Source organism: Alexandromys fortis, unplaced genomic scaffold, assembly GCF_014885135.2.
Source record: "Alexandromys fortis isolate MF-2015 unplaced genomic scaffold, M_Fortis_MF-2015_v1.1 scaffold_3, whole genome shotgun sequence".
Taxonomy (NCBI): domain Eukaryota; kingdom Metazoa; phylum Chordata; class Mammalia; order Rodentia; family Cricetidae; genus Alexandromys; species Alexandromys fortis.
Genome location: NW_026067909.1, coordinates 11,034,458 through 11,171,808, shown reverse-complemented (window position 1 = coordinate 11,171,808; position 137,351 = coordinate 11,034,458). Strand labels below are relative to the sequence as shown.

The window sequence follows — 137,351 nt, the reverse complement described above, 5'->3', positions numbered from 1 at the left end:
AAAACAAAAAAAAAAAAAAAAAAAAAAAAAAAAAAAAAAAAAGAGTTGCCATGGTGTCTCTTCACATCAATAAAAACCCTAACTAAGACAGACAGATAGTAAGATGGATAGATGAATGGCTAGGATGGTTGGTTGGATTGGTGGATGGATGAATGGATGGATCAGTAATGATGTAGGAGGGTCATCTGTCTATGTGTTACTTTCATTGGTTAATAAAGAAACTGCCTTGGCCTTTTGATAGCCAGCCCTTAGGTGGGTGGAGTAGACAGAACAGAATTCTGGGGGGAAGAAAGCAGAGTCAGGCAGACACCATGCTTCTCCTACCCAAGACGGACGGTGGTTAGACTCATGTCGGTAAGCCACAGTCAAGTGGCGATCATTAATAGAAATAGGTTAATCAAGATGTGAGAGTTAGCTAGTAAGAGGCTAGAGCTAATGGGCCAGGCAGTGTTTAAATGAATACAATTTGTGTGTTGTTATTTCGGGTGTAAAGCTAGCCGTGCCAGAGCTGGGCAGGACGAAAAGCGGACCTGCTTGCCTCATCACTACAAGTGAATGGCTTGATTAGTCTTGATTGTTAACTTGACAGGATTTAGAATCACCTAAGAGAACCATCTCTGGGCATATCTGAGGATGTGCTTCTAGGGAGGATAAAGATTACACAAAAAGCAATCCTGATACAAAGAGGTCCCAAGAGAAAAAGCAATGTCCACCTCCCCTTGCTTCTTGCTCCTGAACAAGTACGTCCACCACTGCTGCCCCATCCTCGGCTGACTTTGGACTCCAGCTTCCTTGGCTTTCCAGCATGGACTGAGCACCAAGGATTCTCCTGGGATCTTCCGAGTCTTATTGGAACAGATTGAGACTACTGAGATGACTGTCTTCGTGGGCTGAGTGGACACTGGGTTCTCAGCCTCTCCAGCACACAGATGGCCATATCATGTAAGCAATACAATAAATCTCATTGATAATATGTATATATGTTCTGTGAGTTCTGTTCTTCTGGAGAAGGCTGCTTAACTCAGATGGATAGATGGAAGATGGTGATTAATGTATCTGGAGGGTTGGGTGGGTGGAAGAATGGACAGAAGGTGGAGAATGTCAGTTAGATGCCTGGATAGAGCCAGGGAAGATGGCTCCGTAAAATACTAGCCACATGGACATAAAGATGAGTTCAGAGTCCAAGAACCCACATAAAACCAGACATGATATTGTTGTGTATGCGATCTTTGTGCTCCTTCAATGAGACAGGAAGTGAAGACAAGAGAATTCCAGGAAGCACATGGTCCAGAGTCAGTCTAGTGTGTGGTGACAAAGAAGAGACCCTGTCTCAAACAGTGGAAGGCAAAGACTGACATCCAAGGTTGTTCTCCGACATCTGTACATACTCTGTGGCTTGTACACATCTGTACTCATATGCACAAATGCACACACACATAAAACCACACACACAAAGATCGTAAGACAAGATGCCTGGGTTGATGGGTGATTGATTATGGGTGAGTGATGTCCTCAAGACATCCTGGGTCTGTCCTACGCATGCTCATCTTGGTGTGTCCTCATCAGCTCCCAGGAAATGCTCATGGCCATTATTCCCGTTTCCTGACAAGACCTGGAACTGGTACAGGGCTGGTAAGAGGCCACACTGAACCTGGCTACCAGTCCTGTACCTGCTCTGTATACATAGAAGCATACAAGTACATGTATACACATTATGCATCTGGGGCACAGATGTGTGCACAGAACCCTAGTGCAGGCTATGGAGTCAGGCAGTCATCAGCTTCCATAACTGGGGCTTGCTCTGGTTGGCCAGCAACCCCTTTGTACTGTTCTGTACTTGGAGCTCTGCTGAGTGACTGACAAGCTCTTGTAAGGGCTGGGCCTGCCTCCAGGTGGCAGGAGGAGAGGGGTCAGGGATCATGAGGCCTGGCAGGAGCCCTGAGCTTGTGGACCCTCATCTCCTCTGGCCTTGGTCTACATCTGTGTTATAGGGACAAGATCAGGGTCAAACTGATAAGACAGAACTCAAGCCTAAGGCCTGCTCCCCTCTGTCCTTACCTTCCCAGACCCTGTCTCCGGGTTAGAGACCAAAGACCAGAGTCCAGCAAACTGGACAAAAATCCTGTGCCAAGAAGGTACTAAGATCATGAGTTCCACATAGGCAGCCTTAGATCTGATGCGGGAAGGAGAGTTCTAGGTGCCCTAAGTCCCAGAGAGAGCTGCAGAACTTCTGGGGCAGCAGAGAGGTTCTGCTCCACAGAGGGCAGTCAGAGAGCTTGAGACAGGGCTGTCTAGAAGCAAGGTGGGGCAAGGCACTGGGCCAGGAGTTGGTACTGGGAGCTGGTTTCCCTCCCGAAAGTATGTTGGGGACCTTTGGATGCAGAGTTCTGCAGGCTGGGAAGGCTAGGAGGCCTGCCAGACTTTGGCCTCTTCTTCCTCAGCCTACATCTAAGTGTCAGCCTCAGAGATAGCTCAGGCTGTGTAAGAACACTGGTTTTCATGGATGCCAGACTTGGCTTTTAAGCAGGGGGTATGGCAGGCAGTTAGTGAGGCTGTTACAGTTAGAGGGGAGAAAAACTGCTCTACCTTGGGGACACAAACTGGGGTGGGAGCCGCCCTTGCTGAAGACTTGCCCTCTGGGACACAGCCTCGCCCAAGAGGAAGTATCCTCCTGGCACCAGCCACAACAACCACAAGAGAGACAGAGACAGTTAGCTACCAGCTAAGCCATAGTGGCCAATGTGGGGAAGCAGCTTTTGAGGGCAATTTGGAAGTCTCTCCCCCACGGCACCCTAATTCTCCTTCCCCTTGTCACAGCGGTCACAGTGGGAGCATGGAAGGCAGCGGAGCCTTGCCTCATGTCTATCTGCCCAGAGTCCTGGAATAGCTGGGAAGCTGTTTCCCGTTAAGCGGCTGCCTCCCCAGACCCCATCTAGGCCTCCGTGGGGTTCATGTGTGTGCACATGCCCAGGCACGCACTTGTCTACACACAGTAGCCTTTGAGCACATGGTCTGCATGCAGTCATGTTCTGCACTTGGGGCTGACTGTGACCGCCCAGTGTCCCACAGTCCTATGGGGGAAGAAGCTGCTGAAGGACAAATGAGGAAGCAAAAGATCATTTCCGACGGCAAGGCAACACTGAGCAATATCGCCAGGGTGCCTGGGAGGAGAGCTGCAAGGGAGGTGTTCTGTGCTGGTGTGGTCCTGGGTGACGGGGTCTCTGAAGGATGAGGAAGCCTGTGGCGACAACGAGCCTGTAGGGGATACTCCACTGTGTCTCAAAGCATCAGAAGCAAAAGCGCCAGGGCCTCTTTGCGTTTGATTATTAGGATAATTGGGGCCAGGGAGGTTGTGGGTAAGGAGAACCACAATATGTCATTTGCCTGGGATCGGCTAGGGAATGTTTACGGCAACCCTTCAATTGTCCAAAAGATGGAGGTAAGAGGACAGCACCAAATGGTGGAAGGACTGTGGAAGGAATGGGTTGTGGAAGGATTCCTGTTCTCCATACACCTCAGATATAGTGGGAGCCACAGGGAGGCCATGCCCTGGGTTGCTGGGTTAGGCATGAACTTAGGCTGTATCTCCAGAATCCAATGAACTTAGGTCTTGTCCAAGGCTGAGGTCTGGCCCTTCCACCTAGGCCCACAAGATGTCCCCTCCTTCCGAACTGGACCCTCTAGTTTTCCAGACCTGAGAGCTTGTGATTCCTGCCCTGCAGAGACCAAGTGTCTGGAGCTAGTTCTGAGCCTCTGGCCCCAGACCACCCTGTAATTCCAGAAGGACCTCAAGTGAAGCTGGCTTGTGTCAGGATAACACTATAGGCATGCTTGGTAACATACCCATCCAAATGGGCAAGTAACTCAAGGCAAAGCCAAGAGCCCCCTCTCCTGTTTCTGACTATGGTCCTGGCGCCCTCTGGTGGTTAATGTTGGGTCCTTGGCTGCTGACCAGCCCCTAACCCCTACCCCTGGGGCTAATGGCAAACAAGTGCCACGTTGGGGAATCTGTGAAGGAAGGGCTCATGGAAACACTGTCAGAAGCTATCTGGAGAGTCCTTCCTCCCCAGTTACCCACAGCCTCCAGGAAACTGGGTTCAAGGATCTGTCTACAGGCAGAGAAACTGAGACTCAAAGTGGTGAATGAATTGGATGGATCAACAGGAGAGCAGCCAGCCTCACAGCCGCAGAAAGCCTGATCTATCCCTCCGGGCACCGGTCTTGAGCCCTGATGTAGAGGCAGTCCTCACGCAGCACCCCAGGTACTTACTGACTGCTAAATAGACATTACTCAGCTCACCCACACCGTGGGATTCCCCAGGAGGATGGCACACCACAGAGCAGGGCAGACATCTCCAGACCTCCTGGGATCTGGGGGAACAGTTCATCTGATGTGGGATTTCTCACTGTATACTGTGATTACCATTAATGAATAAAGGAACTGCTTTGGGCCTATAGCAGAGCTATAGGGAAGTAACTAGGCGAGGAAAACTAAACAGAATGCTGGGAGAAAGGAGGTGGAGTCAGAGAGAAGCCATGGAACCTCCACCAGGATGCTGGGAACTTTACCCAGTAAGCCACTCCACATGGCAATACACAGATTAATAAAAATGGGTTAAATTAATATGTACAAGTTAGCCGATAAGAAGCTAGAGCTAATGGGCCAAGCAGTGATTTAAATAATGTAGTTTCTGTGTGATTATTTCAGGGCTGAACAGCCAGGAACCAACAAGCAGCCCTTCCTACTACATTCATCTGCCTGCCTGTCCTCCTTGGGACAGCTTGCTGTACATCCTTGCATGGGTCACATAGTTTTAACACAGTCCTTGTTTCCTCAACTAGAGAAACTGCGGCTTGGTGAGGCTGAGGCAGAATTATCTTCTGACCTCATGTTAGAGTATGGTCACTCAGACCTCATTGCCCACAGCAGGCTGAGCCCATGGAGGGAAGGGACAGGACCCACGTATCATCCATGCCCTCTTAGCAGTGAGTACAGCTTCCTTGCCAGCTTGGATGTGCTCTCAAACCAATGGCACCAATCCTTCCTTGATGGCTGGGTGGCACCCTATCTTCACTCACACCCAGCCTTCTGGGATGCCATTGGCTACCAAGTGTCAGGTGTGGTATGTGGGGGGAGCAAAGGGGGACACAGCCTGCAGTAGGTGAGTGGCTCCATCGGTCAGCACCAGCAGCCACATACCAGGAGTCTGGAAGGAACAGGCAGGTAAGCTCACCCCAGGGCCAGCTTGCAGAGGGAGTGGGGCCAGAGAAGAGCTCAGCTCTTCTGTGGGGCAGGTAGGAAGGACAAGCAGGAGCTTTGTTCTATCTTGTTCTATCCACACTTGCACCTCGTGCTCTCTTTTCCTCAGCTCTATCAGGGATGGAGCCCCTCTTTCCTGTAGCATTAGAAAAGCATGTCTACCGTGGGCAAGGGAAGGGGCTACCCATTGTTTGGGAGGATCTGGGTGAAGGGCAGTCCAAACTGTGAGCCTCAGACTTAGGGATTACATCTGCCAGAAAGTCAGGCAGGGCTCAGAGGCTGGGTATGAGGGGAAGCAGAGAGAAGAAGCCAGCTCCTCATAGCTGTGTCCATGTCCTGCTCTCTTGGGAATGCCAGGTGTCCTTGCTGAGGGGATGAGAGGTGCTATGCTATTTCCTGCCTTCTTGTAGTAACCTTTCTGCACCTTCTTATCATTGTGGTTATACCCACACATCACTGGAAGCTGGCACAGAGAGTTTGGAGACAAATAGAGTTAGGACCCCAAGGTCTGGGTGCCAGCCCTCGTCTTGCCCTGGGTGCTTTCCATATTAGGGGTGAGAAGTATGTTTAGTTCAGGCTGTTTCTATGAACACCTCAGCTAGCAAGAGACTCTAGGGTCTCCACTGCCCTGGGATTAAATGTCTGGTTTTTGCTTCTCAGAATTTGGCATAGAATAATGTCCAGGGTCATGCAGTCCAATTCCACCCCGCCCCCCAAAAAACCACCAATAAAGAGGGGTGTTTAAGACCTGGACACCTGCACATGCAAATCCTATTTGCATGCCTTCCCTCTTGGTGGCCACATTTGCCTGGTCCTTGGCACATGCCCAGATGCTCCTCCACACCAGCCTGGTGGGGAGAGCAAGTGCTTGCAGTTCTTGAGAGTTGCATCTACCTCCCATGGCATCCAGGGGTCCAGACCACCCATGCAGTCTACCCTGAAGTAAGACAAGATGACCTGGTTAACTGCCCACGGGTGGGTGTGCATTGTTGAGCCCCATATTGAAAGACATTCTCTAGAGAGACTAGTCCTTGAGATAGAAACACCCAGGACGCCCCAGAGAACTTCTCTCCTGGCTCAAATGAGGCTGTCCATGACCTTCCTACCAGGGACTAAGTAAGGCAAAGAGTTGGCGTTCCCATTTGCAACCCAAAGACTGGGAATACACATGGCTCCCATACCCAAGCCAAAGGACATATATAGCTTGAGTCACCTCCCTTGCTGCATAGCCCATGTCCAGGTGTGGCTGAAGAAACTTTGTTTCCAATAGTGGGGCATGGTGCCCACATAGACCCTCAGACAGCAGTTTTGTCTGGAAGCAGGGTCTTTGTAGATGAGATAGAGGATAAGTAGGGACCCTGGCCCAGTGATGGAGTCCTTCATGGAAGAGGAGAGAACAGATGTGCACGGGCACAATTATGTGACCACAGAGGCAGGGTCTGGGAGCATGTGGTCACAAACCGAAAGACGCCTAGAGCCCCCGGGAGACCAGGGAAGATGTCCTCAGAGCCCTGGGGAAGGCCACAGCTTGTCCATGCCTGGGTTTTGGGTTCCTGTCCCTAACACTTCAGGAGTGGACCTCAGTTAAATCAGGCCTCCCAGCTTGTGGTCCTTGTTCCAGCACACAGGGGCATGCCTGTGACCCCATTAAGAGTCCCACAGGAAAACTATAGAATGTTTCTGGGACTGGAAAGGTTTATTCAAATTCTGTCCTCCATGGGCCCTGGGTGTGAGCTCCTGCTGTGGGTGGGGAGATTTACATTTCCCATAACTGGGGTAGGATGGGCCATGGGGGACCCACGGAACCAAGGAGCTGAGCCTGGCTACAGGAACCAGATACAAGGGAGGAGGCCTGTGGCCATACATTGACCCATGGAGGCTCCCTTCATACAGGGTCATATACTGGGAAGTCGGGGTGACAAGCCAATCTTGGTCTGGAGGCCCAAGGTGAAAAAGCCCTGGTGTCCTAGTCTGCTTTCTGATGCAGTGATAAACATCATGGCCCAAAGCAACTTGGAACGGAAAGGGTTTATTTCAGTTTGCAGCTTACAGCCCATCATGAAGGGAAGCCAGGTCAGGAACTCAAGGCAGGAACTGAAGCAAAGTCCATAGAGGAATGCTGCTTACTAGCTTGCTCCTCATGGCTTACTCTGCCATGATTTTCTTATAGAACTTAGGACCACCTGCTCAGGGGTGCTACTGCCTACAGTGGGCTGCACCCTCCCACATCCATTGTTAATCAAGAAAATGTCCCACAGGCTTGCCTATAGGGCATCTGATGTAGGCGTTTTCTCAGTCAAGGGTCCCTCCTCCCACATAACTATAGCTTATGTCAAGTTGACAGAAAAAAAAAAAAAAAAACCTAACCAGCACACCAGGTGAGGGAGGCCACAAAGATGCTACCACACACCTAGAACAGACCCAAGAAGTCCCTGCCTGCCCAAGTCAGACAGGCTACAAGGAAGAGCCTTCCTACCTCTGCGACCTCTGAGGGACCTACCTCCAGTCCACACCCACCTTGGGTGAAGAGCCCATCCTACTCCCTGCAACGGCTCAGCATAGCCCAATTACACTGCAGCCACACGAGACAGTGCTCTTGCACCAAAAGCAGTAAGAGGCAGTTTAGTTTATACTGAGCAGAATATGAATGGCTGTGGCTAATGAGGTTCCAAAGGATATGCCCCACTGTGGCCATAGTTACAATAACCTTTGTAGTCACAGAACAAATGACAATAATAAGTCAAGGCAATTATCAAACACATTGGTGGAAAGACCAGGTAGGTAGGTTACAACCGCGTGGGGAACCTCTGCTATAGGCCTCAGAAGCTATCTGATGACATTTTTGGCTTTCGAGTTGGTAGAAGCTTAGGATCTGCTGAGAATGGTCTGAAAGTTTGCCTGGTAGATGGATGTTGGTCAGACAATAGAAGTGGGCACTAAATGGGGTGCTATTAGGGGTGCTAAAGATAGCCGAAGACAGTCAGGCTCTGGACCTATAACATCTTTCAACTTCCACAACCGAGACGTTCTAATGAGTTTGTATCTACAGACTCTTCACCGCAGGTAAACTTCAGCTCACATCTGCAAAGACCAAACTTCTGTAGAAGGTCATGTGCACAGTACCAGGAGCTATGGGTTAGATGTACCTTTTGTGGAACACTTCTCTGGGGGTAGCACAATAGCCATGGTGGCTCCAGAGGCATGTGGGAAGAACCTAGGCCTCAACCCCTGTCCAGGTTAGCCACAGGAAGCAGGAAATACCCCCCCCATTCCTTATACCACTCTGTCTCCTCCTTCTCAGCCCCCTTTATTCACAGGGATCTCCCTGTAAAAAGTGTTGGGTTTGAAGTGCTATCCTGCAGGCACCTCAAAGCTGGGCACATGGGACAGCCATGCAGACCTGGGGATCATGGGGAAGTGGGATGTAGAGAGCTATCCCAAGTCAGATAGGAGTTTTCTGCCTACAGTGGAACCCAGGGAAATCCTTCCAGTGTGCTCTTCCCTGGCTGGATACCTGCTTTTAGAAGGGCAGACGTAGGAGCCAAGGCACAATGAGGCCAGGGCCACGCTATGCCCTAGAGATTTTGGGCAATCACCAGAGAAATACAGGGGACCTGTAGGAGGCACAGTTGCACACAGGCCAGTCCTCTCAAGTCACTGCAGTGAAGGATGGAGCTCACGGGCTTGGCTTGGCCAGGTGGGTGGGTGGGAGAGGACCTGAACCCAGCCAGAATAAGAGATGCTGTAGGCAGCCTCTTCATCCTGTTTGCCAAGGTGGGAAATGAAGGGAAAGAGTCTGGTGGGGTCCTGCCTCTGCGACCAGGGAGCCAAGACAAGGCCCCCCTTCCCTCCCCCTCCTTGTTCTTCCCATTGCCCTCTTCACCTGCTACCCGGCTCGGACTTCCCTTCCTGACTTCCCATTCTGCCTTCTGTCCCCGCTTCCCATTTCTAGCCTTCATCTCTGGTTCCCTTCCCTGGCCTCCCCTCCTGGGACTTTCAGGTCCACCTAGGTCCTTCCTTTTCTCCACTCTATCCTCCCAAGCCCTTTGCATCTGAGCTAGGTCCCCTGCCTTCTCATCTACCTACTCAGGGGCAAACACCAGGGTGTCCTCAGACCTTGTCCAGGACAAGCGCAGTCTAGGGTGTGGCTCCTTTGGACTGGGAAACTGAATTCCTTACTTAGTCTTTGGGGGTTTCCAGGACACCCCCTGCAAAGACCTCTGGAGAACTGTGACAGGCGTGTTGGAGTCCAGATGCCCGGAGTTCGGTAAGTGTGGGGAACAGGGACAGGCAGGTGGGTTGCTGAGCCCCTCTCCCCTGTGGGGAATGAGCCTGACTCTAACTACAGCTACTGTGAAGAAAATGGTAGAGGCATGGAAGGGTGGGCCAGCAGGTGGGCAGCTGCCTCATGTCACCTGGGATGGATCTTCCCTGTGAAGAGGGGAAGAGGGTTCCATCTCTGGGTTCCATCATATGTCTCACAGAGAAGCCACCATGCAGACTGCCCAGAGCTCCTGCCCTGGAAGCCCCCCAGATACTGGCGATGGATGGGAGCCAGTGCTATGCCGGGGAGAGATCAACTTCGGAGGGTCCGGGAAGAAGCGAGGCAAGGTAGGGGTGCAGAGACCCCGACCAGATGGGCAAAGGTTGAGAGTTGCTTCCTGCACTTGTGATAATGGGAACCATGAGGTCCGGGACTCCTGCCTTATCCCCCACTCACGAGGGAAAGATATACAGAAACGACCATTATCACACAGGCCTTACCCCAAAAGGGTTCTAGGGCCCACTCATCTGTGCCTTGCCCTTAAGCCCAGCCTCCTCCCCCATGCCCAGAATCCCTCAGGAACTCCCTCCAACCTAACATTTACCATATTCTTAGACTCCTCCAACCCAATGCTGCCTACCTGTGCCCTGACTCTGAACTCATCTGCCCCCTACCCCGCAGTTTGTGAAGGTGCCAAGCAGCGTGGCCCCCTCTATGCTCTTTGAGCTCCTGCTCACCGAGTGGCACCTGCCAGCCCCCAACCTAGTGGTGTCTCTGGTGGGCGAGGAGCGGCCTTTTGCTATGAAGTCCTGGCTTCGGGACATCCTGCGCAAGGGGCTGGTGAAAGCAGCTCAGAGCACAGGTAAGGCTCTCCTTGGACTGGGCCTGCCTGGCCTGCTGCCCTGCTTGTCACTGGGAGGGGGAAGCCAAATCAGCGAGCTCCAGATTCATCAGAGACTATCTTACACAGACGAGATGAATGGCACCTCTGGCCAACACATGTGCCTGTCCCCACATAGGTGTCCTGCACACACAAACGCACACCCAGCAGGAGGGGTGGGGGTTCTGAGTCTCTCGCTGCAGAAGTGATTATAATAAAGGAATGATTCACAGTCAGAAGGAAGTGGGAGCTTTATCATCCTGGTCCCCGCCCAGAACATGTTACCTGAAAGCATCTCTGCCAAATCTTGGAGATTACTATCTGCCACACACATATCCTCCCTGAGCTTTAGTGTCCCCATCAGATTCAGAGTGCTCCCTGCAGCTGGGCATGTTGGTGCATACTGTACTCCTAGCACATGGAACGCCGAGGCAGGGGAATTATTTCAATTTATAGGCTAGACTACACTCTAAAGACCCTTTCTGGGGGAAGGGGAATAAAAGCATTTTCCATCACCTGATCCCTAGATCTCTGACTGTAATATGGCTAGGGGATGAAGCTGGGCCAGCCAGCTATGAGGACTCCAGAACCTTTCTCTCCCAACTCCCACAGGTGCTTGGATCCTGACCAGCGCCCTCCGTGTAGGCCTAGCCCGTCATGTTGGGCAGGCTGTACGTGATCACTCTCTGGCTAGCACATCCACCAAAGTTCGCGTAGTGGCCATCGGAATGGCCTCTCTGGACCGTACCCTTCATAGTCAGCTTCTAGATGGTGTCCAGGTTAGTGACAGGTTCATGGATCCAAGGCTGTAAAGGGCTCAGAAAGCTTGTGTAGGTAGAGGAAGCTATGGACAGACTGGAGGACTATGTTACCCACAGAGACTCCGGGAGTATTGAGAGGTAGGGAACAAGTATGGGCTTCAGTGGGAAGAAAGACATTGGTTGCACGGGGCTCAGCACTCCCCAGCAGGTGGCAGCATCACTCAGGAATAAGGGTGGCAACCTGCTACACTCCTCTAGGGAGCCAGACGGATAGCACTCAGGGCCCAGCCTAGCTGGACTGCTGTCCTATCGTGCCGGAAAACCCTGGCCAGGTGGCTTCTGCTCTCTGGTATTCATTCACATCCCCCACTCTGTGGACTGTGTAAGGCATAGCCAATGAGAAGCCCAGGAGGCCCCACTGAGGTGAAGTCTGGACCCCAGCCCAGAAGAGTCTAGAAGGTGGAGCTTTCACAGCCCTGGCCCCAGCTGTTTCCATGGTTCACTCATTCCAGGGAGGCCCCCGGCCCAGCAGTCCAGCCTCCCTCTGCCTGAGGGGTGGGGACTCTGAGGCCTTGCGGAAGCCTTGCCCAGGGCCCCAGCATGGCGTGCACAGCAAGGCCCAGCCAAAGCTGCTCCTAAGGTCTCCACCTCTCCATGTCTTCCCAAACGCTTGGCACAGGAAGATACTCCCATCCACTACCCTGAAGATGAGGGCAGCATCCAGGGACCTCTCTGCCCCCTGGACAGCAATCTCTCCCACTTCATCCTGGTGGAGCCTGGTGGCCTCGGGAGTGGGAACGGACTGGCAGAGCTACGGCTGAGCCTGGAGAAGCACATCTCTCAGCAGAGGACAGGTTATGGGGGTAAGGCTCACTCCAGATGCACAGGCAGCATCTTGGGGATGCAGACATGGAGATATGATACACACTTCATAGAGAATGAGTGGGAAAAGGCCTTCCAGGAAGCATCCCCACCCCACCCCATCCCCACCCCCGCCGCATGCCTGAGCATAAAGACCTGGGAAGAAAAGCTGTTGGGGTGGGATGGGAGAGTGGCACAGCTGGGTAGGATGGCCCTGGCTAGGCAGCCACCTCTTGGCCAGATAGCAGGACAGCTGCCACTGTTTTAATTGGCACTGTTCTGGCTGCAGACTCTGCTAGCCCATTAAGGCTTCTAAGAGGTGCATTCCCCGCCACTGCCACCAGGGGGCAGAAATGCCTGGAGGAACGGGTACAACTGTGGCTAGTGGAGGGTGTGAAAAAGAGATGGAATGGGTAAATCATAGCAGACGAATGATATGTATAAATGACTATACCATTGCTTAGCATGTGTGTGAATAGTATATTAACAAGCAACCATGTAATTCTTTGGTGAAGCCAATGGAAACAGGTCTGTATCTGACACCACAAAGGCCTCCACAGGACCCCAGGCAGTTTGGGGTTGCTCCCACCTGCTTCTATCACTTTGTTGGCCCAGTGTGTCTCTTGAGATGTGGAGCGACTCTCTCCTAGGCTGGTAGAGTGGCTACCTAGCCATAGGGCTACCCTTGGATGTGGTCGGTGCCACAAGGCCTCACATCTCACAGGTTACTTTGCTTACCTGCCAGCCCCAAAGAGTACAGACAGACAGCTGAAGTCTTGGCCCACGGTCAGGGATTTGACACACTATCTTGGTTGAAAGTGAGAGGGGGAAAGCCACCGTGGGCTGGAGATGTCGCTCGGTTAGTAGAGTGCTCGCCCGTGGCACACAATGCTCTGGGTTCAGTCTGCAGCGTGGAAGGAACCGGGGGCGGTGGCACGTGCTGTAGTCCCAGCACTCTGGAGATGGAAACAGGGACATCATCCTAAACTACACTTCAAATCCAAGACCAGACTGGGCTACATCAGACCCTGGTTTTGGTTTTGGTTTTTTTTTTTTTTTTTTTTTTTTTTAAGGAAGCAGGTGGTGGCACATGCCTTTAATCCCAGCACTTGGGAGTCAGAGGCAGGTGGATTTCTATGAGTTCAAGGTCAGCCTTGTCTACAAAGTGATTTCCAGGACAACCAGGACTGTTACATAGAGAAACCCTGTCTCAAAAAGCAGAGAGAAAGAGAGAGAGAGAGAGAGAGAGAGAGAGAGAGAGAGAGAGAGAGAGAGAGAGAGAGAGAAGCTTTTTGGCAGGGTGTGCCTGAAACATGGTAGCTGGAGGGGGGTTCCTGAGATGGGGGGGTTGTTCTACTTAATGAGGAGGACCTGAGTTTCTCCCTTTCTGAGCATCAAGTGGCCTCATGGCTGCTATACCCACAGGCACCAGCAGCATCCAGATACCTGTCCTTTGCCTACTGGTCAACGGTGACCCCAGAACCCTGGAGGTAAGGACAGGGGAGAGGAAGGGTCTGACTGGAGTCAGGGAGGATGTGGTGGTTTCCCATGGTACCCCGGGGTAGTGTGGAGGGCTGAGGCACCTCCTAAATGTGCGCCTGGATGTCACCTCTGCCTCCCCAGAGGATTTCCAGGGCAGTGGAGCAGGCTGCCCCGTGGCTGATCCTGGCGGGTTCTGGGGGCATCGCTGATGTACTTGCCGCTCTGGTGAGCCAGCCTCATCTCCTGGTGCCTCAGGTCACTGAAAAGCAGTTCAGAGAGAAATTCCCCGGCGAGTGTTTCTCTTGGGAAGCCATTGTGCACTGGACGGAGCTGGTGCGTGCTGCTGGGGGTCGCTGTGGCCATGTGCTGCGTCTCTCCTCCCAGCAACCCCTGGGGTGGGGATGTCCTTCCTAAAAGTCCTGCAGGCCTTGCCTGTGCCCTCTCTCCCATCCCATCTTGGAATCAAGTGGGTCCTTGTGTAGCAGTGAGAGCAGCCAGCCAGCCTGTCAGGCTGAGCTGCTGAGCTAGGCCTGTGGGTCCGCGGGGCAGAGTGGTTTGTCTGAAGACCCTTCCAGGCTCCATTCAGACCTCAAGCCTCTTCCTGGCCCTAGCTACAGAACATCGCTGCACACCCCCACCTTCTCACTGTGTATGACTTCGAGCAGGAGGGTTCTGAGGACCTGGACACTGTCATCCTCAAGGCACTTGTGAAAGGTGAGCCGCCTAAACCTGCCCTCAGAGGCAGCAGGACTCAGCAGTGTCCGCAGCGGATGACTTGTCTGGTGACGCAGATTTGCAAAGCCTTTCTGAGAAATGTGTCTGCATGGGAATGTATGGCTCTGCCCTGTTAGTGGGCAAGAATATGTTGGCCAAGATGTGCATTTCTGAAAACAGGACTGTGCCTCCTGTGCAGACTAAGTCCAGGAGGTTCCGGGATGTTGTCCCTGAGTGTTTAGTTTAGTCCTGTGCCTCTTGCTGCTGTTCAAAGGCAGCTGCCAACCCCCATCAAGTCCGTAGAGAGTTCCAGTTCTTCCCCTCCATCTCTGTGGGACTCACTCCCACCCACAGCCTGCAAGAGCCACAGCCAGGAGGCCCAAGACTACCTAGACGAGCTCAAGTTGGCTGTGGCCTGGGACCGCGTGGACATTGCCAAGAGCGAGATCTTCAATGGCGACGTGGAATGGAAGGTGCCCCCCTACCCAGACTTGATTCGGGAACACTGGTCAGGGAATGCACTGAGGCCTGAGAAAATAGGGTCTCAGGGGTGTCATCTGGGCCCACTCTGTTCCAGCTGTTGTCCTGGAGGGGGTCAGAATGACATTAGGGAACCCCCAAAGTCCAAGCTGGGGTGTTGGAGTCCTGACACTCTTATTGTCAACTCAGCAGCCCTTTCCTATCTCTGGCCCCTGAGGCCTGTATGCTCGCTGACCCATGCCTGCTCCAGTCTTGGGGTACAGGTTGGGGTGCCCAGGAGAGGATGTCCAGCCCCTCTTTCTCCCTCTTACTGTCCCAATCTCCTCCTCTACTGGGTGAATCCAGTCCTGCGACCTGGAAGAGGTGATGACGGATGCCCTAGTGAGCAACAAGCCTGACTTCGTGCGCCTCTTTGTGGACAGCGGTGCTGACATGGCCGAGTTCTTAACCTATGGGCGGCTGCAGCAACTTTACCACTCGGTATCCCCCAAGAGCCTCCTCTTTGAACTGCTACAGCGTAAGCATGAGGAGGGCCGACTGACGCTGGCTGGCTTGGGTGCTCAGCAGGCCCGGGAGCTGCCCATTGGACTACCTGCTTTCTCACTCCACGAGGTCTCCCGTGTACTCAAGGATTTCCTGCACGATGCCTGCCGTGGTTTCTACCAAGACGGGCGCAGGGCGGAGGTGAGTAGAACCAGGTTGGGCCAAGGTGTGCTGAGCGGGTTGAATGTTGATGCCCTGTTCTGTAGGAGAGAGGGCCGCCCAAGCGACCGACAGGCCAGAAGTGGCTGCCAGACCTCAATCGGAAGAGTGAGGACCCTTGGAGGGACCTGTTCCTCTGGGCTGTGCTGCAGAACCGTTATGAGATGGCCACATACTTCTGGGCCATGGTGAGCAGTCACCCCAGTCCATGGCTCCCTTGGCATCCTGAGAAACAGACTGGAGAATGGTGGGGCAGTTGAGCCACCTTCTAAGATCCTGTCTTTCCATCTTCCAGGGCCAGGAGGGTGTGGCTGCTGCTCTGGCTGCCTGCAAGATCATAAAGGAAATGTCCCACCTGGAGAAGGAAGCAGAGGTGGCCCGCACCATGCGTGAGGCCAAGTATGAGCAGCTGGCCCTGGGTGAGTGACAGGCAGAAGGCCTCTGCTTCTCTTCCCCTGAAGACAGGGAAGTGGCTGTCTACAGAAAGTAGTTCAGAGTAACCCTCATGGCCTCCTATGTAGAGCACAGAACTCAGGGCAGTTACTCCTGGGAGTGGAGGTTGGTCAAAAAGTCCCGACAGGGAGGTGGAGAGGTGACAGGCCCCAGTACATGATAGCTACATAGTAGGCCCTACCACAGAGTGAATGGTGTTTGGCAATTAAGGCCCTCACAGTACTAAGAGAAGGGCAAGAGAAGGTCAGAGATTGAGAAGGACCCTGGGACCAAGCAGGGACTCTCAGTGGCCCTGTAGCATGGGAGGCCTGGTTGGAGCGTAGAAAATAGATGCAGAATATATGTATGCTGCAGAAAACGGGTATCCAGGGGCCAGGCATCAGCACCCCATCCCAGCAGTTGGCTTTTGTGCAGATCTTTTCTCAGAGTGCTACAGCAACAGCGAGGACCGCGCCTTCGCCCTGCTGGTACGCAGGAACCACAGCTGGAGCCGGACCACTTGCTTGCACCTGGCCACTGAAGCCGATGCCAAGGCCTTCTTTGCCCATGATGGTGTGCAAGTGAGTAGCTAATCCGCCTAAGGATGCCCTGGGGTGAAGGAGCATTGGCAGGGCCCAGGCTACCCACCCAGAACACTGAGGTACCTCAGCTAATGTCCCAGCCTACAGCTTCCAGCCCATGCCCAAGCAACATATGGAAGGGACCAGGAAGGGTAGCTGGTCCTTCATCAGGGATGCTTTTCTAGCTTGGTTCTTGGACCCAGTAACACCTGTTCTCAGTTTGGTTGTCCTTAACCCCAATTCACAATTCTGTTATTGAAAGGTTACAACAGGGCTGGGGGTGTAAATAGAGTATACAGCATGCATGAAGCCCTGGGTTCAATCCCTAGAACTGAATAAATCAGGTGTGGTGACTCGTGACAGCAATCCCATCATTAGGGAGGTGGAGACAAGAGGACCAGGAGTTCAAGGCCATCCTCAGCTGGGTAGTTCACAGTTTTTCCGAGTTATAGGAGAGTGCTGCAAAGACAAAAGAAGGGAAGGAGGGGCAGGTTGTGAACAGTCAAACATGTGCTCCCAGAAAGAGTCTGACCTTCTGCCAAGCAGGTGCACAGGTGGGGGCTTGAGAGGGTCTGTGCACCTCAGGCACAGGGCCCTGGGTAAGTGACAATGTGGCGGTAGGCAGCCAGAACATGGGACTTTATTCTAGGCATTCCTGACCAAGATCTGGTGGGGAGACATGGCCACAGGCACGCCCATCCTACGGCTGCTGGGTGCCTTCACCTGCCCAGCCCTCATCTATACCAACCTCATCACCTTCAGGTAGGTTTATGTAGGCAGCAGCAGGCGCCAGAGTCTCTCACTGTTCCTACTTCTCATAGCCCAATGCCCAATTGGCTATGTGAGCCCTCCTTCTCAGTGGGCCTAGTACTTCCTTCTTCTGTGTGCTTGGGATAGCCTTCCCTGTGTTGCAGTGAGGATGTACCACAGAGGATAGGCCCGGAAGAGCTGCAGGAGCCAGACAGCTTGGATATGGAAAAGAGCTTCCTGTGCAGCCAGGGTGGCCAGTAAGGAGTGGCGGGGGGGGGGTGTGTGAAATGGATAGAGGGGGGCAGGAAGGATGAAGCGAGGAAAGATGGAAGGAGCTAGGAAAGTGGGAAAGGTAGACTGGGCCCAGAAAGACAGAGGGCAAGGAAAATGGGGGAGACTATAGAAGGGATAGAGGGGGCTGAGAAGGATAGAGAAGGCTGGGGATCATGGGAGTTAAGGATGGAGAGAGAGGAAGGACTACCACTCAGCAGTGGCCAGTGGTTAGACACAGGTAGACAGAGGTGAACTCCCATGGGGGTAGGGTGGTTAGGTGCCTCCTCACCATGGTGACCTCCTTTGCACCCACACAGATTGGAGAAGCTGACAGAGACACCAAGGGCTCCAGGTGAACTGGGCCCACAAGCTGCCTTCCTGCTCACACGGTGGCGGAAGTTCTGGGGAGCACCTGTGACTGTGTTCCTGGGGAACGTGGTCATGTACTTTGCATTCCTCTTCCTCTTCACCTATGTCCTGCTGGTGGACTTTCGGCCACCTCCCCAGGGGCCATCTGGGTCTGAGGTCACCCTCTATTTCTGGGTGTTCACACTGGTGCTGGAGGAAATCCGACAGGTCAGTGGGGAGCCTGGCCCTCTCCTGGGCTCTGCAACTCAGGCTGTGTTATGTGTAGCTCCAGGCGGGGCCTGCTCTGAGGGCTAGGACTGTCTATCTATAGAACAAGACCACAGTGTGACCTACTGTGCCATGGTCCTGGTCAGGCTGAGCCCCAATCCCAGCTCCAGACCCAGCCCTTATTTTGATCAGAATAAGCCTGATCTTCATCACAGTCTTGATGTCCATCACGGTCAGAGCCCTGAACATGACTTCAGCTCCATTCTGAGCCCTGAGCCCTGCTCCAGATTGATCATGATTCCCTGGCCTGAGTCACTGGCTAAGTCCAGACAGACACTCAATGTAAACTGACCCCGAGTTCAGTCACAGACAGTTCTGACTCAAGTTCAGCTGGACCTCATTTTTTTGTTCCCAGACTCAGCCCTGAAATATCTTCAGCTGATACCCCCAGCCCCAACCATACACTGGCTCCTAGTCACCAGCTGATTCTGATCAGCTTGGCAAACTGAGCCCTGATCCATGCAGATTCTACTCTGGTCTCAGGGAGGTGGAACCTGGCTGCTGTAACCAGACTTCCTCCCTCCGCTAGGGCTTCTTTACAGACGAGGACACACGCCTGGTGAAGAAGTTTACTCTGTATGTGGAGGACAACTGGAACAAGTGTGATATGGTGGCCATCTTCCTGTTCATTGTCGGTGTCACCTGTAGGTCTGTAGCCTCCGCTGGGCTGGGTGGGCAGGTCTAGGAGGCCCACTCAGTCCTCTGGAATCCTGGGGTGGTCCTGGAAACGACCCTTTGGCCATTTGGCAAGCCTACATTGTATCTTGGGGGAAACCTCTTGATGTCCACGGGCACCTGCGGCTCTACCCAGCCATCGTCTCTCTCCAGGATGCTGCCCTCGGTGTTCGAGGCTGGCCGCACTGTTCTGGCCATCGACTTCATGGTGTTCACACTTCGGCTCATCCACATCTTTGCCATTCACAAGCAGCTGGGTCCCAAGATCATCATTGTAGAGCGGATGGTGGGTCCTGGGGACCCTGGTCCTTGAGGGGGATGAGGCACTGGGTCCCCAGCCTTGGATAGATGGGGCACCTAACCCAGAGGATAGTGAGTCCTCAGGACCCTAAACCCATTGAGGGTGAGTCCCCTGGAGCCCCAGCCCTGGATAGTTGAGGAGCCCAAAGGAACACTGACTCAGATGGTAAGGGCCCTGGGCTTTAACTCTAGATGAGAGTAAGCCACTACTGTGTCCACCTAAAGGGGTGATTCCTGTAGTCCTAGCCTTGGGTAGATGGGATCCTAGCCCTGGGTGGAGGTGAGCACCCTGGAACCCTAACTTGGGTGAGGGGTAAGCCCCCTCGGACCTTGACCTTGGGTGGTGATGAGCCCCCACCCTGGCTGGCAGTGGGAATCCTGGAATCTTCAACCCTGAATGGGGGTAAGTTCTGAAACCCCAGCCAAGGTGGTGGTGAGAACCCTGGCACCATAGGGACACCATAGGCCCGAGAGGGGATGATCCACCTGGAACTCTAACCCTTGGTTGACAAGGTAAGAACCTAGAAACGCCAGCCCTAGGTGAGAGTAATCTCTCTGGACTCCCACATGGAGGAAAGTGAGTTCCCATTCAGCCCATCTATGACTGTGACCCTCCCCCTTGCAGATGAAGGATGTCTTCTTCTTCCTCTTTTTCCTGAGCGTGTGGCTTGTGGCCTATGGTGTGACCACTCAGGCCCTACTGCACCCCCACGACAGCCGTCTGGAGTGGATTTTCCGCCGAGTGCTCTACCGGCCTTATCTGCAGATCTTTGGGCAAATCCCTCTGGACGAGATTGATGGTTTGTGCTGAGCCAGGAAGGTGGGCTGGTGGGCTTCAGGATATGTGGTCCTCTGCTGGGACTTCTGTGTCACCAAGGCCCTGGCTGGAAATGCCTGAGACAATCCTAATTTTAGGACACAGGCCTTGCGTACCTTCCAGGCTGGGATGCAGAGGCAGGGCAAGACACAGCCAGTCATAGAACCCCTACCTTTTCCCTGACTGGGAAGCCGGCCATGGAGATCCCAAATAGCCAGAGCTGGCTTTCTGTCTGAGGAGGCCGAGGGCTGGGTTGGCTCTTGGAGACAGAGGTCTTGTGAGGGGCAGAAAAAGGACAGCCACTATGAGCACAGCATGAAGAACCCGGGCCACCCTGGCCATTCCACGCTGCTTTGCCTGGCTGAAGTCTCCATGTGATCCATCTGCTCACCACTTCCAACTGAACTCACTTTCATTAGGAATCCATCCAGCTGGTGTGTGCTGCCTGTTGGGATGTGGCTTGTTTGTAATCATGGGTGTCCCTTCAAGGTAGGCCCTGCCCCTAGCTAGGGCTGATGGAGATCCTAGGAACTTCATGACAAGTGGGTGCAGTTGGGTACTTATAGCAGGGGTCTTGTGGGTGGTGGAGGAAGGAAAACACTGGAGCCAGAACGGGGACCTGTGCGGACCTAGGGGGCTAAGATTGGGCAGAGGGATCTGGTTCATTAGACAGGAAAAGGGCTTAGAGAGGTGGAGGCTTAGGACAACAGCTCCACTGAGCATGCGCAGGCTTAGAGATGGGGTGCAGATGGAGGCATAAGGGTGAGTGTTCACGCTAGTGTCAAGGGACTTAGGGTTAGTCAACCATGGAGCTATGCAATTTGAATAGTCAGCAAAGACCTGACCCCGGCCATCCTGGGGGAGGCCAGGTCAGCAATCACAACACTTGATGAATATTTGTCAATAGAGGACAGTGAGATTGGAGCAAGCCCAGGCCTCTGACGACAGAAGGGCTGGGAATTAACTTCGAATTGGAGTGTTCCCAAGCCATACCCTGGGCTGTTTTCTTCTCCCCGCCCCAGCGCCTTGGGTGTTTGCTCAACCTGAGCCATCGCTTTCCTAGCCATTAGCTTAAGCAGGTATTGCCTGCCTCTCCCCTCCCCCTCACCGTATGGCCTCATGACCCCAGTCCCTGGGGGCAGAAAGAGGAAGTTGAGTGCCCTGGGCAGAGCAGCTCTGGGGTCTCAGTTCTCTAGTAACTACAATTCTGGTCTCTCTTGCACAGGCATTGGGAAACAGGCTCAGGCCAACTGGCAGCCTAGAAGGGCAGCGGGTTGGAAGGGCCTTAGTCTAGACATGGAGGCCACCGCAGGGTCAGCAGAACCACTATGGATGTGACGGGCATAGCAAGTCATGAAGCAGTTTTGCCAGTCCCCTTGTTAGTTCCCCAAACAGAATCTACTAGGCTGAAAATGGACCGGTATTCTCTAACATGTCTGTGCTCAGAGAGAAACTACGGTCTGGGTAATTCTGGCCCACTTTGTGAGGTATAGAGACGGGGGAAGCCCTTCCCTTCCCTTCCACCCCTCCACTCCCCTTCACACCGCACTTTCTCCTCTTACACCAAACTCTGGACGCCAGGGTCACATTGTGTTCAACCAGGCCATGTGGGCCTTCTGAGACCTCAGGCAGATGCAGACTTATGGCTTCACAAGGTGGGGCTTGGCCACTCCTCCGGGGACCTTGGGAGGGAAGAGAGTGGGAGAACAGCATCATTCATAGGCTTGGGGGCTGCTAAGGTGAAGAGATGAGATCCGGCTTTCTCAGAAGGCTGCATACACCCCTCCATAGAACACTCATTCACTGTCCCATGGGTTGACCGCTCATCCTAACTCACTGGGGCCACAAGGCAGGAATTTGTCCTAGAGAGGGAGACAGGGTCAGAGAAACGCTAGATGTACCGGTATGTACCGGTAGACCTTGAAAGTCCAACATAGCAGAATTGCACCCCACACAGCCTCCCTGGAGTGTCACTTGTAACACAGAGCTCCGGAAGAACAGGAATAGAACCTGCACGCAGGCACATAAGTCCACACCTACTTACACGGCAGTCATCCACCAGCACACAACCTGGAGAAGATGGAATGGAACCAGGGGCAGGGATGGCAACCTCAGCCTGTGCTGCCCTGCAAGCTTGGCCAGGTGTAGCCAAGGTGGGGACCTGGAGGAGAAACACATAAATAAAGGGGCTGACAGCTCAAAGGGGCTAATGTTGTGGCCCAGAACCCTAGAGGGGATGCCCAGGAAAGTGGAAACTCCCAGAGTGGGCAGAGATGCATAGAAGGTGGCAGATGCACTCCCAGCTAGGAGCCCTGGGTGGGAAAGGCACAGATAGTCAGCTCTTCTGGGGTAGGTGGAGGAATTGTTTCATGCAATGACAGACAGAAACGGGTTCCATGACTCTTGTATCCTCACTTCCGTTCCTCACATGGACTTGGCTTGCCTCCGTGCCCTGTGACCTTTCCTGGAATCCCAGCAGAGGATGCAGATGATACGCAGTCCACCTGTTAGTTTGGTGCAACTAGGGCTGGCTTCCACAGTGGCACTTTTGGTGCTTTGTGGTTCACATAGCCAGCCCTTTGTGAACCAGGCCCCCGGCTGCCTAGCCAGACTTGCACCCTGGTGGCCTCAGCTTGGAACCACATTCCCAGTCTGAAGATGTCTGTTTGTCTTGCAGAGGCCCGTGTGAACTGTTCGCTTCATCCTCTACTGCTGGAAAGCTCGGCTTCCTGCCCCAATCTCTATGCCAACTGGGTGGTCATTCTCCTTCTGGTCACCTTCCTGCTGGTCACTAATGTGCTACTTATGAACCTGCTGATCGCCATGTTCAGGTACCCCCTCTTCTCCTGGACACCTGCCCTCACTATATCCCTGCTCGAGCTTCTCAGTGGAGCTGGTTTCAGGGTGCCGGCAGAGATAGGACCTGTGTCTCTAGTAGAAAGGACCTAGTCCCTTTCACTGTTGTGTCCACTGGGCTGGCCCTGCAGTAGAGAGCCAATGCCTCAGCTCTGGGCATACTGTGAACCCACCCCAGCTCAATGCTGGATGTCTATCCTGCTAAGAAGGAGAGTGAGTCTACAGGCATGGGGACTCAGGCCTGTGAGTATGTCCCATGGCAGTACACTTGAGTCTGTGACTGAGGGGTGCTGGCCCCTGTCTTAGTCTTCTTTCCATTGCTGGGATAAAACTGCTTGAAGTTTTAGGAAGAGCAACTTAGGAGGAGGCATGGTTTACTTCATCTTACATGCCCAGATCACAATCCATCACTGAGGGAAGTCGGGGCAGGAGCTCAAAGCAGGAACCACACAGGAATGCTGTTTGCTAGCTAACTCAGGTTCATGTTTAGCTGGACTTCTTACACAGCCCAAGACCTCTCACACTGGGAATGGTGCGGCCCACAATGGCTTGTGCCCTCCTACATTAAATAACAGTCAATATAACCCACCACAGATATATGCACAGGGCAATGGGATCTTGGCAGTCCCTCAATTGTGGTTGTCTTCTCAGGTGACTCTAGATGGTCAAGTTGACAGTTAAACCTATGTTAGCCTCCATCTCTGAAAGGGCTCCCAGTACAGGCCAGTTGCCCCCTGAATGCAATTAAGATGACGTATAGGGAGTGGAGGGTAAATGGGGTGGGATGAAAGGTGGGAAGTGGGATCCAGGAGGGGTGGCATATAGGGTGGGAAGTGGTGCCGGGTTGAGGAAGGATGTTTCTATGGGTGGGAGAGCAGCTTATAAGGCAAGGGCTTGGCCATGTGTCCTGTAGCTACACATTCCAAGTGGTCCAGGGCAATGCCGACATGTTCTGGAAGTTTCAACGCTATCACCTCATTGTTGAATACCACGGGCGACCAGCTCTGGCCCCGCCCTTCATCCTGCTCAGCCACCTGAGTCTGGTGCTCAAGAGGGTCTTCAGGAAAGAAGCCCAGCACAAGCGTCAACATCTAGGTGAGGCCACAGGCTGGATGCCACTGTTCCTAAGGGTCCTAGCTGCCAGAGAAGACTGCCAGAGAAGACTCACAGAAGGGACTGGGGTTTCTTCTTTTTTTTTTTTTTTTTTTTTTTTTTTTTTTTTTTTTTTTTTTTTTTTTTTTTTTTTTTTTTTTTTGATTTTCGAGACAGGGTTTCTCCGTAGCTTTTGGTTCCTGTCCTGGAACTAGCTTTTCTAGACCAGGCTGGCCTTGAACTCACAGAGATCCTCCTGCCTCTGCCTTCCGAGTGATGGGATTAAAGGCATGCGCCACCACCGCCCGGCTGGGACTGGGGTTGCTCGTCTAGGCCCTGAAAGGCTAACCAAAGCCCCAGGCCCATACTAGACAGCCATAGGGCCATCCTGTCTCCTTGCAGCCCAAAATTCCTCCATGGGGCCTATTTCTGCCATCTGCCTTGTGCCCCATCTGGTGGCATCTGCACTAGTCCCGTGCCACAGCCTGGGCTTGGGCTCTGCCCTACGGGCCCACACAGCTCTCCAAGGCTTGCTGCTGTCTCCCACCTTGCCAGAGAGAGATTTGCCTGCCCCCTTGGACCAGAAGATCATTACCTGGGAAACAGTTCAGAAGGAGAACTTCCTGAGCACCATGGAGAAACGGAGGAGGGACAGCGAGGGAGAGGTGCTGAGGAAAACGGCACACAGGTGGGGCGGCCTATGGGACTCCAGACAGCAGGCATGTGAGGCTCAGGCTGGCAGGTGTCACCATGCCTGTTCATGAGCTGTCCAGAGATGTAGAGAGGGCCCTACCTGGAGGCAGGTGGACTCAGATGCAGTGGGGCTGGGTTGACCTTGGTCAACCGGGTGTTATGAGGGGCAATAAGTCTGGGAGGGGCCCCCTAGTGCAAGCATACAGAGGCAGACAAGTATCTAGTCTTCAGTAATGGTGGGATTTTCGGAACTGTCTTAAGGCTGATGAGACTCTTTAGTGCCAGTAATAGGACCTCTGAGCTGGGGAAACATGGCTGTGTCACAGGACCCAGCACTCTAGCCTCTTGCTCTAGGGGGAGGGACGGGACATAAACCCCGTAATTAGGTATCTTTATGAATGGGACTCTGTCTTCATCCTCTCTCAAGTCTGAAGAGCCATCCCCAGACGATGCTGGGTGGTAGGGCTGTTCCTGAACGCTTCCAAGCAGGGGCAGGACCTCAGTCTCTGGGAGGACACAGAAGTGTTCCGTATCTATAGACAGCACCCAGATCCAGATTAAAATGAGAGTAGCGCAGCAGAGGCAACAGCAGACGGAGGCCCTGAGAAGGCAGTTAGGGCAGGCAGGCTCCCCCTTGTGGCGTGCCATGGAAGTGTCACATCTGTGGCGGGCTCTGCTTTCCAGAGTGGACTTGATTGCCAAATACGTCGGGGGGCTGAGAGAGCAAGAAAAGAGGATCAAGTGTCTGGAATCACAGGCAAGCCAGCAACCCATTGTCCATTCTTCTTGAGGTGGGGCCATCCTTCTGCTTCTATGGGAACTACCATAGCCCTGTACTAGCATTCTGATGGGCAGCATTAGGGCTGGGAAAGAGCGGAGGGATTATGGACAGAGTAGATGTCAGGGCAGAAGCATATGTTGGCTTATGCCTGTCCTTGCCCCAAAGTCACTTTAGAGACCCACCTTTCTTCTAGAGCTGTTCCAACAAAACCTAGAATCTCCACCACATCCTGTCACCATCCCTTATGCGACATGGGGGAGCCTGGTCCAGAGTGAGGAGTCTTGGGGCCGCAGTTGCCCTGGCAGGAAGGGAGTCATGGGAGGGACCCCGTGCCAAAGTCCAGCACCTCCCTTGGCTTCTTCCAGGCCAACTACTGTACGCTTCTCCTGTCCTCCATGGCTGACACAGTGGCTCCAGGCAGCACCTACTTAAGTAAGTGTTGTTTAGGCCATGGGAATGAGGTGGGCATGGGCTTTTCCCTTTGGCCACTGATTGGGGCGAGAGCAAAGCTGTAGGCGGAGCATCTGGCCCTGCCTTCCCCACCTGTGCTGGAGGTGCCTACCCCCCTGGCAGGCCGATGTTTCCAAGGCATACAGGTGCCTGAGGCAGAGCCTTAGAGTGCCAAGGATCCGTCTGGTATGAAACCTGCTGGACAAACGGCCTTATCACACTCCGTATCCTGGACCTTGCCTCTTTCCTGCCTTGTCCTGCCCCAGCTGGGGCTCCACAGCTGAAGGTCCTCTCTCCCTTCCTTACTCCCAGGCTCTCAGAACTGTGGTCGCAGGAGTCAGCCAGTCTCTGCCAGAGACAGGGAGTACCCAGAGGCTGGCTTGCCACCCTCAGACACCTGACATGGAGGGACCACCTGTCCTAGAGCCCCAGACCTTGCCATCTTGGGGTCTACCAACCTTCCCCTACTCTCAGCAACTCCCAGAAATGGTCTTCTAGGCCTTGTCACACACCACTTCTTGGACATTCCTTCCTATGAAAATGAAATTGATGTCTCTTGGCACCTATCTGGGAGCCCCAGCAGGAGGAAGTTCTTTCAGTCCTACCTAGAGCACTCACTGGCTTGAACTGGACATCAGGAACCAAGTCCCACACAGGACACCATCTGCCTAGGCTGAACTAAAGTGGGTCTAGGTCCCCATCTTTACCCTGAGTTCCTAAGAAAACCACCTTTTAAACATCAGCAGTTTCTTTCTGCTCTCAAAGACCGGTACTTCATCAGCTGACCAGCTTGTAGAGCGCTGGTAATCACCAGCCTTGACCCTTCTGCCCCCACAGCATTATCTGCGAAACCGTTGTGGCAGTAACCCCAAGATACTGTCCAAGGGTACCCAATGAAGCTATAAAGCCTGCAGACCACCTCAACCCAGTTACACTGGAAAGCAGGGATGGCTGAACATGCATTTCAAACACCTGGGGAGCATGGGGAGTTACCTAACCTATTGAACGGTATCTCGGTTGCTTCCATTGCTCCTCAAATTGTATGACCATCCAGGCTGATCCCTTGTTTTTGGGAACACTCATGTCCTGGAATAGGGACTAGAGACACTAGGGCAGACTTGGTATTTAGCAGGACAGGTTAGCTAGCTTGGTCCAAGACCCTGGCCTCCACATCAGGTATGCAGTATCTTTTCCGCACATCATTCTTTTCTTCCCAGGCTAAGCACCAGCTAAATGACCTAGCATCAGGAATGTCCTACACAGAGATCACAAGTCCTGGAGTCATACAGGGCACCAGCTCTTTGGGTGGATACCTGCCCAACCTCCCTTGCTGACTCAGTCTACCCTCTTCCTAAAACTGATCTGCACAGGCCTGGTGCTGAGGCTGTGCTGGTTTCAGGGAGCAGATTATGTTCATCCATTACCATCAGGGGCACAAGGCTGGGCATGGCTATGAGCCCAGTCCCTCTGGGTAGGCTCGCCAGTGGCAAAAGTAAAGGACCATGGCAAACCTTCACAGCAGTTCCCACTGGAGTGGGGAAGGCAAAGAGACCGATGTAGATGGAGTCCTGCAGTCAGGTGTCAAGGGCTGTTTGAACAGATCTTTTGAAGGGGGCCCAGAAAAATCCACAAAATCTAAGACATACCCCAAACTTTTATTGTCCACCCCAGGACAATGGGGCACAAGGGCCTCCAAGGTTCCACATTCCCAGCCAGGGCTGTTGCACAACACAGCTTCCCTCAAGCCTGGGCTGGGCAGGTGAGGAGGTGGAGAGCTAGCACTGCAGTCAAACTGAGGGGCCTCTCTCAGACCCTGGCCCCTCGGGGTTACTGTCCCTGTTCCGGAAATGTTCTCTGCTCCGCTTCTTGCTGCCATGGAAACCAACAGCCTCCATCCCTGTGGGGTCTGAGGAGGACCCAGGGTGGTCAGCTCCTGAAGGTACCACTACCTCTTGCAGTCCCTGGTGGCCACTCCACTCCTCAGCCTCAGGCCCGGCCAGATGGGCCAGCTCCACAGAGGCCTCACCCCCAGCACTTGACACATCCCCCTTCTTTAGGATCCTCTTCCTCTCGGCCCTAGCCTCACTGCCTCGTACTGGTTTGGTAAAGACCACTCTCCCCTCCCCACAGCTAGAGGGATCCTGGTTGAAGGAGGGGACATAGTCCGTAGGGGATGCCTGGCTGCGAGAGCCCAGGAAGGCCAGAGCAGCTGCACGATTGTTCTGCTCACTGACTTCAGCCACATCTTCCAGACTGTACTTGGTCCAACGTTCAGGATGGGACACATAATCCGGCACAGGAGGCACCCTGACTGGGCCAGTGCTCTCATGCACTCTGCTCAGGTTCCTTGCCGGAGTCTGACTTGGGGGAGTCACAGGCCGTTTGAAGCTGCCATTGTCAGTCACACTAGTTTGGGGCGCAGAGGGCGGTGCCTGCCGGGCCGCACTCTCCAGACAATCAAAGATGCTGTGACTGCGCTGCGAGAAGGTGGAACTCATGCCTCGGAGGTGGAACGGCTGGACTGGGGTAGTGGGGACACCCGTGAGGGGTGAGGGAGGGTCATCGGGACCGGAGTCCTCCTGGGCTTCCCCGGAAAGCCTCTCCGGGGACAAGACTTGCACCTCGGCACCACTAGGTAGGCTGAGGTCCGAGTCTGAGTCGCTGAGGGAGACGGTGTCGGAAGGAAGGGTGTCATCCTCGGTGGGTTCCTCAGCCTCCAAGCCAGCCTCCGCCTCCGCCATGCCGACCTGGGACCCTCCCCACCTGTAGCGAAATAGCCCAAGTTCTGCCGTAAGGGGTGTACTTAGGCCACGCCCCTCCGTGTCCACCCAGGCTCCCCTCTTTCACCTCCACTACGTGCTAGGCGCCTCTGTTCACAGTCAGACGCTGCCCGGTCATGCAGGCGAGCGACGGCCTCGCGAAGCTGAGTGCCTAAAGTGTGTCCACACGCGCACAGTTGTGGAGCTGCAGGTTAGACAGGGTTAAGGAAGAGAGTCAACCATGAGAGCAGAGAAGTGCAGACAGATAAAGGATGCGCGCTGGGAGATGCTGGAGACAGGCTTTAGATCAGCAGAGCACAGCCTCTCCGGGTACACACCGCCACCGCAGGGACTACCCAGCCACGTCCGGAGGAAGCGCCGTCAGGGGACTGGCCTAGTCGCGCGGTTCTAAGGAGGCCGACGCTCACCGTTCCGTGCTCGTTGCAATACCCAGCGGCCTTTCCCAGCAGAGTCCCGCCGGTTCCGCGGGATTCGGCCCGTGGTTCCTGCCCACTTTCGCTCGGCTTTCTGGGAAACCGAGTCCCCGGCTGTCTGAATGGCACGACTTTAGTACATCAGGAACTACAACTCCCAGAAGGCAATGGACCAATGCCCAACGGGAGGTGTAACCTTTACGTAAGCGCATCACCGAAAACCGGAGCGGACACGGAATTGACGAAAGAGGAAGAGGCGGAACCAAGGGGGGCCTCGATTCCCATAACACTCTAGGGCTAGGCCAGTCGCAAAGGGTTGAGGCCTCCAGCGCCGCCTGTCGGAACCCGCCTGAGCCGGGTTCGTTACAGGGAGGAAGTGCGTCACCACGCAATGCGGGCGCCAACTAGTTTCCTGGCCGGAAGTGGCGCCGGTCTCGTCCTCCGTTGGCTCTCTGGAGCGGGGTGGGACTAAAGTCCTAGTTGGCTTTTGGAATCTAGAGATGTGGTGGACCCTGGATTGTCGATTAGTTGGTTGGGGCAGCAGAGATTCGAGGCCGCTCCTCTGGGCTCTGCCTATCCGTGCTTGGGCAGGGACCCCACTTTTTAAAGCCGCACACAACCCCGCCCCAGGCTTGGAGCTGTCCTCTTGCATCCCTGAGGTCCAGGGTCTGAGGATACAGTGGGCTGCTTCGTGCTCCCCTTCTTCCCTAGTTCCTGAAGCTGCAGGCCACTCAACAGCCTTGGCCACGTGCTTCACAACATAAAGAGAAAGGGTTCCTCAGACCAGCAGCCCACCCAAGCAGGGAACAGGCTTGTACAGGGGTGGGGGAGGTCGAGATCAGAACGCCCTAGTACAAGCTTGGGGTTCGCTGACAAATCAGCCTCCTGGGAGGCTGCTAGGAGCTGGGATCTGAATCTTAGCCAGGCTTTCTCTCCCCTAGAGGCCAATTAAGTATGCCAGCAGCCTGGGGGAGGGGCTCAGACAGGCGTCAAAGGGGAAAAGACAGTAGTGGTGGTAGCTGCAGGTGTCCAGGAGGTTGCTTAGCCTGACTTAGTTCACAGGGCTGACCTGAGTGGGCTGCCATCTTGCCCATTACTCCTTGAGACCATAGGCTAGAGCCACCCAGCTCTGTAGAACATTTCTAAGCACCTAGATACTAGGGATGAGGCAGTGGTCTAACCTTTGCTGTGTTGTCCCTCAAAAGGGGTATGGGATAGGGGTGGGGTGTTTTTGTAGCCTATCCCCACCATTCTGTGAATTTTCCTGCTGTGTGGCTCCGCCTACCCTGCTCAGCAATGACTTGGCACGTCCAACAGATGAGTGGAAATGAGGTCAAGGCTGGTATAAGGTCAGCACTGAGCTCCTAGGACAGGGAGGTAGAAACGAGGGAGTACTCACATGGAGTGCTCCCTGGGCCCCAACCCTTCCCTCCCACTGTGTTCCACAGCCTCTCTTGGACCTGCTCACCCTGTGCCTGGCGAAGTTCAGAGCTGAGCCCGGTCTCAGGAAGAGGTCTGGCAGTCCCATTAGCATGCCTGATTTTCTCCTCCTTTATTAAATGACTGTTTCAAGATGTAATTACAGTAGAAGGTGATACGTTAGAACAGGTGCATTGAAGGCATAAGAGTGCTTACAACCCAGCTTTTGAAATGGGGGCAGAAAAGGGACAAGGATTAAAAAGATATAAGCAACGTGACCCACAGTGGGCAGAGTGGGTGGACATGGCCCTCTAACTCAGCTACAAAGCCTCTGGGCAAGTAGCTATGGAGGAGGTTTGGCTCAGCAGGCAGAGCTCCCCAGGGGTCCTGGAAGTATAGGGCCCTGCAAGCCAGGGCCAGCTCCACCCTTATATCCCTACACACGCCACCTATGTGTGATGTCAGCCCCCAAAAGGTAACAGGAAAAGTTCAGAATGAAAAAAAAAAAACCCTCAAAAGGCTAAGTGTAGCAGAGTAATACAGAAATATATACACAGGCCATGGCCCCCAGGAGTTCTCTCGTCACTCAGGGGCAGGGCACTGCAGGGTCCCTGTGGTACAGAGTGAAGGGCCTCAGTACACAGAGCTGTTCCGGATGCCACAGCACAGCACCATGCTCAGAATCATCTCGAAGATCTGCGGGAGAGAGGGGCATTGTCAGCACCTAGGTCCTTGCTTGGGAGGGGTGGCACTCACCCACCAAACAGGCCCTGTGCTCACCATGATGACGGCTACCACGATGGCCGCAATACCAATGAGGTACAGCTTCCCAGAAAAGAGCTCATCAATTTTCTGATGGCAGTCCTCCTGCAGGGATGGCCAGAGGGTGGTAACAGTGAGTGGCTAAGTCACAGCCACAACCATGCTCAGAGGTAGGGTTTATGTCCCATAGGTTATCTTCCATCCAAAATAAAACACATGGACCTGCTGGCCTTCTTTATTACAGGGTAGTGTTTCTGACCTCACTAGTACCCTAGGCTCACCAGTATGTATAAGGGACCACTCAAGAGAGCCATTTCCCAAGATACTGCAGGGGCAAACCCAGGCTCTCAGGACCTAGCACCCCACTCGCTGAGATGTTCTGTGAGCCTCTCTGATGTCCTGCTTGAAGGGTGAATGTGGTTGGCCACATTCACCACCTACCTACCACCCAGGATATGATGCCCACTCCCACTCCATGTCACCTTCAATACGGAGTTGAATACGTTGGTGCCTGCGGGACACAGGCTATTCCTTATCATAGAGGTGGTCAGCGCGGTCAGTGCGTTGGAGCCACAGCAGTTGAGCTGCAGAGACCAAGAGTATCACTGTCAGCTTAGGAGCTTCAGGAGACAAGGGAAAGGTCTGGCACATCATCACCCCCAAAACATCTGGGAGCTGGCCTGCCCTATTTGTCACACTGCTCAAGAACCCTGTTCCTCCAAAGCCTTGGGCAAATGAGGCCCATTAGGTTCCTACAAATCAGAGGAGAACCTTAGCCAGGCCCTGTCCTGTTTCTGAGGTCTGGGAAAAGACAGGACTCATCTACATAGATCATACATGCTAGGACCCCCATAACCTGCCCTCCCTGCTCCAGCCTAGTTGTACCGTCTCGTGGAAGGTCTTCACTACAGTCTTGGCATTGTTGGCTTCATCATCCACCATAGCCTGTTGAAGGGCCTGGTCGTAGAACTGCTTCACATCCTTGGCGATCTGGGGAGAACCATAGTCACATGAAACACAGGGACTACCATCAAGAGCACTCGGCTTCCCCCGATGCCATCTCTTCTGTTGAGCTCCCAAGACCCTTCTACCAGCAAGCACCAGAAATTTGAAAAGCACCTCTAACCCATGGCTCAGAGCAGGCCACACCTGCTGCCTGAGCAAAGGCATATCTCCCTCTCCAGTGAACCTAGGCTCACCTGGTCTTTGTTTACGAAGCCCCAGATGCCAGCAGCCACCTCACAGGCAAACAGGATCACAAGGCAGGTGAAGAACTAGGGGGAAAGTAGAGGTCAGAGCTTTGACCAGCAATCTCAGTATGGCCCTCTATGGGTGCCCACATGACCAACAACTATGTGCCAAGGGGGATGACCATATTCACCAACCATGTCCTGATTAATGAACCACACAGAACCATGAAAGACAAAGGATGCAGCTTAGCACCCAGATGCCTAAGTTCTCATGGTTTCACCCTGCTCCCTGCTTTGCAGGATGCAGCTGGTATAGGAGATGCAGTTGACAAATCTAAGTGTCCACAGCCTTCAGAGACACACATGCAGCAATATGCCCCCCAACCTTGACCTCAGTTTCCTTACCCCCTTTATCGTACATACACAGGAAGATTAAACTAGGAAGTGTGCTTCATCTTCCCAAGATTTTGATACTGGCTGGCCAAGCTCTAGAAGACATACCTGGGACTCAGCTCCACCAGTAGCTACTGTGGCCAGGACCACTAAGGCTGGCTTCTGGGGTAAGACACCCCTCTGGAGGTTACACTTTTCTAAAGAGAAACTCCCTCTGTCAATGAGTCTTCAGAGTCAGACTCAACAGAAATCAAAGAGAAAGACCAAAACCTTGGGGAAGACAGGTTGCCAGAAACCCTACTCTCCAGCCCTGCAGCCCTTCCTACTTACCGTTCCCAGCAGGCATTGGGACTCCTGGATGGCCCCATAGCACCCCAGGAAGCCCACAAACATCATCACAGCTCCCACAGCAATGAGAATGTAGATGCCTGGGGAGGGGGAAGAACTGAGTGAGCAGGCTGCATGCATCACTGTCTGAGACGGAGCGTCTAGGGCACCCACACCCACAACAGGCAGAGTTTGGCAATGTGAGATTTTTGTGCGTCAGTGTCCTGCTAGAGGAAATGCCACTGCCACCAGAGGATAAAAAGCAATTCAGTGTCCAGAGGACACAGGTGATCTGTACTTCACAGGTATGTGCTGCCTTGTAGCCAGTCCCCCACTACTTGCACCCGAGAATAGGAACCCTTAGCACTCACTATAGAGGGCTGAGATGGACTACCCATCTTAGTGTATGAAATGGGGAAGCAGCTTGGGTTCAGCTGTTGGTCTGGGAGTGGATGCCCAGGACTCCCCGTGCTGGGTGAGTGTGAAGGCAAGGGCAGGCTATGCCAGTAGTCAAGTCCAGGCACCTCATCTCAGGCACACCAGTGTATAACCGTTCTGTTCACCTAACTCTAAGGACAGGAACCTGTGGGCGGGGCAGCTGGATGACTGACAGAAGGACAGGGGCAGCCTGAGCAGAGCACTTAGCACCTGTCACACATACTGGCTGGGCTGTGAATACAGGGGAGCACTGGGACCCAAGGTGCACCAGTTGGGCCATCTCCCTGTTTCAGTGCTCACAGTACCCCTCAGGCCCTGGGAAAGACCACTGTGTCTCTGAAGAACCCTCCAGCTCTTGGTCCCTCAGCAGACACAGCCCATCCCCCAGTCTCCACGGCAACACTGCCAGGCAGTCCAAGCTTCCTTGCACAAAGCCAGGCCCATTGTCCCCTGCCTGGCCAGCCCAGGGGTGAAGGCGCCATGGCCAGGACCTACTGCCAGGCTTAAAAACAGGCCAGAGCATGGGCCTGGTTTCCTTTGACCTCACTAAACACATCTGGTCCAGGGAAAGTCTCCCACCAGGGCTGCCTAGCAACTGGTTTCCAGACTGGCAGAGCAACTTCATCCGGACCACCGTCCTTAGGCCCTGAAACCTCATCTCAAGATGAAGTAAGCTCTCTGTCACTATATCAGGCCCAGCAGGGGGATGGACAGGGTACCTAACACACAGGTGCTGTCCTGAGACTGCCTACAGACCCTTCTAGGTCCAGCACATGCCCCATCTGAAGGTCCTGGGGTACAGTCTGAAGTGCTCAACTGTATATTCACAGCCCAGCCAGTATGTGTGACAGGTGCTAAGTGCTCTGCTCAGGCTGCCCCTGTCCTTCTGTCAGTCATCCAGCTGCCCCGCCCACATGTTCTTGTCCTTAGAGTTAGGTGAGCAGAATGGTTATACACCGTGTGCCTGAGATGAAGTGCCTGGAGTTGGCTACTGGCATAAGCCTGCCCTTGCCTTCACCCCCAGACCAACAGCTAAGCAAGCCCCTGAACCAACTCTCCTAAGCACTAGACAAAGTGCCTTTGTCAGGGCCACATCTGCTCCCAGCAGGGCTCAGTTCAGGGGAAGCAGAGGGCTCCAGAAAGCCAATTCAGAATGAGCAGGGAGATAGTAGCCAGAGTAGCTCCTCCTGCGCATAGGCCATGCGCCTTGCAGGCTCAGTGCCCAACCTGCCACATAGTCCAGGGCCTGAGGCTATTTCCTCAGTGCCCAGGAGGCCATGACCACAGAAAGGCAGGTGACTGAGCAGCTCTGGAACTGGACCCTGATGTAGACTATGGTGACAACATGAGGACAGAGACCTGCCTGCTTCCTAGGCCACCCTATCTGGGCTCTGCAGGATACCCAGCCTCTCCTATCAGGGCAAAGTGGGAGCTTTGGCCCAGCCTCACAGCATTCACATTGTGGAAGGCCCAGGGGCAGGAAAGAGTCCTTCACGGGCCAGTACTCTTCCTGTCTCTGATGCCTGATCACCCCTGTGAAGATGCCCACACCAGCTGCTACACATCAGGCTGCAGTCTCCATGTGATCTGGTGGGCATCCTTTTCCTCTGAAGGCACCAGATCCAAGGAGGAATAGCATTGTAGGACATTCCCCACTAACACCCAGACCTGCTTTCCTCAAAGGAGACCAGGTTCTGCCCCTCCCCTGTACATTGCCTGGACCCTAACCTGACCATTCTACCTGTGGGAAGGATGAGGGGGTGGTACAGAGAGGAAGGAAAAACAGCCAACCACGGTGTGACCTTGGCTGCCCTGGAACACGAGGGTAGAAAGGGAGAATACTGGCTTTTTCTGACTTCCTGACACTACCTCCCTGCCAGCCATCAAGCATGTCTCCCAAGCCCCTTCTAGGCTACACAAAAGAGGGAGAATACACCTCAGATTCCTGATGAGTGCTGGGAACTGTGAAAAGGTAGAAATGTCTCCAAAGACTTCTTGAGTTCCCAGGGTGCCAAGTCCCCCTCCCAGAGAGAAAGGAGGAGAGTTGCCTCCCTGAGCACAGCGTAGCATAGCCTAGCATAGCATCAAATAGCACAGAAGCCCTCTTTCTGCTTTCCCTGCTTGGGAGGGAGGGTGCTCAGTCCCCCACAGGCAGCCTAATAAGGCAGGTGTAGCAGTCTGGCCTGTGTGCTGGGGGGTGGGGAGAGCATCTGAGTCATCTACCGACTGCCCGATCTCCAGCCCTCCCCAACTCAGGACTCCTGGGAGCTCAGCTGTTGCTAGCCCAGGCATCCAGCCCCACCCTGCTCAGGGAGGTTCACCAGAAACGCACTTGTTAAAATAAGTAAGGTCTCACAAGGCTCCTGCCCCACCCAGCTGCTTCCCTTCTGCCTAGCCTAGTCTCAGATCTGTGGGGTCCCTATTAGCACTATACCCAAGAGAACTTTCTAGTCTTAAGAGCCCCTCTTATGGGCAGCCTCCCTGCCCAGCACATACTAGACCTAGGCCACTGCCAATTCTAATGCCTTACCCACCAAACTCAGACCCTCAGGCTCCTCCTGGAAGCCCACCCTGACTGTTCTCAGCTTGTGTCTAGATCCTGTCTCCTTATTACTCACCCACATAGAAGGTGCTGGGTGCTGGTCTGTCTCCAAGTTCCAGGTAGAGCAGACTGGTGGTCTGTGGGTCATGGCGCAACCACAGAGCCACACCAAGGATCACGCCTCCAGCCAGCTAGGAAAAACCAGGAACAATGTCATACAGAGGCCAGAGCACTGTGGGGCGATAGAACCCTACCACAATTATCATGTGAGGCCATCGTTTCTAGTTGTGAGGGGTCTGTCCATTGTCTGAGCCACTGTTCACTGGGGCCCTGTAGCCCACAAGCTTCTCTGACTACAGAGCAGAGTTCAAGTGTACCCCAATACTTCATGACACATACAAGAAGGTTTGTGATGAAAATGTGGCTCCATTGATAGAAGTGCTTTAGCATGTAGGGAACCCTGGGTTCCATCCCCAGGACCACATATACTGGGTTTGGTGGTGCATGCCTGGTATCACTTGAGAGACGGGAAGCAGGAGGATCATGTTGAGTTTGAGATGAACCTGGGCTATAAGAGACCTTGTCTCCAAAATAAAACCTCTTTTTCTACTCATCTCAAGTTCCAGATTGGCCAACCATGCAGTATTTTTATCTGAGAAGTGTGGCAGAGGTACCCTGTCCTAATAGTCCTGAGATTGCTTAGGGATTGCCACAGGCAGGGTACTGGGAACCCCGTGGTGGGGATACCAAGTTCTCCCTGCCACGAGAAGAGGGGTGTCAATGTAACTGTCACGTCATCAGGCCCCACAGGGGAAACAGCAGGGCACCTCCTACCATGGATTTGTGTGAAGCCCTATAATAGAGTTTCTGGAAGCAAGAGGTGGCTCTCAGGACAGACCAAGGGAGAGGCACTCTCTTCCCCATTTCTAGGCATCCTCTTCTTGCAGGATGGATCTGCCCAGCACAAACAGGAAACAAAAACCTGGGCCTGATTAAAAAACAAAACAAAACAAAACAAAACAACACCAGGTGGCCCACTTCCTTCTCTGGGGATTCAGGTCAGCACACAAGCTCAAGAAAGATCCTGTGAATCCCCAAACAGACTGGTTCTGGAAAGAGGACCTGTGGGACCCACCTACCTCCTTCTACCCTAGGATCCTGTCCTCCGCCTAGCCCTGAGAGAGGAAGCTAGGGGGCACTTTCTGCAGAACACCATCACCTCGTACCCTCATCCCATGGGTCCTGTGGTTTCTTAGCTTCTTCTGTAAGTTTTAATTCAGTTTTCACACTTTGGTTAGGGAGGGATGAGTCCTCAACCTCTACCAGAGCCTGAGAGAACAGGGTCTGTGGTACAGCAATCAAAGCCACACTGTGCCCAACCTACAAACGACATGAAAGCTGGGACCCTGAGAGTGCCCTTATGAGCAAAGGCCTGGTGATGCCGGGGATCCCCAGAGCTTCTAGAGCCTTACAGTGACAGCTCTGTGTCTATACGCCCTTAAGAGGCTAGCTTTCAGCCTGGGCAATAGAGGCAGGAGGGTAGGGCTTGGCAGGAGGCCACAACAGGCAACACTCCTTTTAAACTGGCATGAGAGGAGGAGGTGATCGGCCCGAGTTGCCCTGGTAACCTGGCTTCCTTTGCAGCTTTGAAACGTCATGTATTTTGTTTGAGAACTGGTCCGGAGGTCGCTCTGAGATGTTCCAGAGCAGAAGGACTAGGTGGCATGCCTGCTCCCCATGCTTCCCTCTGTGGCTAAAAGACCCCATGGTGACAAATCCTCAATAGCTACAGAAGCTGAGGGGCAGCTGGTGGGTCACCTGCCTTCCTCAGTCTGTGTGGTTACCTGTAAACAGATGGGCATGCAACCATGCCTGACTCAGACTTCTCTACTGATAGAGAATTTTCCCTGTGACCTGGAGGCAGAAGTGGGCAGCCCAGCCCCAAAGCCTGCTAATGTGGGTGTCTGGCCAAGCCACCACTTACAGCCAGGCTTTATGAACGAGGTGGGGTCAGGAAGCTGACTTCAGAGAAGTCTCTGGGCTTCAGTCCTTCATGTTACCTGACAGGTCTGAACTGGGGTTGAGGAGGAGGTGAGGCAGGGGGGAATGGGAGACTTGGCCACTCATCTGTTGTCTCAGAGGCAATGAGAGCGGAGTGGGAGAGGGAGAGGGCAAGGAAGGAATGCCAGGCATTGGGCTGGCTGCCTCCAGCAAAGTGACCCTCCACCCCCTGCTTTAGGGAGGAGTAGAGGAAGTGCTGGGAAAATGACGGGGCTCAGGAAGGTGGGACAGGGGGGTCTTCAAATAGTAAGAGGCTGGAAACGAACCTTAGCTTCAAAATGTAACTATCTCAAATGACCAAAACAGACAAGGAACTTCCAAGACTCCATGGTAAGAGATATGCATCTACTGAGACAGGGCCCTCAAGTAGAGTGGGAATACCATCCTGACATCATGAGGCTCCAAAGAGCCACAGGGAGATTACCAATCTACCCACTAAGCCCAAATTGCCACCGGGTGTGGCGGGGTGGGGTGAGGAGTGGTGGAGTGGCTCTGCTGCACCGGCGGGCAGTTTGTCCTTTCTGAGGTCTGTTTCTGAGAAAGTTAGCTGGTGCCGCCTCCTCACCACAGCCAGCTTAGCACCTCAGGCTTTACACGCAGGTGTGTATGTTTCTCAAGCTTTCCTGTTACAGCTCAGCCTAGAGCAGTCCATATGTCTCTTGACGGACGAATGGACAGGCGCTGGGTCCATCACAAGGCAGGGAGAAGAAGACATAGACCCACGAGATCGCAAGGAGGACGGGTCAAGGTGCTGAGTGAAAGGGGCCCATCGGGGATGAAGCAGCTGATGCCTCTGGACTCTGTTCATATGAAAGCAGAATTCAAAGTTCATTCAAGATAGTGCAGAGATAATTCAGCAGAAGTGCTGGGGGGAGCAGGAATGGAAGGGACTGCAAAGGGCCCTAGGATGCTCTGGGCATTCACTCTTCTGATGGCGCTAACAGTTTCATGGGGTATAAATGCTGGCTATGTTATATGTCAGTCACAGCTACAGAAAACTATTATTTAACCCCAGCTTCAGTCCAGTCTCTAGGTCAGAAGCTGTGCTCAAGCACATTCCCCAGGCCTGTGGGGTGTCGCAGTGATTAGCGGCAATCAGATAGGCACATATCTTGTCTACAGAAACATAGGTTTAGAATGATCTGCAAAAACTGGGCAACACTCACATCCATTAAAGAAATGCCAGTCCGGTGTCAATGGGAATATGCAGCGGTGCCATTGGACAGAGGCACAGGTAAGGTTAAGGGTGACCCAGACCTCTAGCTGTGTCATATATGAGCTGGGAGACTTCAGGCCCATCTCAACCTCCTCCTTCATTTGTTAGTAAGGGAGTAATACACACAGGCTGCAACATATGACGTCACTGTATTTAGCTCTTGCTAGAGCTGAGGAGGCGATCCACAGCGAACCTTACCAACGGATCCTGGGATTTCTTCATGCATCCACTCAGGGGCCAAAGATGCCTCTGCCCAAAGCTTCTCTTCCCAGGTGGGTCCACCACCTGCTTCTACAGCCTAAGATACCTTCTGCTTAGAGGTGGGGGTGGGAAGCGCCCAGGTGGCATGCACAGGTAGGTTCCTGAAGCGCCTTCCACGGCACAGAAGAATACATTCATGTCTCTATACAGGATTATGTTGCTTCCTCCTCCTTGAAGACTAACACATAACAGACTCAAACTTTAACAGGATGAGGAGCTGCCAAGCACGCTGGGTCCCTGCCCGGCTGGTCTTGTGGTTTCCCAGAAGACTGAAAGGGAACAGGCCTGGGGCAGCATTCTACTCTGTGCTAGCTGCCCACTGCCAGCCCTGGGCCAGACCTCAGATGGGGGCATACCTACCCCTCCAGGAAGGGACAGAGCTCCTGTCACCAGCCTGGTAGGTCTGAATGATCACACCAGATACCCCACATGTTCCGGAAGGCTGACTATAACATCAGCTTGTTGTTTTAGTGACCTTTTGTGTCTTGGAGGAAGAATCAAGAGCAGAGGCAGACGAGGATGGGGCTTGCTCCATGCCTCCGAGGTACATGGTGCACAATGGAAGGTGCATCAGAAAGAGGCTGTCCACCTAAGCAACTGGAAGGGGCTGAGGGTCTAGGAACCTCCCTGGTAATGGCAGAAACTGTGAAGATCAAAGGCGGAGGGGCAAAAGGCTTCCCTGGGCAGCTGGGAGAAATCAGAGTAAAGAGGCTCCATCTGGCAGGTTTTAGGAGCTGGGGAAAGGGCAAGATGAAGAGGCCAATGGAAAGAGCTGACTTAGGTACTGTCCTCCCATCCGGGTCCCTGTGCTCAGGCACAACAGGCCAGGGCCTGGTCAGGCCATGGAGGATGGGGACAAGGCCAGATTCCTCTCTGAGAGATATAGGATCATGCTCAGGCCTTCCTGGAGGTAAAGACTTGCAGTTCACCAAAGGAAGCTCAGGAAGGAAGCTGGAGAGAGGGGCAGGAATCCTTGCCTTGGCCAGGAAGCTTGGTTCCTTTCACAGGCCCCTCGCCTCAGGAAGCCACTGTCCTAACATCTAAAAATAGGTGGCAAAGCAAAAGCTTAGCTCTGGGGCCCAACTGACAGGCTGGGGAGGGGGCAGGGCCATGGAGGATACACTGTTGTCTTGAGGTACAGGAGATTAGGCTGGGCCATCCCAGCTCTGCCTTTTCCAGGTCCAGGCTATAAGGTTCCTCAGACAGAGAAGCCGGCAGGAGCTTTCCCCGCCCACCCTACACCTGCCCTCCTCTAGGAAGGCCAGGGTCTCATGAGACCCTGAAGGGAGACTGTGTGGACCCTGATGGCCACAGTGATCTGCCAGAGATGACAACAGCAGAGGCGGCATGGAGGCCAGGCTGTTTGCTTCAGAGAAAGCTCAGGTGGGCCTGGTACCCACTTAGAAGCACAAAGGGAGGCAGGGGACGAAAGAGCGGGCAGAAGAGTCCTATGTATCTCTGGTGTTGCCACCAGCAGTACCAAGAAGCTCCCATCTGCACCAGGCTAGGCATGGCCCTCTGTCCCAACCATGTCCCAGGGCAAAGCTGTGGGGCTGGCATAGTCTTACAGCCTACTCTGACTATGGAACGAGGTGGCAGAGTGGGGTACAGCTTTACCGCATCCCACTACTTCCTCACATGACAGTTGCTTGAAAACCTCAGTCCCTTCATCACTGAGAAGGATCTGATAGCAGCCCAGCAGGGTGCTACTTCGGGTGAGCTGTTATCATGGTCTCTAGAGTACAGGGAAGACTGTTACCAGGGCTGAAGGCTAGGCCATGCCCTGAGGATGGGGACTTTTAGCCAAGAAAAATTGTAAGAGGGTGGATATGTATTAGTGGGTGGGTGGGAGCTACAGTATGTGCTTGCCACACACCATAAGCCCTTGCCACACTAGGTCCCACTCCAGAGCTCAGGGATAGAATTTCAGGAGGACAGGTGGCCTGGGCTTCCTCATTCCTGCACCTGCCACACCAGACACCTTTAAATACCACTGGGACCTTAACTGCTAAGCTGCAGTACAGAGCCAACATTGATGCTTGACCACAGGTAAACAAGTCACAGAATGCCACAGACCCACCCTGAGAAAAGTGCTGATGACCCAAGCTGACACAAAGCATGGCGTGATCTGAGAGATAGCGCAAAGGAAGCACAGCAAACTGGGGGGCCCTAACACCCTTCTGCCCTAACTGCCTGGCTCTTGGCCTGGATTACAAACTCATGGTAATTTAGAGCTATAAAATCCTAGGCACCTGGGTTCTAACGGACTTCCCTGCACTCCCAACCCTGCAGCCCTCCCCAGACTTCACACGCAGGAAAGCAGATGCCCTCTCCCAACAGCCCCTTGTAGTTACTTTGGCAGCCAGCTCACGATTCCCACCACCAGTTGATCACTGGTTAATCCCTTGTGAACTGCTTCCCAAAAGGTAGAGTCCACACAGAGGAACCCAAATGGTTTTGAATGGCATAGTGTGTGCCTGTGTACTGTAGGGAAGGTACAGGGGGGAGGGATGTCCGCAGTCAAAAGGTTCCTGGAAGGCTACTGGCATGCCAAGTCACAGTACATCCTACTAAACAGTTGAAGGACACCAAAGGCCAGTTCTCGGGACATCTGGTTCTCTAGCAAGAGTCTTAGAAACAAAAGAGATACCTATAGAGTGCAGGAACACCCGGCACTCACAGTATGTTCTACCGGGTGCCCTGGCATCAGGGCCAGAGCCACCGGCACCTGGACTTCCCCACATTCCCACCCCACCCTACCCCCACCTGAGCCCTCTCCAAAGGCCAGGCCTGTGTGCAAGCATGACTGCCTACTATCTCCCCGAGGCACCTGGACTCTAAGCCTATTGATTTTATGACTGAGGTTCCTCCCCTTGGTGGACTCTGGGTGCTGCAATCCAGGTTGGCAGCTGTTGGTGAACCTCCTGGAGCAGCACAGACGCTCCATTTGAGGAAGCAAGACTGGACTAGGAGGAAGGCGCTGAGAGAAAGCCTGAAGGGTCCAGATAGAATAGGGTGAGGGCTCTTATCATGAGGTAGCCGTGTGTGAGAAGCAGGAGAGGCTGCCAGAGGCTTCCCACTTCTTTACTCCAGTTCTGTGCTCTCCACTGCGCAGACATCCTTCTTTGAAGCCAGCCCAGAGACCGACCACAGATTTCCCCTTCCCGGGCAGCCCAGCCCACTGATTGTCTTTCCCAAAGTCGGGTAAGCTGACAGCCTGGGGGAACAAGGGGAAGTCTGCTCTCCCACAGGTGAAACTAGGCACAGGAAGTCCTCATTCCACCCTGAGCCCACAGGGATCGAAGCCCCTCTGCCGGAAGGAAGACAGCAGACTGCTAAGTGACAGACAGTCATGTGCCGTCTGGAGAATTAAATGCCGGTTAAGGCTGTAATCAGCCTTTTGTGGTGGGTCGGGCTGCCTGGGCCACTGGAAGGGGGCCACCAAGCAGCCTTAGGCTGGAGGAGCAGCCAGTTCTGGGCAAGGAACACAACTCCCATTCCAGTGAGGACCGGTGGCCTCCCCTCCCTTATCCAACTACACCTATGGAGTCATATTACACTAAGCTACTCCAGGCCCACCCCAGGACATAGGCTGGCAGGGTGATAAACAGGGACACCATCCCCTACTCTCCTGTCCTACTCCCAGCAGGAGTCAGGAGATGCCTCTCTCTACCCCAGACCTGTCTCAGAGGACAGGTATCCACCCAGCTTCTAAGAGCATCTTACACAAGATGCTCTTCTAAGAGCCTCTGCTGAATTTGCTCACTGCTCATCTTTCAGGTTTGTGTCTTGTCCCATGTGTCCTGGGAGTCCAAAACTCTGTTGGCCCCAAAGTAGGTTCTGAACAAGATAGGTCAAGTGTGGGTCTTAGCCCAAGGAGGACTGCTGGGCACAAGATCATGAGTATGCAGTCTGGGGCGCCTGGGACATCCCCTCCAACAGATAAACCACTTTAATCTCTAAGCTGGAAATTTTGAAAAGTGCCCATCGGGACATTTACTGTCAACCAAATCTCACTTCTAGAACCCTTAGCCGCCATACCCATCACGGGCCCACAGGACCTCTCAGCCCCTTCCCCAGACACCTCTTACACCATTACTCAGCTCTCCTTGGCCCAACTCCCTGTTGGACACTGTGCCCAGCATCCATTTCCTGAGCTTCCTTTATGCCAAGCCCCTTGCTCCTCTCTCGAGTGCATTAGCTAGTCTGCCCACAATCCCAGGAGAGAGATACCCCAGGAACTCCCACTTTAGAGGGAGGAAGTGGAGGCCGAGAACCAGAGCAGTGGGGTGGGGCTCCCCAAACGTTCAACTTTGTGGCATCAGGAAACTATCAGCCACAGGACAAGCCTTGCCACACAGGGCACAGAGGAAGCCCCTCTGCCAGGGTGCTATTCGCCAGTTGTGGTCTGGCTCTGCCCCAGATCCCTGATCACTGTGGAGGCCAACATGGGTGGGGAGGAGAGGTCCATGGGATTGTGAAAGGGCATGGTTTGCACTGTTCTGCAGTCAGTAAGTGGGCCTCTGGGAGCAGGGGAGACTTCAGATCGGTTTCCTGGAGCCTCAATAGAGAATTACCCCCCAGGGATATGTTGGGACTCCACCCCAGCTGCCTGGGAAACAATCAGCCTCACCCAGCCCTAGCTCTCCAGGGAAACTGAGGGGCTACCAGCTTGATCAGGTGGGTGGGCCAAAAGAGGAATACCCTGCAGGTTCCTAACACCCCGCATCTGGAGCTCAGGGGTCAGTGGAGGGACTTCCTGAGTGGATTTAACTCCTTGCACAGCTCAGAGAAGGCACCACTAACCAACATAGCTACCCAGCCACGACCCAGGGCACGCCCCAACAGAGAAAGATTAACCCCATCACCCAAGCTATTCCCTGGGGTCACTGTGACTGACAACCAGGGTCTCCTCAGCAGGTCATACAGCATACAGTTCAGTCCAGTTGCTGCCCATCCCCAACGTCTTAATGCTCCCTACCCCACCCTGACCCACCCTTGGAGCTTCAGCAGTCACGATTGGAAACAGGTGTCCCCCTGTCCTACACACCCACTCTAGAGGCCATGTTACAAGTTCGCTCTTCAACTTTAGAGACAGACTATTTCCACATAACCTCATTTCTTCATGGGAAAAAAGGAGGATGGAGGGAAGAGCAGGCTGTGCACTGCGGGGGGCGGGGGGCAGGGTGTCAACGCTGTCCAGAGGGGTGGCTAGCACTGCCCATTCAAGTCCCCGCAGGAAAGTCTGTTAGACCCTACCACTCCTCATTTTCAAGCCAGTCAGGAAATGGAAAGAAACACACACCACCAATGGTCACTTCCCAGCAATGAAGACAGGACCAACGGACCCCTGGAGACCCTCCTATAACCAAGTCTCCATTCCAAGATGACCAAGTGGGTGTGCACCTCTTTCCAAAGTGGAGAGCCCAGCTATGTCTGAAACGACCTCAAGCCCCTGATTCGTATAGACACCAGATCTTTGCATTATCCTGGTCTGCACCAACTCAGAACTGCACACCCCCCTTCTCTCAAAAGCCTCCACAGACCCTTAAGGGCCAGGCCAGGGCTGTAATCTGTGCGGGAGACGACAGACAAGGAGGAGGGGCAGCTGCGGGGTGGGCAGGAACTGGGGCATGCTGCACGCGGGCCACCTTGTCCTTCTCTAGGCCCAAAGCTGGAGCCTCCCAGGGTGGCAATACCAAGCTGAAGAGCAAGTAAGGGTGAAATAACAGTGGGGTGGACGTCTCCAAGGCAAGTACGGAGTGTGCCCCCACCATTTCGAGGCCGCCCATCCAGGGGCGGTGGCTACGATGAGATCATGGGGGCGGGGCGCCAAGATCCCGCCCTTCGCGAGCCCCCTCAGTGCTCGCGAAGCAGGATGGTCCCCAAAACAGCGTTCACGAGGGTGCTTATACCCCCTCCACAGCTGAAGGCTCAGGGTTACGTGGCTCTAACCCTCAGATCTTTGCATCGGTCCCCAGCACTCAGAGGCGACAGGCCAACGATCCCCTAATTCCGCGGCCCCAGAAGACCCTCGAGCAGAGGCCTGGAAGCTCAGCTCCTGGCCCCAACCCCACTGGCGAGGGGCGCCAGGCCCCCGGCCGGCGCACGGAGCCCACAGGTGGCGCCGCAACTTCACTGCCGCGCTGCGTCCTCTCAATTGGGCCTAGCGCACTGCCCACCCTGGCCGCCGACGGTTCGCCCGTCCCCAGTTCCCAGTGGCTGCTCACCCAGAAGACGAAATTGAAAACGAAGAGCAGGTATTTGATGCATTTGGTGCAGCCCTCCACCCCCATGGCGGCGCGCGGCCTGTGGAGCTTGCGCTGGTCTTGGAGCGGCGGTCTGGGGACGCAGGACTGGGGTCCGGGGCTGGCAGGTGGCCAGGGACGCTGGCAGGCCCGGGAACTGGGGATTGGAGAGCGAGCGAGACGCGGGGTAGAGAAGGGCTGGAGGCCTAGCGGAAAGCACGAGAGTCCCGACCGCTTAGAAGCAGGGGCGCGCTCGCTTGGACCGGGCGCGCGCCGCGCTCCGCACTCTTTATAGACCGCTAGGTCCCGCCCCTCCTAGGCCCCGCCCCGAGGACACTCCGCCCCAGGCCCCGCCTCCCGCCTGCGGGGGTTCCTGGACAAGGGGTGCTTGGGTGCTGCTGCCACTTCAGTTCCAGAGTAATCCGTCAGGAACTCAGTGCAGATGGTTCTCACGGTCTCCTTGCGCTTTGTGCCTGTGTGCGCGCGTTGGATGTTCCCAAGCTTCCTGAGGGCTCTCATCCCCCGGGAGCAGGCTGCTAGACGAGGGCTGGCCACAAGATAACCCCCAAAGAATCCTAACTTACTTCCTCCCTGTTGGGGCGCCTTGGACTTTCCCGGAGGGTTCCCCAGTGGAGCTGTCTCGAACGGAAAGGGTCTTAAGAGTTAGCATGTTTTGTGTATCTATCTCTTAGGCAGCAACTTGGATGTGTCTGAAGCTCGAGAATGGAATTCTATGTTGGTTGGTTAATCCCATGTCCCACAGATAGAGTCCCTGGCTGCAGTTCTGGAAACTGCCTTTAGGAAGGTCACTAGTGTACCCCGTGTTCCTACCCAGTCTTGTGTCTGGAGCACCCTCGGGGGCACCTTCAAATACTGCATTCATGCTATCCTAACTGTGCCTTCCAAGTGTCCTTCCTCCATCCTCTAGCTGGCTCCCAGAAAGTTAGGGCTGTAAAGAAGTGAGGAAAGATTCGGGGGCAGAAGCGCTCCCTTCCCAGGTGAGGAGTGGCTGCTGTCACTGTGGTGATATTCCAGCGAAACATTTGGCACCCCCTCCCCAAACTGGATGACAACTTGGCTGTTTTATCAGCAGGGACTCACTGGGGACCATGGAAGGACCAGTTCCCAAGACTCAGCTTTTTCCAGTTCACCCCCTGTTCTTAAAACGTTGAGCAATTAAGAGCATGTTCCCTATGGGGCTCACCCCTGGGACCCTTCTGGCTACAGGGCACTGGAAGTTATATATTAATTTTGAGACAGGGTCTTGCTAAGTAGTCCTGGCTTTCTGGGAATTCACAGAGTTCTGCCTTCCTCTGCTTTCCAAGTGCTGAGATTATAGGTGTGGGCTACCATGCCCAGTAGCCTAAAGAACTCAAATTTGAACTGTGTGTAATACACATGTACACCTGATGATTGGCCAGTAGCTTCCTGGGTGGAGCTACTTTTCTGGAACCATCTACTCTGCTAGGCTAGTAGGTTTCTTGAGGGTTAATTTGTGCGTTTGTTTTGGCTTTGTATCGGGCTAGTAGAGCTGCTACAGTAAAGGATTGTGCCTACTTTTATAGTTCCTAGAGGCTGATGTTATGTCACAATAAAAGTAACTCAAGTCACAATCTGAAGGGATGCCACAATAAAAGTCCTTTGAGTCTCCGCGAGGGAGTCTGTGAGGATTCTTTTTGTTTAAAGGAGGAAAAAACAGTCCTTGCATGTGCAGAGATGGGTAACTGCTTGCTCATCAGCTCCCCACTGTCTCCAGTGATGGGACACCTCATGCCCAAAGTAGGGGATGCACACTGAAGGTCATGCAAGGGTCAACTGCTTTGTCTACTTACTGAGTGCTACATCAGTTTTTTTAGTGAGTTCCATTGTGTGCCAGGAACTGCTCCAAGTGCTGGCTATGGGCAGCCAAGGAGCCACAGCCACTTCCTTTGGGGCCCTTAGGCTCTGATCACATCAAAGCTAAGAAGGAGTTTCCAGGATGTTTGACCAACCACAGTGTGTGTGTGTGTGTGGGGGGGATGTTGTGGAGCAGTTTTCTCCAAATTAAAACATCCCATTCTGGAGGGAAGGGATTAAGACTAGGAAGTGAACAACTAACAAGTCTCAGAAGTTCCTGAGATTTACAAAGCCCTTTCCTCCCCCAAGGACTTGTAAACAGGAGAACAGCCCTTGATCTGACTTGTTGAGGTGCCAGAGCTCCAGGATTTCAACTTTTGTCAGCCATCACCCGTGCTGGGGTTTTTGGTGATGCAGCTGCCTTCATGGTGTCTCTGATCCCATACGTAGCCACTCATTCATACGCCTGTGAGTAGTCCCAGTGAACTGACTCGTTTACCAAGTTGCACTTTAGTGGAATCTTCCTTTGGTTTGCTGTCAGTTCCCAATCTGGAGTGAGTGTATGTTCATGTTGCATCTCCCCACGGAAATGTCACACAATGGTAGTAGACCTGACCTGTGGGTCTTAGAGGAGCTAAGATGGGTCCAGACTCTGACACCGGAAAAGCCTTGTGGGCTGAGAGAACCATTCCAGGGCAAGGCACGGAAAGGAAGCTCTCTTGGACCCAAGAGCAGATGTAAGCAGGAGAAAACTAGACAGGTCTTGGTTAGGTGGAAGGTCAACATGGGCGCATTCTGTTCCATCTGGTGGGGGTGGGCTAGGGAACAATCTCACAGGCTCCAGCAGGCTTGCTGAGATGACCAGTTACAAGAGTATATGGGGCCGCCTTACAGGGCCTGCACCTGTGAGCACCACATCTCAGTGCCCTGCCTAACATCCTGCCAGCTTGGCTATGCGAACATGCGGAGACCAAGGGGCTAGCTTGGTAGGACGTGGATCAGGTAGGTACCCAGAGAGTGCATCAGAGAAGGGTCCCTGTGGTTAGCTGAGCCTGACAATATCTGTTTTCTTGGCTCCAGGATATCAGTGGTGAAGGCAGATGAGCTGTGTTAGGGAATGAGGGAGGAAGCCTAAGCCTGGGAAGGGAGGTTCCTCCCACTTTCCCCTGTCCAGCAGGTGTGGGAAGGTGGGAAGAGCAGGCCTTCACAGCCAGGGCTCGTCTCAAAATTCTCCTGCCAACATGATGCTATACTGGCTTCTCAGTTTTCCCAGGTGTGACAGAGATGCTGCAGTGTGTCTCTAGGTGGGTAAAGGCAAAATGTCCTTGTCGCTTGAAACAGGGCCTGGCCTGATGGGAAACTCAAGGTCAAGTCCTGTTTGGCCCAGTCCCAGGGTCTTGTGACTCACGCCACAGAGGACTTCTGCTGTGTGTGTATGTGTGTGTGTGCATGTGTGTGTGCGCGCGCGCGCGTGTGTGTGTGTGTGTGTGTGTGTGTGTGTGTCAGGAAGTAGGGGGAGGTTGTTGCAGAGCTGCTCTCTCGGTTTCCTAAAATTCACGAAGACAATCCAAACGGGCTGTTTATGCAGAGCTTGCTCAAGCGAGGAGGTTGGCCACCGTTACTTCTGCTTGCTAGAGATTCATATGCAGGTCAGGGAGCAAGGCAGCTGTGTATTGAAATAGTTCAGTATCCAAAAACAACCGGAGCAGTGCCAGACAAAACTCTTGTGACCATCTCCATAGAGACGGGAAATGCAGCCCTCTACTCTCCCGGCCCACACGCTCTCCATTCCCCAGCAATAGAAGGGGATCTGTCCTCTAGACCCGAGGAAGCACTCAAGATTTATAAAAGTCCCGAGCTTATGTCCTCCCAAGGAAGACTGGAGGCTCCTCACCCGGAAAGGTCAGAGACAAGACAAGATGAAACGAACAAGACAGTCTCGGCATTTCTCCCCAGGGTTCTAGGCAGGATGATTCGGCAATATGGAAACCATACCGTAGAAAAGGACGTAGGAGCATGGAAAAGGACAGTGTGCTGGCACGTGTTTAAAGGCTCCCGTGAGACATACCTACAGGCAGGTCTGTGAGGGAGTTTCTAGACGGGGTTGGCTACAGAGCAAAGGCCCACCTGAAAGGGGAGCAGTTGCCATCCCGGGGACTGGGATCCTAGAGGGCAAGAAAAGCAGAAAGTGTGCTGAGCACAGCGTTCATCACTCTGCGTCCTGATTGTTGGTATAATGTGACCAGTTGCCTTAAATCCCACCACCCATGCCTTCCCTGCCATTGTGGAATGTACCCTTGAACTGTGAGCCTGAGTAAATCTTTCCTCCCGGAAGTCGCTTTTCAAAGGAAGTTAGGACAAAAACTCAAAACAGGATAGAAACCTGAAGGCAACAGCTGATGCAGAGACCATGGTCAGGTGCTGCTTACTGGCTTGCTCCTCATGACTTTCTCAGCCTGCTTTCTTATAGAATCCAGGACAAGCAGCCCAGGGATGGCCCCAGCCCTTCCATATCACTAATTAAGAAAATGCTTTACAGTCTTGCCTGACTGCCTGATCTTATGAAGGCATTTTCTTAGTTGAGGTTCCCCTCTCTCATAAGACTTTAGCTTATGTCAACTTGACATAAAACTATCCAGTATAGCTGGGCAGTGGTGGCGCATGCCTGTAATCCCAGCACTCAGGAGGCAGAGGCAGGTGGGTCTCTGTGAGTTCGAGGCCAACCTGGTCTACAAGAGCTAGTTCCAGGACAGGCTTGATAGATACAGCGAAAACTTGTCTCGAAAAACCAAAACCAAAACCAAAAAACAAAAAAAAAAAAAAACAGAAATCAAGACATACAACCCAGAAGCACTTGCTCAGGAATGGCACCATCCATTACCTGAGCCCTCCCATATCCATAATTAATAAAGAAAATGCCACCACAGACTTGCTTGCAGGCCAGTTTGATGAGGGCATTTTCTCAGCTGAGGTTCCCTCTTCCCATGTGACTCTAGCTTGTATCAGGTTGCCAAAAACAACAAAACTAAACCAAACTCAAACAAAAAATTAACCAACACAGTAGCAATGGCAAGCAATGGAATAAATAGAATAGAAATTGTAGAAATAAGAGTTTTGGTTTTAAACAAGAGGACAATACAACTCAATGAGGAAAGGAATCTTCTTAGCATATGGCTCTAGGATAGCCATCCCTGTACAGAGAAAAACCAAGACAAATCTATCGAATATCATACCTGCCAGAATGATCAAAATGAGACCTACGACCCAGAGAAATGGCTCAGCGGTTAGGGGCACTGGCTGCTCTCTTCAAAGGGACCCGGGTTCAGTTCCCAGCCCCCACATGGCAGCTCACAACTGCCTGGATCTAATTCCAGTGGATGTGAGGCCCTCATCTGGCTTCCACTGGTATTGGACATGCATATAATGTGCTGACATGCATGGAGGAAAACACCTATACACATAAAATAATTAAGCAGGCGGCGGTGGTGCCTCTTTTTCCTGCCATCTGCCGCCTTGCCTTCCCTGCCGTGAGCCTCAAACCAGGAGCCAAAAACAAACCCGTCCTTAAGCTGGTTTTGACAGGTATTTTGTCCCAGCAATGAGAAAAGTAGCTAACACCAACATTTGTACTAAAACAAGAGGTGCAAGCATCGTGTTAGCAAGAGATTGCTCTGATTTGTTGAGGAAAAGGGACTTGAAAGCCGTATTTCTAGATCTGTCATGCTACCAGAACTCAGCCTAGCACCAGCCCAAGGAATGCCTTGGCAGGAATGAGCATTCTTGCCCCTCTCTTTGGCTATCAGACTACTGAGATAATGGACCTAAGAAATTAGAATTTCCCCCAGAAGTATGCTGAGAGAAGAACAAGTTGAAGTGGTAGAACAAGCAGAAGAGGGTTTTGTCTCCTGCAGAAAGATTTGCAGTTTGTCAAAGAACCTTGTAGGAAAGATTTGGGAGCTGAGGTAATGGTGGGCCAAGGGCTCACACTTTGATCAGGTCTGCTTAGTTATGCGTATCAGAGCCCTCTAAACCTTAACCCCATGTCAGGACTCTGAGGATGGACTTGGGGCAGGGCATCTCTGGATCCCTCTATCCCTTTTCCCATTGTAACCGTATTGGATAAATCTCCCCCTTCCTGCTTATTGTCTCCTTTAATAAAGATTTTATTTTATCTATGTGTAAATGTGTCTGTCTTTCTGAGTGTATGATCTGTGTGTGTGTGTGTGCGGGGGGGGGGGGGTCAGTGGAGGGTAGATGAGTCATGAGTCTCTGGGGTGACAGTTACATGTTGTTGAGAGATGTCTGACATGTGTGTTCAGAATCAAACTTAGATTCTCTGCAAGAGCAGCAGTTCTTTTAACCACTAAGCCATATCTCTAGCTCCTTAACTTAGCTCCTTTTAACTGACTTATGAAGAATGGATAACCAAATCTGGCTCGTTGGGACTTAGGCAGTGACTCTAAATTCAATAAGACTCTCTAGGCATGCAAGCACCCAGATACCCAAAGGGTTTCACTTCTCTACCCAAATGATAGATAGAGACCACAGTACAGACTGAACTTCCAGGAATCGTGGTCACCATGCTCTCTGTGATTCTGCATATGTGGGATTAGAATGGGAGAAGATGATATATGTTAAAGGAAAAGATTCATTTTTAAAAGAAACCTGTGCCAACTGGTGGTGTTGTAACACATAACTATCTATGCACCGTCATGGGAGAAAAGTCTCTACTATCATAAAACCTCTGAAACCTCCCAAAGGAAATCTGAATCCATACGAAAATGGATCCATGTACTAATGTGGCATTTGTTATCAAAGCCAAAAAATGGAGCCAGGGCTGGTGAGGTGGCTCAGCGTTAAGAGGGCCTGTTGCTCAATCATGGGAGCCTGAGTCTGGATCCCAGTGTCCACAGCCAGTGGCTTACAATGGCCAGTAGCTCCAGCTGCAAGGGTTCTAATGCCCTCTTCTAGCCTCCATGGGCACTGCACGCTCATGATGCCCAGACATGAACAGAAAGCACCCATACCCTTTATAATAACTAATCTTGGCTGCTAATTGACTACATCTGGAATCAACTAAAACTCATGCGGTTGAGTGTTCCTGCAATTGGATCCTTTGAGGTTGGGAGACCCACCCTAAATCTGGGCCATACTTCCTGGTGGCAGCTCACATAAAAGTACATGAAAGAAGGAAGCTTGCTGCTTCGTCTTTTTTTTTTCTTTTCTGTTTTCCCGCATGTTTTGTCGCTTTTGTTGAGGCATTCCTTTGTTGGTGTTAGAACCTACTTTTTCAGGATTCCATCATGCAGCAAAGACCAGCATTTCTTCAGGAATCTTCGAGGACTCCAGCACCAGATTGGGCCTGCTGAGACATTCAGTCATGTGGACTGAGCAACTACCAGATTCTCGGCCTTTCCACTGGGAGACTGCTCCTGTTGGAATATCCTGAGCACAGCCTGTAAGTCATTCTAATAAACTGCCTTTGAATATATATTAATATATGCTCATTCTATCAGTTCTGTTTCCTTAGAAAACCTAATGTACATATAAAATAAACTAGTATGTGGTGGCACATGCCTTTAATAGTAGCCTCAGGGAGACAGAAGCAGGAGGATTCCCACAAGGTCCAGGCCAACCAGGACTATAATGACCCTGTCTCAAAACAAAAACAAAACAAAGCCCTTTAATATTTTGTTGATGAAAGAAGCCAGGTGTAAAAAACCATGTAGGCAACATTTCCTTTTTACGTGCTGTAGCAAGTCAGGTGTGGTGGTGTAAGCCTTTGATACCAGAGCACCCGAGAGAGGCAGAGTCAGGCAAATCTCTATGAGTTTGAGGCTGGCCTTGTCTACATAGAGTTTCAGGATCACCAGGGCTTCATAGGGAGACCTAATAGTGGTAGAATGATGGAGAGATAGAAGGGAGTCTTGCCATTGCCTGGCACGTGGATGGTGGTGCTGATGGTACCCAAGAGATCTCATCCCATCTTTGGGGTATAAAAGTGTCCTGCGATTAGGCAGTGGTTTGGACTGCATGCATCTGTGTATGAGTCCATAAGAACGTGGACTCCAGTCTGCCTATGGGAAGCTTTTGTGGTAGATGAGCTGTGGCTGCATACAATATAAACTATCTCTAAACACAGTTCAGGTAGGCCTCCACGGAAGGTCTGAGAAGGGAGGAATAGAAATGGGGGTGTATTGATTTGGGGAGCATATTTGGAGTTCTCTACTTGGTCCTGCCTGAGTTTAGGGACCCAGGCTTTCTGTACTGTGTCCTAATGCTTAGGGCTTATTACCCAGAGGTTAGGCTTTCCTTCCCGAGGATTCTGAATCCTAGAGTCTTGTATGGACTTTATCTGTTTGGGTGAATGTCCTCATTAGCTTTAACTGTCAATTTGACAAAGCCTAGAGCCACTTGAGAAAGGCATCTCGATTGAAGGATTGTTCAGTTCAGTTTGGCCTGTGGGGGATTGTCTTGATTCTTAATTGATGTAGGAGGACCCAGCCCACTGTGGGCAACACCATTCCCTAGGCAGGTGGTCCTGGGATATATAAGAAAGCTAGCCAAACACGAGTCTGCAAACAAACCAACAAGCAACATTACTCCATGGGTTCTGTTTTGAGTTCCTGCCCTGGTTTCCCTCTGGAAGTATATATAAGCCAAGAAAAGAGTTTCTTCCCCTAAGTTGGTTTTCAATCATAGCGTTTTATCATAGCAACAGAAAATGAACTAGAGAAGGAAGTCATTTCTCATTCTGGTCTTTGCATTTGGCAGAGCACTGGGGCAAAAGGGAACAGACAGAAAGTAAGAGGACCTATCACCAAGTTAGGGAACTTAGAGGAGCCAGAAGGGGATGAGAAAAGAGTGATCTCTACCCAGCAGTGGTGGCTGAGTGGTTAAGCAGAGACATAATTGAGGCCTATGCCTTACTCACACTTGGTCGGCATGTGTACAAAGACCCCAGACCCGACAGCATGGGAAGGGACTGAGAGGAAAGGCTAGAGTCTGCGTCTGGATCTGGGGACCCTAGAAGGTCAGGCGCTGGACTGTGCTTTCAAGTGTTCTCTCTGGTGGAAGGAGAACCAGCAGGGAGTCAGGGAAACCCACAGGGGCAGCAGTGCAGGACCAGGAAGAGCCACCAGTGACTGGCCTGTGGACAGAGATGGTCAAGATTTCATCAGCCAGGGAGACCTTCCTGTTTCAGGGACAACAAACAGCCCCAACAAAAGACCTGAGCCATCAAGCCTTCACAGTCAGGAGGAAAAGGGAGCTGAAGGCAGGGCCCTGTGTGACAGGCTGAGTGCAAAGGCCTTGTGAGCTTGCCTGTGGCCTGCCATTGTACACAGAACAGTTGGCAGTGAGGTGCTGGCCTTGTGCCGGGAGGCCTGGACTTGCTGGGCCAGGGAGAGCGTGTTGGCATGTTCTGGGAGCCCTGAGATGTGGGTTCTGATCAACTCTCAGGGAGTTTGTGGAGGTCACATGTGGGTCAGGATGAGTCTCCTTAGGATCTGCAGGGACCCAACCCCCCTTCAGTCCTGCTGTTGGAGGAAGAGGGCAGCAACAATTCTGGATTCCTTGGGGTGGGGGTGGATACTGCAGCTGTGGGAAGAAAAAAAGCCTGGTTGGCCTCTGGAGGGCTGTAACCCTACTGTGGCTGACTGGACATTGTAGCTACCCCTACTGTGGGACCCTTGCCACCTAGGATGATGCAGTTCTAAGATATCAGCCCGGCCAGGTGCACACAGGTCTCCAAGTGAGAGAGGGCTAGTCAGAGCTTTGCATTATTTCCACCTCAGGACACCTCCTGGCAGGCAGTGGAATCCGGAAATCTGCACTGAGCAAGTAAGAGGAGGCCTTGTCCCTAAGGAGGGGGTTAGATGGCCCACTGTCTGGGCGAAGGATGGAGCCTCAATCTACAGGACTAATCCTGCCCTTATGGACTCTATGTCACTCTGAGCTCAGACCCCAGTGGTGCTGCCTGTTAGTGTGAGGCTAGGGTCACCTTCACCATCTACCCAGGAGTCTGCTCAGCAGGGGAGCAGTAGCCTATTGAGATGTCCTGAGGAAAGAGGGGTTCTGGGGAGCGACCAGGGCTGGCTGGGATGCTCTTGGTGCCTCCATTCCTGTGGAATCTAAACCTAGGGAGGCCCAGCAACCGCTGCCTCCCACCTCTGTTCCATCACCATGGATTGTAGGGGTTGGAGGGCTGAAGGGAACAGCCTGGGTAAACCATCTCCTGTCTCTGCAGGGACCAGGCTCACACAGGCCCTGCCCCTTCTGATTAGAGTCAATCTGCCCTATTTACAGCCTTCGCTCCTCTTTCTCCAGACTCTTGCTGAGGGCATAAAGGGCGCATTGAAACTTCAGGCCCTTTGGTCTGTCACAGGGACTCTTCCTGATCTATGTCTCTTACTGTCTAGACTACCTGGGGTTGCCTGGACAAGCTGTACCCACTGTTGACAGCAATAGCTCACCAGCTTCCGTGTGACCAGGCCACACAGGGGAAGCCAGCTTCTCTGAAGAGGACCCTAAAGTTCCCACAGAGAGGCTGCAAGATGAGATCTGAAGAAGTAGGCAGCCCTTAGGAGAAGGGTGTGGGCATTCATGTATCCCCCTCCTCACCTAGACCCTGTTAGGTCAAGGGGTCACTGGGACTGCTGGAAAGGCCACTGTGGATGGAGCAGAATGTAGAGGGAAGGTGGGTGGATCTGCTCAACACAGAACCTGAAGTCTGAATTGAAGGCACGTCTTTCAAATCAAGGAAGTAGCTGGAAATACTCAGGGGAAAGCCAGGAAGGGTGGGTGCTGTGGGAGAAAGTTCCGGAATCTTTAACTATCTCTGCTTCCCATTTCTTTTTTTTTTTTTTTTCTTTTTGGTTTTTCGAGACAGGGTTTCTCTGTGGTTTTGGAGCCTGTCCTGGAACTAGCTCTTGTAGACCAGTCTGGTCTCAAACTCACAGAGATCCGCCTGCCTCTGCCTCCCGAGTGCTGGGATTAAAGGTGTGCGCCACCATCGCCCGGCTCTGCTTCCCATTTCCTCAAGCATAAGTAAATGACCAAACCAGCTTGGGTTAAGCTGTGGGAGAAGGAAGTGGGAAGGTGCTTTTGAGGGAGGGAGTGGCTGGGAGGATGGAGCTAGACCTCAGTACCGACCAGTGTGCAGTTAGGGTTTGACTTGGTTTGGGACCTAACATTAATGAAAATGAATAGCTATCAGTACTACCTGCTATTAATTCTGTACAGTGGAACCGGACTCTGGTTTCCAGATCAATACTAAGTAATTAAGAGAGAAAAAAATATTAAATAAGACTTAGACATCCAAAAGTTGTGGCAGACAAGAGAATCGGAAGGTTTGACAGAGGACGTCGACAGGACTGGGGAAGCTTGTAGGGGAGACTGGTCTGGAAGCAGCTGTTTGGAGCCCGGATGGGCAATAGAGAGGCTGATTGGTTCAAGGACCTCATGGCACTGCAGGGAGAGGAAAGAAGGAGAAAGAAGGAGACACAGAGTTAGAGGCCACTGGAGAGAGGCCCAATGGAAGGAGCTGAACTCCAGCTATGGTGTAGGATGGGGCTCCAGCAAGGAGTCCACCTTCTGACCCCTTCTAGCATGCCAGGGGGTCTGAGAATGATTGCTGTCCCGAATTTAAGACCCACTGTCCACTAGGCCAATCGCAGTAAGGCCAGCTGTTCCTGCAGACCAGTATCTGCAGGAGATGCATGCACTTCTGAGCCTCTAAATGTTGTCACCACTTGGGGACACTGGGTATAGACACAGCATCTGGTAGGGTGGACTAGTCTCTATCTCCGTCTCTAATTCAGTGCCCAGATTACACATGGACTGAGACAGGAAGGGCCATGGTGTGGATGGAGCCCTGGGCCTGTAAGTCTCTGTGGCATCTGTCTTTCTCGCCAGATCGAGGCCCCTGCTTCCTCTTTCTCCATCTAGGAAGCCCAGGGTCCATGTTTTCCTGTCCTATAAGGAGGCTCCTGCCCATAATAGTGTCCAGGTTCTGATCCTAGGCTTTGTGTCCTTAGCCTGGCAGTCCCACAGCATTTGCCTAGGACAGGCTCCTTGCACCCCATAAAAGTCCAGGAGCCAGGGACAGCTCCCTGTTCTACTGCCACTGTAGGAAAGAGGAGTGGAGGAGACTTTCAAGACAGCTTTGATGGCCCGAGGACACCTATGGAGCTGATGCAGCCCTTTAAAGACACTTGGAACTGAGAGAAAGGTATTGTCCCTTTGTCCCTCTATCAGTCATTAAGAAGGACCCCCAGAAGGACAAGAATTCAGGTGAGGCAGCCCTGTGAGCTGGAGCATCTCTAGTGAAGAGGGTCAAGACTGCACAGAGGCCTGCTCCATTTTACTATATCTCCACCCCAAGACAGCGACTGACGAGAGGGACTTATTAGGGACATTGGCATATATGGTTGTAGACACGGAGAAGTCCCATGGTAAGTCCCATATGTGGTCTGGAGACCCAAGAGACCAGCTACTGAGGCTGAGTCCAAATTCAAATGCCTTAGAATCAGGGTAGCCAAAAAACGAATACACAATTCAAGGCTGAAGGCCTGCAGCCAGGGGGTAGGGCTGTCAGTGAAGGTCCTGGATGCTTGGCTCTCCCAGAGAGCCCAGAGCTCTGAAGTCCACAGAAGAAGTGTGTGTGCCAGGAGGATGAGGCAAGGGGAGAACTTCATCATTTTCCACCTGGGCTTTCAGCTGTTCAGATGATGCTGCTCACATTGGGTGAGGAGAGTCTTTCCTGAAGCCACTGATGCAAGTTTCAGGGTCTTCTAGAAAAACATCCAGAGATAACTCAACAGCAGTGCTTCTTTAGCTATCTGGGCAGTCCATAACCCAGGTCAATCATAACCCACTTGACACGCTGAAATGCCATGTCCTTGTCAATAGGACACATTCATAGTGGTGTAGCTAGGGTCACTTGCCTAGCAACATCTCCCTAAATCCCTCTTTATCTCCCAGTAGACTACAAGGCCATGGTTCTTCATAGCATGATCCAACCGTGTGGTGCATCCCAAGTATCCCCTGAACCTTTCCCGAGAGGAGAATGTGTAGTCCTTGGGTGATGTTTGCTCTCTCGACATCTGTATAACTCAAAGGTTATGGGTCATGTGATTCAGGAATAAGCTAGAGAAGACACAGGAAGGAAACAGATGCTGATTCCTTATAGTGAACTCTATACCCACAGACACTTTCTTTAAAAGAAGAAAAAGATTAATTTGCTGGGTGTGGTGGTACACAATTTTAAACCCAGAACATCGGAGGCAGAGGCAGGTGGATCTTTGTGAATTCAAGGCCAGCTGTGTCTACATAACCAGTTCCAGGTCAGCCAAAGCTATTCAGCTAGAAACTGTCTGAAGTGTTTTTTTTTTTTAATTTACTTTTATGTGTATGGGTGTTTTACATGCATACATGTATGTGCACCGCATGTGGGCATTGCCCATGGAAGCCAGAAGAGGGTGTTGGATACTCCGGAGCTGAAGTTACAGGCAATTGTGAGCTGCCACGCTGCTACTGTGAACCATATCCAAGTCTTCGGCAAGAACATCCAGTGCTCTTAACTGCTGAGACATCTCTCTAGACACGTTATTAAAAGAGGAAGTGCTGTAGCTTCTGCAATCTTTGCTGCTGTCTCTGGTCACGTCACCTTATCTAGTGTTCGGAAATGCTGTCTTCCACCGCCCATTCTGCAACCCATTTGCCCTTGGCTGCTCTTGGTTCTTACCTGGCAGGCGACTTTTTGGCATGTTCACTTTTCCCTGGCATGTGAGTCCTTGTGGTTCCATCCATCTTAACCTGGTGACACCAGGGACACCCTAAGGAAGCCCTGAACTACAGATCTCTTCTGGTAGTCATGGCCAGACATTCCACGATCCCTAACTCCTCCTCAGCTTGAGGAACTCAGATCGACTGTGGTGTTTGTTGTGCCTCCTTGCAGAAGCGCTCCCTGTTCTGGGACCAAGCTTTCTAGGCCAGTAGAGCATACGGTTGTGCAAACAGGAAGCAGAAATCTTGCTTGGGTCTCCAGGGGTGGTGGTTAGTGGTTCCATTTCCATAGCCACCCCTTGATTTCTGGACCCATGAATCGTGACTGTGGGAAAAACAGTACCGGACACAGGATGCTGAGTCAGAGAACATTCAGCCTTCTGGAGAATTCTGCTGTAAGCCAGCTGTTTCAGAGTGGTGGCGACACAGTTAGACATGTGGGTTACATGGATGTGGCCTCAGGCTGTTCTTTACTTGTCGCCAAGTGTGTTCCTGTCCCAGAGGCACTGCAGTATCCCCGAGGTTCAAACATGATGTTTTATGCCAGCTTTTGGGAGTTGTCTCATTTTAGGAGGGCAGAATCCTAACAAATGGGATCCACGTTTTAATAGAAGGAGCGAGGGATATGTTCACTCATCCCTCCGTGCTGGGACATAGCAGGGAGGCGCCGTCTGAGAGGAACAGGTCTTTCCCCAGACAACTGATCTTCAACTTCTCATTCTTTAGAAGCCCGAAAGACAGATTTCTGTTTTAGAGTTACCAGTCTAGGGCTGGGGAGATAGCTTAGTTGGTAGTACTTGCTTTGAAAGCATGATGTCTTGAATTCAATCCCCAAAACCCACATAAAAAAGCCTAATATGCTGGGGTCTGCTTATAATCCCAGTGCTGAGGAGGCAGAAACGAGGGCGGGACTGTCACTGGGGCTCAGTGGCCGGGCAGATTAGTTGTAGTGGTCTGAATGAGACATGTCCTTTATAGGCACTGGTATTTGAACACCCAGTCCCCCGTTGGTGATGCCCTTTGGGGAAGTTTAGGGCAGTCTTGCTGAGGCAGGGGGCAGATAGGCTCTGAGGGCTTATGGCTCCACTTCCAATCACTCTCTCTGCATTGTGCTTACAGCTTTCCATGGTTAAAGATGGGATCTCTCCATGTCTACCGCTTGTTGCTATGCCTTCCTGCTATGCTGGACTCATCCGTCTGGACCTGTAAGCGAAAATAAACTCTTTCTTCCATAAGTTGCTTTTGGCCATGGTGTTTATCACAGTAACACAAAGTCCACTAGAACACACCCCAGCTCCTTGCTTGTATTTCTTCCCCAAATTTCTTTGTCATTCATTTTCGAATCAAGTTTATTCTAAGTCCCTAGTCATTCAGCAAAGCCACTAGATGTAGTCCAAGAACTGATTTATAATCCAGGCCTAGCCATTTCTCTTCCCAAGCAAAGGGCATAGCCAAGTTCACTGGCCAACAAAACTCTGCCATCTGAGAGGGTCCCCTCACCACTGTCCTGGAGGGGTGTTCAAAAAGGTCCGCAGCATTGCAGCTGTCAACTTGTGGGATATGCCCACATAACCTGGTGTCTTACTTAGGGTTTCCATTGCAATAAAACACCAAGACCAAAAACAACTTGGGGAGAAAGAGGTTTGTTTCATCTTACACCTGGTGCCACAGGCTGTCACTGAGAGAAATCAGGGCAGGAACTCAAGCAGGGCAGGAACCTGGAGGCCAGAATTGAAGTAGAAGCTATGGAGGAGGGCTGCTCACTGGCTTGCTCCTCATGGTTTGCTCAACCTTCTTTCTTATACCCAAGGGTGGCACCGCCACCTGTGGGATGGGGCACCACTGCCTAGGGATGGGCCCACTCACATCAAGCATCAGTCAAGAAAATGTACCACAGGCTTTCTACAGGCCAGTCTGCTCCCTCTTCCAAAACGACTCTACCTGTGTCCAGTTGACATAAAATTAGCCATTACACTTGGGTAAGCCAGGCACAAGTCATTCTTTATCCTTCCATCTGGTCGTAGGATACTCTCCATGAGGCTACAACTGTCAACTGGGAAGAAATGAAGCAGTGACATCTGGGTCACTTCATCCTGGTACTTACTCTGTGTTTTCAAGGCCCACTTAGACCCAATCAGATTGCTCACTTCCATCTGAGGCTGGGCTGCTGTTGAACACACCCAACTTTTTGACATGTGGTTCATGATGGGCAGCTTAGGATGCACAGTAATGTGTGAGACAAGTTTCTATGAATACCCAGTAGCAGCCCAGAGCAGACTTTCATTAGGGAAGTGGCTGTCTGCAAATAAGGGCGGGCCTTCACTCCACAATCTAGCAGGGCCGTCTGCTGCTATTTCCCTATGTGGTCAAACCAAAGCCTCTGCCACTGCAATCCCAATCCTAGCAGCTCTTCTGTGAGGGTCAAAGAGCCCCCATGGAAGAACATCTGAACCTGTTGGAGAGCCTTCCCCTGTTGGAGGCATTTGCATAGTTTAGTAAATACCTGAGCAACACACCCAAGTGAGGAATATGAGAGGCTGTGCTTTTTTTGGTTGGGGGTGGGAGTCATGTGTAATAACTCATCTTTCCCTGGAAGAGATGTTTTGACATGCCTGAGTATCTTATGCTGTAATTTATTTGAATCGACTTTCCTCCCTGACACACCAGTGTTTTACCAAGAAGTCAGTAGTTGCTATTTCTGAGTCGCTTGATCCAGTCAACATGACATCAGTGCTACAGGACAATGATGAGGAGGGCCAGAAAGGTCCTTAAGTTCCTTGTGAACCAAACTGTGGACCAGGACTGGAGAGCAGAGACTCTGAGGAAGGATGGAGAAGGTGGCCTTGCCAGATGAAAGCACACTGACTCTGATGGGCCTTATGGAGAGACAAGGGTAGGGAAAGAGGTGTTGTCAGCCATTGCTGCCCATCACCAGGGCACATGTTCATGCATCCGGTCTGGGAAACAGCACCTAGTAGGGAGTCTGTGGTTGGAGTTACTACCTGGGCAAAGCTGTGGCAAATCCCACTGTCTTCCTCTAGTGTCCTCCTGTCAACTGCTCAGGCCAGGAGGAGAGCTGAGTGTGTGTGTATGTGTGTGTGGTGACATAATGGTGGTGATGGAAGTTACTACTTGTGTTTTTTTTTTTAATAAAAAAATGTTTATTTATTGTGGGCTGTGGTGGTGGGTACATATGCCACGGAGCACATGTGAAGGCCAGAGGCAGCGCGTAGGAGTTGATTCTCTCCTTCCACCATACAGGTCCTGGGGATGGAACTCAGATAACCAAGTTTGGTGGCAGGTGCCTCTACCCACCGAGCCATCTTAGCAGCCCCATTTTTACTTTTCGGAGAGAGTCTTACTCTGTAGACTAGGCTGGCCTGGAACTTGCTATGTAGCTCAAACTGATCTTGAACTTATGGTGACCCTTCTGCCTTTGCCTCCTGAGTGCCTGGCTTACAGGCATGTACCACCATGTCTGGGTCACCCTGCATCGTGCAGTTCCAGTTTGCTGCATGGTATCTGCAGTCCCCCTGAGGACTAGCAGTGCACTCACCTCACTAGCTCCCCAGTTGGAAGTGGCTCTAGTCTAGTGCTTCTCTTGGCCTTTGTTACCATAGCAACTCTTATTGCTTAGGTCAGGGAGCCAATTAATATCCTGTTGCTGGCTAAGTATATCTGTTCCTTTTTTTCTTTTCTAGATCTAGGGAAATGATCAGAGAATGGAATTAGGGACCTATAAGTTCTCAATGAGATGGATCAGACCTGACGCTCTATGGGTTTTCTTCCCACTGTAAGTCCTGACTCTGACTGTGGGGCCACCATAAAGATCTAGTCTTCTGGACTCGGTGTCGATCAAGGCCCTGAACACGCTGCTCATTGCCTCTTCTCCAGGGCAGTCTCCCTGAGAAAGGATCTTGGGTCCACTTGGAGGAAGGAAAGAGCCACAAGACTTATGGGCATTGTGGCAGGATTTCTCCTGTAGGCTCCCCTTCATGCAGAAGCTCAGATCCATAAACTGGCTCTTGTCTGGGGATTGCTAGAGTCTATGACCTTTTGTTTTTAAGACTCAAGTTACACTTTTGCTCACAGATCCTGGAAGTTTTCCATAGAAAGATCCAACAAGAAGATAGCAGACATTCTCTCTGTTTCCCCGAAGGATCTCCGTGATCAATCCAGCCAGCACCACAGGTCCGCACTAACCAGACTGCTCAGACTGTGGCTTTGTCTCTGCACGCCATTATAGTAATTGCGGCCACTGTGCTTATGCCCGCTGAGGACTCCCACATGGCCCATGCCACCCTGAGATCCAGTGACTGTCACTGAATTTGAGTTTTCCAATTGACTAGCTTTGGTTTCAGTGTAAGGTAGTCTTTAGGGATGAGCAGTCACAGAGCAGTGGAAGGATACTGCCCCTGCCCCCTTGCCCCAAGTCTGATTCTCATAGTTATGGTGAAGGTCAACCTTTTGGATGTTTCCAGTATGGGAAAACGAGTTTAACAAGTTGAATCTAACCTAGAATACTCAGCTTCCTATGTCCTTAATTCACCCCTCTACATAAAACCATCTAAGTCTCCTATATCTGATTCCTTCACCATGGACACCATGTAATTCCCCCCCACAAAAATCAGTCTGATTTACTAACTAACTAACTAACCAATTAATAACTAACTGCCTTTTTTTTTTTTTTTTTTTTTTTTTTTTTTTTTTTTTTTGGTTTCACTATACAGTTCTGACTGACCTTGGTTTGTAAATCAGGATGGCCTTAAATTCAGAGATCTGCCTGCCTCTGTCTCCCCAGTAATGGGATTAAAGGAGAACACCACCGGGCCTGGCTTTAATCCTCGTGATTCCTGGAGCTGCATCATTAGACACAGATCTCTGTCCAGTGCTCCCATACGGATACATCTGTCGTGATCCAACTGTATGCTTGACCCTGTCCTACCTTGCTGTCTCATTTGCTGTCTATCACCACACGAGATCAAACGATTTCCTTTTCACTAAGTTTCTTGTCTGTATAAAATGGAGAACTCAATTCTTCTAGAGTGTAGTGTATATCCTTATGGGTCGCACGCTGTTCTGCATGGGCACACACCTTTACTTGTAAGTCTGCAAACCATTGTGTTGGTTAGTTTTCATTGTCAACTTGACACAGACCTAGTGAAAAGGGAACCTCCGTTAAAGAATGGCTGTATCTGTGAGAGACTGTCTTGACCTATAATTGATGTGGGAGGGCCCGGTCCACTGTGGGTGTCGCATCTCTGGAGTGGTGGGCCTGGGCTGCATAAGAAAGTCAGCTGAGCATGGATTGATCAGGCCAGTTAGCAGCATGCCTCCATGGTTCCTGACTCCTGGTTCCTGCCTTGAGCTCTTGCCCTGACGTCGCTCAGTTATAGGCTATTACCTACAAATGCTACCCGAATAAATCCTTTCTTCCCCAAGTTGCTTTTGGTCATGGTATTTATCACAGCAATAGAAGAGCAAAGTAGAACATACAAGGAGAGGTGGTGCTGGAAGGGACCAGTTGTTGTCCTGCCTGGTCCTTGTTGTTGCCTTGGGCATCATAGACTTCCTTCAGGTGGACAGGGAGGCCCCATCTATGGGGTAGGAGCCACTGCTTTGATTTTAAAGCATTATTTTATTTTTAATTGTGTGTGTATGTGTGAGCATATACTGCATATGTGGAGGGGTTACCCACAGAGGGCAGAGATGTCAGATCCCCTGGAGCTAGAGTTATAGGGAGTTATGAGTCCTCTGACACGGGTGCTAATAGTTGAACTCAGGTCCTCTGGAAGGGCGATATGTGCTCTCAACCACCAAGCCATCTCTCCTGCCCGTGGGAACCACACGTGCTGACAAGAGAGGTTCATCAGAACACAGGGTCTTGGTGTCCCCAGATTTATGAGGGTCTCCCCACATGACCCCATCCCAGCTTTCAGGATCTATTCTTTCCCAGTCAATGTCCTCGTTTCAATAGTAGATTTACCTTGCATTGTGAGCTAGTGAGTCTAGAATGAGGTTCTGTATTTGACTTCCAGCACATTTGCTCTCTGAATCTGCAGGAAACAAGGCTGCCCTTCACAACACATGAGCTTGAAGACCATCTGTGTGATGTTTGATAGGAAGTGCAAACCCTGAGCTCATCCTTTTGGTCACCTGGTCGAGAAATATTAGAAGCCAAGGACTGATGTCTTAGCTTTCAAGAACTCTTTAGAAGTTTCATATGCAGAGTTACTTAGCTCCTAATTTCTTAGTAATAATAATAGAGTTATTAGTGTTTTAAATCTAGAGAGACAAGATTATCAATTCTAAAAAATGCTCTTGGCACAAAAATGTATATTAGTCAGCATTCTCCAGATAATGTGTGTATGTATTTAATAAGTTATACATAATGACATTCTGTCCATCCATCCATCCATCCATCCATCCATCCATCCATCCATCCAGGATGTGTAATGTTGTCAGGATCTAGAATCACCTAGGAAACAAGTCCCTGAACACACTAGTGAGGGATTATCTAGATTAAGTTAATTGAGATGGGAGGACCCGCCCACTGTGGATGGCACCATTCCCTTGGCTGGCATCTGGGACTGTATGAAAAAGAGAAAGTGAGCTGAGCAAAGATGGTCATTGCTCTGAGACACAAATGGCCAGGTCCTTCAGGCTCCTGTTGCCTAGACTTCCCTGCCATTATGTATTGTACTTTGAACGACGAGTCAGAATAAATCCTTTCTTCCTAAAGTTACGTTTGTCAGGGCATTTTATCACAGCAACAGAAAGGTAACTAAAATACCACCTATCATCTGTATTTATCTATCTATCTGTCTGCCTGTTTGTCTGTCTGTCTCTATCTATCTATCTATCTATCTATCTATCTATCTATCTATCTATCTATCTACCATCTACCTTCCTACCTCCCTATTTACTTACCAGTCATCTAAAGTGAAAATCTGATTCATATGTCCCACACTTCTTGACTGCATCTGGAAATGAGGGACCTCAATTGTGTGATTCAGTCCATAGACAGATGCCCAGGAATCAGGAGGTCCGGTGGTGTGAATCTTGTCTGAGGGCAGGAGAAGTCCAATGCCTCAGCTCCAGTGATGAGGCAGCAAAAAGGAGGCAAATTAATTTCTCCCCTATTTTCTACTCTGGATCTCAGTGGCCTAGGAAGGTTATCTACCTCACTTTTTTTTGGGGGGGGAAAGGGGAGCAAAGAGGTACTTTATTTTTGACATTGCAGGGAGACATTTAAGAGTTTTTAATTTTTAAAAAGGTTTTTAAAATACTTAAATTTTATAAGGCTGTGAGACATCTGTGCTTATAAAATGTTTTATATTGTTAATCTTTGAACTTAAAATAAAAGGTTAAAAGTTAGGGTCAGAACCATAAGCACCAAATGCTAACCAGAAACCGGGATGTTCATTTTTTGTAATGCAGCAAGACAATGACCTAAGGAGTCTAGCAAAGGGCTTGAAGCAATTTCTCAGCCCATTGAGTCTCGACCCTTTGGTGGTTAAAAAAAAAAAAAAACAACCCTTTTTACAGGGGTAACCTAGGACCACCTGCATGTCATATGGTTTCATTAAGATTCATAACAATGACAAAACTGCAGTTGTAAAATAACAACTGGAAAATTTTTGTAATAGGAAATTATATATATAATTTTTTCGTTTTTTGAGACAGGGTTTCTCTGAAGCTTTGGAGCCCGTCTTGGAACTTGCTGTATAGACCAGGGTGGCCTTGAACTCACAGAATTGCGCCTGTCTCTGCCTCCCAAGTGCTGGGATTAAAGGCACGCGTCACCCCTGCTGGGCCACCAGCCTCACTGTTTCTCCTGGCTACTTGCTCCTAGCAGCACCCTCGGGGATGCGCATTGAGAGGCAGGGTTTGAACTGAATACCTCTGGTCAGTCAAGTTGGCATATCCAAGCCACCGTCACACTGGGCTAAACCGTGGGTGTCTGTCTTATGTGGTTTAGTGTCTTCCTCCATCACGGCCTGCACCAGCAAGTTAGGGACCTCTTAGGTCACAGTGGAGGTGAAAAGCCAGGACCAAAGACATACATGTCAGGCCTGGACATGGTTGTGGGCCACTCACTACTCCTGCACCAGCCCAGTGTGTGATAGATAATCTTTACTGTCAATTTGACAGGATCCGAATCACCTAGGAGACACACTGGTGTGTCATCTGTGAGGAGAAAGTGATCCTCACTTCATAATAGGCGTCCTGGAGACTCAGAGCAGCAGGAACACAGCAGTTTATCTTAACTCGTCAACAGTTGGACACCAGTCTGGCGTGGCAGGCACACTGACTGAATGCAGAGAACGGTTTTTCTAAACCAATGGTCCTTCCTCCCTTTTATGAATACCCAGGAAGGTGGGAGCTTACATGTTATCTAGGTCTTATCTTCCTTCTGTGGCTTTTCTTGACAAAAACCTTGTGTGGGTTCGCTCTGTGTTTTAGAGCCTGTTTATTTTAACGCTTATCAGACGCACCATCTTGCAGGGAGGCTTGTCTGGTAGAAGTCATAAACTTTAAACTCCGAGATGGTGCGCAGTTTAGGAGAGTTTGGATATATTGGGTTGTGAAGAGAGAATAGCTGCACTAGCAGGCATCAGCAGGGGTCTAGTGTTTTCTTTTCATTGGTAACTGGACTTAAGGTTGCTCAGGGCCCATTTGGAAATGAACTACCAGGTTTTATTTCTAACAGGTGGTTCCAGAGCGGTCTAACCCAGCAGGAGTGAGTACCTTCCAGCAGGTGACCCAGTATAAAAAAAGTCTAAAGAAAAGCAGTGTTGCTTGCCTTCCCTTGGTCTGGAGTCCGTGTGTCTGTCTCTGCTGCAACTGTCCTCTTCTGACGTCAGACTGAAGCATCTTCAGCCTTCTTCCAACACAAATTGCACACTAGTGACTCCCCAGGAATCCTCCAGACCTTCAGCACCAGACTGGGACTGCCAAGGTGATCAACTTTGTGGACTAAACAGCACCTCTAGTATTGTGTAAGTCACTCTAACAAATCCTTCTTTATAACCCATGTTTCTTCTATTAGTTCTGTCTCTAAAGAACTCCATTTAATCCAGTTTGTGGCTCCAGTAGCAGATTCTAGAGAGGCAGAATCCTAAGGATGCATTTCTCTAGTGGACTTGATGGTGTCTGGAGCTGGCTCTCCAGTTCATCTACACCTAAAACTGCTAAAGACGTGATGGTACTCTGGAAGTGGGGAGAGAGCATTGCTAGTCCATCTTGTGAATTAAAGAACTGTGCAGCATGCGCACATGCACACACATAAATAAATAAGTGAACGTAACTTTAAAATGAAAATAAGAGGAAAGAGAATGGCTCTTCTAAGAATGGAAGTGGACTGAGAGCTGGGAAAAGCTAGAAGCTCTGATGGCGTTCAGCCAGGGCAGTCATGAGCTGCTGTGGGTCATTTATATCGCGGCTACATGCTCCACATTTGGAACATTTGAGAGCAGGAGCTTTAGTCGGGTGTAATCTGTCCCTTAGATGCAGCCCCTAGTTGGATGTTTCCAGTCTTCCTCTACCATTGGTTTCTTTCATATGCTAATTATTATCCTCTTTTCCCCCAGCATGCTATGCTAATGGACAGCAGAGACACCAAGCAGTGTCCATTATGGTCCAACTGGGATAGCTTAGTGGTCTGTGTTCCCAAAAGAGCAATAGATAGGGGGAGGGGTTACTTAGCACCCACTCCATCTGTATAAGCAAATTCCAGAGCAAATGAAACATTTACCTTGAGGGACTGGAAAGCCAGCTCAGCGTTTTGGAGCACTGACTGCTTTTCTAGAGGGCCTGGGTTCAATTCCTGGCTCCCTCATGGCAGTTTACAGTAATCTGTAGTGACTCCAATCCTAGGGGTTCCAATGTCCGCGGTAGTCCTCTGCAGGCACCACACACGCAAGCGGTATACAGGCATGCGTGCAGGCGGAACACCCATACATATAAAATAAATGTAAACAGTTTTAAAAGTTTACTTTGAATTGTAGCGACTGTGAATCACAGTTTCTCAACAAATGCCTAGACATGGCAGCTTACAGAGCCAGAACCTCTTGAATGAAGGAGAAGCAGGTTCCCCTCAGGAGTCTGTGTCACACTTCAGAAAGTTTTACAGTCAGCCAGTCTTTCTCCAAAGAAACCCATGGGCTTTGATTAGAGTAACTCACATCCAGGAAAAGGAAATAACCAGTCTTTTCAGGGCCTGTTAGAGACTGTCTCTGAACTGACACTGGTTCTGGAGACCGCCTCCAAAGTGTCATGGGTATCCAGTTAAGTTAGGGCCTGTGGAGGTCAGGTGATGGATGGAGTTTCTGCCAAAGTCTGACTCACAGTGGGTCCAATGGACCCACAAGCTCTGTCCAGTGGGAGAGATATACTTAGAGATTGGCAGCACCCCAGCGTTGGTTGTCAGACCTGTGGAATGAGGGCTATTATGGTCCAAAAGGCCGAATGGAAGCCCTTAGTTGCCTCTACCAGGAAAAATCATGAACCAGAAAGAGAAAATACCCTGGCAGGATTACGGAAATTAATGCCACCAGTAAGGCTTTGCAAGACGCTGCGGATAGAGTGGGGTGGGGAGATGGCTCGGTGGTTGAGAGCACTTGGCTACTCTGGCATAGGACTTGGGGTTGGTCACAGCACTCACCTGGTGGTAATTCCAGTTCATTAGTATCTGATGCCCCCCACCCCTGGCCTCCAAGGGCACTACACGCATGTGATTCATGGATACCCTTGTAGGCAAAACACCTGTACTAACACTAAGATTTTTTTTTAATGAGAGGGACTAGAGAGATGTCTTAGAGGTTAAAGGCACTGGCTGATTTCCCAGAGGATCCTAGTTCAATTCCTAGCACCCACATGGCAGCTCATAACTGTCGGTATCTCTAGTACCAGGGGATCTGATGCCCTCTTCACATGGGCACAGGCAGCATGCATGTGGTGCACAGACATACAAGCAGGCAAAACACTCGTAAACAAAGTGATGCAATGCATAGATTAAGCTGGGAAAATTGGCCCGATGCAGGGGTGGTTCCTACCATATCTCCTTTGAACTCCCCCTGTTAGCCTGTGCTTTAAAAGACAGATGGATTATGGAGAACGGCAGTTGACTATGGCAACCTAAGTAGTGACTCCAGTCACAGAAGCAATGCCAGGTGCGTCTTCCTTACTTAAGTAGATTAATACAACTTCTAGTACGTGGTATTCAGCCATCGGTCTGGCAAGTTCTTTTTTTCTAGAAACCTTTCCATAAGGGTCATCAGAAGCAGTTTGCTTCTAGCTAGCAAGGCAGTAACCTTTACAATTTTATCTCAAGAGCACATTAACGCCCAGCCCTGTGTCGTAGTTTAGTTTGCAGGGAACCTGATATATATCACACTGACCCATTACATTAATGACGTTATGCTAATAGGACTAAGGGACTGGAAAGTGACAGGCACTCGGGACTTGTTAGTAAAGCATTTTGTATTTTGGAGGCAGCAAACTCCTTACTTGGGTGTGTGTCGCTTTAGTCTCTACACCAAATAAACTCAGAAAGCTGCCAGTTTTGAGTGGGACCCAGCTGCTCTGCAGGCTGCTCTGCTGCTTGGACCATATGATCCAGCAGATCTGATGGTTATTTAAGGTGGCAGTGGCAGGTAGTGATGCTGGTTGGAGTCTTTGGCAGGTCCTTGTAGGTGATCACAGGGGAGACCCTTGTTATTCTGGAGTGTAGCCCTATCATCTATAGACAACCATGCCCCCTTTGAGACACAGCTCTTGGCTTGTTCATGGGCCTTGGTTAAACTGACATTTAACAATGAGATGTCAAGATCTGCCTCACTCATGACATAGTCTTCAGCCCTGAACGGAATGTCATTTAATCCCCTCCACTGAAGACCAGGGATCTATGCAGAGGAGGTGACGGAAAGATTTTAAGATCCAGACGTGGTGAATGGCTCCAAGGAAGCAGTGTCTTCCAGACACAACAGGATGGATGCACACCCAAACTCACAGACACTGTGACAGCACATAAGATCTGCACAGGCTCAAATCAGACAATATTCCAGCACTGAGAAGGGGAAGTGGACACAAAGCTCCGTCCCTAACCAAGACGCTATTAGCTACTGATGTATGCTGAGAAAGGAAATTAGTTTTCTCCGATGGAGTGTCATTAGGTCTATCTGGCACACTCCAGGGGAGACCCCATGCTCAGGAGCAGGTGGCCCACTCAAATCAGACTATGTTTTTGTTTCTTTTGTTCTTTTTGTTCTAACATTGGCGAGCGGGATGTCAATGACCTGAAGACACAGCTGTAGTGCTGAAAACCAAGGGACTGTGCTGAAGGAAGGAAACACAGTTCTGAGCAGAGGTTGAATGGGCAGTGGGAGACGTGAGAGAGGCCCAGACAAGGGCTTCTTGGAGAAGATGGAAAGTCTGGCAGAGCAGATCACAAATCAAAAACAGTGCTGGGAAAGAACTAGGGGCTAAATCGATACTCGGGAGGAAGGTGGAGTTGTTCCTTAGGAATGAATCTAAACATAGCTGCCACACAGCCACCAAGTGCAGTCTCCGCATTTGTCCCAAAGAAATGAAAAGCCACATCCACTCAAATGCATGCTCACACATGGAGGGTCAGGCTCTCCTCTCGCTCTCTCCCCACTACTCCTCCCCCAGCCAGAGACTTACCCTATATCCCAGACTCTCCTTCGACCCAGTACATAGTCATGGTGGTCTCAAACTCGGAGGAACACTCCTGCCTCAGCCTCCTGAGTGCTGGGATTCTAGGCGTGAATACATACATAGCAGCTTTTTTTTTAAAGATTTATTTATTTATTATGTATACAACATTCTGCCTCGATGTATGTCCGCACGCCAGAGGAGGGTGCCAGATATCAATACAGATAGTTGTGAGCCACCATGTGGTTGCTGGGAATTGAACTCTGAACCTCTGGAAGAGCAGCCAGTGCTCTTAACCTCTGAGCCATCTCTCCAGCCCATAGCAGCTATTTTTTATTTAAACACTTCTTTGAGACTGTCATACATGAGTACTCTATTTGCATTATTTTCACTTCTCCAGCTCCAGCTCCTCCCATATCCCAACCCACTCCTTCCCAAAGTCATGACCTTCTCTTTAATTGTTTATATGTATGTGCATAAGTGTACATGTATGTTTAAGTAAACAAAATGTTTCTCTTATGACCTTTTCAAACATCTTTTTGTTCATATTATCACCAAGTGTAATAGATGAAAATGTGCCTTAAAAAGTGAATGGTTGGCGGGCAGTGGTGGCGCACGCCTTTAATCCTGGCACTCGGAAGGCAGAGGCAGGAGAATCTCTGTGAGTTCAAGGCCAGCCTGGTCTACAGAGCTAGTTCCAGGAAAGGCTGCAAAGCTACACTGAGAAACCCTGTCTCAAACAACAACAATAATAAACAAACTACAACAACAACAACAACAACAACAAAAACCAAACCAAAACAAACAACAACAAAAACCAAACTGGTTGGCTAGGTGTAATGAATGTTATTCCAAATTGTGAGTAGAGACAAGAGGATCAGTTCAAAGTTATCCTCAGCTGTAGAGGGAATTTAAGGCCAGCCTAGGCTATACGAGGCCCTGACTCACTCCTTCCCAAAGGAAGATGGAGAATGTAGAGATGAGGAGATCAGGGTTGTGTGGTCATCTGGGAGGTGGGGTCTGTGGCTTTAAGAAGCATCAGGGAGGCAGTGAGGATGACGTTCTGATTATTGCGGTGGTAGTTATGCGAAGCCACACACACGCACACACGCACATGCACACTCAGGCAGGCAGTACGCACATGTGCATTCATACTCACACATGTGAGTGCAGGCACATCTGGTAGCATCTGCATCATCTGTGTGCATTGAACAAGTGATGGCTGTACTTGTTAGCATGGTATTTATGCAGATGTCTGCTTTGGGGAAGGCCGGAAGGAATAATGCACCAAGACTTTCTGTGTACTATTTGGGAATCTATAATTGTCTCAAAATACAGTGTTCCAACAGATTTCAGGCCATGAAAGTTGAAAATGTCAACCAAATCAAAACATTGCTAGAAAAAAAATTGTAAAGGGACAAAGTTGACTCAAAATAGACAAAATGGGGCTGAAGAGACGGCTCAGTGGTTCAGAGCGCTTGTGGCTCTTACAGAGGACCTGAGTTCAGTAGTTCCCAGCTCCTAGGTGGGGCATCCAGCTCCAGGGGATCTAATACCAATGGCCTCCCTTGGAGATGGGGAGGCTGTGCGGTTTATAGGCTGCAGTTTCCTGTATGGTCTCTGCTTCCTGGCCCATAGAGGTGAGAGCAAGTAGCTGCCACCCTTTCTCACTGCAGTGAAGTCGCTGCTCCTTTCCCACAGTGATGGACTATGCCATCTGAAGCCATCATCCAGAACAAACCCTTCCTCCCGTATGGCTTCTTCTCAAGTATGCATTACGGCACCAAAAAAAAATAGCAAACAGAAGGGACATAAATAAACATTCACACAGGAAATGGAAATGTCTAGCTGAACCCTGGTGACCTTAGCAGATACAAGGTGCCTGGGTGTGGGCTCTAAGGAGCGTGTGGCCTCATCCAGGAGGACGCCACTCTCGTCCTGTGACAGGGAATAGGAAGGAGTGAAGTATAGAGGAGGGCACCGAGGACTGGGGATTTCCAGCTGCTGAGCCGGCCTCCTGTAGCAAGGCAGCGGCTAGGGGACAGGTTTTGAGAGTGGGTGAGAGAGGAAACTGGAGTAAACGTTAGACCGAGGAGGCGGGCTCAGAGTGCAGCTCGGTTGGGTCTGGGCTTGAGCAAATCAGTAGCAAGAGCCATCTGGGGACATGGGAAAACTGAATTTGGGTTATGTTTTCAATGTGAGTAGAGAGTTATTATGAACATAGCAGATGTGACAGTGATGGATTGCAGTTCCATGGGAGTACAGCCTCCATATTTAGAGGTGAGTGCTGAATTTGCTAAACTAATGTACATATGGAACACTATGTTTACAATCTACTTTAATTCTAAATGCTTCATTGCCATTACATTTAGGAACACAGACACAGATGTACACACACACACAACACACACGCACAGACACACACACAAGTACTTGCAAACACAGAGAGAAATACACACACGCTTTCTTGAAGGGCTTAGTACCTATCACAGTGGGCTGGCTGGCAAATACAACCTCTGCATCTTAGCCGGCAGACTGGAAATTCAAGCAGGGTTTTCATGGTTCAAACTGCTTCACTGGGAAGTGGGAGTCTCTGATCTGCAAACTGCTACTTACTGAACAAGACCCCACGTCATGGGGATCACCCGGGGTCCTAGTTTGATTTCTGCTGCAGTGATAAACGCTATATGACCAAAAGCAACTTGGAGACCAAAGGAGTTACTTCACCTTACAGATTCTAAGTCCATCACTAAAGGAAGCCAGGGCAGAAACCTCAAGGCAGGAACTGAAGAAGAGACCATGGAGGAAGGCCATTTACTGACTTGCTCCTCATGGCTTGGACAGCCTGCTTTCTTACACAGCCCAGGACCACATACCCAGGGATGACACCATTCACATGGCTTGGCCTCTTTTTTTCTATAATTTTATACTTGTGTATGAACTTTATTTTAACTTTTTATTGATTCTTTGTGGATTTCACATCATGTATCTTGATCCCATCCACCTCCCAGTCCTTTCGTATCCTCCCTCTGCCTTTGCATCCTCCCCCACGAAATAAAATTAGATTTAAGGAAAAATTCTCATAGTGGAAGCTGTGGTGTGGCCCAGTGAGTCATACAGTATAGCCGTTAGTCCATGCAACTTTACTTGCACGTGTTTACTGCAATGAGTCGTTGTTCTGACTTGATACCTCTGGCTTCGGCTACACTATCAATACTGGGCCCTCACCGAGACTCCTCTTGGATATCCTGTTATTGCCCTGTGTCATGGAGATCCTGCGACTTTGTATCTTCAGGACCAAGCTTGGCCCCTCTTACCTTAATCAGTAATCAAGAAAATGCCCCACAGAAATTGTCTACATGCCCATCTGATGTCAATTCCTTCTTTCCATGTGACTCTAGTTTGTGCCGACAAAAACTAACCAGCACGCTTGCCTGAATAAAAAATTCTCACAGCAGCAGGCTTTCAAACCCACATCTGGGTAGCATGTCCTGGGTCACTAGTTACTTCTCTCTGTGTTGTGGTCAATAGCTAACAAAAGCCAACTTGAAGGAAGAAGGGTTGTTGTTCTCACAGTTCAGGGAATGCAGCGTGCACCATGGCAGAGGGCTACTTGGTTCATAGTGCAAAGCATGAGGCAGAGAAATGGGAACCCCCTCCAGCTCAGCTGGCTTTCTCCTGTTAACTTATTTATTCAGTTTGGAACCCCAGCCTAAGGGAAAGTGCAACCATGTTCAGGGTGGTGTCTTCCCTTCTCGGTTACACTGGAAACATCTTCATCCAAAGGTGCCTCATTAATAGACCCAAGTGCTTCATTTTTATCTTGTGTTTATTTATGTGTGTGTATGCACCTGTGTGCGTATATGGGCATATGTGTGTGGGGGTGTGTGCACATGCAAAGGTCAGAAGAGGTTGTCCAGTGTCTTCTCTCACTCTTTACTCTCCTTTGGAGTCAGGGTCTCTCCCTGAACATGTGGGTTACTCTCAGCTGGGCTGGAACCAGCAAGTTCCAGCAGTCCTCCCATCCCTTCTCATCTCAGAGCCGAGGCTCCAAGTTTTTGGGGAGATCTCTTGCCTTGTTACATGGGTCCTGGGATTCATACTCTAGTCCTCATGATTTCAGAGCAGGCACTTTTGATTCCCAAGCCACCTCTCCAACACTCTCAGGGTTTTTCAATCCAGACCAGTTGACAATCAAAATTAACATCCTGCTTGGATGTTGCATAGAGTAAGCCATCACAGTGTGTGTTTGTGTGTGTGTGCTGTGTGTGTCTGTGCTGTGTTCTTTCTGTTGCTTTTCCACAAAATGGTAAAAGACACAAAGATTTTCCAAATTTTCAAAATAAAAGTCTCCATGAAGAAAGTGGAAGGAGCCACCCATGGTGCACACACCTTTAATCCTAGCAATCAGGAGGCAGAGGTGAAGGGATCTCTGTGAGTTCCAGGACAGCTAGGGCTGTATAGTAACACATAGAGACAGACAGACACACAGACACATGGGGTGAGGGTCACAGGTCAGGAGAGTATATTTACCCTGATTATGAACAACATGTGGTCTCTATGGTGATACACGAGAGTTCCCGTGAGCCAGCGAGATGAGGCATGTTATCTCATCTATCTGAGATGAGGCATGTTATCTCGTCCATCGGTTGACAGGAGGCACAGCAGGTGTTTGTGAAATGGAAACAGACATGGCCAAGCCTCTGCAAACTTAGTTAACAAGCAGAGAAATGGGAAATCAAAACCAGAAACCAATACCAATTTACACGGCTGGCATATACAAGTTTTAAATGTGTGAGCAAGAAATGCATATCAAACAGGGCCAGGGAGTTTTTAATCTGGGGCCAGCGTTTGGGAAACATTTTGGCAGTGTCCTCTGAGGTACCTGTCGACACCTGCTGGTGACTTAACCTCCAGTCCTCCTCCTCCACCCTGAAGGAGGGTTTCTTTCTTAGATTTGTGAGATGCCTTGGAGGTCTTTCCAGTTGTCTGGATGTAAAACCACTGGCTCCATTTTATCTGTGTTGACATCATAGCAAATTATTTCTGTGCTATTATTCCCTATATGCCTTTATTTCTTGCTTTTCTCAGGCCAAGATTTTTTTCCCCCAGACCATTGTGCTCTGGGCCCCTTTGCTCCTGAGCCTGTTAACCTGATAGAAAGCAATTGTTGAAACTGTTCTCTCTTCATTTCTGTTGCTGTCACAAACAACACAGAGTTAGAAAGTAAAAAGTTAGAAAAAACAACTCAGGAGAAAAAGGCTCATTTGACTAACAATTCCAGTTCACAGTCTATGATTTTAGGGAAGCCGATGCAGGAACTCAAGCAGGTAGTCACATCACATCCACAGTCAAGAGCAAAAAGAAATAAGCAATGCATGCAGGCCTCCTTGCTGAGAGCCCGCAGCTAGCTTTCTCCCTTGTATTATGGTTCAGGACCACCTGCCTAGGGAGTGGTGCTGCCCACAGTGGGCTGGGTCTTCCCACACCAACTGACAACCAAGACAACTCCTCACAGCCATGTCTGTTGGCTACCTGACTGAGCTAGATAATTCACCATTAAGACTTCCCAAGTGGTTCTGAGCTGTTGCAAGTTGACCGTTAAAACTAATCCGCACAGGGCTCTCGGAGAGGATGACTCAGTGGCTCAGAGCGCATGCTGCTCCCAGGACCAGAGTTTGATTCCTAGTAGCCACATTATTTGGCTCACACCACTTGCAATTTCACTTTCAGGGGAATCTAACACCCTTTTCTGGCCTCTGTGGGGTCCCATGTACACATGGTGTATACACAGACACACACTAAGTGTTCAAAGGGGAGACATCTCTCATTTAAACCACCAAACCAACCAGCCCAACTACCTATGCCACATCCTGGATGCTGTGCCGTGTTGAGATTCTTTCGGCAAGTAAACAAGCTCACTATTCTTACTTCAGCCTCCATAGAGTCTCACGACAAGAGCCATTCAAGTTCCCAAAGCATCCTAGTTACCACCATGTAGGCAGTCCCTAACTTGTCCTTGATCTTCCCTGGTCTCTTGTCTTCTGTACCCACACCAGAATTACCCACAATGTCCCCTTTACAATAGTTCAGCCTCTTTTCTTTAAACAAACTATTTTTAATTGTATGTATATGTGTGTGTCAGTATGTACATGTAAGGCCAGAGAGGGAGTTGTGTTCTCTAGAGCTGAAGTTAGGCATGGGTAGTTGTGGTCTGTCTGGTGTGGCTTTAGAAGCAAAAGTCCTATTAACAACTAGGCCATCACCCCTGCACAGTTTAGTCATTTGATAACTGCTTCCTCAACTCTCCTTTCCTCTGCCAGCTTCCCAATTCTACGCCGGCACACTTCTAATGGTGAGACTCTTGGTACCAGTGCTCATTTGTTTGTTCTTTCTTAAAAACTTTTATTTATTTAAAATTATTATTTTTTCTTTTATTGAAAATAGATATTTTTCCTCACATAATATATCCTGATTTCGATTTCCTTCCTCTCCTACTCCCAGTTCCTCCTGACCCCTCTCCCATCCAGATCCACCCCTCTTCTGTCTCTCATTAGAAAATAAACAGGCTTCTAGGGGATAATAGTAAAAATACAACAAAGTAAAATATAATAAGAGAAAATAAAAGCTGTTGCATTGGGGTTGGATAAACGAACAGAAGAAAAAAGAGTCCAATAGAAGGCACAAGAATCAGAGACTCACTCAATTGCATGCTCAGGAATCTCATAAAAACACTAAACTGGAAGCTGTAATATAACCACAGCGGACCTGGTGCTGGCCCAAGCAGATCCTGTGAGCACAGCTTCAGTCTCTGAGAGTGCGAATGTTCTTTGATCGTGTTGGCATAGAGGGCCTTGTTTCCTTGGTGTCCTCCATCTCCTCTGGCTCTTACACTCTTTCCACCTCATCTTCTGTGGTTCCCTGGCTCCTGAGGGGGAGGGATTTGATAGAAACATCCCATTTAGGACTGGGTGTTCAATGTCTCTCACTCTCTGCATGTTATCTGGTGTGTTCCCATCCGCTGCAGGAGAAAGTTTCTCTGATGATGGCTGAGCAAGGCACTGGCCCATGAGTATAGCAGAATGTCCCTAGGAGTCATTTTGTTGCTAATTTTCTGTTGTTTGTTTGTATTTTGGAACAGTAGTATTTTGTTTTACCTTAAGTCCCTGGGCTATCTAGTCTCTGGTTCTTGGATACCCAAGCAGTGTTGGGTTTGGGTTCCAATATTAAGTCAAATCAGGTTTTGGTTGATTATAAGCTTTATGCCACCATTGCCCTAGCGTATCTTGCAGGTAGTCCACTGTAGATTAAAGGGTTTGTAGCTGTGTCGCTGTTTATGTTTTTCTTTTGCTAGTGTGCAGAGTACCTACCTGTACCAAAGACGGTGGAATGTAGAAGTCAAGGCTTTATATAGGCGCCAGCTTAATTTCCCCATGATCCATGAGTTGTGTGGGTGTTGTCTTTAGCAGTGGGGCCTTATTGTCCCATGTTTGTGTAGAACAACAACTATTGTCTTGGCAACAGTTGGTTGTCTGGGTTGTTTGGGATACCCACAAGACCCTTTTGGCCAACAACTCACTTAGATGTAACCCAATCCCTGTACTGGAAGTTTCATTTGGTGGCAAGCGATGACCAGTTGGGACTCTGTCTGTCCCCATTATTTGATGGTTTCATTTAGATTGCCTTCATATATGTACATATTTTAGGAAGCTTCTACTGTATTGTGTGACCTCTCAAATGGACCTTAATTTTAGTTGTCTCTTTCCATATCCTCTCCTTTGTCTCCTATTCTCTCCTCCCCAACCACACTTGATCCTTCTGTTCTGGCTCCCCACATCCATCCATAGCTGTCTCTTCTGTTACCCTTTTCTAATGAGATCTATCTGTTGTTGTTCTCTATATTAATCAGCATTTCATTATCATCATGAAATACCTGAGGCAAGATGTTCTTGCAATTTTTATTTTGTTCATGCTTCTGAAAGGTCAAGGTCAAGGGGCTTTCCGCTGGTGATAGCTTCCTTGTTTCAGAGTCTTGGGGCAATAAAGGGTATTGCCATGGCCAGCGACAGAATGAGTGTAAAGCCATGAAGAAATCATGTGGGGCCTTATTCTTGTGAGCCTCTTATCAGACCAACTTGGCCTGTGGAGGAATTGTCGCAGTTTTTAATTGATTTGGAAAGCCCCAGCCACTGCAGCCAATGCCATTCCATAGGCAAATGGTCCAGCGCAGTAATAGGAAGGATGAAGTTAGCTGAGAGCAACCATGCGAGTAGGCCTGCATATATTTATTTCTCTTTGTTCTTAGAGTGCCTGTTTCTGAACACCACTGTCGGATTAAGTTTGTATCCTTTTAATCCTCAAAACGGAGATCAAACTTTGACACTTAACATTAAATTTCAGTTTAACTGCATCCAATCCGTATAATTGTTTCTGGTTACAGGACTAACCTTAAAGCCAAAGGCACAAGATCATGGGGAGGCTGCCCTGGATTCACTGAAGTTGCTATTCAGCTAGCGATCAGGGACATTTTGTGGAAATGTGGGTTGCTTCTCATGTATCACTTAAGATCACATTGGGAGATTCCATTGCAAAACTGTATAGCCTCCTGTGGCATGTGGTATGTGTAACCAGTGTGGTGCTGCCTTCCCCAAACCAGAGCCCCTAGGTCGGAAGCCTGAGGGATGGGTGTGGGGGCACCATTTCTTATAAGGATAGCTAATGAACCATCCTAGGAGTTCTGCCTCGTGCCTGCAAAGGCGTTGCACTGGGTCAAAGCTTTCAGTAGCCAACAGGGGAATGAACACTTTGGTCAGCCAACAGAGTGTACTGCAGAGCTAGAAACTGTGGTGGCACCTGGCTACATCGGACTTCTCTTCTGCTGGGTTAGGAGACCCTAAAGGGTGCTGACTGAGTAGTGAACTAATGAAGAAACAGGATAATGATGCTCATTCTAGGCAGGCTCTGGTGGTCTGAGCTCTCCTATCTCACCCCGTTAGTGATGGAAGAAATGACAACAGGAGTCAAGAAGAGATTCTCCCAGGGATGAAGAGCTGGGAAAACGGGACAAACCATGACTGTTTGGAGCCACACACACTGTTACTTGGGGATCAGCTGCAGGGATGATCGTTCTCTTACAGCATCTGGTGATTATTTTGTGCTGTGTTGTGTACATTTTACAGGCTCTAGATCTTTTCTTCTTTATTTGCTGTCTTCCCACCGCCATTGTGTATGGGATCCTTTCTTCTTCCCTCCTTACTTCTGCCTTTCCTTTCCTCCCTTCTTTTGTGTTGTTGTTTTTGTTGAGTCTTTTTATTTAGTACATGCTGGTCTCAAACTCATAATCCCCTTCTCTGCCTCTTTGAGTGCTGGACCTTGCCTTGTGTGTTGGTTAGTTTTTTGCCAACTTTACACAAACCTAGACGTATCTGGGAAGAGGGAATTTCAAATGAGGAATTGCTTTCATCAAATTACCCTGTAGGCAAGTCTGTGGGGCGTTGTCTTGATTGATGATGATGTGGGAGGGTCCAGCCCACTGTGGGCAGTGCTCAGCAGAAAGTATGCTGAGCAAGACATGAAGCACAAACTAGTAAGCGATGCTACTATGTGGTCTCTGTTTGAGTCCCCACCTCCAGGTTCCCGACCTGCTTGAATTCCTGAGTTGGCTTTCATTAATGATGGACCATTACCTGAAGTGTAAGCCAAATACATCCTATCCTCCCCAGGTTAGTTTTGGTCAGTGTTTAATCACCAAACTAGAACATCCTGAATATCTGTGCTCTCTTTAGTGCTGGTTTCTTATGAAGTAGAGTGAGGTGGTAAGAATAGAACCAAAGAAGTTGCTTGCACCAGAGACCCTGAACTTTCTGTCTCGGGGAACCAAATGCTTATAACATTGGGGGAATCTCGTGTGTTTTCAGATGTGGGGTGCTTAATTCCTCTTATTTGAGGAAGTGGATATGTGGGAAGGAGGGAATGTGTGCATCCGAAACACAAGGTGGGGTTTAACAGGTTTTCCCCATGTGTTGGTGACCAATTGCAGAGTGACTCTGATTTGGGGGGTGGGGACCCTCGCTTTCTGGGTCTGGGTGTGAGGCAGGATCTCATCCCTTATGTTCTCTTAGGCTGCATTTGGGGGTCTCAGCCTTGTCTGGGTCAGTGTATCTCCTTAGGAATATTCACAAATCATGTGAATTTTCAAGAGCAGGTGATAATTCTCCATAGAGGTGGCTGCACTGTCCTGTGACAGTGGCTACAGGAGCAGGAGTTTTAGATTATGTGCCCCACCTTGCTCTGTCACAGTCCCCCAGCAGGTGATTATGAGGCCATGGTTAGCTTGGTAAAATGTCTCCCTCACCATGCAACATGGAGGAACCCTGCGGTGAGATAGTCATGCCCAGGAGGGCCTCAGGCTCACCAAATCAACAGAGGCAGCAAGCAGGACCTGGAGCCAGGAGCTGGGGAGGGAGCAGGGAGTCAGCGTTGAATGGGGACAGAGTTTCGGGCTGGGAAGATGGAAAGTTCTGGAGGCGGATGGTGTGGGTGGATGTTAATTCTGCTGAGCTGTGCACTTGAACGCGGTCAAATGGCCAGTGTCAGGCACAGTGCATTTTACCAGGAATAGAAGAAAGAATTCTTGTTCAGACAAGATCATCATGTGGCCCTTAAAGCAAAGAGTTTCACCAGCTGCTGGAAGCCAGAGACTGCGTAGCACAAGGGAGGCTCAGCTTGTGCTAGGGTCTGAAGAAGGAGCTGGAGGAGGGGAGCGAACCAAATTCACAGAGCAGAAAGTTGTCCTAGCTGGCAGCCACTGAGGAGAGAGGGCCCACAAGCCCACAGCTGCAATAAATTAGGTTCTTCCAGCAGCCAGAGTGAGCCCAGATGGAGGAGCTTCTAGAAGCCTCTGAGTAGGGCCCAGCAAACCTGCCTCATGAGAGGTTAGGTAAAGAACCTGCCCACATTTGGGCTCTGACCCACAACCTGCTGCTACTTCAGGTTGCTGTTGTGAAGACATGGACACACGCGCACACACACACACACACACACACACACACACACACACACACACCCCACAGGCGTGGTCCCCAGAGCAGTTCTCAGTCTCTGGGCTTCTGGGAAGTGATTAATCCATGAAAGGGTTTATAATTTAATGACATTTTAAAAAGGAAGCTAGAAGATGAGGCTTCCTTTGAGGAAGAGGTTCCTGGGTGGTGCCCTTGAAGAGGGTTTTCTTTGTCTTTGGCCCTTCTCTCTGCTTCCTGGCCACCATGGGTGTTAACTCTGCTCTACTGTACACATCTCTGTGTGTTCTGCCTCATTTGGGCCCCCAGACATTGAAGGCAGCTGACCATGGACAGAGACCTCTTAAAACATGAGTCAAATTAAGTTGACTTTTTCAGGTTTAAGTTGATTTTTCTCCCTTTGTTTAAGCTGTTTTCTCCCTTTCTTCCTTTAAGTTGACTCCCTCGGGCATTTTGTCACAGTGGCGGGCAGAGACATTGCTGCCAGGTTGAGGCTCCTTGCTTCACAGCACAGGACATGAACATAGCAGTGTCTGGAAGTGGGAGGTGCAGGATGACATCTGACCAGGGCTCCTGGCCTGCCCTGTGTTGGTTTCCTCTGTGCTTACCTATTCTGTCCTGTTCCACAGACTCATCAAATCTCCCTAGGTGTTTCTGTCTGTTCCGCATGGAGCTGTTTACCTGATGTCAGAGTTGTAATCTGGTGTTTTCCACAGGCTCATGTACGCTTGCTCTGTGTCATGGGTTTGCTCGGAAACCTCTCCCACAGGCTCATATTCTGAATGTTCTATCCCCAGCTTCTGGTGCTATTGTGGAGCCTGTAGGACTTGGAGTCTGGTTAGCAGAAGTAGGTCATTAAGGGTGGGCTTTTGAAGGTTATACCTGTCTGTGGTCATTTGAATGAAAATGGCCCTGTAGGCTTATAGGGAGTGGCACTATTAGGAGGTGTGGCCTTATTGGAAGAAGTGTGTTACCGGAGGCTGACTTTGAGGTTTCAGATGCCCAAGCCAGGCCCAGTGGCACCCTCTCTTCCTGCTGCCTGCCAATCCAAATGTAGAACTTTCAGCTACCACTCCAGCACCACGTCTGCCTGCATGATGTCATGCTTCCTAGCATGGTGATAATGGACTAAACCTCTGAACTGTAAGCCAGCCCCCAATTAAATTTTTTCCTTTCTAAGAGTCTCCGTGGTCATGGTATCTCTTCACAGCAATGGAAACCCTAAGACATTGCCCCTTGTTCCACTCCACCTGTTCTCTGCAATTACTTTTCTCTGGGAAACATGAACAGGAAACTAGTCACCCCAGATGGGGCATAGAAAGGATTCTACTCAAGTTTCAACCTGAACCAATAGGTTTCTTGGGATGAGGAGTTACTTATAGGGAGCGTGGGTGACCCCCAAACAGTGTCATCCCCTAAAAAGCCCTGCCATGGTGGGTGATGACCTCATGGATGCTGGAACATGGAGACCTGGCTTCAGGTAACTTTTCACATTCCAGCATCTCCCAAGATCCTAACACTTCCTTGGCAGGAGGGAGCAGTAGTTGGAATCGCAGGTGAGGATAGGTGACCTCTTCTCCCTAAACTAAGGAGCATTAACAGACCCATGGCCATTTTCAAAAACCTGGCTGTTGCCATGTGGTTCTGTGTATTTTGTTATCGGGACTACAGAGCCAAAGTCACCTTTGCTCCACAATGACCCAGAGCAAGTTAGTTTACCTCAATATCCAGCCTCCAGCATTTGCCACCCTCTGATTCTGCTGCTGTAGACACAGCCACCCCTCCGTGCCTTCCCTGTTGTGATGGACCAGAATCTCTCTGGAACCATGAGCCAGAGTAAATCCTTCCTGTTTCTGGTAGGTGTCTGGCCACAACAATGTAAAAGTAACTAACACACTGATAGAATCTCCTCCCCTTCCCTTGCCCCACCAGGTGGATCATGGAGGGCTCAGCGCCAACGTCTTCATCTCTGTGGGCAAGTAGGCAGCGAGCATCCTACTAGACCCGATGATCGGCGAACACCCGTGCCTCAGAGGGATGTCGAATAGTTAGCAAATGTTTATGCTTCAGAGGGGCATTGAGGCACTCCGTCTTTGGTCCATCTGAAGAGGCTGGGTTCCTGGGGCTGGCAGCCATGGGCTCTGAGAAGCAAAAGAGGACAGTGAAATTGTTCTGCATGTTCTAGAAAGAACTGGGGATCTGTTCCAGAATGTTCTATAGGGACTAAGAGGCTGTTGTAGAACATTCTAGAAGGGACTGCAAGTCCCTTCCAGAATGGTGGTGGTGAGGCTGTTTCAGAATGTTCTAGAAGGTACTGTAAGAAGGACTGGGGTATAATTCAGTCAGTGGAATGTACACACACCCCTCCTCCTGCCAATTAAATAAATTATAAATGAATGAATATAAAAAAATGCTTTGCAAGCACAAGGCCCTGAGTTTGATTCCTAAAACCCTAAAAATGCCAGGTGTGGTGGGGCATGCTCGTAATCCCAGTATTGGGGAGGCAGAGACAGAGGCTCTCAGGGCTCTCTAACCAGCTGGTCTAGTTTAGTTGGTGAGCTCCAGGCCAGGGAGAAACTCTATGTCAGAGCAGGACAGCATTCCTGAGGATAACAACAGGTATTGTCCTCCAGCCTCTACACACTCATTTGTGCGCACATACAAACATTTATAAGCATGCCCTAGAGTGCTCTGGAGGCAATGGCGTGGCTATTTTCAGAACGTAGAGGGCCAGTGCAGATGCTGGGTATAGGAATCCAGATGTCAGAGCGCTGGGTGTGTGGGTGGATGGAGCTTGCTGACAGCAGGGTCTAAATATTCTGGGAACAGAAGGGCTTTCCTGGCTGCTGGGACTGGGTCCTTCCTGATTCTATCAATGAGGAGTCCTGGGGTTCCTTAAGACCAATTATCCTGGCCAGGGAGTCATGGCTCTGGGCCGCAGGGGGTGGGGAGGCAGCGCTGGAATCTTCCTATCTCTGTGTTAGTGGCAGGGTGATGTCAGGTCTCATCAGAGACTGGAAATGGGCAGAGTAGAGGAGGGCATGTCGTCACCCCATACTTCCAAAGGGCTTCCTACGGAGGCCATACCTGCCCGACTGGGCACAGGTAACAACATATCTGCCGTGGGAGGCATAGATACATTGGGACCCTGTGGTGCTGTAAGACTCTTCTAGAGAGAGAGGGGCCTACCGTGGGGTCAGGGTATATCTGCCTTTGCGATCCAAGCCACAGTAGGAGTGAATGGCAAACCACAGGAAGGCGCAGAGCATCATAGCGTACACCTGGAGCAATCAGGAGAGATGCCCAGGTGTCAGCAGCTACCAACAGTCCTGATGGCAGAGCCTTCCCACTTCCAGGGAAGTTTCCAAGGTCAGGGGCTGGCTCCTCCCTGCTAACTGGGCCTGGAAGATCCTGGCAGTGCCATGATTAAAGAGGGTCGGTTTGAGGCAGTAACCCAGGACTGCTTCTGTCTGGGAAGCAGCAAGGTGGGGCGGGATAGAAGGAGGCCAAAGAAAGAACTGACGGCTACCGTGAGAGCCAGGCTGGTGCAGGTCAGGGTGGAGGCAATACTGTAATGTGTCCACAGGAAGTTCCCGATCCTCTGTAGGCAGTCCTGCACAGAGGCAACATGCACAGTTGATTGCCCACCCTGACTGGCCCTCCCTGCACACTGTGCTTGGCTCTCCCCATTCCAGTTTTCTCCTAGAAGCCCCTGGGGCTGCATGGTTTGCTCAGCCAGTGCTAAGGCCAGGGCAGTCAAGGTGTGTACCTTCCCCAGCGGAACTGCTGAACTCTTTGGGAAGGAGGCTTTAGGAAACTTGAGACTGAGGCCATGGCGCCTGTCTCTGTGGGGGCAGTGGCTCACTGCCCTGTCCTAGTTGCCCTAAGCTCCTCCCTAGGCCGCTGTTTGTCTCCAGGCAGTCCAGGGTGGAAGTACTCTAGTTCCCAGGGCCTGCTGTTAGTGGTGGGGGCAGAGACTCTGGACCTGCAGGTCTCTTTGCTGTGGGCACAGGAAGGTAACAGCTGATCTCTGGGACATTCAGATGTTGGCATTTTTGTTGGGGATAGCCTGGACCATGTGAAGCCCTACAGGGGGCTTTCTTGCCTTTTGGCAAGTAAGTGATCCTCTTGCTGGCCTGAACTGGCCTTGCTGGCCTGAGCTGGCCTTGGCTTCTCTCCCACCAGGGGTCCTTTGTAACCCAGCTGTGGTCCCTGGCCACCCTGCAATGGGAGGCAGGCACTGAGCTATTTTGGATTTGGGACCTGAGGACTGTTCTTGGGTGGTTGGGACTCACTGACTCTCAGCCCCTTCCCATCAGGCCAGCTCCCTTCCCTGCTGGGCCTTGAGCCATTCCCCACCCTCTTGTTTCTTGGAGGGTAGCCAGACATCTCTCCTCATGAGATAGGGCTGGTTTGTTTCCAGGATAGCAGGGGGATGGGACAAAGAGGGGGCTGGGTAGGGAGAGAGGGCCAGGGTGGGGGAGAGTGGGTCAGGACCTAGTCCCCAGGGTAGAAGAGCTCCTCCTTGCCCCTCCCCTGGCATTTGCTGCTCTTTCTGGGGGACCCCTTTCTACTCCTCCTAAATAGTAAATCAATCACCTTCTTATATAGAGCCTTAGCTTTGAGCTTCTAGAAGCTTCAGAGGGGAGGGTGGGGGAGGAGCTTGATGGTCTGGGGAAGCCTCATGAAGGAGGAGAAGAGTGGGCGGGGTCCATACCCAATGCTAGCCTACAGAAGGGAGTTGGGCCAAGTCAAGCTGGCCATCTCATAAGTTCCCTGCCCCATAGCCACTTATCATGGGGGGGGTAGTGTGTGCGGGGGGGGGGGGTGTACATCCCTGAGACTTTAGGACAGATCCCAAAATGTGAGAGGCCAAAGGGGCAAAGAGGATGAAGATGTCCCTTCACAGGTAGAACCTGAAGTACCCAACCTTCATTTGATCTGAGTACAGAAACTCTCGTCCCCCTCCTCCTCACCTCTCTCATGGCCTCCTGGCCCTGACATGGGATGGCTCTGGTGCTCGCCAGAAACCCAAAAGGAGACTTCTTCCCACAACACAGAAACTGGAAGACAAACCAGAGAGGAGCATAGCGTGGGCAGGACTGACTGATGGGAAAACTAAGGCACCAAAGCATAAGCAACTTAGGCGATTCCACAAAGGGGGCCCCCAAGAGACCAGAGCCAGGAATCGGGATCACAGCTGCTGCTGGAAAAATATCCACCACTGCCTTAGCCCTGGTGATGGAACGGCATAGCTCTCTGAGGACCTCATCCCTGTAGAGCAGGGCCCTACTGCCTGCCTGGTGCCTGAACACCTACTTCCTTGAAGAATACCCAATTCCTTCTTAGAATTCTCAGTCCATGTTGAACAAGGACATTACCCTTTTATTCTGTACTTACATTGGGTAGCCAGTCCTATTAGGGACAGAGGGGGATGGGTGAGATCCCAGTCATCTACCCACAATGGGACCTGTGTCCTGGGATCTTCTCTGGAAGCCTGGCCAGGATGGCTGACTCTAAAGGATGTCTGGCACCCATTCTCTGGGGGCACAGCAAGTATGACCACCCTGTCCCTCGCTCACCGTGTCCTGAATGGTGGCCAGCTCCTGCCACCAGCTGCTGGATGGGCTCTTCATTGCCTGGTCATACACGAGGTCATAAGTGTCCAATACTGCATCCTCCACCTGCACCAAAAGCATCCCAGGAAACAATGGCCTGAGGGAGACCCAGGGAAGCCCACACCCTGGGCCTCCTTTTCCAGGAACTGTCTTCCTACCATGGCAATCCTACAGCTTGCCTGTTGCCCCTGGAACTCCCAAGGGTTAAAGAAGAGGCCAGTAGATCTCAGATACCCACCCTTAGAGGTGGGTTCTGGGTAGCATGGGGTAGCATCCTGCTCATCTGGATATAGGCAATAGGCCCAGCCTGCTGAGAAGCATGGACAGAAGCCTGGACCAGTTCCTCTGTTCCCTAAAGTTCTTGTTGGCCCTTCTTCAGAACTACCCAGAATACTGGGAAGATTCTCTCTGGTCTTGGACCAGGGAAGGTAAGATCCAGGGGGACACAGCAGAGGAAGAAGGAAGATGGGTGGGGCCAAGGCTGGCCCTGCTTCTGTTCCACACACAAAACAGCCTAGACTTTTTTGCTTCTGTGTCCTAGCTCTGATTCCCTACTCTGCTCAGCCGCTACCCCAAGATGTCCTCCCCCAGGCCGAATATGTTTTCAGAGACAAATTGGAATTTCATCTCTCCCAGGAAGGCATCCCAAATATGTGGAACTCACTGATCTTCTGGCTCAGGGCATGTCCTCCAACGTCTTTCTGCCTTGAAGACCCTGAGTCCTCCTGATTCCCAGCCTTATGCTAGGCCAGCAGCTAGGTCACACAGAGTGTTGTCCTGAATGGCCGGAGTGGTGTTGAAGCCCTATGTCTCCCCTAGTCACTCACGCCTTTCAGAGAGGAAGCATGTCTGTCCCACAGCCTCATATCCATTCTACTATGGACCTCACTTACCAGGTGCCTGCAGGCCATAGTGGGCAGGCAGGTAGTCAGAGGTCCTTGAAACCAAGTCCAGCCCAGGCCCAAGGGCCCTGTAGGAGTCAGGGGAACTCCGTGCTAACGGCTGATCCTGGCACCGACTTCTCCCTCTCCATCCATGCAACAGAGCCAGACATCCCCATGAGTCATCCCCAGCTCAGCCTGCCCCGGCCCTCCCCCACCCAGGGCAGGTGCCAAGCTGGCCTTGGTTGCTGGTCAGTCTAGGCCAGAGCCCTCTCATGGGCTCAGCTTCCTCAAGCCTGTGGGCTTACTGTGTCCTTAAGAGAACAGATCCTGGGGAGGGCTGGGAATGCCTGGAGCTGCATGGGTGGGGCAGGTAGCTGAAACAAATAGGCACTATTGGACTAGCCCTTTTTGCACCACTCCCTGGCACAATTGACTTTATTTCCCTCATCAGTCCTGCCACTTTTCAGGGATGTCCCAGAGCCCAGGAGCCCTCTGTCCACTGTCATTCCTACAGGACAATAGAGATGACATCAGCTCTAGAGCTCAGCTCAGCTTGGTTCTGCCCAGCATCCCACCCACCATGAACAGAACAACAGAGGTCTGCCCAGACCTCAAAACCGGACTCTGGGGCCTTAGAGACCAGGCTGGACTCTTTGCAGAGCCCAGCACTAGGGCGGCGGGTGGGGCTGGGGTTAGTGCATTGCCATCTGCACTCCCTTTGGCATTTAAGTTGCTCTGTGAGAGACTTGAGGCTGTAGTTCTTTCATGGGAATAGGGAGGGTAGACAAGAGGCTTCCTAAACCAGGGCCCCAAGCCTCCACATCCTTTATCCAAGGGTCCCTTCCAGCAAGCATCTGTGTCTGCAGAGTTGGCAAGCAGCTTCTGGGGTACCAAGTCTCCTTTGTAAGTGTGTTGTCCAGTGTGGAGGGTAGAGGAAGCCCTGAGTATATGACGTACTGAGTGGGTGTTTGTTGTCAAGCCTCAGACCAAAGCCTCAGATCCATGAGATGTTGGCAAAGCATCCCATCCCGTGAGTCTCACTGAGACTAGCTCAAACTGCCTTCTTGTCCAGCTGTATGCGATAAACGCACTCTCCTTGTTTATCTGCTTGTAATAACCCCGCCTCCTTATTCAGCTGTAGATAATAAACACACTGAGCTGCTGGGGGCAAAGAGACTGCAGCTTTCCCGTCAGAGAGTTCAAACCGCCCGATTCTAGCTTTCCGGTGTGTGTCTGTGTGTCTGTCCTTTCTTCATTCCCTTGCCGCCTCAGTCAGGTCAATCCCTGGAGCTGTGCAGGACATGGCAGCCCAGGTCACTGCAGATTGAGGAGCAATGTCTAGGGGATCCCCCTATCTTTCTTCCGGACTTGGTGATGTCCCTTCCCCCACGTTTGTTAGATCAGGGTAGTAGAGCCATGGCCAGGCGGACCCCACGTGGAGCTGCAGGTGGCTTGTGGACCAGCACTGAGTCCCCAGGCTACATAGACATGTTTGTTCTGTGCTTGGTCTTGACATGAATTATTAAGGAAAGCTAAACAATTCATTTTCTGCTCCTTGGGGACAGTGGGAGATTGCGGCAGAGCAGCTCTGAAGCCACAGTGAGGGTAATGAATAGCCCTATTTCTCTGTATTCAGTACATAGCAGGCTGGGCTACACCACTATCCTCACCAACCTTGGGTGCCTGCCAAGGCCTGTGTCCTGGGAGGAGGGGGGATCAGGAAGGAGCACCCCAGCCTCACTTCAGGCCAGAGCCTGGTCTATAGAGACAATCAAGGTCCCCTCCTTGTCTGCCCTTACCTTCTTGCTAGACCCTTGTTTTAGGATGTCCTGGGGATCTTTCCAGGGAGGTTTTGGGGAGCTGGGGTGGCTTCTAAGCATTACTAGTTGATTCCTGTATTCTTTCTTACCCATGGGGCTGGGGCAGCTAGGAGGACCAAGTCTAAGGCTGTGACCTATTTGGTTTGGATTGGTTCGCTGGTAGGGAGAACATGGGAGGATGGTGGCTCTGTGCTCGGTACCACACGCGGCCTCATTCCTCAGGACAACCCAGAACTAGGTCCACATTCCAAACAGCCTGGGAGTGCAGAGGGTCCGGACTGCCCCTCCATTGCTGGCTCATCCCCACCATGCAGTAGCTCTGCAGCAGGGCTTTCTACTCTCCGTTTACAGAAGCAGACACGGAGGCCCAGGGAGGACAAAGGACTGGCCTGCCACCTTGATTTTAAACCTAGGGTGCTTTCACCCAGGCTACCTCCAGGTAGCTCATCAGGTCTCAGGATCATGTTGGAAGTCAGAAATCCAAGACAATAGATAGGCCAGCAGGCCAGGGTCCAGGAGTAACCCTAGCCCACCACGGTCAGGCAGGCCTTGGAGAATTGCCCTAGTGGCCAGTCTTAAGAGGACTGGAGTAAGAAGCCCTTTCCCTTCTGTAGATTAAACCCTAGTTGCTGCCTGCCCTCTGGTTCCTGCAAGGCCTCTGCCTGTTCTGCACCCCAAGTTTAGGGCTTAGAATGTAAACAGTTTTAGAACAGGGAGATGGGCTGCAGCTGCTGCAGGCTAACCCGAGGTCAGCCCCTGATACCTGGCAGCTGTCTTGACTGAGGCCACCCACGCTGTGACCAGCCATCCAGACCACCCGTCAGTGGACAGGGAAGGTTCTGCCCAAATGCTGCTTGGCCCGGCTACCTCAGGCAGAACTGGACGCCCATGCTCTCAAGCTGTTGCTGGGGTTCGGCCCTCTTCCAGATCCTCTGGACCATAGAAAAAATATTTTTTCTCATTTAATATCAGGATTGGCGTGAACATTTTGGGGGTCTCCTTGGGCAGGGAGAAAGGGTAAAACAGAAACTCTGGGCAAAGAACCAGGCTGGTCCAGGTAGAGGGTCCTGGCTGCACTCACCTGGGTGGGGTTGTGGAATCTCCAGAATGCCACCTGCACCAGGACACAGAATGACAGGGCAAAGCACAGGAAACCCTGAGGACAGAGATGGCCTGGTCACTGTACAGCCAGGTATGTGGCCTGGGGAGGTAGGGCAGGGTACTAGGTAGGTAGCTTCCCCAACTGGCCTGGGCTGAGCTACTGGCTTGAGCTCCATTAACTACTGCTTGGGGGAGGCTCTTTTGGGGATTCCTCTGTGCCTCTGGAGGACCTGGGACCTAAGGTGGTACATGCTTCCTTAGGAATGGTAGGCCTTTCCAATATGGTAGAGGCCCTAGCCCACTACAGCTATTTCTAGGAGGAATAGTGACCCCAGGAGGGCCAGGCAGTGCCTCCCCAGATCTGAAATTTTGGCATCAGAACCCTCTACCCCTGCCTTTAGACTTTTTCTTAGATTTAAAAAAATTATATGTATGTATGTCACATATATGGGGCGGCCAGACGAAGGTATCGGATCTTCTGGAACAGGTGCCACAAATAGTTCTTTGTGGTTTCTGGGAACTGAGCTTGGATCCTCTGGAAAAGCAGACAGCTCTTGTAACTGCTGAGCCTTGGCCCCAGCCCTATTCACCTAACTGCCATCCTCTCCTTTGAGGTGGACGCTCATGGAGGTAGCCCAGGCTGGCCTTGAGCTCGTGACCCTCCATCTCCTCAGCGCTGTGATTACAGGTGTACGCAACCGCGACGTTTTAGTCAGTGCAGTGTCTCAGCCAAGGCTGTCATATGTGCTAGGCAAGCGCTTGATCAACTGACCCACATCCCCAGCCAGAAACGTCTCCCTTGAAGGTAGGTAATGGCCCCCTCATACAGGGCGCCTTCTGTGGGCCCTTTGTTGTTTTGCTTCTGAAACCCGTTTCCAAGGAAACCCTAACCTCTACAGCCTGACTCATAGAGAACCACAGGCCACAACCCCGGGCATAGGTTTGGCACCCCAGACTGTGACCTTCCTTTCCTCGTGAGTTTCCTACCCTTCCTCTACACCACTGTGTGGGTCCCTGTGGTCATCCCATTCCTACCCCTCACCCCGAGTGCTAAAAAGGGACTTCTTTACACACTCCACACTTTCCTTCTTGGCTTTAGTCGGGGTACAACTGCTGACTTCCTTACAGAACTAGAGGGCAGTGCCCATCTCTCCCCTGATACAGGTACTGGCGCAAGTCCCTGCCCTTCTGTGCCTAGTTTCACAGGGTCACTCTGCACTAAGAACCCTGTTCCTCAATAGCACCCACCAAAGTCCCATCTAGTGACCTCCCATCTGGGTGACCTCGGAGCCTCTGCCTTGTGTTCTTGTCAGCCCCAGGGCCATGCACATAGATCCACCCGGTACACAGAGGCCCCGGGTGACCATTGAGCCTTTTGGATCAACCACCACCTCACTCCCAAGTGTCACTGGCATGAGAATGAGTAGCCGTGGCCTCACTCTGGGAAAAGTGGCCAGTGTGCAGAGCAGCCTACAGTCATAGGCCAGGAGGACAGGAACAAACAGTCTATGCCAGGGGCAGCTTAGCTCTCCCAAGTGTGTGAAAAGAGCTGGGGGCATCTGCACTGCCCCCTCACACTTGGGTGGGTATGGGCTCTGCAATGGTGGCTCTGCCCCCTTTCCCTGCTTTCTCCTGCCCGACCTGGAGCCTGCACCACTATCTTGGAGTTGGCCCTGGCTTGCCTGCTGCTTCTGCTCCTATCTTTGCCTTTAGCCCTTCCTCCCCCTCCTTCTGCCTCCCACCTTCTTGTTCTCTCCATATTTTCTTCCCTCCCTCTCCTCCTCTCTGCTCTTTCCTCTTGCTGGCAGTCGAGGGCTGACTTTCCTCGTCTGGAAGCCATTCCTCAACTCTGCCTCCCAGCTGAGGCTGTGAGCCAGCCACAGAGTCCAGCCCTTTCCAGAAACCATTTCAACCATTTCATCCTTAAGAGGGAGTTTCTCCCTCTCCCTCCCTCCTCCCTCTGTCTCTTTTGGTTTTTAGTCTCTCTCCCTCTTCCCCTCCCCCCCCCCTCTGTGTAGAAAGGGTCTTAAGATCTGCTTAGTGCTGAGAGAGGTTAGGTCAGGCCTAACTGTGACCATTTTTCTCTCTACTCATTCAAAATGAAAATAAATGAATAAATAAACTTATAAACAACTTGAATCTGCTTCCTGCCGCTAGCTAGCTCCTTCATTTCCTGTGTTTCAGAAGGCGGGGCAGGAAAGAGCGTGGAGGGGGGCAGTGGGCACAGAGTCACAAAGGGGGATGTTTCCCCTCCCTAGACCCTTTTATATGTACTTTACACGTGCTCCAGTACGCAGGCCAGTGACAGTACACAGGCAGCTGCCGGGCAGGCATTGGCAGACGTGCCCACCGTGCACACAGGCACAAGTATAAACATGACACTAAGGCCCTGGGACCAGTGGAGCTCCCAGTGACCCTGTGGTGACTGAACTGGGCTTACTGTCCATGCTGGGGTAGAGGCTGCTAGGATTCAGCAAAGTGCAGAGCACTGGGCCTGGAGTGACCTTGAGAATACAACTCTGAACAGAAGGAATCTGAATGTGTCTTTTAGCTGAGACACGTATAACCGCACCAGGCCCTGAGTCTGTTAGGGATGAGGACTTGGGAGGCCTGGGTAGGTTCTAATGGTCCTGGAATCCTTTGCCCACGAATCAGGTGCCAAGCAGGACATGGGAGGAGCTTGGGAAGGCTGAGTGGAATCCGGCTGATCCAGAGCTGGGCCCCTTGGCCCACCTGCCTCCCGCCTCCCGCTTTACAGTCTTCATGCTGACTATGGTGCCCCCTGGTGGCTGAAGTTATATCCCGGCGCAGGCCTCTCGGCCTGTCTCCTGCATACCCCTGCCTCCATCTTGTCTTTCCTCCATGCTTTCTTCCAGCAAGACACAAATCCTCTGGGGTCACAGTCCACCAGTTCTGTGACCTCTTCGCTAGAGCCTCCCTCTGGGAGGCAAATCCAGGCTATTTTTGTTTAGTGTTTATTCACGACCAGCACTATCCCTGCCCCTGTATCATCAGAGCAAGAACCCAGGGGAGGCTAAAGCTGCCAGGTTCTGCCTAGTCCACCACCCAGTTATGGCTGGTCCCTGAAGCAGCTCTAGCTAGGGGGTGACTTTGTCCCTATAACAGTACCGCACCAGGCCCTGAGTCTGTCAGGGATGTGGAATTGAGAGATTGAGGACTTGGGAGGCCTGGGTGGGTTCTAAAGCTCCTGGAATCTTTTGTCCACAGATCCAGTTGCCAAGCAGGACAGGGAGGAGCTTGGGAAGGAGGTGACTCTGTCCCTGTCTTTGGAGACCAAGGGTCATTAGCAAATACTCTGAACATGAAGACAAGGTTGCCGAGTTTAGTTTCGGTCTATCTAGGAAGCATAGCCTCCAGCTCAGGTTCCTGAGGGTTCTTGGATTTCCCCAGTCACTCATAGGCAGAGGTTGGGAGTCTACAAACAGGGGCACAGGGATGGATGGAGGAGGGAAATGAGATCTTATGCCTGGAATGGAGTGGGGCAGGTAAGAGACCAGGGCATCAGGAAGGAGCTGCCTCAGTTCGGGTTACTGGGAAAGCCTGGGTCAAACAGGGACTGGGTGGCCATGGGGAGGGTCCTGCCAGACAGAACCTGGATTAACTATAGAGGGCTGTAGGGGCACACTAGGACACCCATATGGAGAAACATTTACAGCAACAACAAGGGCTTTCTTCTATGGGGTTGTGAAACTTCCTGTCAGCGGCTAGGCAGGGATAGTGGACCTGTGAGAAGGAAGCCCAGGCTGCAGGGACAGGATTTCCTTGTCCCTGGTCGGTCTTCTAATGGGAATTGAAATTCATCCAGTCCTGTGTCCAGACCTGGCTAGACATCAGAACCAGATCCTGTGTCCAGACCTAGCTAGACATCAGAACCAGGTCCTCCCAAGGTCTTTGGAGATGGCCCCAAGGGCTGAGAGTACCAACTCTCTTTCAGGGGTGCTGCAGAACCATTGTTAGATCTGGGGAAGGCAGAGTAGCACAGAGCCCTGTGGGGACTAAGTGACAGCCCAGGTGGGAGGGTCCTGTCTGGCCAAGTGGAAGGCCCTAACTGTGTAGGTAGAGGGACTCACTGGTGCATAGTCCCTGACCTGTCCTCCTTTTAGGATACTTCGACTGAGGTAGGCAATTCCCTGGCTTATTTCTCTCCAGCTCTTGTCCCTGTCTGGGAGTTGGAAGCTAGGGTCATCTGGCCGACCACAGAACTTACCGCAGCCATGAGGCCATGGGCCTCCCTCACTGTGGCTATTGTGCTCAGGACAGCACCCAGGCTCAGTAGACCTGCTAGGCTGATCCCCACGTAGAAGGCTGTGGAATGGGAGAGGCAGAGTGTGAGGGACCCAGTATGGGGACTGGGCACGGAGGTTGGATCTGAAATCTACTGGGGGGGGGGGTTGTCACAGAACTACTGAACTTCTAGGGAGGTCCCAAAAGGAACATATCTCTGGCCCAAAAAGAAGAGGTGTCTCATAGCCTGATAGCCTGTTCCTCCCAAGACTGGGAAGGAAGGGGGAAGATCAGGGAACAAGCTAGGGACCACATTCTTTCCCCCATTTCTACTGCCTTCCCTGCCTCACAGACTATCTTGAAGCCACATCCCCATGCTCTAGTGACAGGTGGCAGTGTGGGGCTGTGACCTTATCAGCCCAGGCCCAGGCCCCAGGCTTCCTGCGTGGGCGGGGCCTAGCACCTTGGAAAGCAGGGGGCCTAAGAACTGGGGCTGACAACCCCCCATTCAGGGGCCTCAATTTCTCTTACCCTTTCCTACCCTCCTATCAGGAACACCCCCCCCTCACTAAAGCCTTGCTTTTGTGGAGGTGGGGCACTCTGACAGACTTGGCCCTAGCTAGGCATTTTCTGCCCTTCGAATATGGTATTCACTACCGAGTCCCACAGGCCATCTGATCCTTGCCCTGAAAGCACAGATCTGGGGTCTGCCACAGTTTGAACAGTCCTGTGTGGCAGGAGAACCAGGGCAGGAGGGCCTGATGTTGCCTAAATCTCCCCACTTTTATTAGTAAAACCAGGACACTAGGGCATCTCCTCCCTACCCCGACCTCTAACTCTGCCCAAAGCCTAGGGCCAGGGAGTCAGGACTGTCTGGGGCTAGGTCACTCCTCCCAGGTGCTTCTGACCCTGGAGCCCTCCCACCTCCCGCTCCACAGCCATTTCTGGCCGTACTTACCCCAATAGTGCATTCCTTCATAGGGGTTCCTCTCCAGGGCTACTTGACGAATGACAGTAAAGGGGTCTCCAAAGTGAATGACCACTGCCATGGTGGCCATAGAGAGACCCAGCAGCTGAAAGTGAGGTGGGCTCAGCGTAGGAGGTATGCATAGCTGCAAAAGCCCTCCCACAGTGACAGAGTGTGGGGCCTGGGCTTCTGGGCGCCCCAAGCTGGCTCCCTCCAGGCGCAAGGCATCTGCAGGAGGCCTACATGTTTCTGTGGATGGGAGGGACGGGCCCTCCACAGACGGGCTATCACACACAGATAAGTATGCAACACACATACTCGTGCCCATTTTCTCTAGGGACCCAGAAGATCACATCAAACTGTCTGCAGAGACCCTGAATCCCTGTCCTCTCCTGGATCCCAGGCAGCACCCCTTCCTGGCTGTCCCTGCACACTCCAAATCACCAGCCAACCTGGGTTCTCCCAGGCTCTTCACTGCCCCTTGGGTGACAGCTACAAGGACGTGTGTACACAGTCCTCTAAGGGTGGCCACCAGAGACCCAGACCCAGTCTGCGCAACTGTGGTGTCAAGGGAGGGGAGACCACAGTGCTGGAGGACCTGGGCATGGTGAATTATTTCCCCTACTGCCCACCTGCCCACCCACTCCTTCTGTTCCACTTGCATGTTACCAAGACAAAGAAGTTGGTGATCAGTATCTGGCATTTGGCAATCTTGATTCGATTCCAGTGCTCCATGGTTTCCTCTCCTCTCCTCTCCTCTCCTCTCCTCTCCTCTCCTCTCCTCTCCTCTCCTCTCCTCTCCTCTTCTCTCCTCTCTCCTCTCTCTTCTTCTCCCCTCCCCTCCCTCCACCTCCTCTTTCCTCCCTTCCTCCCCTCCCCTCCCTTCTGTGGTTCCCCACTGGGTGGGGAACCTCAGACCACAGCTGACCCAGTAGGTAGGCTGTGCCCTCCCATCTGTCAACAGCCTTTCTAACATAGTGGCTGGGTTTGGGGAAGGAAGAAAGACAGGCCGGAAGAGGGGCAGTTTCTATACCTGCAGCTGCCCGGGCCTGGCCCAAGACAACTGGGCTTTGGTAGGTACTTGAGGCTTCCCAGTGGATGGGTTGGGCCACCCTGCAGCATGGGGGAAGGGGTGGAGTCTTGAGAGGAGCAGTAAGAGAAGAGCCCAATGTATGGCATGGGTTATAAGAGTGTACTCACCTGCCCAGGTACACTAGGACACTTAATGTTTGGTTTAGAGACCCTGTGTCCCAAAGTCCTCCTGGTGTTAATCCTCAAACAGACTCCTGCAGGTGGTGACTATCTCAGGACCTGATGCTATTGGCCAGTTCATAATCAGCACAGAGGGGAAGGCTGTGATAGAGTCGGCTCTCAGGAATGTCCAGGGGCTGGGCAAGCAGACATGGTGCATACATAGGAGTTTCAAGATGGGGCAAGTTTATAGGTATTGGTCTTTGGTGGGCTAGCCATCTCTGATAGAAAGTAAAACATGTTTCTCACAACCAGCACCTAGGAGGCTGAGGCAGGAGGATTATAGCAAGTTAGAGGCTAGCCTAACCCACATAGTAAGACCCTAGCTCAGAAATAAATAGGGTGGGAAGATGGCTTAGTTGGTAAAGTGTTTGCCTGCCTGTCAAACGTGAAGACTTGAGAGTTCCTCAGAATCTATGTTAAAGAAGCCAGGCCTTAAGCGAGGGCATACTTGTAATTCCAGCTGAAGCAGGAGGATTCCTGGGACTCACTGGCCAGCCAGCCTAGCCTATCTGGTGACTCCCATGCCAGCGAAAGACCCTGTCTCAATAAACAAGTTGACTGGCTGCTGAGGAAGGACACCTGAGGTTCACCTCTGGCCTTCACTTGCCTCCACCTCACCCCACCCCAGGAACACACACATAAATAAATTCACAAAAATAAAGAACTATTCGAGATGCTACCAGTCACTTTTTCATCTTTTATTTATATATTTTTAGTTTCTGAGAATTTCATGCCTGTGTATTGTATTTACATCATTTTTACCCTTCCCACGAGTCCTGCCACTCTTCCTGTGTCCCGAATGCATCTCAAATTTATGACTTTTGTCTATACTATTTTTTTTACCTTTTAAAAAAATTGTTTTTATTGAGCTATACATTTTTCTCCACTCCCCTTTTTTCCTCCTCTCTTCCCTTCTATGCTCCCAATTTACTCAGGAGATCTTGTCTTTTTCACCTTTCTATGTAGAGCTATGCATATTTCTTTTAGGGTCCTCTTTGTTGTCTAGTTTCTATGGGATTATGACCTATAGTTTGGTTTTTCTTCTTGCTTATGTCTAAAAGCCACTTATGAGTAAATATATACTATATTTATCTTCCTGGGTCTGGGTTACCTCACTCAATATGGATTTTTCTAGATCCATCCATTTGCCTGCAAATTTTAAGATGTCATTGTTTGTTTGTTTGTTTTTTTAATCGCTGTGTAGTACACCATGTGTAAATGTACCACATTTTCTTTATCTGGTCTTCAGTTGAGGGGCATTTAGGTTGTTTCCATGTTCTGGCAATTACAATTAATTCAGCTGTGAACATAGTTGAGCACATGTCCTTGTGGTAAGATTGAGCATCTTTTGGGTAGATGCCCAGCAGTGGTATTGCTGGGTCTTGAGGTAGATTGTGTCCTAATTTTCGGGAAATCACCATACTGATTTCCAAAGTGGCTATACAATTTTGCACTTCCACCAGCAATGCAAGAGTGTTCCCCTTACCCCACATCCCCTCCAGCGTAAGCTGTCATCAGTGTTTCTGATCTTGGCCACTCTGACAGGTATAAGATGGAATCTCAGGATTGTTTTGATTTGCATTTTTCTGATGGCCAATGATGCTGGGCATTTCCTTAAGTGTCCTTCAGCCCTCTGAGATTCCTCTATTGAGAGTTCTTTGTTTAGGTCTGTACACCATTCTTTATTGGATTATTTGTTCTGTTTATGTCAAGTTTCTTGAGTTCTTTGTATATTTTGGAGATGAGCCCTCTATCTGATGTGGGATTGGTGATGAGCTTTTCCCATTCTGTAAGCTGTCGCTTTGTCTTGTTGACCGTGTCCTTTACTTTACAGAAGCTTCTCGGTTTCAGGAGGTCCCATTTATTAATTGTTTCTCTCAGTGTCTGTGCTACTGGGGTTATATTTAGGAAGTGGCTACCAGTCACTTTTTGAAAGGGGAACAACTGTTTTTTTTTTTTATTTCAAATATCAGGGCCTCACAGGGGGCCTGTGCCTCAGACGCACCCACAGGAATCTTTGTTAAAACATCATCTACAATAGCACAGAATGACGTAAGCCATGGATGGCACAGTACTGCAAATTCAAACACATGTGGGCCATGCTAAGTGGACTTTTGAGGCCATGGTGTACCTGGTCATAACATGAGTGGCTCCCATAAAATCTGGTTAAGTCTGGGCCTTTGTAAACACCTGAGGCGACTTCTGGGCACTCCAGCAAGGACTGCATGGCTCTTTCCCATCCTGTAATATGGGGTCCTCCTGGTCAGGGGGCACTTTGGTAGGAAAAATAGGTAACTGAGGGAGTGACCCCTGGGCCTTCTAGAAGCCAGTGGAACAGGGCTCTGTGCTGGCTACCAGTCTTGGTGCTGGGAAGATGGCCAAGTGGCTACCCACTCAGGAAGACTGACATGGGAGCCTATTGCTACAGTCGCCTCTTCGCCTCTTTTTTCTTTCTTCCAAGGCTTCTCTTCCTAGAACCCCGGATGACTCCCCTGTAGCTGTCATCTTCCAGAGACCCCGTCTTGAGACTGTAAGGTGGGTGAGGGGTGGCATCACTCAAGGTAGAGTCCAGGGCCCAGCTGGGGTGCAGAGCAGCCTAGGTGCGGCCCTAGCAAAGCCTCGGGGGGTGGGGCCTAAGCTTCCAGTGTGCAGGCCACCTGCAGCAGAGTCTTCGGTTTGCTCGCCACCTAGTTTTACTCATTCCTCAACACCTTTCTCCACATGCACGGGAAGGAGAGCCAGGCAGCTGCCAGGGCCCAAGATAGGTCTGAAACCACCTAGAGTCCGTCCCCTGGTTACTCGGTGCCTAGGAGAAAAGAGCGGAGCCAGGTGCTTTGCTCAGGTGGCCTTACTTTGTCTTCTCAAAGTGGTGGGGACAAACCAGTCCCCCCAATGCCAGTGACCACTTTCTCTTCCCTGAGTCCACCAGCAGGGCCAGGGAGCCATGTGTTGCAGGACCACCTGGCAGCATACCCTTTGGGCACACACCTTCTGCTGTGACTCTCTCTCTACCAGGAAGTGGTATGTCAGAGGAAGCTACTGTCATGCCTACTGCCTATCTTAGGGCACCCTGCAGTATGACCCACTCCCAGTAGAGGGCAGTACTGGCCCTCTGAAGTCAGGAAGAGGCCCAAAGCTGCATGCTCGGCTTGAAAGAGATGGCTCAGGGATCGATCCATTTTGGTCCTGTGGTAGACCCTGTCCTGAGGCCAGGCCCATTGCTGGCTGCCCAGATCTCCAAGATGTTGTGTGTGTGTGTGTGTCTGTCTATGTATGTATTTGTGTGTCTCCATGTGTGTTTGTGTGTGTACATTTATGTATTTTCTGTGTGTGCTTGTGTATATCTATGTGTATCCGTGTGTACATTTGTGTGTGTGTTTGTATATATGTTATGTATGTTTGTGTATATCTGTGTGTGTGGTTTCGTATGTTGTGGGTTAGTTTGTCTTTGTACGTGTGTCTCTGTATAAGTGTGTGTTTGTATGTTGTGTATTTGTATTTATGCGTGTCTCTCTCTGTATTGTGTATATGACCCTGTGTATGTATTTATTTATTTCTCTCTCTTCCCTCCCCCCCCCCCGGTGTGTGCAAATGCATCCACAACAGGGCACTTATTGCTGGAATATTACTTCCTCTTTGTTGCTTCTTCCTTCATCTAATGAGTGAGCTGACTAAAAAAAAAAAAAAAAAAAATTCAATGGCCAAAGCTGAAAATTTTGAATAGTGTAATAGTGTTAGATTTAAAAAAAAAAAAAAACAAGCAAGCAGACCTGCCACCATTCTAACAAGCTGAGCTCAATTCTGGGTGCTGCACAGTAGAAGGGATGGACTTTTGCAAGTTGTCCCCTGACAGCACCTCCATACTCGTGCTGTGGCACCGCCCCACCCCCAAAGTGAATCCATTCCAATAAGGTAAAGGATAAACTATATCAGTGAGTGAGGAAGAAGAGAGCAAATGTCCAATCCAGAAGAATCCCAGCAAAAACATCCCAAGGTTCCACCCTCCTTCTCCTGAAGGTGGGGCAGATCTCAGCATGCACAGCCAGAGCCTCTTCTTCCTGAAAAGAGAGAGAGGCTCTATGTAGTGGAGGCCTTGCTGGCAGCCCAGTGATGACACCCAGGGACAAGTCATGTGGATGGTGGGGACCTGTATGGGAGGTTAGGAGAGGGCTGTCTTCTTCCATAACCAATGACTCCCATCTAACACTGAAAAATAAAGTAAAAGGGACATTTCCCAGCTCAGGGCCCTCCACAGGACACCCGAGCAGCCACCTCAGATCTCATGGTTGCAGCAGAGACAGTGAGAAGTTGCTCTAGCCCAGAAGAGCCTTGGGAGGCAGGATGCAGGTCATGTGGGATCCTGGATGAGCCTTGGGCCAGAGAAGGACAGGCAGGGACACAGGAGATGGGTAATTGACAGCAATACATCAATACTGGGTGACAGCTGCCTCTCACCATTGTCACATGTTGCTGTGAAACATATTTGATTTCCTGGTCCAAAGCTCCTACAGATGCCCAGCCTGTGGTCCTGTGGTCTGCATGTGACCGAGGAGAGCTAGTTATCCTATGTGCGACTGAACATAAAAATTGTGAGTATACTAAGAACATTATTTTTCACAATTTTTTGTGTGCACTCACACACATGCAAAAGCCAAAAGCCAACTTTAGGTGTCTTCCTTGATTACTCTCCATCTTCTTTTTCCTTTTCTTTTAGATTATTTTCATTTTATGTGTTTGGGTATTTTGCCTGCACATATATGGTGCAGTACCTGAAGAGGACAGAAGAGGGCGTGAGATCCTCTGGAACTGGCATTACAGTCAGCTGTGTGCCTTCATAAGCATCCTAGGAACCAAGCCTGATTCCTTGGGAAGAGGCTCCAGTGCTCTTAACCGCAGAGCCATCTGTCCAGCCCCTCACAGCTAACTTTTAAGATGAAGTGTAGGGATCAAATTCAGGTCCTCATTGTTCGTTGATCAGTTCGCTAACTGAGCCAGCCCTGTAGGGCTTTTGGTTTAGTTGAAACTTGATCGTGAACTTTGTAGGTGACAGTGTTGGTCCTGATGTCTAGAAGTTGGACACACCTTTTAGAATCCCCAGTGTGACAGAAGCAGCCTTCGTGGGTTGGCTACTGGTTCTGGCATCCAGGTTGCCTTAGGGTGGGGATGTTCACCAGGAAGTTCAAGCTAGGGCAGAGAGTTTGGGGATCTCAGTCCCACCCCTTACCCAGCCTCCATGTAGTGGGGAGCAACTGGAGTCCCGTGATGGCATCAGCCCAACTGCACCTTAAAACCACAGTTAGTAAAGGACAGTATAGGAGTATCCAAACTGCTGACCACGGGAGGTGCCAGGGGGCAGTGGGCCTGAAGGTGACATGGAGGCATCCCCTTCCAGGTGCCTCACCTCGAGGCTCTCTGGTCTGGTGGCTGTGGTCGCCCTTCATCATGGCCTTTATAATAAAGTAGTGGGCAGGTGTAAGGCAGCGCTGCCCTGAGTTCTATGAGCTACTCCAGCAAGTGACCCAGAACCAAGGAGGGGCCTGCAGGAGCTCTCGACTTACAGGCCACAGTCTGGAGCTGTGATTGGCTGCTGCAGGGGGCTGGGTTGTGCACTCTGACTGGGTGCAGCTTTCAGCTTTGGGATCTAATGCTGTCTCTAGGCAGGCCATGCAGAATCAGATGTAATTGGGAAACCCAGTCAGTGTATGCCGGAGAAATGCTTGGTCTGTGGGGGCCACCCTCATGCACCAGGTTACAGATGCGCCACATACTGACAGTGCAGGAAGGATGCAGCTCTTTTTTCCCCCTGGTCTGTCCTCCCAGATGGCAGTAGAGGCTGTGAGAGGGTCGTTGTGAGCTCTGGCATAACCCGGCATTTCTATAAGCCCAGACAACTCTACAAAGGTAATTTCATTTCAAAGCCTGTTTGTGTGAGCCCCAGATTGTGTCACTAAGCCCTGCCCTCTTGGTCTTCCCCCAAACCTTTCCTTCCCACTGCTCCTTCTCCATCAGAGAGGGGAGAGGACAACACTTGCCAGCTGGTGTCCACCACCCACTTGTCCTCCCCTCCCCTCAAGCCAGTGCTCATCTGTGCGATGCTTCATTGGTTCCTGTGTAGCTTTCTTTCACTAATGCCTCAGTTTACCTACACAGTTGCCTCCGGGAACCCTGGTGGGATGGGGGACTTTGGCCTTAAGAGCAGGCTCCCGCAACTTGAAGACTATTGCCTGGGCCAAAGAAGTAATCTCCTCTTTTGTCCTCTTAAGAGCCACCTTGAGGGAGGTGTGACAGAAGAAACTCCTGTCGGCTCCTTGGGGCTAGCAGAGTGGGACCATCCCAGCCTGCACCTGACATCTGAGGTCCTGGTAGGGTAGGGTGGGTGACACACAGCCCTTCCCACTCCAGGAGGCCAGCTTGTCTGTTACCTAGGTGCATGGGGGGGGGGGTCTCCAAACCTGAGGGGACTGTTAGGGAGCCTAACCTGGGAGTAGCCTGACTTTTGCCTTTGTCCCGACTCTGAAACTGTCCACTCCGGTGAGAGTGAGATATGTTAGGGGCTGCCTTCTACCCGCAGCTGAGCCCAGGGGTCTCTTGCTTTCTGCTTCTGGTGTCTGGTCACTATTTCCCATTCAGTCTGTACTCACACCTGCCCCAGTAGTGGACACCAAGGCCAGCCCTGCTCCACCCCTCCCTGTCCTCCCTCCCTCCTCATCAGTGGGGTCCAGCTCACCCTGCAGGCTGCAGCTGTCCTCCCTGAGGGGAGGTGTCCAAGGTCCATGACCCCCTTCCCAGGCTCCAGGATCCCTTTAAGGAAGCACATTCCTCTACTCCATGCTGTCCCGTTCTTTAGTGTAAGGAAGAGTCTTGCAGTCTTACCTGGGTTACCTATGATGGTGAAGAAGAGAAAGGGCCGGTGCTCGGGGTACCTGGGAGGGCTGTTATTGGGGTGACCCCTGGACCTCCTCCAGGCTCCAGTGTCACCGGAAAACCAGGCAGAAACTCATCAACTGAAGTCATGTTTGTTCCTCTGTCGTGGTGTTCCCAGCATAATGACTGTAACTCCCCAACCCCACCTGACCAGTCTTGTATCTTCTTATACCGAGTCTCTGGGATTAGAGATCAGATATCGATGAGTTGGCTCTGGTTGGCAGCAGTGAGTTGAACAGTCAAAGCTCTAGATGTGATTGAAGGTATCAAGGGCTAAGTAGAAGGGCCAAGACCCAGAGACTCTCAGCTCTGTCATACCAGGGCTTGCAGAGACTGCCAGAACCAAGTTTAGGTAATCACCCTGAAGGTTTGGCCCTCTTGACCCTAGCTGTGGCACTGAAGGCTGGAGTCTCCTTAAGAGGTTACTCTGAGTACTGAGAAGTAGGAAGGAGCCTACTAGGGTTGTCTCTGCCTCCTAGAGGCCACAGGCACACAGAGAGTGCAGTCCTGTCCCAGTCAATGTGCTTGTTCACACTGGGCTTTCATGGTGACCTTAGCCAACCACTGTTCCTGTCTTAAGTCAATGTGATATAAACTTATGATGTTTTATTTCATTTCATTCTTGACACAGGGCCTTTGAATATAGTTCTGACTGGTTTGGAAACACATACATAGTTCAGGCTGGTTTTGAACTCTATCCTTTGCCTCTGTCTGCCAAGGGTTGGGTTTACAGGCATAAACAACTGTGCTCAATCAAATCCTGACATTTCAAACCCCAGAATCAGTAATGAGGCAGACATAAGAGGGGTGGCTGGTCAGGGTGGGTTCTGGGCTGGGAGAACTGAGACCTTTATGGAAGACAGACAAGAGGAACCTTTGCCAGGACAAGGCTTGGAACCCCTGGGCCTATTGCTAATGTGGCGTCTGTGGTGGACAGTGGTTAGGGACTCCTGGCCTGTAGATACCTGTGCCTGCTCAGTTGGCCATGGCATCTCCAAGACTGAAGGACTGGCACTGGAGTCAGCTGACAGCACTAATGAGGAGCTTCAGGCCCCGCCCCCTGGCAGCACTCACACAAGCCCTGACTCTGCCAAGACCCAGTTCAGTATCCTAGACTGAGAAAGGGTCTTGCTCTGCTAGACAATCTCGTATTCCTCTTTCTTCCAGCCTCCTAAAGGAACCTGCAGCCATTCCCTGGTGCCTTTGCTTGGGGAAAGAGAAATAGTTAGGATTTGGGGATGTTTCTGGACCATTTCTTGGTACTCACAGCATCTGAGACAGAGGCATCTCAGTGTCTCCTGGCTGCAGCCGGGACATTGGAGTGACAGGCGCGTGTGCAGGTGGAGGTTGCTCATCTCATCATGGACACGAAGCAAAGACAAGAGGGGCCTGGTGAAGAGTCATGTTCTCCAAGGAATTCCCCTAATGGCCTCCTTCCTTCAGCCGAGCTCCCTGGTCTAGCGTTCCCACCTTCAATAATAGCACCACCTACTGGGGTCTAAGTGCTTACCACGTGGGCCAGTGTCAGGAACTTCACACCATCCAGCACTGACATACTGTCTTTCTGCACTGTGCCATGTGGCATTCCCACCAGCAGTGATGTGATGTCCCCACACTATCAGGTATTGTCAGTTTTCCTGACTTTGGCCATCATCGTGGTCAGTGATGGTTCCTTATTGTTTGAATTGCAGTTCTCCAATTCTGTGAGATGTTGAAAATCTGCTTGTCTGACACCTACAGGTAAGGCACCTACCTCACTCACCTTTGGTGGGGCGTCTACATCTTTTAAATAATTTTTTATTATTGATATTAATATTAATTGATATTAATATTAATATTGATATTAAGAGTTCTTTGTATATTTGGAATAGGGGTCCTTTATCATATAAAATACTTTGACGATGCTGGACAGATGGATCAGTGGTTAAGAACACTTACCTCTCTTACAGAGGGCCCAGCTTCAGTTTCCAGCAGCCATCTGGTGGCTCAAACCCATCGGTAACTCTAACTCCAGGGGATCCAATGCCCTTTTCTGGCCTCCATAGGCACCAGGCATGCATGTGGTACATATATATATATACATGGACATCAAACTCTCATACATAAAAATAAATAAATCTTTTTTAAAAATTTGCAAAGTTATTTTCCCAGTCTGTGGCTTCTCTTTTTGTCCTCCTCCTCTTCTAAAAATATTTACTTATTTGTGTATATGTCTGTGTGAGTATATGCACACTTGTGTGTGGAGGGGTGCACACACCAATGCCTATATGCAGAGGCCAGGAGAGGATATAAGGTGTCTTTGTATATCACTCTCCACCTGTTCCTTTGAAGCAGAGGCTCTCTTCCTGAGCCTGTGGTTTGTGTTTTCTCAGCTAGGTTGGGAACCAGGAAGCCCCAGTGATCCTCCTGCTTCTGATCCCCTCAGAGCTGGGTCACAGGTGTACACAGAATTCTCAAGTTAACATGTGAATGCTGGGATCTGAACTCTGGTCCTTTTGATTGCTCAGTGTGTCCTCTTAACAGTTGAGCCATCTCACCAGCTTCCCGTAACCCTGGCCCTCTCTGTTTGGCACAGGTCTCCTGTATCCCAGGCTGGCCTTGAGCTCACTGACTTGCTGAGGATGACCTTGGACTTCACCTGTCCCTATCTCCCAAATGCTGGGATCACAGGTACATGTTATCATATCCAGTTCCTTTTCTTCTTTTAGCAATATTTCTGCAAAGGAGATGTGTTGTTTGGGTGTGAAATGCCTCCCACAGGCCCATGTATTTGAACACCTAGTTCCCACCTGGGGCATTGTTTTGGGAAGGTTGCAGCTTCAGGAGGTACGTCCTCCTTGGAGGCAGTAGGACACTGTGGGATGGACATAGAGGACCATAGCATGGCCTCACTTTCTAACCTGTCTCTGTTTCCTGATCCACAGAGAAGTGAGCACTGTTCTCTGTTCCACTGCTGAAGCTACGAGTTGTTCCCTCTGCCGTGATGGACTGGAAGCCCACACAAATGGTTCCTTCCTCCAGTTGTTTCTATCAGGCATTTTGACATAGCAACAGCTGAGGTGACTAATACAACAGAAGCTTTCAATTTAACAAAGTCCAACTTATTGGCTGTGGAGCTGGTGAATGCACTGGGTTTCTTTGTACATCTTAATAAAACTTACCAGAAACCTGTTGTCTTCAGCTACTAAGAAACACACTAGTCTGTCCCACCTCAGAGGCTTGGGAACACCTTGTCATATTCCAGCCCTAGGGATCCAAATTGACTTCTCTTCCTATGAGCATCTTGCTGCTCTGCTGCTCCAAACACAGAGCTGTGCTTCCTGAGCCATCTGAGCAGGAAGTTGTAGGCATCTGTCCTGGGTTTTTTTCTTTGGCTGTTATTCTCTACTATCACACAGTTCAGAAGCCCCTATCATAGGGAATGGTGCTGCCCATGGTGGGCCGGGTCTTCCCATAATTACCTTAATTAAGACAGGTCCCCACAGACATGCTCTCAGGTCAGTCCAAAGTAGGCAACCCCTCGCTGAGACTCTCTTCCCAGGTGACAACTCTAGGTTGTATCAAGTTGACATTTAATGTTGACCTTCATGATCTCTAAAGATGACTTGGCCACGTGGTGTGTGTTTGAAGGTCAGGTGATCAAATCCCACATGATTTGGGGGAGGCTTCTGCCTTGATGATATTGCTACACTGCAGTGGCCTGGGTCAAGTGGAGAACTGCTTAGGGTACTTTCTATTGTGTAAGATACAGCACAGGGCCTTGCGGCTCTCTTTGGATTTTACAGTTATCGGATACATGATATCAAGTGACCCACAGGGATGTCACTTTTCAATGAGGCCCAGTGTATTAAGTGTAAACCGGCCCCCATAATCTCATAGGGAGTGGCACTATCAAGAAGCACAGCTTTGTTGCTGTGGGTGTGGCCTTTTTAAAGGATGTGAGTCACTGTAGGGGTGAGCTTTAAGATTTTCTATGCTCAGGATACCACCCAATGTCACAGTCAACTTCCTGTTGCCTGCAAGATGTAGCATTTTCAGCTCCAGTATCCCGTCTGCCTGCCACCATGCTCTCTGTCATGACGATAATGAGCCAGAGCTCTGAACCTGTAAGTGGTCCCCTTCAATTACGTGTTTTCTTTGAAAGAGTTGCCGTAGTCATGGTGTCCTTTCACATCAATGGAAAACTAAGACACCCAGACAAGAAGAGGCCCAGGCTGCTGTGCAACCTTCTTAGCTGTGTGAGTGTTTCTGAGCATCAGAGTCACGATGTGCAAGGTGCCTGCGGGAGGTAGGAAGTTCTGTGGGGGCCATTCCGGCTCCTGCAGGGACTTCACAGTCGACCACCTTGGTCTATGGAGCTGAGCCCTGCCATCCCCCATGGATACTTCCTCAGATCCTGGATTGCCCCTAGGCTTTACAGAACATCTGGCCATGTGACACCAACTGGCCACATGACCTGAACTGCATGTATAAATGAGCTATGAAATGACCCATGATTCAATGGGTTGGGGGACACAGGTGTGCTTCAGCATTTCGTAGAGGCAGTGGGTGCAGGGCAGCCTGATAACCACCAACTCTGCTAGTCACTTCACTCATTCCTGAAACAGATGTTTCACAAAAGCAACCGAAGGAGAAAAGGTTCATTCGGACAGTCCGTCATAGTGAGGAAGGCAGCTCGCAGGGCTGCGCGCACAGTTGCGAAACAGATTGAGAAGAATGCCGGTGCTCAGCTTTCCTGCTTTCTATCCATCCCGATAACCCAGGCTACGAGATGGTGCCACCTACATTTAGGGTGAGCCTTTGCACCTCAACTAACCCAATCTAGAAAATCCCCAACAAATATGCCCTAAAGTTTGTTTCCATGGTGATTCTAAATCCCATTAGGTTGACAGTCAAGACTGACCATTGCGTACTTCAAAGCTCCATGGAGTTCCATAAAGAGCTCCCATGATGCCAGTGGCTTGTTCCTGCTTCTTTGGCAGCCCCTCCCAGCAGCACCTGTCCTTCATATGTCATTTCCTGGTACCCAGTCACTGAGAAAGAAAAAGTCTTGCCCTGGCTTCCAGTAGCTTTGCATGGCACGTCAGCCCAATCCCAAAGTGAGAAGGTAACCTGCAGCCTCCTGTCGGGAATGGGAGGAAGGCTACACCCCAGCAGGCGAGGCTCAGCACAGTCACCCTGGTTGCTCTACTTGACCTGGAAGGAGAGATCAGGGTTATAGGTTCCACCATTTGGTGGCTGTCGGCCCATATTTCTGTATGGCACAAAAGCCATAGGCCCAGTCTGAGCTGATCAGTAGCTCTGCAGACAAGCTGTCTCTGCCTAACAATAGCAAGGATGTACTTGTTAGAAATGTAGATCTCCTGAGGAGAGGTGTTTACTGAAACTGGTCAGGATGTTTGGTGCTTCCTTCCTTTGTAATTTGGAGGATGTCTTATAGAGATGCTAATTCATGGCCTACCTGACTGCTAGATGTGGATGTGACCTGAGCCCAGGCACCTGGTTGCCTAGGAGACAGCCTAATGTGTTCCCACTCTATTGATGTGAGGATATATAAGCTGTTTGAAGAATAAATGAGAGATCTCTTTTGGAGAGAGATCTTGCCCGTAAAAGATGACCGTGTAAGTTGTGTCTGATTATTCCTCGCGACTCCATTCCAGTCTAGTTAGGGAATCCGTGTTGGACCCACACGGGCTCCGACAGGTGGCCAGTCGGTCATGATGCTCAAAGAACTGAAAGGCAAGCATTTGAAAAAGGTGGTAGCAGGAGGCTGAGGAAAGGGCTGGACCTCTCCCAGGGTCTCCCAGGGTGCAGAGCACAGGATGTGAAGAAGCATATGTCCCTTATAGATGTTGGTCACAGAAATAAACCTCTGGGCTGAATGGAGGTCCATAGTGGATGAGAGGACCTAGTCAGTGGCCGCCAGCCAGCCTTTCCCCTGGATGTCCCTGTCAGTCCCCAAAGGGTTTGAGAATGGTATGGCACAGTACATGGGTGTCCACTCATCGAGGTCCATCTGCTAGGTTCCCTGCCTGGCACACACTGCTGGGTGATGTTGGAGTACTGCCATCATGGGGGTACCCCTCTGCTGCCACTGGCACCAAGGCAAACCTGAATATGAACTGGCTCTCCTGACCTAGGGTACCTTCACAGCCTGCTTGACTCCCTGCTGTGTGTCACAGGGCTTTCTTACGGGCAGGGACTTGGCCATAAAGCAGAGAGTGCAAGCTCAGAGAACTGCCATCTTTCACAGGCTCCCCATCCCTGGTCTGAGGACACTGAGGAGCCGGAACAATATCCTCTGAACCCATCCATGTGCTCGTGTCCCTGTAGCCACTGCTCATGGTCCTGGCAATCCAGAGGTTAACGCATCAATGATATTCTTGTTCCCCAGTGAAAGTCCATCAGTGACTGGCAGATTGAACCCAAGGCTCTTGCACGTAGCAGGCAAGCACTTTGCTACCAAGTTATATCCTAGCCCTTTGCCAGTAGCATTTATCTCCCTGTCCCCACTAGTCTAGATCCTCTTGATCAAGACCTCTGCCAATAGGTGCTAAACTAATCCCAGTACCCTGGAGGCTGAGGTGACCATAGGTCCACTTTGAGGTACTCCTGTGAGAGAATCTCCAGGCTGCAAGGGGCTGATTTTTTTTTTTAATTTATTTATTTATTAAAGATTTCTGTCTCTTCCCCTCCACCGCCTCCCATTTCCCTCCCCCTCCCCCAATCAAGTCCCCCTCCCTCGTCAGCCCAAAGAGCAATCAGGGTTTCCTGCCCTGTGGGAAGTCCAAGGACCACCCACCTCCATCCAGGTCTAGTAAGGTGAGCATCCAAACTGCCTAGGCTCCCACAAAACCAATAGGTGCAGTAGGATCAAAAACCCATTGCCATTGTTCTTGAGGTCTCAGTAGTCCTCATTGTCCGCTATGTTCAGCGAGACCGGTTTTAACCCAGGCTTTTTCAGACCCAGGCCAGCTGGCCTTGGTGAGTTCCCGATAGAACATCCCCATTGTCTCAGTGTGTGGGTGCACCCCTCGCGGTCCTGAGTTCCTTGCTCGTGCTCGCTCTCCTTCTGCTCCTGATTTGGACCTTGAGATTTCAGTCCGGTGCTCCAATGTGGGTCTCTGTCTCTGTCTCCTTTCATCACCTGATGAAGGTTAATATTCAGGAGGATGCCTATATGTTTTTCTTTGGGTTCTCCTTCTTATTTAGCTTCTCTAGGATCACTAATTATAGGCTCAATGTCCTTTATTTATGGCTAGAAACCAAATATGAGTGAGTACATCCCATGTTCCTCTTTTTGGGTCTGGCTTACCTCACTCAGGATAGTGTTTTCTATTTCCGTCCATTTGTATGCAAAATTCAAGAGGTCCTTGTTTTTTACTGCTGAGTAGTACTCTAATATGTATATATTCCATACTTTCTTCATCCATTCTTCCATTGAAGGGCATCTAGGTTGTTTCCAAGTTCTGGCTATTACAAACAATGCTGCTATGAACATAGTTGAGCATATACTTCTGTTGTATGATAAGGCCTCTCTTGGGTATATTCCCAAGAGTGGTATTGCTGGATCCAGGGGTAGGTTGATCCCGAATTTCCTGAGAAACTGCCATACTGCTTTCCAAAGTGGTTGCACAAGTTTGCATTCCCACCAGCAATGGATGAGTGTAAAGGGGCTGATTGTTTACGGGCTGGTGTAGCTGCCCTGACCAGGGGAGACAGGCTGTGGTTCCACAACAGAAAGTCTAGAACATAGATGATGACCTGCAACTCTGGTCCCAGTGATTAACATCAGTGGAAAGATTCTACTGCCCAATCCAGGCTGGACCGCCGAGGGCCCAGACCCTTCGGGAATGAAGGCTTAGGTCACCCACCAGGTAAAGGGCCACAATCAGCCAAGGCACAGGCTGAAGGAAAGAGACATGCAGGAAAATGGTTATAAATACCAGCCAGACCATGTGACCGGTTGCAGCTCTGAGCCTGTGAGGGCTATGGAATCCTTCCCTATGCTGTGAGCAAGTAGGACGGAATGATGACTCTTCCTTCCCCTCCTCTAGACTGCTGCACCTAGTATTTATGATTTCCTAGATGCTACCTTTCTCTTGCAGGATTTACTGCTCCAGCTGCAGCTCAGCCAGAAGGGGGATGGGTACCATCCCTGCCCTCTCTGTGGGGGTGGGGATGCACACCTGGCTGTGCAGTCCCAGCTGTCCGTTAGGTGAAAGTGGAACTTTGCTTTGTTTTATCCAGAAGTTTCACCAAAGGGTTCCGTTTATGTAAGAAACCCAGAAGAGCCAGGTTCTTAGAGAAGGAAGTGGCTTCCTGGAGCTAGGGGGGAATAAAGGGAGGAGTGGGTGCTAATGGGAAGATTGGGGCCTGTGTGCTGGGAATATTCTAACATCACATAATGGTGGTTGTCTAGTGGAGTTACTGAAAAGGACGGAACTTTGCTAAGAGCAAATCAGATCCCATGTCATTTACATGCAATGAAGTATTTTCTTTTCATAGAGAAGTATCTGTGGATGCCGGGAGAGATGGGGTCTGCATGGTACCACCTTCTCTGAGCTGAAAGTGGCAGCCCTGAGTGCGGAGGTGAAGGGGCGACCATCCTCTTTAGGTCTCACATTTGTCTTGGCCTGCCCACCTAGAACCCATCCCTGAAGTCTTGGGTACTGGCCTCCTCCTGTGCTATTCATGGGTCAGAGCTGGGCAGTTGTCTGCCATAGGTTAATCCAGATTTCCTGGGAGCCCAACATCATAGGGGACCTCCTGTTTCCCAATTCTCATCCCCTGGGACCCCAACTGGTCACTGTGTACTGTGCCCAGTCAGGACATATTCCATGAGCTCCTGGCCCCCAAGTCTAGCAAGGCTCTCTGTCTTGGCCCTAATTCCTCCCCATGAAGTGCCTGGGTGGCATCTGTCCCCAGCTCTGGTTACTAGAATATGACCATTCTCCATCTTCTTCTTGTTCGATTCTTTCAGAAACAAGGAAATTCCTCAAGCTGCCTTTTCTCTTCCTGCTTCTTCGATGGCATAGCCAGCTCCATGGGCCGTAGTCTCATGCTCTCCGTACACTCTTCCTGTCCTCATCCTCTCCCATCTCATCTGCAGACTACAGCAGAAGCCTGAGGTCAGCAGAGACCCCCATCCAGTCCTAGCAGCCTCTACAGACATGCCTGTGTACAACCTGCACACACTGTGGTAAAGTGCACAACACTGCACCGTCTAAATGACAGCTCGGCGGTGTTCACCTCCTGCTTGCATCTTTCCCCATGAAGCACGGACTCTCTGTCCCTCCTCAGCACCCATCATCCCACCCTGTTTTCTGTTTCTGTGGATCTGGGGTCTCCAGGGACCTCAGGAGAGGGATCCTATATCACGTCCCTGTGGTAGACTTCTTTCCCTGAGCAGTGTCTGGAACATTCTGTGCTCCACACCTTCCCCTTTGCCTGTGCAGGCTATCATTTCTGCTCACCTTCCCCCAGAAGTCTTCTTCCACACTTACTGGTCTGTCCCTCCCTCACCTAATCTTTCTACATAACAGTATGACCATTTTAAGCTGGCATTAGGAGCCAGCATGGTGATCTTGCCCAGACTGTGTTTCTATCCCCCAATTAGTACTGTAGATCCTGTCTCTCAGGGATCTGAGGAAAAGCCTGCAACCAACCAGATACTAAAGACTGTGTTGTTGTGGGTCTGTGTTCATTCATATATCCATGCCTGCATGTTCGTGTGCACACATATGTAAGTGTTTCTGCGCTCCATACATATGCATATGCATGTATGTGTGCAGGCATTTATAGATGTGTGCATGCCTTCATACATGTATGCATTCCTGCCTGGTTTCATGTGTATGTGCCCAGGCGCATGTATATTTATACCTGTGTGCAAACCTGTCTGCATGTTTGTAGGGTATTATGTGTAGGTGTGTATGTGTATGCACCTTTTTACATGTGGTGTGTGCATATATGTGGGTAGGTAGGCACATGTGTGTGCACTGTACTGTCCTTGTTTTGCATTGCACCGTGGCTGGTGTGCACGTGGATGTACGTGCATGTACATGCTGATGAACGGCCAGAGGCAATGACAGGGGCCAGGAGTTGGAGGAAGCGTCACTACTCCCCACCCCCTAAGCCCTGCCAGTGGCCTTGTAGTCATTGCTGACCGCTTCACCAAAGGAATGCATAGCAGCAGCCATGATGGCTGGGGGAAAGCAGGGAAAACTAGGAACTCCTGCCTGTCAGCAGCAGCGGGTCCTGATAGACTAAGAGCCATAGCCCACAGGTCAGCCCCCAGCCTTGCTTCCTTCACCTGGCTGCTCTCATCTTAGAGTCACCCCTTGGACAGATGAGGCCTCTGAAGGTTTCATTGTTTCAGTCTATGAAATAAAACCGACGGTAGACAAAATGACTGAGAGACTCGTGACACATTTGCTACGATGCCTAAGCATGAGAGTCACATGCGTCCAACAGAGACACGAAGGATGCAGACTGTTCATCTTGGTCTGCTTCCTGAAGCTATAACAAGATTCCAAGGGCGGGCATTTTATAATAGAAAAGGGTTCACTTAGATCACTGTTCCACTTGTGAAAACATAGGGTTTCCTGCAGCTGACTTTCCGTTTCCCCTCTTTCTCCTTTAAGGATGAAATCAGCTCCAGTGGGTTTAAATGTCACGGAATGCCAAGGGGTCTCCAGTTTTCCACTGGAATTTCAGTGGCTGCCTCCTATTTGCTCAGTCAACTCCTGGATGACCAGTGTGTCCTGGCTGTGTCTCATCAGGTATGCAGGAGAGCACCCACAGTGAAATAGTATGCTGGGGGACTCAGGACAAGCTGCCTCCCTTCACAACCACATACGCAAGCCGAGGTTGAGCCTGGCATTAATGCTTCTGAGGTGGGTGCCTCCAGGGACAAAGCCACCTCTGCAAGGCCTCAGCCCTGCCATTCTGGGGACTGAACTTCCAGAACAGTCTTGTGGGGACACACTCAGATCACCTTCAAGCCCGAACACATTGGAAGCAAGTCCAAGCTAAGGAATCTGGGGATGGGGCACATTCTATTAAAGGGTGTGTCAAATACAGATGAGTCCCTGGGTAGCAGTCACCCATGTTCACCTCAGTCTAGGACAAGTGTCAAGCCCTGTCTTGGCCCATTTTTCCTCACTATATCAAAACTTCTGAAGCTGGGTAAAGAGTGAAGAAAAGAGGTTTGTATAGGTTCAAAGCATGATAGCTGTCTCAGTTTGACTTTGGGGATGACCTCGTGATGATGGCATCTCCATGGCTGTAGGTGTAAGAGAGTGGGGAGGGGGTCAGAGTTGCTTTGTCTGTGTGTAAGCAAGAACGTACACGTTGGTGTGTGTTGGGTGCCTGTTTGTGCGAGTGCCTGTAGAGGTCAGAGGTCAGTCTCTGCTGTCATTCCTCAGGAGACAGTCACCTTGTGTTTTGAGACAGGGTGCCTTACTGCAACCCAGAAGTTGAAGATAAGACCAGATCGTCTGTCCAGCGAGCCCCAGGGCTCCACCTGTCTCCCCAGCTCTGGGATTACAAGCATGGAACACTGTGCCTGGTTTCCTATGTGGCCATCAGATACAGAACTCAGGCCTGCGTGCTTGTGGGACAAGCACTTTACCTGATATGGCTTATCTTGGATTTTTGTTGTTGTTATTTTTGCTTTGTTTGTTTGTTTTGTGTCCTCTTTGGTAACCAACTGGGCCCTTGCATACTATTTAATCTATTTAATCTCTCCCTAGAATGTTGTTTCCAGAGACCTGGTCTCTCACTCACTACTGCTGACTCTTTTTTTTTTTTCCCCTTAGTTTTTCAAGACAGGGTTTCTCTGTAGCTTTTGGAGCTTGTCCTGGAACTAGCTCTTGTAGACCAGGCTGGCCTCGAACTCAGAGATTCACCTGCCTCTGCCTCCTGAGTGCTGGAATTAAAGGCGTGCGCCACCTCTGCCAGGCTATTACTACCGACTCTTAAAGGACCCCGGGCCTCTGACAGAGCCACACTGAAGACCAAGCCTCTAACATAGGAAGCTTTGGGGGTGATTCAAGCCATACCCAAGCCACAGAACCCCAATCCATTCCTCCTATGAAAAAGTCTTATTGAGGATCAATGAGTTAGCAGAGCTGCTGAAGGTCAAGGTTCATCTGACATCACGGTTTGCGAGCCTTCTGAGGCCTCTCCCTCCACTTTAACTGTTATGGTGACCCAATTTCCGGACCACGTATCTATGTGGGGACCAGTATTCTGCCAGTGTCTCAAAGTCCTCCCGAGGACCTGCAGAACACGCTGTCTCTGTCTTTGTCTTTCCCTTGCCTCTCGCACTCTTTCCCCTCTTCTGCCCCTGCTCTTTTTTCCTCCTTCCCCCATCTCTGTCTCTCTCCTTTCTCCCTCATCTGTTTGTCTCCATCCCTCTTCTCTCTCTTTCTTTCTTTTCTGCTCTCTCCTTTTCCCATTCCCCTCCTCCCTTGTCTGTTTTCCTTTCCTTTTCTTCCCCCTCCTCCTCCCTGTTCTCCCTCCCTCCTCTCCTCCCTTTTCCTCCCCTCTTCCACTTCTTCCTCCTCCCTTCCCCCCAGGTATCTCCCACCTCAGGAGCCCTCAGCTCAGTGAACGGCTCAGGTCCCTGGTTGCTTCAGGCTTCACTGGCTTCCTGCTGCTGATGCCGCCGGGAGGCTCTTGCTTCACCTGGGTGAGATCACGTCCTGTTTTCAAGTATTGGAAGTGGACAGGCACGTGTGGCCTGCTCCTGTCATCACTGTCCAAAAAGAAGCACAGGCAGGACCGACTGAGCGTTGGCTAAAAGTTGTACCCAGGAGTTTTTCTCCAGTGTCGTGCCATCTTTTTTCCCTTGTAAACCCACCCACTGTACGAGGAAAGCTGAAGCCACCTAACTGTCCCATTAAAACCTCCTTGTTACCCAGTTGGGCCGACTTCATTATTATGGTGTTGCTAAGAGATGGCCTTCTAATCCCATCCTTCTCTGTACATTTATTAGTTGACATTCTGTTTCAAAACAAACAAAAACAAAACCCACCCCAGCTTTTTCTTGCCCACAGCAAAGTGAATAATAAATGACCTTTAAAATGGACCCGCTGCCAACTGTTGAAATATGTCACTGTCATTTACCCTGGTGTCCCTAGTGTGGCAAGTGGGTGCTGTCCCTTGAACCTGGCTCCTGTGTCATATTGACAAGTGCCCAGCGCCTCCAAGTGCTGACATGAGATGGTCATCTCGGGGCTTTATGTCTGGTGGTGGAATGGCCCTCACTCTAAAAAAAAACTCTTCCTTTTTATCAGAAGATGGTAATTTTAGAGGATCTGTGAGAAGGGTCAGGACGTAAGAGGCTTACCAGTCCTGATGGCCTGAGCTCAATCCCTGGAACCTACAAGTGGAAAAAGAGAATTGAACCCTGAAAGCTGTGCTCTGTCCTCTCTGCACACACGTTTGTGCATGCATGCGCTTGTGCACACACACAGCACACAGACAAATAATTTTTTGGCTTTTATTTTATTTTATTTTATTTTTGAGACAGGGTTTCTCTGTGTAGAAACTCACTCTGTAGACCACCAGGCTGTCCTGGAACTCAGAGAGGTCCACCTGCCTCTGTCTCCCGCGTGCTGAGATTAAAGGCGTGTGCTACCATGCCCGGCTCAAAATGCAATTTTTAATAATGGAGCTGGCTCAGTAGTTAAAGGACTTGTCTGGCATGTACGAAGAATGGGAGTTCAGACATCAAGACCTCATAGAGCTGCTGGATGGGCGCAGTAGGCCGCCAGTAATTTTACCCAAGGAAGGAGAGGTAAGATGGCTAGCAAGACTAGTTCTATCTGTGAGCGCTGGTTTCACAGAGAGACCCTGCCTCAAATAATAAAGTAGAAGATCAATTGAGGATGATACCTAACATTCAATCTCCACATGTATACACACACACAAACACACACATGCACACACACACATGTACACACACTGCTAAATGTTCTATAGCTCTAAAGAGAAATATCTTTGGACATTGTGTGAGTGTGTGTGTTTGAGAGTAAGTGTGTGTGTGTGTGTGTATGTGGAGGCTAGAGGTCCATGGATTTCTCGTTAATGGCTTTCCTCTTCCTTTTTTTTTTTTTTTTTTTTTTTGAAATTGGGTCTCTCACTGGACCTGGAGTTCACTGATCAGGCTGGTTGGTCAGCCAGCCTCAGGGATACTCCTGTTTGGGCCTCCCCAGCACTGGGATTACATATCTGGCTGTTGCATTGGTGCTGGGCATCAAACTCAGGTCCTCGTGTTTGTGCAAGTACTTTGCTGACTGGCCACTTCCCTAGCCCAGGCATGGGATTTTATAGACTATCACTAGTATTTACATGCAGTTGGGATAAAAATAAGTTTAGGCACACTCATCTAAGACATGCTACAGATACCTGCTTCAGAAAAAGCCACTGTACCAACCCTTTGAAAGAAGTACTCAAACAACCAGAGACACAAGTTCAGGAAGGTGATGGAGGCATCTAGAAGGATGGAACTTGGACAAGAAGCCATTCACAGTACAACGAACCTGGAAGTTTCTAGAGATCAAGTGTTGTTTTTTTTTTTTTTTTTGCTTTAACTTATTTATTTTATGTTGATAAATGTTTTGCCTCTCTATATGTATGTGCACCATGTATGTTCTAGTGCCCTTGGTGGCCAGAAGAGGGATTGGATCTCCTGGGGCTGGAATTACAGATGGTGGTGAGCCACCATGCGGATACTGGGAGGCAAACCCTGGTCCTCTGTAAGAGCAGCTGGTGCTCTTAGCTGCTGAGCTGTCTGTCCAACCCCAGTCAAGTCCATTTTTTTAGATGTTAAGTCAACCTTGCATTCCAAGGACAAACATCACTGTATAGGTTGGTTTGGATTGGCTGAATTTTTTTTTAGAATTCTTGCATCCACATCCACGAGACACAAAAGACTGTGGTTCATCTGGTTTGGCATCTGAGCAATGCTGGTTCATAAAGAGAGTTGGGAAGGTTGCATCCTTTTCAAGGTTTTCTGGATAAGTTTGTATAGGTTGGTTTTATTTCTTTGTTAACCATTTAAAGAATTCGCTGATGTGGGCTACACAGACTCAGAGTTTTCTTTGTTGGAAGGTTTTACCCTTACTTTCTCCTGCTGTGATAAAAACCATGAGCAAAAGCAACTTGGGGAGGAAAGTGTTCATTTCATCTTACAATTTACAATCTATCATGGAGAGAAGTCAGGGCAGAACTCAAGGAAGCGGGAACTGGGGCAAAGGCCACAGAGGAAAGCTGCTCCCTGGCTTGCTCCCTGTGGTTCAACATGCTTTCTTATACAACACAGAACCACATGTTCAGGGGTAGTGGTACCCCACACAGTGGGCTGGGCTCTCCCACATCAATCACTAATTAAGAAATGCCCTACAGCAAGTGGTGGTGTACACCTTTATTCCCAGCACCAGGGGAAGCAGAGGCAGGTAGGTCTCTGTGAGTTCAAGGCTAGCCTGGTCTGCTTCCAGGACAGCTAGAGCTATATAGTGAGACCCTATCTCAAAAACCAAAACAAAACAAACAAGCAAAAAAAAAAAAAAAAAAAAGGAGGGAGAAGAGAGAGGAAAAGAAGAAAGGAAGAAAGTGTCCTACAGACTTGTCAACAGGCCAGTTTGATGGAGGCATTTTCTCAGCTGAGGTTCTCTCTTCCCATGAGACTCTAGCTTGTGTCAGGCTGACAATAAAAAATAAATAAATAAAATAAAAAACCCTAATAAGCACAGCCACAAATTTAATCTATTGAGTAGATATGGGGCTATTATGCTTAACAATTTCTTCCTGTGTAAAGCTTGCTAGTGTGTGTCTTTCAAGAAATCTACCTACCCCAGCTAAGCTGAGGCACTAATGGCCTGAAGTTGCTCTCTGTTGTCTAGATGTGTGTCTACTGCTATCTGCAAGACCTGATTTTCTCTCATTCATTCCTGCTTTGGTAGCTAGTGGATTTTCTTTTCTTTTTTTTCCCCCCTTAATCAATCTGACTTTTGTCAATTTTATTTACCTTCTCAAAGACTGTGTTTGGTTTCTCATTTCTCTCTGTGTGTTTTTTGGCTTGTTAATGGCCCCGTGTCTCTAATTTGTCCACTTCTATTGGATTATTGAATTTAATTTGCTTTTTTTTCTTCTTACGTTCCTTAAGGAAATTGTGGCATCTGACTAGAAATTTTTATTTTTATAAATGTGTGTATATGTATGTGTGTAGGTGTAAGAATGCTATCTATAGTCTGTGTGTGTTGGTCATAGGTCAACCTTGGGTATTGATCCTTGTGGTGATATTTTGTTTGTGTTTAACAAATAAAGCTTGCCTGAAGATCAACGTGCAAAGCTAAGCCTGGTGGTGGTGGCACACCCCTTTAATCCCAAGACTCGGGAGACAGAGATCTCTGAGTTCAAGGCCACTTTGGGCTACGCTAAATTGATCCATTCTCAAAGAGAAACAGAGTCAGGTGTTGGTTGGCCACATCTTCAATCCCAGCACCAGGGAGGTGAAGATGGGAAGTAATTGGCTGGGCAGAGAGAGGAATATAAGGCGGAAGGACTCAGGAGCTCAGATGCAGTCTGAGGCAGTAGTCTGAAGCAATTAAGTCTGAGGAGGCAGTCTGAGAACAGGATTGTTCCTTTGGTCTGAGCATTGGTACAGGTAAGAACTCTAGTGTCTGGCTGCTAGGCCAAGCAGTGGTTTCAATTAATACAGTTTCTGTGTGCTTACTTCAAGTCTGGGCAGCTGGGTATGAAAGAACGCCTTCCCCAACAATTGTTCCCCTCTGAAACCTCTTGAACCGGGCTTCCATAGTCTACATTGCTCTCAGCTTTCCAAGCTCCTACTGGAATAACCCATTAGTCTCAGTTTACAGTGTTGAGTCACTTTCCTAGTCCAAAGTCGCAAAGTCTTCCACATTCCTCAAAAAACAAAAACAAAAAATCCCTAGCGTGGTCAGGCCTGTCACAGCAATATGTCACTCTCTGGTACCAATTTCTGACTTAGTTACTTTTCTATTGCCATGGGGGAAAAAAAAAACCAATGACCAGGGAAATTTATAAAAGAAAGCATTTAATTCAGGGACTCACAGTTCCAGAGGGTTAGAGTTTGTGACCATCATGGCAAGGAGCATAGCAGCAGGCAAATACACGGGAGAGGATACGTCTGCACAAAAGCACGAGGGAGAGAGAGAGTTGGGGGGTGGGAAGAAACACCTCTTCTAGCAAGGGCACACGTCTTAATCCTTCCCAAACAATTCCACCAACTGTGAACCAAATATTCAAATATATGAGCCTATGTGTCCATTCTCGTTCAAACTTCTATGTGGACTGCCTGCCTGTAATTTCAGCCACAGCGCAGATACAGAATCCCCAGAGCAGAGCAGTTAGCTAGATTTGCCATATCAGCAAGGTCTGGGTTTGATTGAGAGACCCTGTCTCAGTGGATAAGGTGAGAGTAAGGTTGAGGATAATTCCTGTTTAACCTCGGGCACATGCTTGTGCACACATGTGCATGTGTACTCGTGCACACATGCATCCACATATGCAAAAACATGCGAGCACACACACATACACACATGAAAATGGGAAAGAAAAAAAGAACTTGAAGGTAGTGTGTCACGTGACTCCCTCCTGGCCTCATTGTTAGTATAACGTAATTTACTCTGAGATGTGCTATTAACCTAACACTGTAGCTATTTTTATTCAGTTCCTTGTTTATTAAAAAAATAGTGCTTATTTTATTTTATGTGTATGAGTATTTTGCCTATATGTTTGCATGCTTACTACATGTGTAAAGTACCCATAGAGGCCTGAAGAGGGCATCAGACCACTTGAAACTGGAGTTACACATGCATGCTAGCTGTTTGTGGGTTCTGGGGATCGAACCTGAGTCCTCTATAAGAGCAGCCAGAGCTCTAAACTGCAGAGCCATCATTTTTCCAGCCCCTGCCTAGTTTCTTATGCCTAAAAACATTCAGATGGAGGCTGGAGAGATGGCTCAGTGGTTAAGAGCATTGCCTGCTCCTCCAAAGGTCCTAAGTTCAATTCCCAGCAACCACATGGTGGTGCTCAGCCATCTGTAATGAGGTCTGGTGCCCTCTTTTTGGCATGAAGGCATACACTCAGAAAGAATACTGAGAATACTGTATACAAAATAAATAAATGAATAAATAAATATCTTTAAAAAACATTCAGATGAACACAACATTTGATACCGTGATAAAATACCATGATTAATAGCAGCTTAAGGAAGGATTTATTCTTAGTTTACAGGGTTAGATGTTCATAATGGTGGGAAAGTCATGGCAGCAGGAGGAAGAAAGCTAAGAGATTACATCTCAAAAACACAGAGAGAGAGAGAGGGGGGGGGGAGGGGAGGAAGCAGAGCTTGGACTGGAAGTGGGGTAAACCCTCAAAGCCTACCCTAATGATATACTTCCCCTAGAAAAGCTGCACCTCCTACACCTCCCCAGACAGCGCCACCAACTGGAGACCATGTGTTCAAATACCTGAGCCTATAAAGGACATAGTTAAAAATAAAACACAGATGAAATTTGCCATCTCTAATAACTGTTTCTCTCATTACTGTGACAAACGACCCCACAGAAGCAGCTTCAGAGGAGAAGGGTTTCCTAGCTCGCCGCAGTTCCGGGGATGCAGTCTGTCTGTCACGGTGTGGAAGGAGCTTTCAGCTATTTCAGTGCGGTGTGATGGGGCTTGTCACATCAGACAGAAAGAAGGGGCTAGTCATAAATCTGAAAATCTGCCCCCCAGAAACCCACTTCCTTCAACTAGTCCCTGTATCTCAAAGGTTCTACAACTTCCATAAACAGTAGCACCAACTGGGGACCAAGTGTTCCCACCCATGAGTCCATGAGGGACATTTCACCTTTAAACAGTAATACTTCCCCTGCAGGCCTCTAAGGCTCATTCATGGCCAGCTCACAATGGAAAATGAATCAAGTTTTTAAAGTCTCTCTAGTTTTACTGTTCGAAGTCTAGCATCTCCTCTGACACTCCAGCCAATCTCTTAACTGTGAAGTCGTGTAAAATAAAATTTAAAAAAGCTACAGACCGTTAGAAATAATATCTCAGTTTCAGTTACAAATGAACAGAAAACACTGGACTCTTACGGTTGCCTGCTATTCTAGCTACCTCTGCCCCCAAAACTAGAGGTTTAGAGTAGAAAAGTACTAACAACTGGCCATGCTTACAAGGTTACACATCTGATAAACTTTAAAGCAAACACGATGTAAAACATAGAGGCTGTGCATGGCTTTTGTTGAGAAAAAGACAAATTAAGTGTCAGAAGGAAAGATAAGTCCGAGATGACACATAAGACTGTACTTTCTGATCATTCAAGAAGGGACGAAGGGTCATGTGTTGGGGTTTACAAAGATGATTCTCTGCTGCGCTCAGTGAGCTCGGCATCCCGTGCTGACACCCAGCCTCGTCATGTTGCAAAATAAACTGCCCAGACTTCACTTCTCTGTCTCCAGTGCTCTTATTATGAAACGAGGGTGCTCTTATTATTAAGTAAGGATCAGGCTTGGCGGTGGTGGTACACACCTTTAATCCCAGCACTTGGGAGGCAGAGGCAGGTGGATCTCTGTGAGTTCGAGGCCAGCCTGGTCTACAAGAGCTAGTTCCAGGACAGGCACCAAAGCAACAGAGAAACCTTGTCTCAAAAAAAAACCAATAAATAAATAAATAAATAAAGTAAGGATCACTATTTCTGACACGTGTTTCCAATACACAATGGCACAGAGTAAACATATGAATTCCAAAGGGAAGGGTAGGGATAAAACAAGGGAAGACTGAAGCAGAGCAAGACAAAAGTCCAGAGTGAAAACCGCCAACTCAAGTAGCTCCATGTCTGGTGTCTAGGACTAATGATGGAGCCATGTGGGGTCCAAAAGCCTTGGATGGTCCTGTTTTTCCAGCTCCTCTCACTTTGCCTGACTCCATTTGGTACCTGCAGCTTTCCTTAGTAAATGCCCCGGGGTTCTGGAATCTCTAGCATCCTGAAGTCTCTAATGCAATATAGACTTCATCTTTACAGCTTCTCAAATGGCCTCTAAGGTCCTCCTTGCCAAGAATCCAACCCTACCAAACGTACTTGGTGGCTTTCTTGAACCTTGGGGCAAATCTCCATGAACCCCATATTTTTTCCATTTTGCATGTCTGCAAACTCAGCACCATGAGATCACAACTGCCTGCTTCTGCTGCCAGTTCTACGTGTAGCTTGATATTCTTTGACCTCTGTGTGTCAGCATGATTTCAGGGCAGTATGGGAAAACACTTCCTAGAAAGTTAAATAGGGAACACTTGTGGCCACTTTTCTATCTAAGCATTCTCTTTCTAGTGAATTTACATTTTCTATGTTACAGCTATTGATGGGTGTGTTCTGGCCTTCAATGTACCTTTCCTATTGTCCAAGCTCAGAGTGCTTGGCTTCTCTTTCACTGCACTGAGTTCTTCATAATCAGTGCTACTTTGTCCATAGCTGCCTTGTCTGCAGCCTTAAATTCATCCATGCTTCTTTCTTGGGAAGCTACACATTTTCATATCTTCCTTCCCTACTTTCTGCTTTCTCTCACTGTAAATCTTAGTCAACACAGCAAGCAATAACCACTATGCTATTTTAGAATTTCTTCTGCCAGACAACTTAGTCTATTATTTTTAATTCAGCCACAATCAAGTATTCAGTGCACAGACAAAATATATCTTTGTCAAAATGTAACATTGATGTCATTAGCTCAATTCCTGAGTAAGTCCTTGTTCTCTGAAACCACATGCACACACTCTTCAGTGTCTAGATTACTATGGACACTCAGGTCTTCAGGACTCCCACGAGAGTTGCCCAGTAAATTCTTAAAGAATTATAGGACTTTGGTATCTCGGAACTCCAAACTCATTCACATTCCTCTCAAAACCAATCCCAAAGGCCTGTGATTGGGTTTATCACAGAAACTGCCCCACTCCTGATACCAATATCCCGCATTGGTTACTTTTTGTGGCTGTTACAGAACACCTAATAGAAGCATCTTAAAGGAGGATTGTGTTTTGGAGGGATTGTAGTTCAGGATTGGGGATACAATCCATTAGCAAGAAAGGAACAGCAGTGGGATGGGTATGTGGAGGCCACTTACATCTCCTTGGTAGCCAGGAAGTAGAGACAGGACAGGATGTGAACAGAGCTAGTCTCTACAACGCAAGGCTTGCCCTCCTAGACTGACTCCACCTCTCAAAGGGTACACAACATCCCCTAAAAGCACTCTTTGGGGACTGAGTGTTCATTACCTTTCACATTTAAACCATAGCATCACCTTCTCCATTTTAGGATGCAGAGTTCAGGAACAAAAACAATATACATTGCTGTGCAGTTAGCAGAACCATCCAACTGCAGGGTGTCTTCACCTTCCAGAGTTTTGTTCCATTAAACCTGAACTACAAATCTTCCTCCCGCCCCCCCCCGCCCCACCCACTGTGATGGTCACGCCTATCAACTTGACAGAGTGTCAAGTCATCTAGGAGACACTCCTCCATGTGTCTGTGGTTCCGTGAGGTTGTTTCTAGAGATGTTTAGCTGAGGAAGGAAGATCCACCCTGAACGGGGTGACATCACCCTGTGTTTGGAGCTCCACACAGAATATAAAGGAGGGAGTGAGCTGAGCATCAGCAGTCTTCTTTCTGCTTCCTGACTTAGGTGCAGTGTAGCCAGCGGCCCCACACTCCTGCTTGGCGTGTCTTCTCCACAGCAATTTACCTTTGATACCCACGAGCCAGATAAACACCTCCTTCCTTAAGTTGCTTTTTATTGGACATTTGGACACAGCAATAAGGCAAGTATCCTATATTCGTCATCCTACCTTATGTGTCCAAGAATGTGATGACTCTAGGGACCTCATAGAGACCGAGTCCCCTTTTATTTTTTTTTAATTTATTTTATGGAAAAAATAAAAATAAACCTTAAAAATCTATTGAAGTGTGTGTGTGTGTGTGTTGTGGGAATTGAGTCTGATAGCCAATTGTATTGGGGCTGCTTGGCTCAATACGCATGGGCATGGTCTTCTCTGGGGACAGGTGACCTGCTAAGAAACAAGAGGGGGGGGGGGGGGGGGGGGCAAAGGTCACACACTGGACAGTGAATGAGTTGGCAGCAAGTCACAGCCTGGAGTTTCCCCATCACCTTTTGGGAACCAAGTTGCAGCAGCAGAGATGGAGAGCTGGTCCCCAGCAGGAGCAGCAGAGCAGCTGGTGACGTGCCCGAGTTTCTCATTCTGTCTTGTAATTATTGTGCGTGGATTTTGATACTAATAAAAGGTGACACAACCCAGACTTCCCTCTGTGTGTGTGTGTGTGTGTTGCTGGTGCCTACAGAGGCCAGAAGAGGATTCCAGTTCCCATGGAGCTAAGCAGGCAGTTATGACTATTTGAAAGGGTGCTGGGAGTCAAACTTGGGTCCTCTCAGAAAGTAACAAGTACTCTTAACCACTGAGCCATCTCTCTAGCCTCAACACTTGTTCTTTTGTGACTAGTTTATTGCATTTAGTATTGTGTCCTCAAAGCCTATGAATTTCCCACAGTTTTCTTTTCTCCTCTTTCTTCTGTCTCACTATGTAGACTAGGCTGCTCTCAAACTTGTGACCTTCTCTCCTGGCCCCCTCTGTGCTTGGTTGGAGGTATGCATCACCACCTCTGGCTAGAATGTCCTTCCTCTAGGTCCTTTCTTCCTGCCTTTCAACAAGGATTAACATGTCACAGGCTGGGCTTGAATTCATTAGTGGCCGAGGATGACCTTGGACTTCTCCATCTTTTGAGTGCTGGGATGTTTGGAGTGAGCGCCATACCTGGTTTATGAGGTGATGAGGATTGAACCGAGGGCTTTGTGCTTGCTAAATAAACATGCTATCAAACTGAGCCACATCTCCAGACCTCCTTCATTTTTAAAAATTACATGGACTGGTTGATTGATTGGTGGGCCGGGGTGGGGTGCGGTGGAGTGAGAGGGGTGTCTGCCACAGCACACAGATGGACATCAGAGGACAACTTGTAGGAACTGGTTCTTTTCTTCCATGATGTGGGTCCCTGTCTAATTCAGATTGTCAGGCTTGGTGGTAGGCACAGTTTACCCCCGGAGCCATCTCACTGCCCCCTCCATTTAAAAGGGGGGATATTTCTTTTTATGTGTGTGGGTGTTTTGTCTCCATGTATGTCTGGGCACCATGTCCATGCATTGCCACAGAGGCCAGAAGAGGGCATCGGATCTCCTGTAACTGGAGTAATAGACACGATTCATCTTGTGGAGGTTGGGAACCTAATGCCTGTCTCTGCAGGAACAGCAACTGCTGAGCCATCTCTCCATCCTATCCTCTCCTTCATTTTTAAGAATGGACCAAACTACATTCTGCTTATCCATTCATACCCCCACCCCGCCCCCAGTGGATGTGGGCTTCTTCCAACACTTGCTGTTTTGAGAAATACTGCTGCGAACAGATGTGCCAGTGTTGTGTCATCTCCTCTTGGTGTCTCTGCATAAAGACTATTTTTTCTGCATGTATGCATATGTATCATTTTCCTCTGACTAAGAATGTTTTTTCCTTTCCTGGTTTCACATAATATGATCGTGATGTATTTTCTTTGTTCTTAGGTTTTGCTGAGCTTTCTGGATCCGTGGGCTTACGATTTTTATCAAATTTGGAAATTTTTCAGCTATTTTTTTTTCTCCAGATGTCTTTTCTGTCTCATTTCTCGTTCTCATTCAGGAGCTCCAGTGTACGTTAGACACGTGCGTCTCCTCGCCTTGCCTGCCTGCGCTGACCTTTGGATGCCGCCCACTTCTGTGCCCTCAGATTCACTAACCTTTCCTTCCACAGCATCCAGTTTGCCACTGATGCAGTTTTCCATCCCAAGTGCTGATGGTCTTGTCTCCAGAACTTCCGGGCACGTCTTCTGCTTTTGTAAATACCTCCTGCGCTTCTACTTGACATTCAACATATGAAACTCAGGTACAGTCATATTCTGCTGACCTTGCCTGTGAACTGCTTCATGACACTGCTCCTGGGGAGATGCGAAGAAGCATCTCTTCACCCCACATAGTTCCCTTTGCCTGGGATTTTGTCACAGCAATAAGAAAAGTTATTAAGACAGTTGGGCACTAGACATTGGAATTTAAATTTTTTTTTTTGTTGTTTTGTTTTGGTTTGGTTTTGGATTTCCAAGACAGGGTTTCACTGTAGCTTTGGATACTGTCCTGGAACTAGCTCTTGTCAACCAGGCTGGTTTTAAACTCACAGAGATCTGCCTGCCTCTGCCTCCCGAGTGCTGGGATTAAAGGTGTGTGCACCACCACTGCTCAGCATAACTTAAATCTAAAATATTTTAAAAAGATGTATAGGATATGTGAGTATGTGTGTTTGTGTGTGTATTCACATGGACATGTGGGTGCCCACAGAGGACAGAAGGGGGCACTGGACCCCTGGAGCTGGAGTTATAGAAAGCTGTGAGCCACTCAACATGGGTGCGGGGAACTGACCTCTGGTCCTCTGCAAGAGCAGTAGCTGTTCTTAACCACTAAGTTATCTCTCTAGCCCTATCCTTTTCTTTTCAATTTTGATTTCATTTCTGCACCCGTCTGTGCGTGTGTGTGTGTGTGTGTGTGTGTGTGTGTGCTTGCTCTAATGTATATTCCACAGCATGCCTATGGAGTCAGAAGACAACTTTCAGAAATCAGACTCTCTTCTTCCGCAATGGCTCCCAGGTCCCGCACTCCGCTCATCAGGCTTGCCCGGTGAGCACCGTTCCCTGCTGAATCATCGTCAGGCCAAGTTTTAGGCCTTTTGACCCCAGGTATTTTTTGTGCTCCTGGTTTCCAGCTCTGTCCTGGGCATTGCTGAGTTGCAGAGTGGAGTTGCACTTTGATGTTTTGGGGTTTGGTAGGATTTGAGTGGTTCTCACTTAGGATAATGTCCCCTACTCCTGCACCCCCCACACAGTACCTGATGCTTTCTGAGTTGTGGGGTCCCCTGCCATGGCTGCTGGACAGCCCAAATAAGAGCTGGGCTTGGAACTGAGTCCTCAGCATGACCCTTGCTCAGCCTCTGACTCCTTCCTACAGAAGCCTTGACATACCTCAGTGACTCTGGTGACTTCTGTACCACAGCAGGGAGAATGTCTCCATAGAAGCAGGGCACCAGCGGCCCTTCACTGGCTGCCCATCTCCTGGACACTCTCCTTTGTGGCTTTCTGAACAGACCATTTCTGTTTTAGAAAGGAGAGGTTCTATTCTATTCCTGACACTTTATCTTAGTTATTAACGGAAACTTCCTCAACTTAAAATATTTTTTGCCTTCCTATTTCTGGTGGTTTTTAAAAATTTTTTTGGTATTGGGGCTCTGGGGATTGAACCCGGATTGTTGAGCTCACTGAGCACATGATTTTACCACCAATATATACCCCAGCTGACTCTCCCTAATCATTAATTATCCAATTTTTTAAAATTTTTCTTTTCTTTTTTTGTACCTGTCCCGGAACTAGCTCTTGTAGACCAGGCTGGCCTCTAACTCCCAGAGATCTGCATGCCTCTGCCTCCTGAGTGCTGGGATTAAAGGCGTGTGCCACCACCGCCCGGCAAAATTTTTCTTTCTTGATGCTCTAGAGTCAAATGTATTCGTTGTTCATTTCCATCTTGTCTTTCCTGTTTTGTAAAGAATCCTCCTATGGTGAAGTCGCATCTCACCGGCTTTCGTGGGCCTGACTCTTACCACATCACCTTCATTCAGTCTTGTGGATGCCCTGCAGGCTGTGTGTGTGTGTGTGTGTGTAAATACATGTTTGTGTGCTTATGTGTATGTGCATGAATGTTTGTGTGTATATGTTTGTGTGTATACACATATGTATGTATATGTGTATGTATGTTTGCATGTGTATGGTGTAGTCACACATGTGTTTATTTATGAGTATGTGTGTTTGTGTGTATGAATGAATGAATGTGTGTGTGTGTGTGTGTGCATGTACACATAAAGGCCAGAAGTCAACCTCCAGTGTCGTTTCTCAGGGGTTGTCCACTTCGGGTTTTTTGAGCTTGGTCTCCTGGGACCTAGAGCCAAAAAGCTCCAAGGATCCACCTGTCTCTGCTTCCCTGGTGCTGGGACTACACGCACACCACACACTCAGCTTTCTGTGAAGGCTCTGGGGATCATGGCCGCATGGAAGGCACTTTACTGTCTGAGCCCTCTACCTAACCCTTCCTCCTGATTACTCTTTGACTTTAGAGAGAGCCACATGTCACCTGACTCTTCCTTTCTGCTTTTATTGCATCTACCACTGTCCTTGGGACACTTCCTTTCCAGGTTTTCTTGCTGTGGGTAGCAATATCCCTGGAGAATATCTACTGTATTATGTATGGAAGCTTCCCTCATGGTTTGATGTCTGATGAGTTGACAGAGGGCTGAGTGGCTTCTTCCCAATGGCACTGCCCATTTCCAGGGCATGGCCTAGAACCAAGCTGTCTGTCCAAGGCCTCAGTGAGCATCTCGGGTGTCATAACGGTAGGCAATCTATGTTGAACTAGATGATCCTTTGCTTCTCGCTACCAGCAAGCCTTAGGGAGTTTCCCCTTTTATTCTGTGAGACCCATGGATGGTCTAGAATGTAGGCTCCATTGCTATCTGAGTGTCACAGAGTCAACTGATGAAGAAATGACAGTTGTTGAGGGATGACTGTGTTGGCACCACTTCCAAGTGGCATGGGGGCCATACAGGCAGATGGCTCTGGGTACAGCATGCGGAAAGTTGAGACTGAATCCCAAGGGATGGGCTTGCTCTCACTGGATTTTCTCAGGCTGTCCCTGCTTCCAGCTGGAGCTTAGATAGTGGGAGGTGACCTCCACATTCAGGAGACCACAGTAGTGATGGGACAGCCTCCAAGGGCAAGATGGAAATCAGCCGGAGAAGAGGCCAGTCCACAGATGGAAAACAAGGAGGAAAGAGGACAGTATCCAAGTGGCTGACCTGTCAATGCTCTGAAGACATCCATGTGGAGGGGACCTACCTAGGAGGGACGTGGGCTGAGGGAAAAGAAGTATAAGATAAGCCTGCCGTGAATTCAGATTGAGAAACTGTGGGGAGCTAAGGCTCAGTCCACATGTCAGCCACATGGATAGAATTGTGGCTCATAATACGACCTTTGCCTGCTCTAGGACTGTCCCAAATCTAGAGTGGTGGGAGAGATGGCTCAGTGGCTAAGAACACTTGCTGCTCTTCCACAGGACCTAGGTTAAGTTTCCAGCATCCGTATAGAAGCCCACAACCACCAGTTCTGGGGACTCTGAGGCCTTCTCCTTGCCTCTGGAGGTGCTGTACTGATGTGGTGCATATATAGACACGCAGGCAAAACACCCATACCATAACAAAATAAATACCATTTTTTAATGAAAAAATATTAAAGTGGTTAAAAGAAGATCAAAATGTAGGCTACCTAAGACAGCTAAGTTGGTAAAGTGCTTGCTGGACATGAGGACCTGAGTTCGAACTCTGGTATCTTCTTTTAAAAAGCCAGGCTTGCTAACTGCTTGCAGTCCCAGGGGAGGCAAAGGGGACTTTCTGACCACTCAGCCACCTGATATAAGTCAGCGAGTGTCTCAAAACAAAAACAAAACAAAACAAAAAACAAAGTAGATGGCACAACACTTGAGATTGTCCTCTGGCTGCCACGTGTTCCTTTACATACAGTGTGCATTTATCCCACACACATGCACATCTGCACCCACATAAACGTGTGTACACACACACACAATAAAAATACATTTTTGTAATGTATAAACAGGACCTGAAATTACAGATGCAGCATCTTTATTGCTTTTGCTGAGAACCAGCCACTCTGGGTGTTTTGTTAATATCCATAGCAGCGCTTGTTCATTAGTAATTCAGAGCATGTGACACTGGCTGTGTCGCCTACAAAGCATGTTTGCTACCAGGTTTTTCTCTGAAAAAGCTGTTCTGCCCCTGCTTGAGAGCTCAAGGATAGAGACCCAGGAGAAGTCCCACAAGCCAGGATTAAAAGACCCCTGCAAAGGAGCGGCACCAAGGGGCAGGCAGGGCACAGGCCATATTAAAGCCTTCCAGCCGTTTTGTGAGCATAGTCATGCACCACACCCTTCGTTGAACCATTCAAGCACAACACGTAAACTTCAGCATGGTCGGCCTGTGTGCATGTGTGTGCTGCAGCACGCGTGGAGATGAGATTCTCGAGTGTCAGTCCCCGACCTCTGCCTTTCTGAGACAAGGTTTTTTCATGGTTAAGAAGTATAGATTCTAAGCCGAGAGCCTCCAGTGATTCTCCTGTCCATCTCCCAGCTCGTCAGAGCAAGGCAGAGATTACGGGAATGCACTCCCATGCCAGGCTTCACGTGGGTTCAGGCCTCTGGGCTTGCATGGCAAACACTTTATCTGCTGAGCCATCTCCCTCCTCCTCAGAATATTGTGATGAAAAGGAAATCCATACTCTGTAGCCCCTACCTCCCCCTCATTCTTGTCCCTGTGTCTATTCCTGTCTCTGGGGATTGTCCTATACTGGACATTTCTTGTAAATGAAGTCATATAATCTGTGGTCTTTTGATTTTGCCTTCTTTTGCTCACTCATCTCTACCAACACCATGGCACCTACCACTTTCCATCTCTTCTCATGTTTGATTGATATTCCTTTCTCAGGTCAGCTCACGCTTTATCCATCCATATGTTTCAAAATAGCCACATGGACTACATGAATAAAGACAGAGCCAGGCTACAAGAGAGACACATGAGACTCACATGTGGAGGAGAGAAGTACGTCCAGAGCAAGGGAACAGCCCCATGTTGAAGGCTGGAAGAAGTCAGAGGTCAGACGGTGTGGGTAAGTGAGGTTAAGAAAAGAAGGAGACACCTAGGAAGACTCCAATCCCTAGGGAACCATCCCCTTTAGGCTGAGGAGGGCAGGGTGAGCTTGCAGAAAGTGTGAGGGCCAGGGTAGGGGTGGGGTGGCAGAGGTGGGAAAGGTGCTGGTTGGGATGAGACAGTGGCTTGATAGAAGTCATGTTGTGGGATGTTTGTATACTGTGTAAAGATATACTGCGGTGATTGGCTAAATAAAGGGCTGAATGGCCAATAGACAGGTAGGAGGTATAAGAGGGACTACTTCCAGAGAGGAGGGGAGGGAGGGAGAGAGGGAGGGAGGGAGAGGGAGGGAGGGAGGGAGGGAGGGAGAGAGAGAGAGAGAGAGAGAGAGAGAGAGAGAGAGAGAGAGAGAGAGAGAGAGAGNGAGAGAGAGAGAGAGAGAGAGAGAGAGAGAGAGAGAGAGAGAGAGAGAGAGAGAGAGGAATCTAGGCATGAGAGAGATGCCAGGGGAGAAGTAAAAAACTGTGGTAGAATGTAGAATAGCCAATAGAAATGGGCTAAGCTTTAAGCACTAGTTGAGACTGAGCCCGAGCTAAGGCCAGGCTTTCGCAATTAGTAAGAAGTCTCCATATTATTATTTGGGTGCTGGATGAGACAGAGAAAGATGAGTTACAAAGTACGGCAGGTGCAGCCTAGGAGGAAGGAAACATGGTAGGACCTCAGAAAGGATTTTAAGTCTCAACAGAGACTCCTAGGAGTCCTGGGTCTTGAAAACTCTGTTCCTGAGAGGCAGAAACCAGCTATGGAGAGTGAGCTAGACGAAGACGCTATAACTATGAACAGCAACAACCAGCCCAGCAAGAGATCCTTAAACGTGCCATAGTGGCACATCTTTTTAAAATATTTCATTTTATTATATTATATTTTTGCTTTTCGAGACAGGGTTTTTCTATGGCTTTTTTTTTTTTTCTTTTTTGAGCCTGTCCTGGAACTAGCTCTTGTAGACCAGGCTGGCTTCGAACTCACAGAGATCCACCTGCCTCTGCCTTCTGAGTGCTGGGATTAAAGGCGTGCGCCACCACCGCCCGGCTATTTTATTTTTATTTTATGTGCATTGGTGTTTTATCTGCATGTATGTCTGTGTGAGGGTGGAAGATCCCAGAGTTACAGACAATTGTGAGCTGCCATGTGGGTGCTGGGAATTGAATCGGGGTCTTTTGGAAGAGCAGCCAGCACTCTTAACCACTAAGCCATCTCTCCAGCCCCTGACACATCTTAGTAGTAACAACAACTGTCTAATTAGATTTGTGGCTTGATCAGTAGGAGGGAATTCATACCTGGTCCTATAAACCTAGCCAACTACCCGTGGCTGGTGAGATCATGGATAAAGAAGAAGAAAGCCTACCACAGCCACTTTCTTAAGCCAGTAAAATTGCCAGCCGCATTCTAAATATTTACCCTTGTGTCTGCTGGTTAAAGATAGCTCTTAGATCTCATCAAAAAAGCTTCTTTTTACAGCAAATAAAGACCATTACCGAAATCCGAAAATACTGGCTGTAGATTGCCCACCCAGCCGTCACATTTATAAGGCCATCTCTACACGGAAGACCCAGGAAACAGGGAGGAAGAAGGGGCAGAAAGATTGTAAGAGTCAGAGGATTAGGAAGTCTGCTTGTAGATTGTGTGTTCTATATACGACCGGGAAGCTACACCCAGGAAATCTCAACCATATGGCTGACTATACAAGATCTGAAAAATGACATCACCAATGGACAAAAGCCAGTGTGAATGGGGGAACTTTCACAGGGCTCCACCCCTAGCAGACAAACTACAGTCAAATAAGGCTCTGTAGGTGGGAGAATCTGTTTTCTCCAGGGGCCATCTCCCTGATAGGTTATCCCATTCCAAGTGGCCAGTCCTAAACACATATGAACAACATTATGGATTTGGTGGGGTGTGCATACATGTATAAAACTAATAAATAAGAAGAGGTCATGATTTGGGAGGGAGTGGGGTGGGCAAGGGAGGATTTGGAGTGGGAAGAGGAAGGGGTGGAAGTGATACAATTACATCTCTCATATATGAAATTCTCAAAAAATTAAATTTTAATTAAAAAAATCTAATCCAAGGCCAGATAGATGACCAGGACAAGCTGCTGTTCTCCACAGTCCCAAAGCAAATAAAGTTTGAACAAACCAGCAGAGCGATGCTACAGTCCCAGAGTCTCCAGAAATAATAACCCGTGTGGACCTTCACCACCAGGGTAGGGCCCGGGACTATCACCACCCTTGCTCTGCAGCCTTCACTTGGTGGTGTGTAGAGTGAAGGGCACCTCTCATCATTTTGAGCTTGCCAAGAAGGAATCGGGGAGGAGGGGTGTGAGGAAATGGCTCAGTGCTTAAGAGCTCCTGGGTGGAATTCTCAGCACCCACATGGCGACTGACTCACAACCATCTGTGACTCCGGTTCCAGGAGATCTGACACTTTCTTCTGAGCCCTGTGGGCACCAGGCATACACTCATACACATACAATAATATAT

The 137,351-nt window shown here is 50.2% G+C and overlaps 4 protein-coding genes and 1 long non-coding RNA gene across 11 annotated transcripts; 2 read left to right on the top strand and 3 right to left on the bottom strand.

Annotated features, from left to right (window-relative positions):
• The first annotated feature begins 9,754 nt into the window (after nucleotides 1-9,754).
• Trpm5 (transient receptor potential cation channel subfamily M member 5) lies at nucleotides 9,755-26,455 on the top strand. The gene is made up of 24 exons (XM_050137618.1): nucleotides 9,755-9,871; nucleotides 10,206-10,386; nucleotides 11,017-11,148; nucleotides 11,765-12,028; nucleotides 13,452-13,516; nucleotides 13,650-13,841; nucleotides 14,120-14,222; nucleotides 14,577-14,695; nucleotides 15,048-15,386; nucleotides 15,452-15,592; nucleotides 15,700-15,823; nucleotides 16,272-16,417; nucleotides 17,067-17,179; nucleotides 17,332-17,424; nucleotides 17,758-18,016; nucleotides 18,606-18,724; nucleotides 18,905-19,037; nucleotides 19,677-19,851; nucleotides 22,546-22,699; nucleotides 23,638-23,819; nucleotides 24,372-24,504; nucleotides 25,194-25,266; nucleotides 25,656-25,722; nucleotides 26,053-26,455. The coding sequence occupies exons 1-24, from the start codon at nucleotides 9,755-9,757 to the stop codon at nucleotides 26,139-26,141; spliced, it is 3,513 nt and encodes a 1,170-aa protein (XP_049993575.1). The 3' UTR covers nucleotides 26,142-26,455.
• Nucleotides 26,456-27,376: 921 nt separating this feature from the next.
• Tssc4 (tumor suppressing subtransferable candidate 4) lies at nucleotides 27,377-29,630 on the bottom strand. 4 transcript variants are annotated; one of them, XM_050136475.1, is made up of 3 exons: nucleotides 29,612-29,630; nucleotides 28,588-28,704; nucleotides 27,377-28,503 (listed from the first exon to the last, which is right to left on the bottom strand). In XM_050136475.1, exon 3 carries the CDS (start codon nucleotides 28,479-28,481, stop codon nucleotides 27,528-27,530), a length of 954 nt encoding a protein of 317 aa, XP_049992432.1. In that variant the 5' UTR covers nucleotides 28,482-28,503; nucleotides 28,588-28,704; nucleotides 29,612-29,630; the 3' UTR covers nucleotides 27,377-27,527. The 4 variants fall into 4 exon arrangements, with proteins under 4 accessions (XP_049992432.1, XP_049992430.1, XP_049992431.1 ...); XM_050136473.1 differs by lacking the exon at nucleotides 29,612-29,630 and adding an exon at nucleotides 28,838-29,605; XM_050136474.1 differs by lacking the exon at nucleotides 29,612-29,630 and adding an exon at nucleotides 28,928-29,605.
• Nucleotides 29,631-30,460: 830 nt separating this feature from the next.
• On the bottom strand, nucleotides 30,461-46,047 carry Cd81 (CD81 molecule). Its single transcript, XM_050136477.1, has 8 exons — nucleotides 45,773-46,047; nucleotides 36,081-36,195; nucleotides 33,028-33,125; nucleotides 32,314-32,388; nucleotides 32,000-32,104; nucleotides 31,597-31,698; nucleotides 31,133-31,219; nucleotides 30,461-31,048 (listed from the first exon to the last, which is right to left on the bottom strand). Exons 1-8 carry the CDS (start codon nucleotides 45,836-45,838, stop codon nucleotides 30,986-30,988), a joined length of 711 nt encoding a protein of 236 aa, XP_049992434.1. The 5' UTR covers nucleotides 45,839-46,047; the 3' UTR covers nucleotides 30,461-30,985.
• A 5,880-nt stretch (nucleotides 46,048-51,927) lies between these two features.
• Nucleotides 51,928-116,924, top strand: LOC126498133 (uncharacterized). 4 transcript variants are annotated; one of them, XR_007590782.1, is made up of 8 exons: nucleotides 51,928-53,084; nucleotides 63,115-63,206; nucleotides 63,506-63,604; nucleotides 68,127-68,415; nucleotides 107,614-107,662; nucleotides 108,498-108,592; nucleotides 108,847-108,981; nucleotides 116,566-116,924. It is a non-coding gene; the product is annotated as an uncharacterized lncRNA (long non-coding RNA). The 4 variants fall into 4 exon arrangements; XR_007590779.1 differs by lacking the exon at nucleotides 116,566-116,924 and having other exon boundaries at nucleotides 108,847-111,446; XR_007590781.1 differs by lacking the exons at nucleotides 63,506-63,604; nucleotides 116,566-116,924 and having other exon boundaries at nucleotides 108,847-111,446.
• Tspan32 (tetraspanin 32) lies at nucleotides 83,245-98,520 on the bottom strand. Its single transcript, XM_050136483.1, has 9 exons — nucleotides 98,414-98,520; nucleotides 97,736-97,850; nucleotides 96,761-96,858; nucleotides 92,513-92,587; nucleotides 88,692-88,793; nucleotides 88,086-88,172; nucleotides 86,639-86,722; nucleotides 86,299-86,390; nucleotides 83,245-85,250 (listed from the first exon to the last, which is right to left on the bottom strand). The coding sequence occupies exons 1-9, from the start codon at nucleotides 98,477-98,479 to the stop codon at nucleotides 85,169-85,171; spliced, it is 801 nt and encodes a 266-aa protein (XP_049992440.1). The 5' UTR covers nucleotides 98,480-98,520; the 3' UTR covers nucleotides 83,245-85,168.
• Nucleotides 116,925-137,351: the final 20,427 nt, after the last annotated feature.

Excerpts from the sequence above, each read along its gene's own strand:
- Trpm5 (XM_050137618.1), top strand. The coding sequence starts at position 9,755 with ATGCAGACTGCCCAGAGCTCCTGCCCTGGAAGCCCCCCAGATACTGGC. Across the intron at positions 15,387-15,451 it reads AAGACGGGCGCAGGGCGGAG|GAGAGAGGGCCGCCCAAGCG; the intron begins GTGAGTAGAACC and ends CCTGTTCTGTAG. Across the intron at positions 17,180-17,331 it reads ACCAACCTCATCACCTTCAG|TGAGGATGTACCACAGAGGA; the intron begins GTAGGTTTATGT and ends CCTGTGTTGCAG.
- Tssc4 (XM_050136475.1), bottom strand. The coding sequence starts at position 28,481 with ATGGCGGAGGCGGAGGCTGGCTTGGAGGCTGAGGAACCCACCGAGGAT.
- Cd81 (XM_050136477.1), bottom strand. The coding sequence starts at position 45,838 with ATGGGGGTGGAGGGCTGCACCAAATGCATCAAATACCTGCTCTTCGTT. Across the intron at positions 36,196-45,772 it reads TTTTCAATTTCGTCTTCTGG|CTGGCTGGAGGCGTGATCCT; the intron begins GTGAGCAGCCAC and ends GGTTTTTCCTAG. Across the intron at positions 31,220-31,596 it reads TATTCAACTCCGTATTGAAG|GAGGACTGCCATCAGAAAAT; the intron begins GTGACATGGAGT and ends CCATCCCTGCAG.
- Tspan32 (XM_050136483.1), bottom strand. The coding sequence starts at position 98,479 with ATGGAGCACTGGAATCGAATCAAGATTGCCAAATGCCAGATACTGATC. Across the intron at positions 97,851-98,413 it reads TCACCAACTTCTTTGTCTTG|CTGCTGGGTCTCTCTATGGC; the intron begins GTAACATGCAAG and ends CCTCACTTTCAG. Across the intron at positions 88,173-88,691 it reads TGGCCACCATTCAGGACACG|TTTCTGTGTTGTGGGAAGAA; the intron begins GTGAGCGAGGGA and ends TTTGTCTTCCAG.